Source organism: Callorhinchus milii, unplaced genomic scaffold (assembly GCF_018977255.1).
Source record: "Callorhinchus milii isolate IMCB2004 unplaced genomic scaffold, IMCB_Cmil_1.0 Scaffold2, whole genome shotgun sequence".
In the NCBI taxonomy this organism is placed as follows: domain Eukaryota; kingdom Metazoa; phylum Chordata; class Chondrichthyes; order Chimaeriformes; family Callorhinchidae; genus Callorhinchus; species Callorhinchus milii.
The window spans coordinates 110,934,349-111,067,873 of record NW_024704743.1 but is presented as its reverse complement, the minus strand read 5'-3'; the positions used below and the strand labels follow the sequence as shown (position 1 = coordinate 111,067,873).

Genomic DNA, 133,525 nt, shown 5'->3' with positions numbered 1-133,525 from the left:
CCGCGCCCCGCCCCCCCCCACGCCCCGCCCCTCTCCGGGCGGCCCACACGCCGCGCACGCGCGGGCGGCGGGGACCGTGGGAAAGCTGCGGGAGCCTGTGAATGAAAGTAGCAATTGGCGCGGGCGACGGTCGGTCTGCGGCAGCACCGTGTGAACAGCAACATTGTTGCTCCCCCTCCCCTCCCCCTCCCCCCTCCCCCTCCCCTCTCTCCCCTCCTCCTCCCTCCCCTCTCCCCTCCCCCCACCCACTGCTCATGAGCAGCCAATTGTGGCTCCATCTCTCCTGCTCACAGCCCTGACTCTCAGACCATTCATTACCCCCAACACTCCCTCACTCACTCTCTCTCTCTCTCTCTGCTCAATGCAATGCAACGCAACGCAACGCATGCAGCAGGTGAGTCAAAAGCACTGTTGACACAGAGAAACCCCTCCCACCCAACCAAAAATAAAGACCCCCCCACCACCACCCCTCACCATCACCACCCCTCCCCCACCACTACCCCCTGTCCTGCTCACACACTTTTTTTTGGGGGGGGGGCACTTTTGAGTCGGTGGCCCACTCCCCCCTAAGGTTAACACAACCAGACTCGAGAGTTCGCCCGCCCACCTGCGAAACGTACGGTCAATTCACTTTACGGTATATCCTGCGAAGCGCTTTGAGGCGTCTCAATGGCATGATCAGGAGTAACAGTCCATCAAATGCGAGGATTAGCATTATTATTATTATTATGTCACCATTCAAGACTGGGGCAATGAACTGCTGAGTATACTGTAGTAAAAAAAAGTACTTGAGTTTAGAAAGCAGCGCAAGGATTAGTATTATCATATGCTCTCACACAAATTTCCCTGTGTCTGTCTCTGAAGGGGTATATCCTGCTTAACTAATTCTGGATAGCATTAGGCACAGATTGGCAAGAGGCAAGGTTTGGGGATCCCAGAGTGTGCGTTGGGATACTGATGGAGTTTAACCAGCTAAAACCACGTCGCTTGCCATTGAGAGCACTGTCTGGCAAGTTTCCCACCAATTGTCCAACTAGGACCACCCTATCCATTAGGACTTTAGATTGCAGGATTAACAGTAGCTGAAGCACGAAGACATTCAAATGACAAATTGGACACTCAATGAAGAACTGCACACTATTTCATCCGATGTTTGAGGAAAACCTGATTATTCTCAGCATGAACTTAAATCAAGATGTGGAGAGGTGCTTTGCTTTTGTTTGAATAAAAGCTAAACAGTGGGTGGTGACATGTACTGCACAAACTATGTTCCCCAAGGGAAGGTGACTTATGCACTTCAACATCAATGAGGCTTTCCTTTCCAGATTTCACTCAGTTTATTCAATTAATACGACTTTTCTAATTTAATTTCAGTGCACGATTTTGCACTTCACAAGTTTAATTTGAAAGAAAATGATCTTACATCTAGAATTAGCACCATTTGTTTTAAGTGTAACACAGTAGTGCAGAGTTAAATTATACTCAAAATTTATGTCAAATTTTGGATTCAGCAGTTGACCCCATAGAATAATTTTATTAACCTTCCTGGTCTGGTAATCCATGCGAAAGTCTTTCAGCTAACTAAATCAAATCATTTATAAAAACAACAAACAACTGATATAGGATTTCTCCTGCTGCCTACAAATGCACACCATTTAATATGTTTCTGCCTAGTTACACCGCATACTGGCACACCATTAGACCCTACCTAACTATAGAAAGACAAAGAGCCAGTCTATCTACTGTATCACACTGTAGTATTTCTTTTCACTTTTTTGGGGAAGTTGTATTGAATTTGATAAACAAAGAGTGAAGGTTTGCCTGAGGGCTCAGCAACGAGAGCCACACAGAACTCTCACAGGTAGGAATAGGGTGGAGGGATCCACACTACAATCTGCCTCAGTGTCTCCGTATCAGGAGAACAACAATCAGTCAGTCTCCTCTCCCAGAATGTATATGTACATGGCAATCAGGTGGCAATGTCGTATAGCTGCGACTCCCTCCAGAGTCATTATGTTTACACATGAACAATGGTCATTTCACTTGGGAAACGTACTGATGATGGCTGGTGCTCTATGTATTGTAAAAGCATCAGGACGGAAAGGGAAAAAAACTATGATAAACTTGACATGTGATCTACTTTACTCACTATACAAATACAAAGTAACTGTCCCTCCAGGAATGAGAGAGAAAATTCCTCATCCTACATCTATGCATCTATGGTCTGGGTCTGGGGCTGGCTTGATCTTCTCCTGGAGCTCACCTCACTGCCCTCACGAGTCATGGAGGAATTTTCCTGGCAACTTCTTTTCCCCTGAATTGACCATGGACCTAGGGCAGTTACTCCCAGGAGTGAACCAATTCACTTGCATTTCCTCCCTCCCCTGTCATCACAGTCCCAGACTATTATCGTTTTCTGTAATTGTTTTTGATTTTAAAAAAATCTACACAAACATCTGATCATATTTTTGAAAACATGATTTCATTTTCTATTATATACAAAGAACAAAGAGCAAATTTGCAAAGTTTCATTGGTAACTCATCAATACCAATAATCAACATCGCCACAATAGTGTCTGTGTGAGATCTTTTCACCTGAGTCAGCCAGTTCCCAGAAGTGGCAGTAGTAGAGACCCAGGAACATTAATTGGATCAAAAACAGAAGTTTCTGGGAACACTCAGAAAGTTCTGGCGAAGGATAGTGGACCCACAATGTTGACTCACTTTCCTTTTTCCATAGATGCTACCTGACCTGCTGAGTGTTTCCATCGACTTCTGTTTTTGTTTCAGATTTCCAACATCTGCAGTATTTTGCATTTTGTTTAGCATTAACTGGATGCTAATTTGTTAATTGTAGTTGGATAGTGAAGAGTGAAAAACCCTTAACTGTCCAGCACCTTGGGACGTCCTCCCGATGTGAAAGGCGTTATATAAATGCAATTTGTTGTTGTTGATGGTGGTGGTGGTAGTGCATACAGATTTGGTAGCACAGCCTGATGACTCAGAGAATGCCACAAATTGTGCAATGCAAGTTATTGTTTGTAACGTGATTGCAGGGATGCTGATGGCATCTCTCCCAAATTTCTTTCACCAGCATAACCAACGAGAGTTGGCAGACACCAATTATTGGCATCAACCCAAGAACGCCATGGGTCGACTTCTGTGACCTGAGGTCCAACAATTGAAAATCAACAGAGCAGCAGAAGCTCACGGCAGGCAGGACTTCTGGGGCATCAGCCAGTCAGAACAGTCTTTAATGTAAGGCCAGTGGCTAGGATTTCCTGGAATAGGGTAGAGCTTCCAATAGCCTCAAAAGAGCAATGGTTAAAAGGCTTTACACATGAGCGCATTTTCAGCCTTTGTTTGACTCCAGCAACAAAATTGAATTGAATATATTTTTAAACATTGCAATGCAAGGTTGTATGCACATTCAGCCAGAAACGAGAGCATTGTTTAAAGTGTTTTTTTTAGATTATAAAAAAAGACATGTGAGATGCAGTTGTGAAAAAAGGTTCCCTTCGAAAAAACGCTTCAAAAATCTGCTCGCATTCATGCATTCCAGAAGCAACAATGTAAGAATTAAATATCAACAGAAAAAATCATGGTTGTTTTGGGTTTGTGTGTGTGGGGTGGGGAGGGGGGAGGGGTGGGGGGCAGGCATTTTGTACATCTAGTAAGTCTACAATCTCTTGGGCTTCAGTGGTCACATTTCTCCTGATCTGAAGACGATTTGCAATGACAGCTTCTGCCTCAACAATGAATGCGTTTAATCCTCTCCAGTGAGTATCCATTACTGCCCAGGATCCTGTGATCCCCTTTGGATAAAGTGCCCACTTCATGCCGAACAATTGTCTGAGGTCGAGTCACTCCGGTTTGTCATGGAGACAAGAAGAGATCGTAAATATAATAAAGGCAGATCGCCTGGACAGCATGGGGGCATCTGGTGTGAGATGTTGTGGGGGCCGCTTCATTGTCTGATTTGGCGGGAGTTGCGTGACCCGGACGACCCCCACTCCCAAAACATATTTTCTGTCGAAATACAACGGGGTCTCCACAAACAGAAAGCCTTTCTTATTTAATGGACTGAAAATCGTTGATTCGATGGTCAACTGCTCCTGATCACCATTACAAATAGGGCTTTAGTGTTTCTCAGGCAGTGAGGCTGGGACTGAGGAGTTGTGGCTTTGCTTTTCTTCTCTACTTTTTGTTTTGTTTGTGTGTTTTTGTTTGTGTTTGCACTGGGACTGCAGATTGCCCGGTTTCCCACGCTGGCCTCCTAACCCTTGTTATTTTTCTTTCTAACTCAGCGGTTCGCATGCTGTAATGAGCCCAGGGGCTCTTATCTGTCCAGTAGGCGTGTGTCCTCACGGCGTTAGATTAGTGTTCCCTGCAGAAGTGATTCAGAATAAAATCCCAGGCAGCTAAAAGGGAATGTTTTCCTCCTCCTCCCACCACCACCACCCTTTACCTTCCTGTGGCTGAAAGCACACGTCAGCCAGAGCTTGACTTGAATTTAGAACCAGTCGATTCACCTCCCAGAGACGCAGAGAGCTGGACAAGCACAAGCCTTATGTATGGTAAACCTCACATAAGTCGTATCAGTTGAGATCATACATTTAATGTGACTTCTACAAAGTATGAGTTATATTAAACTTGCATAGCGTATAAACTCTTGAACAGGACTTGGGCAATTATATGATTTAGACAAAACAGATCAGACTTGCAAGCAAGTTTTACTGTTTACACGAGCACTCAATACCTGTACAGAGGTCCAGTAAGCTCTGAGTCATTGAGGCAAGAGAACCGATTTTCATTTCTTTAAAAATCACAAAATAAATGTAAATCTTATGCATCACAATGCTGGCTGGCTTCCTGATGGAAGCCATTATATTTATGTGATTTGTAAGGCTGGATCAACTGATATATGTTTCCGTTCATAGCCTTGGCTTCCAGGCACTTCCACTGCATGATATCAAGCATTGAATGGAACTACCTCTGAACGTAGTCAGGAAAAAGTTACTGTGAGTTAAGAGCTTTAAATTGATGTGTTGCTTTTAAATAATGAACACATTATCTGGATAGTTTTCCTGATGGTTCAGTGGGTAAATGCATTGCGTGCTGCAGAACTGAGTCATGCAGATTTAGAAAAGGCCCTGGTTTGGTAATAATAATAATGAACCTTGCATTTGAGAAAGCGCTTTATGACGTCGCCACAACATCTCAAAGCACTTTGTAGAATACACTGTAAAATGAATTGACTGTATATTTTGTGGGCAAAACAAGACAGCCAATTTTGTACAGCAGTAAAACAGTAATGGCCACATTCTTTTTTGGTCTCTGGTTAGTTACCCAACCTCAGTTAAGAAGCCACAGTTGATTTCTGCATTCCTGTTTATAGAACCTGATTTCCTTACTCTGCTGAAACATGTACCTAGAATCCATTGAATGTTACAGCACAGAAACAGGCTGCTCAGCCCATCAAGTCTGCACTGTTTTTCTTCTCTCTGCATGAGACACCTGCTCTAATCCCACTCATCAGTTCATTAAATCGTTTAATATTCTTCTTTTTCAAGCACACCTGTAAACTAAAGAATGTTGCTCCTATTGTTTGAATATAGATGAACAGTAGACTACCGTTGGCGACCTCCAGAGCGCTTAACTTGCTAACAGACTCTCATTGCGAAATGAAAGTTGACACCTTTGTAGTTTTAAGGCAAACTTAAAAATTGTGTGCTACTACAGTACAATGTGTGAGAATCTATCCTCCTCACCGTGAAGCGGAACTTTACAATACATATGTGGACATTGGGTAAGACTATTGCCCTATTGTTGCTTGACAACACTATCGTGGATTCCTGTAGCTCAGTGGTTAGAGCACTCGCCTCGCAAGCGAGAGACCTGGGTTCGATTCCCGGCAGGGCGAAACGTTGGGCAAGTTTCCTTACTCCACCCGCCTCTGTTTATCTAGCAGTAAATAGGAACCCCGATTGACGGATCACTTTTCCGGGGGTAATAATTCCTTTAATTTTTTTTCAAAATTGGTTACTCAGTCCACAACAGTTTGTGGGACACTGCTGTGCATAATTGGCTACTGCATTTCACCCACAAAACATACAGTCAATTCCCTTTACAGTATATTCTGTGAAACGCTTTGAGACGTCTCAAAGACATGATAAGGCGTTATATCAAAAGCAAGGATTCTTCTTATAATTATTATTATTATCTTAGGCTCATGGATGAGGAATGCTGAGGTGCTGGAGTGTTCACAGTGCCCGTGCACAGGTGTCCCAGCATGAGCCAGTGCTTTCAGAAGAGGAGGGGATAAATCAAAACAACACTTCTTCCACTATTGTCCACTGTTCACTAGTAAACCCTGATGGGGTCTTCCCAAGTTACATTATTCCATTCTGGTCCTGTATTCAGTAATAATAACAATAATAATCCCTCCAAAAAACAAAACAATAATAAATTGCTCATTTTACAATCCACAACTGTTTGTGGGACACTGGCTGCCGGGTTTCGCCCACAAATATACGGTCAATTCACTTTACAAGTATATTCTGTGAAGCGCTTTGAGACGTCTAGAAGACGTGAAAAGTGCTATATCAAATGCAAGGATTATTATTATTATTAATATTATGTCAAGCAGAGCTCCATAAATCAATCTCTTCATACTCCACCCTTTCTTTGAACAACGTGCTTTCAACAGTACAATAAAAAGGTTATTTTAACTGATCAATACAGATGAAGACTTTCTGTTTGGTGGCAAAACCTTTTAATTCATGTATAACACATTTATCTTCCACTGAAGTCGAAATACTCAACAAACCTCCAGTTTAATGGAAATTGCATGGTTCCAATGCTCTTACCATTTTTAAGTGAAGGGCAAATCTGGCAAGGTTGAGTGGTACCTCTATGACAGAAATTATTGTGTCCTTTTTTTATTTTTAATTATGAAATTAGTGAGGAAGTAGCTGGCATTGTTTCTGAAATGGTTCAGGAAATCCTCAAATAGCATTACCAATAAACCCACCAACATCAACAGACCCACCAATACCAACAGACCCATCAATGCCAACAAATCTGCCAATGTCAACACACCCATCAACATTAACACGCCCACCCATGTCAATTGCACAATGCTGCACACAGACTAAACACAACAATCTGAGGAATCTAAATTTCACCAGACACTCTGGCGGAATCTCACCATCGACCTCAGGACACCCGTATAGCGGAAAATCATTTAAATACAATGTTTAGCGAGTGTGGTGAATAACTTGTTACTGGGCTAAAAATAAAAACAATAGAGGTGGTTTCGGAATCCAGCCACAGAAAGCGGTAACAGGCAGTCCCTGCATGTTATGTCTAGTATCACACCATCAACCTGCTTGCAATTGGGAATTATTCATTGAAAAATTCTGAATGTTGCATTAATTTTCTAAACCAATAGTTGCAATTGGGGGAATTACGGACTGTTCCGCGATAATTTGAGTACGGCCAGTATTTTGGTCAACATTCCTCCCTCATCCAGTCAATTTACTCAACCTCCCAAACAAAAATATTTGGTCATTGATCTCATTGAGCTACGGAATCCTGTAGCTCAGTGGTTAGAGCACTCGCCTTGCAAGCGAGATACCTGGGTTCAATTCCAGGCAGGGCGAAACCATGGGCAAGTATCCTTACTCCACACACCTAATAATAATCCCTCCAAAACAAAACACAATAATAAATTGGTCATTTTCAATCCATGACTGTTTGTGGGACACTGCTGTGCGCAATTGGCTACTGCGTTTCGCCCACAAATATATAGTCAATTCACTTTACAGCATATTCTGTGAAGCGCTTTGAGACGTCGAGAAGACGTGAAAAGCGCTATATCAAATGCAAGGATTATTATTATATTATTATTATTGCTGTTTGTGGGTTATTATGTGTCACGTTTGGCAACGTGAACAGTCACTTCACTTCAAAGCAGCTCGTCATGCGTCACTTTTGAGTCATCTTGATATGATAATAATAAGCTTTGCATTTGCTAAAGTGCCTTTCACATTGGAGGACATCCCAAAGTGCTTTACCGGATATACTATAAAGTGAAGTGTTTTGCAGACAAACATGATAGCAATATGGTGCTATACAACATTACTTGTCTGAGGAGTGATTTTCAACTACAAGGTTGTACAGGATTAGTTATCAGTTTTTAAAGATGTATATTAAATATTAATTTGGGGCCAGTCAGATGAATATTCATATGTTCGTGTCATGTGGACACATTTCAGTTAAATCTTGTTGAAATTTCCAATCTAACATTCTGGCAGAGGGGAGGCAACGCCCTGTCTATTTCAGGACTGAGCAAGACATCCGAGTTTTTACAAAGACCTTATCGCCACAGGAAGAAATAATCCTTTATACATTCAGTTTATAAACATGTTATAGCAATTTCGTCAGAAACTGCTGTTCCATTTGTTTATATATATAAAGTTACCTTTAAACCAGCAGTACATTTTGTTTTGAATATTCATTTATCCACATCCCTCCAGAGAATAATCAAGAATAAAAATAAACCTTGTTTAATTGTATGATTGAATGGATAGGTTAGATTGGTGGAACACTCTCAGTCCAGCCAGTCACACCTCCTCCATCCTGTGTCTTTGGCAGCTGGAGTGACAGATGCGGTGGTGAGCCTATCGCTCGTTTCCTTGTAAACTGTGCTGCCTGAGATCTGAGGCCAGACATAACGCTGACTTGGTTCCCTTTTAGTTTCGTAAACACTTCCTGTCATGAGGCTGATCTAAGACATCATAAATCCTGTAGAACCTTGTTTTTCTGCCATGTGGCAGGAAGAAAATTCCATCAACTCCAAAAGCCCATTGGCTGCTGATGATCGTGGCTCAGCAAGCTTATCGGCAAATAGGTGAGTCACATACAACAGGAAGGACCCAAACTTGATTTGTGCTGTGCTGTGTTAGCTGATCACAGCCGGGCTGGGACCAACGGTGATTCAATTAACCTCCTCTCTGCCCAACAGTGCATTCTTAGATTGAGACCCGCACAGTACAGGCCATAGACTGAGACCCGCACAGTGTTGGTAATAATAATATAATTGCATTTGGTATAGCATCTTATGAAGTAGTTGAGACGTCTCAAAGTGCTTCACAGAATATATTGTAAAGTGGATTGATTGTGTCTTTGTGGGCGAAACACAGCAGCCAATCGTGCACAGCAGTGTCCCACAAACAGTCGTGAATTGAGTGACCAAATTTTGTTTTGAGGAATTATTACCCCCGGAAAGCAATCCAATCCACTATCAATCAGCTTCCGATTTACTGCTAGGCGAACAGGGGCGTGTGGAGTAAAGAAACTTGCCTAAGGTTTTGCCCTGACCAGGAACTGAACCCGGGTCATCTCGCTTGCGAGGCGAGCGCACTAACCACTATGCTACGAGACTTCATGTGAGTCCACAGCGTAGTGGGTAGCATGAGATATAGACCAATTAGTGATTATTAACTTGTATAAATTCTCACATTGCTACTTTAAAAAAANTTCAATGAATCTTTAATCCGAAGGTATTCATTTTAATATGTTTGCTAATACAGTCCAAATGGAATTGTATGCACGTACAACTCTAGCTGATGAATAGGATTAAAAATGAATAAAGTGTACAATAACCACAATGTACGCAGCGTTTTGCGTATGCTTATTGTTTGTTTAAAATAAAATTATATTCTGAATGCTGGGAACATGCTTCCGACAACAGGCATTTATGCTCATGTCACAAAAAGAATCCACAATTGACAAAAGTGCATATTGTTTGAATTCTCCAACTCTGTGTAACAGACAATCACTGCCTGTTGGTACTTTAACAGGGGTATAACACTGGCAGGACCTTCTAATAGTGCTATTGTTGAAGTTGTAAACCCCCAAGAGGAGAGCTTGAAGGATTCATGCAGTGATCAGAACCCTAAGATTGTGTTACAGCCTTGATCTCTGCGAGGTGTTTTCAACTTCTATACACACTGCAAGGTAATAGATATTCTACACAAGTCGCCCAGCTTTGTTCCCAGGTGTCCAGGATCACTGGTGTGCATTTTGATCCCTGTGGCGGAACTGCCTTTGAAGCTGCTGGGAGTTCATTTGCACTATGTGAGAGGGAAATGGGATTTGCAGGAATTATCCTGGCAGACGTGCCTTGTATCAGTGTCACTTGATAGCGAGTACTTCCTGAACTATAATACTTTGTTTTGGTAATTCTAAATTACGACTGGGATAATAGCTGACTGTAAAACACCCAGCAACACCCTGGAGGGGCTCAGATAAAAGTACTTTCAATATTGAACCTCGGGTGATAATATAATAAAATACATAAAATGGCATACAGCCTATTTAAATTGCCTTTTTAAAACAAATTATTTGCTTTTCAAAACAAAATATGAAAGAAATAAAATTGTACTTTTCATTTCTGTACAGTTTGAATGGTATATGGCAGCATTTTAAATAGGCTAGAGAGACACTCAGGTGGATTGTCCAGTCTTTCAGAGCTGTGTGATAATCCTCTCAGGGTTGATATGTTTGTTGTGTTCTGAGACTGTGAAGCAATTAGCCTCAGGGCTCCTAGGTTAGGGAGGAGAAAATCAACCAGGCTTCTCCTGTTCCACTAGCCACTGTGGGTGTGTGCAAGTGTGTTGGATGTTGGGTGATGACAAGAGAGGACTTGGCTGGTTGAACAGGACACCAATTTTCACTGTCGGAATTCACACTTGAATAATAGTCATTTGGAAGCCCAGTGCACATGAGAGCCATACCCTAGTCCATGTACCAAGTAGCAAAAACCCTTGATAGGAGAGAATTGTAGGAGAAAAATTGCTCGAGAGAAAAAAGTTCAGGAAAAAAAGCTATATTTTTGCATCATGAAGGGTTGCAGTGACAGTAAAGGCATTGTGGTTCGCCCACAAAATATAGTCAATTCACTTTACAGTATATTCTGTGAAGCACTTTGAGATGTCTCAAAGTCATGATAAGGCGCTATATCAAAGGCAGGGATTATTATTATTATTATGGTTGCAGATTCCATCCAGCTGCCTTGTAGAGAATTATTCAGTTACACAAGGGAAGGGAAAGTCCTCCCTACATGAAAGGTGCTATACAAATGTAATCTTGTTGTTGTTGTTGTCTCCCAGGACTCACATGTGTGATCAACGAGTTCTCAAGCCATTCTCTGAAAATCCTACGTTAGTCATTGTGATGGCAAAACAAAATAATTGCTACTGAATCTTCATTCCATAACTGTGCAAAGGCGTTTCTGAAGGAAAAGCTCCCTTGAGCCTACAACTAGGTTGATTCCTTCTGATAATCACTATCATTGCAGCTGTAGGAATGGAGATTGCATGTGCCTATATTTCTTCTTGTGGAGCAAACTGGATTAGAAAATAGCCAGCTGGAAAGAGAAGTGCAAAACATGATTGTAAGTAGACAGTGGGACAGTGATAAGGAAGCACAAGAAGATTTTATTTCTAGATAAATAAACCAGAGAAAAATATATATTGACCGAGCAAATTAAAGAGGCCAAAATGAGGCTGAGGGTCACACAAAGGTGGCGGGAAAGCCTGAGAGGAACAACCAAGGAATGCCTATGTGAGAATGAGCCTAATGCAGTCAGTAATGTTGAAGAAGCACATCTTTATCTGAGGGAGATTAGGGTCCTGAGGTCACTATCTCTTCTTTTCAAAGGGCGTAAGTAATTGTTCAACTCTAGAACGCTAAAATCACAGAGATTAAGTATGAGCAGGCATCACAATAATGACAAAGAAATGGTATTTTGTCATGAGACGGGAAAGGTAAATAACAAGAAAACATGTTGGCATTGCAATACCAGGAAATTACTTATCTGTCACTTACTAAATATATTGCAGTACTATCTATGGCTATATTATCCTTTTAGGTAACCACGTAAAAGCCCTGAGCACATAACAATGTCCCACAAAGAGTCATGAAGTGAAGGACCAATTTTATCTGGGGGACTGATGGCCAGAACACCATAAGAAACTCCCATCTCCTTTTGAATAGTGTTGTGGGGTCTTTAACACCCACCTGGACAGACAGATGTGCCAAGTCCTCAGCTTAACAGGTTTAATATCTCATCCTCGGGATTTCACCCCCAACAATGTTGTGCACCCACAGCACAGTATTGGAGTGTCAGCCTAGTCTATGTGAGTTAAAAATTCCAACGTTGTGCGATTCACTGTGTAGAAGCAACCGTAAACCAATAAACAAGAAGATTCAGGATGGGATCAGGGGTCCTTTTTGTAAATCTCCGAACCCAAGGTATTTATCCAATTTATACCACATATTTATCTGAGTGGAAACTGGAGACACAGCGAATTATAAATGTGGGTATAAAAAACATTTAGGGTCCGTTCCAACACCCACCATTTCCCTTAAACTCTGTAATATTGTCTACAAGATGTTTCTGGTCAAATATTCATAACAGATTAACATATTTCTGTGTCTATGCCTTGGCTTTCAACAAAACCTCAGTTGTACAAAGCAGAAAAGGATTAGGTTACAGTCTGTGAGAGTGTCACCAGCTTGCAGGACTGTCTGGGGAGGAACACAGGCCACTTGTCTGGAAACAGGCCAGAGAATTCAGGACTTACAGGCCCAGTCTATGTGAGGTCCTGGTCACATCCAGATGGCTGACTCATGATTCTCCTGGTTAAAACACACAAGAAATGTTCTATTCCCATTAATACAGAGGGGGTCAAAAACATGACGACTTGAAGCTTGAATTGAGGATTCCGATTGGGAATCTTCCTGATAACCAGACGTAGAGTATGTCATTGCACATCACATACCCATGGGAATTGTGCTCCAAAAGTGGATTGTGACAGAGGGATTTTGTGCAATGGCTGCATGACACATTTCTTAATTAAGGAATCCCGTTTGAAATCACTGAATTTTAGAGCCCCTTAAGTGGAAGTGAAAATCAACTTTGTCTTTTAAAGTTTGGTAAGGTTTAAACGATTGTATAAAAATGGCAGGTACTTGAAGCTTCTCTTTCTGAGTTGTAAAACATAAGGGTTAAAAATGCAATATTTCATAACAGATTTCATGCAGCAGTTCTGCAACTGCTATTAGATAATTGCATGAGAACAGAGGATATCTCGTCATATGAAGAATGTCTTTCTCAGTTATTAGGATGGTACATGTTCTCTTTCAAGGCAGGTATGTGAAAGAGGCTCCATCAGGTATGGGGTTAAGACCGGGCAGTGGGTTGAAGCTTGCTCTGAGAGTCAGTGCAGATTCAATGCACCAAATGTCTTCTTTTTGTACTGTAAATTTCTATTATTCTCTGATTCTAAGGCACACACCAACCAAATCACTTAGCACAAACTGAAATAGAAATGATAAAACTTTTAATCAAAATATTTTCAAGGCTAATTTGCAGATTGCGAGTTCTCACACATCCATTCCTTTTTCATGTCACCCTTTAAATCACGGAGAAAGAAAACCACAAAGCCAAAGGACAAGTGCTGTCTTTCCACTCTCGTGCATTCTACAGTTGCTGCTTAATGAGTGGTGCAACTAGACAAGAACACACCTGGGATGCGAGGGAGAGATGGTAAAGCAAAGCCTCGTCTTGCCTGTTCAGGTGAAGGTTAAAGATCCCATGACACTATTCGAAAAGAGATGGGAGTTTTTTCTGGTTTCCTGGCCAACATTTCCCCAGGTAAAATTGGTCCTTTCATGGTTGTTTGTGGGACATTGCTGTGTGCAAATTGGCTGTCATGTTCACCTATAAAATACACAATCTGACACTTTACAGTGTCTGCTGTGAAATGCAATGATTTATTATAGTTGATATGGTTGATCTCAGAAGTGAGGCCACCATTTAGTCCTTGGGTAGGGAAGAGAAACTCAGATGTATGGTATCCAGTGATGCTTATTGCAACCTATATGAGAAGATTAATAATAATAATCCTTGAATTTGATATAGCACTTTTCATGTCTTCTAGACGTCTCAAAGCGCTTCACAGAATATACTGTAAAGTGAATTGACTGTATATGTGTGGGCGAAACAGCCAATTGCGCACAGCAGTGTCCCACAAACAGTCGTGGATTCAGTGACTAAATTTTTTTTGAAGGATTATCATCCCCAGAAAAGCAATCCGCCAATCGACTAATAATCGAGTTCCTACGTACTTCTAGGTAAACAGAAGCGTGTGGAGTAAGGAAACTTTCAAAAGGGAACTAAATAAATATCTAAGAAGAAATGAATTTCATGGGTTTGTGGAAAGGGCATGTAAATAGGACTGAAATTATTGCTCTTAAAAGAGCCAGCACAAACACGATGGCCTGAATGGGCTTTCAGTGCTGAAAATCTCAATCTTTTGATGGATCAGGCTTTGCCTCAGGTGCCTGTGTACCTGAGCTCCGAGACGTTATCACTGTGAAGCGCACTACATAAATGCAAGTTGTTGTTGTGTAATCTGAGCAAGAGTTCAGGAGAAGAGAAGAGGTTCGCGAACAGAAAAGGAAGCTTTAGCACAGGCGCCTAACGACATTGTTTTAAAACTCTGAACACGAAGGGACAAATAAACAGCAATACAAAATAAAATTATTTTCAACCCTGTCATCTCTGGTATGAGAGAGAACAGTTGTCTTTTACGGTATGGAAAACACAGGCATTTGGAGAAAACCCAACAGCACGTTGACAAATCATCAAGATGACACTTACTGCTAATGAATGGATGTTTGGACAAACGCAGTTACCAGCAAGCCCGGTTTTGAAAGAAACCTAAGGCGAGAAATTCCTGCTGTCGCTAAGTGAAGTGACTTGGATGACGGGAGCTCACAAGTGAATTCTCCCCTAGAGCCTAGGATGGAGAGCAACACTTGGAAAGGTCGAAAAAAAAGTCCCATAAAATGTTTTTGAGTGACTGTGCTGACAAGTGAGCATTTTCAGATGATGAACAAGTAGCACCTCCCCTCTCCGTGTGTTTGTTTAGGATCTAGCTGATTTGTGATCCTGTTACACACCGCACTGCACACACCAGAATAAACATTTAACAGCTAAATGGCTAAATCCAGCCTAGTCTCTATCCCCCTGCACCATCGTTTCATAGTTATTTCTTTCACTAGGTTTGCTTTTTGATCTCTCATCAGGAATAAAGATGTTAAGTGTGCTAATTGTAAAAACCCTTTGTCAGGGAAAACAATTATAAAATATATGATATACTAAAATATTATAACAGTTCCCATTCCCACTCTCCTCCTTACATATTTCCTTGTGCTGTGTTTTTTTTGTAAACTTTCAAAACTTCTGTTTATTCTACAATAAGTCCGACTATTTCATTAGATATCGACAACTTCCCTGGTCACACATAATAATAATAATAATAATTTCAGGAGGAAATAATCAAGAGATTTCAGTGAGGCTTTGGAGCCAAAATCATAATAATAATCCTTGCATTTGACACAGCTCCTTTTCACGTCATTGAGATGTCTCAAAGAGCTTCACAGAATATACTGTAAAGTGGATTGACTGTATTTTGAGGCCAAAACAAGGCAATCAATAGTGCACAGTATTTTTTTAATAGGATTAAAAAAGAGGAAATAATCTTTTGCAATCTGCTAAAAATCTTATAAACTTCAAGAATACTTAAGAATTAAAGCAAAAACAAAAGATACTAGCGGTCCTAAGAGGAATCAGACCAGGCAGAAATTACGAGGGAGGAAAAGAAAAGGAACGTGCATACACGTTTTGCTGTCTGCCTGATCATTAATTTATGACCTGTCACTGGTTTACCACCAAATTTATCGCATGGATCTGTCCGTCTCTCATTCAGCAGACCACTTTCCCAGTGGACACTCTATGCCAGCTGTCAAGGCAGCAGTAAAGTCTTTTCCCAAGCCCCGACCTGTGGGAAAATCTTGACTGGCCAGTAATTGATTCCGCCCTGCCAGCTCCATTACTGACTGTGCAATGAAACTGCCAGAAAGCCTCAAACACAGCCCTCCAGCTCAGTTATTTACCCTGCATTGAGGAGCAGCGTACTTGCTGCTTGGGCTAGCTTACACTCGCTTTGCCGGCTGTACCTAGGAGTGATGCAGAGAGGACGACCTGAAATGCTACATTGAGAAGTTCAACGAGAAATGTTACTTGCAAAGAAATAGATGTACAACTGAAAGTCAATTGGAAGAAAGTCAGAGCTGACAGTGTAGGTCAGCACAGTGACATCATTCAATCCGATTAGCTGGGATCAGTGGCCAAGAAATCACATTTATTTTTTTACATTACATTGAACAGACGTTATGGCATCATGTGGGAAAGCTAGGCGGAGATGCCAATTAACAAAAAAAAGTAGCTTTGTTTTCAGTGGAACCTGCACTTATTTTTCTATCTTCCAAATCTGTGGTGTGTGGTCCTGCTCCCTTGTAAGCTTCAATTCTTCATCTAATTACTGTTATTAATAATCACATGACTTCTCGTTTTGCATTAATCCCAATATACATTATTAACTTGCTGCTGCCTTCTCCCACTGCATTATCAATTATTAACCAAAGTCATCTGCTGGGCTCAGGTTGAATGTTGCTGGGGACTGCCACTCACCACATGCCTAATTGGAGGTGTGCACACTTACAGTTTAACCACTCCACACAGATCGCCATCAATGTGAACATCAAGCCTTGGCACAGCTGAGGCACAATCCCTTTCAACTGAAACTCATTACACTGAGCTTTATTTACATTTAAAACATGCCTTCCAGTAGGCAGTCTGGTCGCACAGCAGATGAATGCCATAGTTGCCCATCTGGTGAGGTTCTTGGCTCAGCTGGGTGGATGGTGAAGGGAAGTGTACAAATTGGCAGGTTGGAACCCCAGACAGTTCTGGTATAACCTTGAGCAGCTGGTTACAAAGCAGCATTCGTAGGTGTCTGAGCAGTTTGAATGGCTACCCTCCAGCCTGCTCAGTTGTTCACGGAGGGGAAGGTGCAGCCAAAAAGAACCAGCCATTTTAGCTTTCTCTTCTTCCTTGGCACTGTCCATGTTTTGCAACATTGCTGGGCCAAGAAAGCCTAGGCCAGGGCAGATACCAGCTAGTGTCTGGGAAGTGTGTAAGAGCAACATGTACTGATTTATATTAGAATACCACTCCATGTAGGGGAATAGTTCAGTTAGACTTGGCTCTGTTTACCTTGGCTCTGGTCCTCTTCCTTAGCTTAGCTGAGATTAGGATCTAACTGGTAATGGCACCAGATCATTGGAGTAACACATTGGCACACAGTGCTCTGCCATTTTAAAAAGCCATTTAACCTTTACCCAATTTTTTTTCTAACCTTCCCTCTTTTTGTTTTGAAAAAGAGTCTCGCATCTTGTGCCATCCCACAGCAAAGCTCTGCCGATACAGCGCTGCCATTAAGTGTATCTCAAGGTGATTGGGCCTCCAAGTTTCTCTGCTCCTTTGTGGGAGAGTAGGTAACCTCTGCTCAGCATTGCCCGAGTCCTGATTGTAATTAGTACCTCACTGAGATTGAAAAGGTTATTTTTGCAAACTGGAAGTTGTTATACTAATTGTGACCTGGTTTGAGAATACCAAATTTCCAATTCCATTGTTTATTGGACACACCATATTCGACGCAAGGTCTCTATTATAATATTCCTTACTGTATATGATCTTTTTACACTGTCGAAGCATCTCAAAGTGCTTCACAGGATTTTTACTGATGTGTATTGAGTGTACAAAGTACAGATTGTACATGTATAAAGTACTTACTCTACTCATAAGAGAAGGGAGTTTCTCCCAATGCCCTGGTTAATAATCCTCCAAAAAAAATTGGTCATTTATATCATTGCCGTTTGTGGAACATTGTTGTGCACAAATTAGTTGTCATGTTTATCTACAAATATACAGTCACTACACTTTATAGAAATCCTGAGAATTGCAAATGTAGTGCTTTCACAATGGGATAAAGCTCTATGTAAAATACAAATCTCATCATTAGGCCCACAAATGCAGTGCGCCACTGACCAGGGAAGTAGTCCAACACTAAAGTACAGTTTAAAATGCCTGAAACAACAAATCAAGACCTTTGGAGTAACTGTGTGGCTGCAATAAGATTTTCTAAAGTTAGATTTTAATGATGCAAACAAGGCATCAAAAGTTGTAATAAAGGAATGAGAAAGACAATGAGAAACACTTACTGCCCTACTTCATATTATTATCAATTGGCTGCCGCGCGTTTCACCCACAAAATATACAGTACAATTCACTTTATAGTATATTCTGTGAAGCGCTTTGAGATGTCTCGAAGGCGTGATCAGGCGCTATGTCGAATGCAAGGATTATTATTATTATAATTACCATCTCCTGCCAGTGTGACTTCATGACTTTGGAAGGAAGTTTGTTAAAACGTTAATTCATTCGACCTCCACCCAAAAGAAACCTAAATGAACAGTACAATGAATGTATTATGCATCCTAAACACATCAAACTACCACAAGAATGAACGCTGCAAAGAAAAAAAAACACAATTTCTGAATTTAGACAATTTAGAGACAAGGAAAAACACATGTTACAATTTGCATATTTTCTTTGAAAAACAATAATTGGCCACAGCCATTTTGCACTGTGCTAAATTAAGGCAAGCACACCCAGAAAAGCCTCTTTCCAATTAGGCAGCTCGCTAGACCAGCTGACATTAAGAAAGAGTAGGAGGAGAGATGTTAAGCTGCATTTTTATCAACATTTCTCATGACTGGAACAGCCTTTATATAACTAACAGCTGAGGAGTGCACTTTCCCATGCCGTCAGGGGTGAGGAGGTTAGGATTTAAGTATTGTGGCAGTTGTTTTTCACACAAGAATCAAGCCCACTGTAGTTGAACTGAAAGAGCCCAGCACCATGAAAGAGCAAACCCCGTCCTTTTATGAAATAGGACGCCCACCACTTGAGTGGGCAGCTCAGTTTAACCCACCATTGATCTGTACAACTTGCAACACTAATTGGGAACAGGGGCTTTTTTCAAAGTCGCTGAATCGGTAAATGAAACTGGTGCTCCCCTGTGATCCAGCGTGTGCAGAGATGCTGCAGGACCGAGGACCAAAGGGCAGAGGCAGAAATATTCCAAACAATCACTGCTCTTTAGCAGTTCACTCTACGTTTCTGCAGCCCATTTCCTCCTGGAGTTGGCGTAGTGTGCTTCAATTTAACACACAACTATCTAAGGCTTGCACTTTTTTGTAGAAATTATACTGAAACCTGGTTGTTTCTGCATCATTTCTACAAAGAAAGTCCAGAAAATACAGTCACTACAATTTACCGTATATCCTGTGAAGCGCTTTGAGACGTCTCAAAGACGTGATACCAAATGCAAGGATTATTATCATTAGAAACACATGCCTATAGCTATTTAGCAACATTGTGGTGCAAAATGCTTTCTACACAAATAACTTTCTATAAAAGAAGAATGTGACATTTTAATACATGGATATAATGTGATAATTTGCCTACAACATTAAAAAAGGGCAATTTGCTGAAAATCACTGCAAACAAGATTATAGATGTTCACCATAATGCAATTACAACAACATTTGATATCGGTGATATGTTAAACCCATAATTGTTTTTTGATATTATCATGGTATCTCCAGAACTGTGGCCATGAAGATAGTTGAAAGGGATAAGTAACTTTTTGGCATTGGAACTACAAAGTGGTTCTGTTTTGAACTAAAAAACCATTCGCACTCTAGGAGAAAGGGTCATAAAGTTAAATGATTAAAATCAGAGGTAGCTTGGTGCATTCAGCAGGATGGTGGTGGTTCCCATTCAGAAGCTAGATTTGAATCATAATCCAATCTGCCACTTGGACTCAGTTACCTTTGTGAACAAGTTTTATCAGTTCTTAGCTGGGCAGCAAATTGAGCTTATACTGTAGTACCGGTGCATGTCACATTCCCCATGAGGAGAGGCCAAGTGGCAAAGAAATTCATCTCACTCCCTATTGAGCACCATGATCATCTGACCCAGAGCAATCCTGATTATCGTGGCTTAAAGAAAAATGCCTATTTAGTGGAAAATCAAGATGAAATTAGTAAAGGGGTTTTAAACAAAGTCAAAATCATCGCAAAAATAAAATTAGAAAAATAGGAATATGCTGTGAACTATAATTGTAGAAAAAAAGTGTTGACTGTTTTCTTGCTAAATATACTGTTTTCATATATTTTTGCAAATAAATTCACAAAATGAGTGAAGAAAGCAAGATGCAAAATGCAAATGCCTTACAAATCTCGACTTCAAAAAAAAAGGTTGTAAATCAGCTGTTTCACTCCTTCATTGCAGCTCACCTGTCATATCAATATGCTAATGGATTGGTCATATTATGTGGTTTGTCTGCTGCAAGTTTAGGTTTGTGGAATTTTCATTCTATCACTAAATCTTGTTCCATTTGTTCTCATGTAAATCAGTAGCTGAAGCTTCAAGGCTTTGCAGTCTCACAGAAATTAAGCCTACACATCTGGTTCTGCTGGGCTTTTTTTTTGGTCAGCCGGTTGTCTGACACATGCAGAAACCCATTACCATGCTTAAGAGTATCCAAACCAAGTTGAGGTTTCCATGCACCCACCTAGACATGGAAATCTCAGAGACAGATTGTTGGAATGGAATGTGCACTCTCTCCCTGGAGGATGCATCTGCTTATCTATTTCCGGAAAGTATTAGGCGCAAGTTGGCAAGAGCCAAGGCTTGGGGACCCCAGAGTGTGCGTTGGGGTATTGCTGGAATCTAACCAGCTAAAACCGTATAGTTTTCCCACTGCTTGTCTTTTAGGCTTCTATGATACTAGACATGATATACACTACTCATATACTTGTGTACATGAAACACTATATAACACACAAATCAATTAAGATTCCTGAAGGGGTTAATCAAATTACATTTTTATAGATTATTTTAGGATTCAAACTTCATTGACGTTTACATAAATAAACATGACATTATCAAGTAATGAATGAGGTACTAATATTCTACTGTAAACAGCAGTTCAAAGACCAACACATTGGTTTTGATACTCTTAAGGACCGTGTTGTGTCAAGACACCAAGCTGACTCCCACTCCCAGCCCCCACCCCACCACACACACAAATTTGGCTTGTACATTGGTCAAACATTTTATATTGTATTTGTCCATAAAGTGAAATGCTGCTCTGTTGAGTTGAGCTGAACTCGAATGTTGCCGTGGTTCAGGTGAGTGACTGGAGTTCTAGTGGAATTGAGAAAGCCCCTGTCATTGATGCTCTGACCTACTGTACTTTAGGCCCAAACCCTATTTACGAGTTAGCGTTTGTATAGTGCCTTATCACACTGAAACATTTCAAAGTGCTTTACAATAACTGACAAATGTAGTGACTGCTTATTCAGGCAAACACAGCAGCCATTTTATGGACAGCAAGTTCCCAAAAACCATCATGTTGTGAAAGACCTAAAGTGTAGTGTAGTAAGGTTTTGAACTTTGACGAACACGCGAAAAATGCATCATATAAAAGGTTTATTTTTTAAACAAAGAGATACAGTACATACTCTCAAGAGGAAAAAATCCTATTTCTAACTTTTACTCTTTTTGCTTTGCTTTGTCCAGCAACCCAAGGAGTGCAGCATCTGCCTCCAGCAAAGTCGTGTCTGTCTTGCCCCCAAGGAAACGAGATGTGAGCTCCAGGTCAACCAGTCTCAAACGCACTTTCACTCCCCTCTGATACTTCCTAAACAGAATAAGAACAAAATTTCAATGGACTGAAAGCAGCTGGAAATGTTTACACCTGTACCAACATAAGCAAAATTGAAATTATTTTCATGCAATTGAAAAAAACATTTTTTAAAAAAAGGATCACAGTTTAACATAACATGTAGGAGCAAGAGTAGGCCATTCAGCCCTTCGAGCCTGGCCCGCCATTCAATCATGGCTGTTCTTCTAATCTAACTCCAGCTAATAACCTGACCCTGCAGTTTGCAGTTTACTATCCTCACATATAGTACAGGAATTCAATTTTGTTCTGCCAGACATTTGCTAAATGTACTCATTTTCGATATTTGGGATAAATTGACTTTTTGGAAGGATGAGATTTTATTTTTACACAGTTTATCATTGTAGCAACAAGAGAAACAAGACTAATCCTTGGTGCTTGATGGCTGAGATATGAGCAACCAGGAACTACCAGATAAGTCTTGGAAATAATAACAACACGTTTCAGAGGGGTCTTTACAGCAGTATATAACAACAAAATTACATTTATAGAGTGCCTTTCACGTCAGGAGGACATCCAAAGGTTAAGATATAAGAAGAAGTAAACCAATACTATCAAATATGCCAAGGTAGCAAGGCAAGGAGACACAGGTTCAAGGTTAGACTATAAGAGGAGTAATAATAATCTTTGCATTTGATATAGCGCTTCACAGAATAGACTGTAAAGTAAATTGACTGTATATTTGTGGGCAAAACATGGCAGCCAATTCCGCACAGCAATATTACACAAACAGTCAGGGATTGAGTGACCAACTTTTATTATTGTTTTTTTTTCTTGAGGGAATATTATCAAGTAAGGAAACTTGTCCAAGGTTTCGTCCTGCTGGGAATTTTAGCTTTGCTTTGAGCCATTTACAACGGTTTGTCTGACATTTCGTCTGACCCCGGTTACACTTCGTAAAGCCTTGTTCAACACAAACAGATTGTGCAATAACAGCTTCACAGAGAGACACTGACATGGTTGACGCAGGTCTCTGTTAACAATCATTATAGGCAGAGGTCAAAAAGAAAAACTTCCTAGTTATCTATTCTAAATTGCCCTTTACCATAAGACGTAGGAGCAGGAGTAGGCCATTCGGGCCCTCTCGCCTGCTCCGCCATTTAATAAAATCATGGCTGATCTTGTAACCTAATTCCATTTACCTGTCCTATTCCCATATCCCGTAATCCCTCTATCCTTTAGAAATCTATCAACCTCAGTCTTGAATATGTTCCAGGACTGAGCAACCACAGCCTTCTGGAGTAGAGAATTCCACAAATTCACTACCCTCTGAGTGAAGAAATGTTTCCTCAACTCAGTTCGAAAAGGCTGACCCTTAATCTTGAGACTATGATCCCTAGTTTTAGATTCTCCAACCAGGGGAACCAGTCTCACAGCATCTACCCTGTCAAGACCGTTGAAACCTATAAGATCAAGGACAACCACCACCAAGTATTACTTTACACAAGTGTCTGAACAGCTGGAACAGGTTACCAGAAAAGATGGTAGACGGCAGGTCCTGATTCATTTCAGAAACAATTGGATGGTAACATGGGAAGGAAGTCGGGTTGGTGTTCTGGAATGATGAGATCAACTAAGGCAAAGAGCATTCTTCATTTCAACCTCTCTCCTGATCTACCATTTCTAATATTAACCCCACTGATCATTCTAGTGCAAAGTATATAAATATACTTATCGCACAAAAGCAAAATAAACATTTTGATGAGGAAAATGCAATTTCACCTGAGTGTAATGCCTGTGTGTAATTCAGTAATCCAGACAAGCTCAATAAAATAGCATATTAGGTTTTCAAATTAATTAACTGTACTGACAGAAAGAAACAAGATGGGATGTAAGCAGATGGGAGCTTTGTTCATACACCAGATTAATAAATTCCAAACAATATGTTATTGACTTAAGATTGGGTCTCTGTACACGGTGACAAACATTACAGCTTTTAAAGTTGTGTACATACAATCTAGTATAATTCCCTTTCAAGGGCTCAGTAAAAGAATTAATTTGCCCCTTAGATGGGGATTCAGAGGGCAAACTGATATAAGGATCCTGCACTATATATTCTTCAAAGTCCCGTCATATAAATAAAGAGGGGAAAAAAAAGTTTAAAACATTTGTTGAGTTCATAACTTCTAAAGAACGAACTTACGCATATGTTTAGTAACAAACAGTTAGAGCGCACTGGTTGCTGGTCAGGACAATGTCATAGTGAAGCTATCGCTGTGATGGATTATTCAGATAATATTAGGTTTTCTCTCTAGACCAGTGTGCTGTGCTACCCACTAACATGCAACTATAAAATCTACCAACCACAAAAGCGACCACTGTATTATTCCTTCACTGCAGGCAGTATCTATGCTGATAATTCCCAGGCGGTGCAACCACAGAATGATACGAGTACAAGGTCAGATAATGTAAAATTCTAACAGAACAGAGGGAGGAGCACAAGAGTACACCTTCTTTAAACAGATAGATTGACGATAATGTGGTCAAAAGAAATAAGCATCTATATTCAAGCCCGCACCCACCCCCATGACTGTTAGAAATTTTTAATTCATGCAAAAGAATTGTGGAAAATTGTTAAATGCACTCTTAATTTGGAAACTGCTTTTCTTAAGAATTCCAGAAAACCAGCTTTCAAAGTAAGGCTAAACTTAAGAATTTTCCACAAATTTAAGACAAAATGGTCTTACAAGAAAAGGTATAATTTGGGGCCTTGTATGTTTTATTGTACAAGTGATCTTCAAATCCTTCTGCAATGTTGCTTCTCCCTATCTATGCAATACCTTCCAGTCCTATTTCTCTGGTTGTAATCTCTTCTGACTGGTTTACTACTGATTCCTCAACCCCCTACTATGTCTTCGTTCTTTAGGTCTCACAAAACCTTGCTTTGCGCTTTCCCTCCCCCTCTTCAAAACCCTATTTGAACAGATCTTTGGTTCACACCCTTAAATTAACCATCTCTACTTCCCTGCTTGGTGATCCCCATGGTAATTGGGAAGCGCTTTTGATTGTGTTCATCCTTTGTTGAGTGGGTTGTTCCCCCACTCAGCTCACAACCTTAACTTGGGTGCCAAGCCAGGATTGTCAAGTGCCTTGCGATGTTCTCTTGATGTGAAAGGCATGATATAAATGTAAATTTGTACCATACGTGAGAAGTGTTTATATAAGATCAAGTTGTACTTCTGTGAAGACTTTTCGAGAGCACTGCATGACTTACATGTTTCCAGATGGACTGATTGACATTCAGTTATAACGGGGACTTAATAATCCCAGCACAACGTCACCACTGTCAGAGCATTTTCTTGCCAAATTTGGAGGCACCAAATACCCTTGTATTACAATACAATACGAACTTAGTTATTATGCCTTTAATGTCGTGAGGAGGTCCCGAGTTCAGGGTTTGTACTTAAGCTGGGGGTGGGCGACGAGGGATTGGGGTGGGGGAAGTTCGCAAAAAGCATTATGTCGTGAGGTGGATCTTGAAGGAAGGAAGGGAAGAGGTGAGTCGAAGGATGGTGTTCACCTGTGTCTTGCTTGAATTTCTCTGATGAGAAACAACATTATCAACAACTATCGACGGGACTGAATCGTGGATACCTCTGGCCTCTCACTGAAAAGCGACACGGTTGCAAACTGCCACTGGAGAGATTAAACACGGACAGAATAAAGCAAACCTTTTATTTTTGAACAAAATGTATAGAGCATTTAAAGAAGGCCTGAGCGTATTCCACAGTACATGTATCTAGAAATAGAGATTTCCACTGCAGTACATTATTTAAACCCAATTGGAGAACCCAACCCAGCACTTTTCTTGGCAATGGACCTATTTTCCTTAAAATATATATTTTAGGATGAACACTCTTAAACAGACGTAGTTTTTGTTTCTTCCCATCAACAGGATTTGTAGGGAGAGACAAATGATGGGTTGCTGCAGGCAGAGTAATCTTACCTAACCCCCGTCATTACATTCAGGCACCAAATCCTTAATCTCCCAAACAACCCGGCTCCCTATGTTTAAGTGTTAAACAGTCGAGCGCCTCCCAGCCAAACATACGTGGGATTAAACTGTCTACTGTGTCTGGTGTTTCGTTCAAACTTCAAGTGCTTTGCTTTTGAACAATTCCTCTGAACTCTAAACTAAACACATTGAGGCCAAGCCCTTATCTTGACTGCTCTTCTACTGCACTTTCTCATAGCATCTACTGCACAAAACCAGCCTGCTGTCTGAGCTCTTAGATGAGCTTTCAGGCATCAAGAAACGGGCAATTAAATCTGTTTCCACAACTGAGAGTTAGGATGCACAATAAAGGCTTTTCTTTTAAGGGGTCGTAACATCCTTCCAGATATTCTTTAACCATTTCCAGAGTACTTTGTGGGACTGGAGTGGAAAGAAATTCCACAGGTTATTTATACCATATTTAAAAGAATATTTTGATTCATTTACTCTGGTAATCATTGTACAACTGTTTATTGTGCAGTTCATTCTCCCACCTCCCCATTTTCAATACTATTCCACAGGTTTAAGTACAATGATGTGACATTTCCTGTAATGTAGTTGTGATGTCTATTTTGGTGATTACTTTACGGTGGTGTGGGAGTGAATACTAATACTAATTAAAATTAAACCAAAATAAGTAGAGCCAAAAGGGCAAATCTCAAATTAGGAAATTGATTTACCATACATTAGAAAAAGTGTTTCATTCTAAGAACGATAACATTTTGGGCAATCTATCAAGCAGGGCGGCACAGGCAAAACTATTAGATCAATTCAGAAATAAAATGGATAATGGTAAGTCAGGGTGGTACAGGAATGAACTTTGGTGCAACAGATGACCCAATGGGCCTAACTGATATCCTGATGTTGGTGGGGGAGTGGTGGTCAGACTCACAGCCTGTTTGTAGTATTGATTGGTTCGACTGCAATTTTTTAAAAAGAACAGCTACTCTATTGTTGGTTGTCAGTTGAACTACCAACCAGCTGGATCAAGAAACAAATGGTCTTGTGTGCGTGAGAAACCAGGCAGGTGGTAACTCTATTATGTAGGGCTGTGTAAATTCATTGATAATCAACAGAAATGTTAATATCTGACAGAACACGGATCTAGCTGCAACGATTATGGTACAGTAATCTGTCTACAGCATCTTTAATTTGAGCACCCAAGTCCCCTACAATATTCAAGCCACTGACACAACTTGGCTAAGTCCCTTCCTTAGAGTGACCCACCCTTTCAACATGTTCTACTGTCGAAATACACTTAACTGTTTAAGACCATGACTATAAATTTCTGCTAGTACCACTATATCCTCTAGTGTATCACGTTATCTGTAAGGCATCGTAAGATGAAGAAAGCATGTAAATCCTACATAATCCTCTTTTAAACAATTTTAAAAAAGCATCATTTGATGAATGATATAATACAATTTTACATTTATAAAAGGGCTTTCACGTCAGGAGGTCATCTGAAGACGGTGGATAGTCCAGGGTTTACAACTGAGCTGGGAGAAACTATTTATGATAGTCCACAAGTGTTGGCCTTTGATTAGAGGATCTTAGTTGGAATTCCAGTCTCAGTTGGCACTTGTTGAGCTACCTTCCCATGCAGTCCAACATCAGGTTAAACAACGAGTCTGAGGATAGGATGTCCGTGATCAAATTTTGTGAAAATACTAGAAAACCTTTTCCCTCTGGTGAAGAGCCTCGGTGCTTAGCTGGGATCAAACTGTGTGTGGCAATCTCAGTGAAAAGGTAGCATCCGATCATATCTTGAAATAATCACATGCACAACATTTCCTCTTAAAAATCACATTTTAAACAAACATCACCAATTCTAGCCTCCTCTATTTCTGTATTAGCTTTTTTAGAAACAGGTATGATCTAGACTGGGCAGCTTGATTAAGCTCTCCCCCCACCAGCGACCCACAAACACACACGCAAAGTTTGTGAGATGGTAAGCTGGTGATCGCAGACAATGAATACAGTGCATGGGAGGAAACCGTTGAATAGTTCTCCTCCTCCACTCTAACAATGAATTAAATCTTGAAAGGTACATTTTATGGCTGAATCACAATGGCTAAAAAAAATGGATAAATAGCAAAAGAGCTAATTCATAAAAATGTTGTCACCTTCACAATCCATTCATTGAACAATTCGTTCCCAGAAGAAAATAGAAAATCAGACAGAAACTTGTATTTTATGGAAAATGTATTAGAATTACAGTGAGGTGTGGAATATGTGCAGTGCTCAGTACTATTTTGGGAGAATTAATGCATAGACAAGGACTGTTTTGTTCTAAGAGATGTCTATGGTAAGAAAATTGGGGTCTCGCACAATAGGATAGTTTGGGAAGTGGAATGTTTGAATTAGGTGCTTGGATCAGTTCTGCATTTGGAATCGGATGAAATTAAGTTTTGACAGAACACGTTGCTACTCGGATTATATCCAACTTTTTATACATCACCTTGTGATTTGAGTAACAGCCAAATCTTACCAAGCACATGAGAATTAAGGATTCACATTGAATTTCTGCGTCGTCTTTGGTTCCGCTAACAAAAAAATGGGTTTAAAATAGTAATATTGTGCCTCATTGCACATCAGTAACTCAGTTATCTGTAAGATGTTCACAACAGATTTATGCTATGATCACAAGTATTCTATATCATTTGTATTTGGCAAGTTAATCAGCCCTAGATTTCCCTCAGGTGAGACTGCACTATTATAGCTAGACTGCAGCTGTGAGTTTACATACTCTGCTCTGCTAGTCATATTATATCAATAAGAAATTATGTCAGTGGAATAGCAATTCCAGTTAACAATACAAACTGCATGTCAACATTCAGTGTCACACTAGGTTTGTGCAGAAGTCTATAAGTAAAGTTTAGGCTTTAACCATTGAACTATCACCTCTTCTGTAGTAGTCAAAAAGGTCGGCACACACTGTACCTGCTTGCCATTATACCACTTCAGATCAGGTCTCACACTTGGCTTTAGCTCACACATGCCATAAGCACGGTCAAAGAGGAAGGTTTTAAGGCGGGACTTGAAGAAGGGGAGGAGGCAAGGCGGAGGGATTGAGGGAGTGTTCCAGAGTTTCAGGGCATAGTGGCTGAAATCACGACCTCCAATGGTGGGGGTGGAGGGTGCGAGGGACAAGCAGGAGGCCAGTTCCAGTCGAGCGGAGGCGCCGGGTGGTGGATTGGGGAGTGAAAGAGGACGGAGAGTTAGGGAGGTGCCAGAGAGATTTGAACACGAGTGTAAAAACCAGCCTAAATTAAAAATTTTAAATTTAAAAATCTGATTGCAGTACCCCCCTACAACCTCGTTCAAAAAATCTTTATATTAGATATACATTAGTGCCTTTCACATTGAGAGGGGCCCTCATAGCACTTCACAGGATACACTGTAAAATATTGTCTCTGTATTATTTATGTGGCTGCACCCAGCAGCTAATTTGTACACAGCAATGTTCTACAAACAGCCATGAAGTGGATTTTATTTGGAGGATTGTGGGCCAGGACATCGGGAGAGAGAAACTCCCTTTCCTTTTCAAGTAATTTCAGCTGATCATGGCATGGTTAATAGTTCCATGGGATCTTTAAAATCCACCTGAAAAGATAGATGGGACATCTGATTTGAAGTGCAGTACCTCCAACAATGAGGCACACACTCAGCACTGCATTGGAGTAACAGCCTAGAAAATATGAGTTCCACGTCCTGACATGGGGCTTGAACCCACAATCTCCACCTCAAGAGCCGAGACTGCTACCAACTCAATCAGCCGAACACATTGCTCACTCCTTCATTCCTTTGGCTCCCATTCAGTCTTTGTAAAGCGTTTTAAGACCATCTTCCAATGTGAAAGGTTTGTGTCTTAGTGTGACTTACTGTTGTTAAAGCATTTCACAACAGCTGAAAGGTGAATGAGAAAAGTGTCAGGCTATGTTCTGTGTGGCATCGACTCCACTCAATAATTCCCCACAAATGCAATTGGTGAGACAGGAGCCTCACACCGTGGAGAATTCTAGTGTGATCAACCATCCTATGAGTTCTATTGTGCTCCACCACTGCACCCCATTCAAGCAGGTCAAACAGAATTTGAAGAAAACATACTCATTTTGAAATGTGATAGTGTATTCAGCAAGCAATGGAATGAACACTAAATATTAATTAAAACTAATTTCAAACAATCAGTGCATTGCTTATTTTTGTTAAGACTTTAAAATAATTGCCTAGTGCAAACAGTCCAAATGTACTTAACTATATAAAGTAGATTGCAGTGAGAGTACATAGTCAGGGGTTTGTGCAGATTTAGGATATATCTCTCTCGAGTCTCCAAGCTGTCTAATTTGGACCGCAATGGATTTTTCTTTCACTCCTTAAATTGCGGCTAGAAAGTGGCTGAGGTATAGTTCTGTGCAACAGCTGGACCCAACAGTGATTCCTGTTCACTGTCACGTCTCGCTTATTATTGCTCTATTGTCCAGGAAATCAAATTTGACAATAAGCAAACTCAACCACAGAAAGTCCATGGAAAGCTTCTTAATTAAATATGACATGCATTCAGCAGAGAGGTAACAACCAGGGTGACTGTCAGTACATTTAAACCTGAACAAAAGACAATGTTGTAATGGGTCAAATCATCAAGTCAAAATGTGGCCACAGGTTCCATAGTTGATGGTCATTCAGAGGAACCTCTTGACACATGAAAGAGGTTTCAAATGCAGCGTTTCCACAATTACACAGGATTCCTTTAGCATCTCTTTTAATTTTGCAAAAATTGTACTTTGGGGCATTCACACCTTGTGCGTGCTGCAGACTAGTAACAGCAGAGCAAGGTGAGAGCTGGAAGAAAAACATGAGATAGACTGAAAATCTACACACTGCAGAAAATCTCTGGAAGAGGGGGCTACAATAACAGCCACCTGCACTTGACGTTTACCGTAAAGTGCTTTGAGATGCTTTTGACTCGAGTAGCTACAAAAAAATGGCAAGTTTGTTCTTTTTCTTGCAGTGAGTTGAGATATCACACTATAAAGATTCAAAGATGATGTCAAGCTCACTTATTTTCATATTCGCTGGTACTGCCATCTACACTTCAGTTCATTGTTAAGATTTGTCAGGATATGAACACAGATATGGGTCAATTGTAGAGCAAACCACACTGCGCTGCAGAACCTAATGATTCAGAAAGTAGTTTACAGTTTTCCCAGGGTGTAACATTACTGCTGCACATTGTCTGGGTGATAATTTACTCAAATGTAAACTACTACTTTTACAAACTTTTCAAAACAATGCTTTACCTGTATTTGAGATACCTAATGAAATTCCATCCACCTCTAGAATAATAAGGCGACAAAGGACATTATTTTTGATTGAAGGATTTCAGCTATGAGTGAAAGCTGCAAAGAGGAATGCAATCTATGTGTTCAAAGGTGAGCGCTTTACACAAAGACTTTAGACTAGTCAGGCTCCACCATACCCAGGTCAGGCTCCACTATACCCAGGTCAGGCTCCACCATACCCAGATCAGACTCCACTAACCCAGATCAGACTCCACTATACTCAGGTCAGGTATGAGCCTGCAGTAGAGCAGTGGATTACTATACAAATACACCATACCATAGAATGATAGGATGTGGGGCCAACACTGATTGCCAGCATTGAGTTCCTTATCTTGGGTGCCACATCTGGAAAGTGACTAATTTCATATGAGTGGAGGGGATTGGGCAAATTATATAAAAAGGAAAGAAAGAAGGAAAGAAGGAAAGAAGGAAAGAAGGAAGGAAGGAAGGAAGGAAGGAAGGAAAGAAAGAAAGAAAGTTGCATTTTAGCTCTGTATCCCATCTCAAAGCATGTTACAGCAATTACTGACAGTGTAGTGACTCCAGTATATGTGTAGTAAAGCTGAACCTGAGCTGCTCTCCTGTATTTTTTGTGCCTGAGCAGTGCCTGATGTTTTGGATAAGTAACAAAGCAGACACAAAACCTCTAAAGATGTGGAGGGGAAAAAAAAGAAAATTAACTAGAAAAGTTGAAGAATTGAGCTTTGAAGTTAATTCAGTCCCACAAATACTGGGACAGCTCCTCCCAACACAAAGCAAATACAGACATTTGGCACAAAACAAGGAAAACAAAAGTGCAAAGAAACCTCACAATCTTATTAATAGACTTTGAGAGCACATACAGTACAAGAGCAGACACCAGGCTAGTACACCAGATGCCTCCTTTTAAATTCTAAATTACAAATATCAATGTGCAACATGTCACACACAATATTACATTCTCATCCGTACTTCACAACTGACTCAGCTGAAATCCTTCTTTTCGCCTTCGTCATTTTCTGGCTGGACTATTCCAATGCCCTCCTCGCTGGTCTCCCCATCTCCACAATACACAAAATTCAATTAATTCAAAACTCGAACCTCCGTACACCCATCACACCAGTCCTTGCCAGGCTCCACTGGCTCTCAATTACCGAACAGATTGATTTCAAAATCCTCTCACTTATTTTCAAATCACTTCATGCCCTCGCATCTCCCTACCTATCTGACCTACATAACCCCCACTCCACCACCCGCTGTCTCTGCTCGGCTGGCTACGATCTCCTATTTGTCCCTCGTGCCCTTCGTTCCATCATTGGTGACCGTGCCTTCAGCCACTCTGACCCGAAAATCTGGAATTCTCTCAATCCCTCCGCCTTGCCCCCTCTCTCGCTTACTTCAATTCCCATCTAAAGACCTTCCTTTTTGATCCTGCTTATAGTCACATTGCCCCTCCCTCTCCCCCTGGCTCATTGTCAGACTCCGCCACTGTGAAGCACTCTAGGACTTGAAAGGGCAGTATATAAATGCAAGTTGTTGTTGTTGTTCTGTTTAACACAGAACAGTGACTAAGAGGAGACAACAAATTGCAGTAATATAGTACCTTTCATTTTGGGAGGATAGCCGAAGGCGCTGAAACAACTTGCCTAGTCGAATAGGATGTTGAATGGTGATGGGTAAATAAGGTTTTGAGTTCAAACCCAGAAGACTCTGCAAACGTGAGCCACTGCACGTATCTATTTCATGGACTTTTAAAAAAAAGTTAGCTTCCTAACCAGTTTACTGCCTCAGAGCGAGCTGGGAAAACTCAGCAGGTCAGGTAGCATCTATGGAGAAAGGAAAGTGAGTCAACGTTTCGGGTCCACGATCCTTTGGCAGTTCTGACCCGAAACATTGACTCACTTTCCTTTCTCCATAGATGCTACCTGACCTGCTGAGTTTTCCCGGCTCTCTCTGTTTTTGTTTCAGATTTCCAGCATCTGCAGTATTTTGTGTTTTGTTACTACCTCAGAGTTGAGTTTATACCAGATCATTTCCACTGAATATTTCTGCATATTGAATTTCATTGCAATTATTGGTACATTCTGCCCCATTCTACATAAGAGTAATAATAAGTGTGTCAGCCTGGCGTAGTGGTAGCACTGTCACCTCTGAGACAGAAGGTTGTCACCCCACATTGGGATTTGGAATAACATGGTCTAAGCCAACAGTTCAATGTCAGGTGGATGTTAAATATCCTTCTTGAGAAGAGAAGGGAGTGTCTCCCTGTGTCCTGATGAACAGTCCCCAAAATGGTCATTAACTCCATATCTATTTGTGGGACGATGGCTGTGCGAAACTGGCTATGCCATTTCGCCCAGAAATACATAGTCAATCCACTTTATAGTATATTCTGTGAAGAGCTTTAGGATGTCTCAACAAAGTGATAAGGCGGTATATAAAATGCAAGGATTATTATCATAATCCTTACATTTGATATTGCGCCTTTCACATTGGGAGGATAACTCAAAGCACTCACAGGATATCTACTGTAAGGTATAATGATTGTGTGTTTTGTAGGTGAACTGAATTTGCACAAGGCAAAGTGCCATAAACTGCTATGAAATGAATGGCCAATTTATCCTAGGATTGTTAGCCAAGATCCACATTACACTCCTCTTCATATTTTGCCATGGAATCTTTAAAATCTACCTGAACAGGCAGAGGTGACCTGTGTTTTAAAGTCTCATCTCAACTTTATCGCATCATCAAACATCCTATCCCTCTGGCCTTCCACCCGCAGAGACCCTGAAGCAGCTGTCCAGCTGCTCCATGATCGCCTCTCCTCCACCTTCAACTCCCTCGTCCCCCTGAAATCCAGGACCATCTCCAAACCCACCCGATCCCCCTGGTACAACAACTATCTCCGCCGCCTAAAATCCCAAACCCGGCTGCTCGAGCACAGATGGCGGAAAACTAGCCTGACAGTCCACCGCCAACTGTGGCTCGAGCATCTCCACAGCTACCGCCGTTCTTTGACACACGCAAAAACGTCCTTCTACTTCAACATCATCTTGGAGGCTAAACACAACCCCAAAATCCTTTTTTCCACCACCCACTACCTCCTCCGTGCCCCCCTCAGGCCTCCTCAATCTTCACATCCAACGCCAAGTGCGAGGAGGTCATGGACTTCTTTTTATCTAAAATTCACAACATCCGCCAGGCAGCCTCATCCTCCTGCCTCTTGTCACCCACCACCACCCCCTCTCCATCCCCCTCACCCTCGCCATCATCAGCTCCTACCACGACCCCCATCCCATCGTACATTCCTTCCTCCCCATCTCTCCCTCCTCCCTCTCACCCACCATCACCTCCGTGAAACCCACCACCTGCTGCCTCGACCCCCTCCCCACCAACTTGCTGGTCACCCGGCTCCCCCTCCTCTGTCCACTACTGGCTGACATCATCAACCAGTCCCTCTCCTCCGGATCAGTCCTTGCCCCCCTCAAAACTGCTGTCATCACTCACCTCCTCAAAAAACCTTCCCTAGATCCCTCAAACTCCAGCCATTACCGCCCCATTTCTAACCTGCCCTTCCTCACAAAACTTCTAGAACACGTTGTTGCCAATCAACTCCGCGCACACCGCTCCTCCCACTCCCTATTCAAACCCCTCCAGTCCGGTTTCCACCCACAGTACAGAGACTGCACTTGTGAAAGTCACAAACGACATCCTCTCTATCTGTGACCAGGGCTCCCTCTGCCTCCTTGTCCTTCTGGACCTCTTCGTGGCATTCGACATAGTCGATCACGCTATCCTCCTCCACCGCCTTTCCTCCGTCATTCACCTCAGTGGGACCGCATTCGCCTGGCTCGAGTCCTACCTCACAAACCGCCAGCAGTACATCTGCACAAACGGCTTCTCCTCCCGCTCTCACCTGGTTACCTGCGGAGTACCCCAAGGATCCATCCTTGGCCCCCTCCTCTTTCTGATCTACATGCTCTCTCTTGGGGATGTCATCCGCAGACATGGGGTACATTTCCACATGTACACGGACGACACACAACTCTATTTTTCCACCTCTTTGCGACCCCCAGTCCCCTGATGTTCTGTCAGCCTGCCTGTCAGATCTCAGGGGCTGGATGAGCTCAAACTTCCTTCAGCTGAACGTTGACAAGACGGAAGCTATACTCTTTGGCTCTTGTCAATGTCTAAAATCTCATGGCTCTCACCTCCTCCACCTACCTGACCTCCCACTAAAACTTTCCGAACCCGTACGCAATCTACGCGTCAAGTTCGAACCCCAATTATCCTTCCTCCCCCACATCCGGTCCCTCACCAGCACTGCCATCTTCCACCTCCGACAAATCGCCCGACTCCGCCAATACCTCTCTCCGATAGCCGCTGAAACCCTGGTCCATGCCTTTGTCACCTCTCGGCTGAACTATTCTAACGCCCTCCTTGCCGGTCTCCCATCCATAAAATCCAGGTCATTCAAAACTCTGCCGCCCGCATTCTCACCTGCACGAAACTCCGCTCTCCGATCACCCCAATCCTCGCCAGACTGCACTCCCTCCTCCTCGTCCCGAGTCCCCTCCTCCACTCTCAGTGGCCGTGCCTTCAGCCACTATGCCCCGAGGCTCTGAAATTCCCTTCCTCACTCCCTTCACCTCCTATTTTCAGGTCCCTGCTGAAGACCTTTCTTTTCGACCGTACCTTTGGTCACCTTCCTCCCCCTTCGCCTGGCTTGGCACTGGGATCCGTTACTGTAAAGCACTCTGAGATGCCGTCTGGCATGGAGGACGCTATATAAATCCAAGTTGTTGTTGTTGTTGACAGTTACAACTCCAGTTACAACTCATGTAGACTAACTTTGGAAGCTTTCATTAAACTGTTTGTACAGCTGATTTAGACACTCAGTACATTCAATAACATGGAGCCTTCCAGCTCATGTACCTGGTTTAGTAGAATTTATGAAGTAAAGACTGGATGCAGGCAAGTCTGGTAACTAATAACTCAATATTAATATTAATAGGGTTTTCAGTTATAACCGCTGAAAGCATCCTCACTGAAACAACCACTTCGGTATCTAAACCATAAAAATTATAAATAGCATAATTTAAAAGTGCTTCAACCTCAAGTTATCTGAATCTGAATCCAAGGCAGAGCAAAAATATTATTCCAAAATATTATTATAAAATATTCCCTTCCAGCAACAGACAAATGTTTTTATTCAAATAAATTCTTCGCATGCCCATTTTTAAATTTTATTTACCCCTCTCGTTTTCAGCTAGACACTACATCCTAGGTTGGGAGACAATTTTCTCCCAACCTCTACCAATGGTTTTCTGTGAAGTGAAATGCAACCCAGAGTGCCTTGCCAAGTCGCTTTAATAACAATCCTTGCATTTGATATAGCGCCTTATCACATCTTTGAGACATCTCACAGCGCTTCACAGAATATACTGTAAAGTGAACTGACTGTATATTTTGTGGGTGAAATGCGGCAGCCAATTGCACACAGTAGTATCCCACAAAGTCGTGAATTGAGTGACCAAATTATTATTTTTTTTGAAGGAATTAGTATCTCTGGAAAAGTGTGATCCGCCAATCGACTAACAACTAGGTTCCTACTTACTGCTAGGTAAACTAAGATGTGTGGAGTAAGGAAACTTGCCCAACGTTTTGCCCTGCCCGGGAATCGAACCCAGGTCCTCTCGATGCGAGTGCTCTAACCACTAAGCAACAACAACAAAATTACATTTGTATAGCGCCGGTGATGTCGGGAGGACATCCCAAGGCACTGGACAGACAGAATTACGGATCCCAGCTGGGGGTCGGTGTGGGGGAGGGTGGAGGATAGGGGGAGATGCAGGGAGATCGAAAGCACGGTCGAAGAGGAGGGTCTTGAGATGGGTCTTGAAGGTGGAGAGGCAGGGGGCGAGACGGAGGGACTGCAGGATGGAGTTCCAGATGGTGGGGCAGAGTGGCAGAAGGTCCGCCCGCCAATAGTGGGGCGAGCAAGGCGGGGGAACATGAAGCAGGCTGGAGTCCACTGAGCGGAGGGAGCAAACAGGGTAATAGGGGGTTAGGAGGTCGGAGATGTGGGGGGAGCAAGACCGTGGAGGGCTTTGAAGGTGAGGACCAGGATCTTGAACTGTATCCTCTGTGTGATGGGAAGCCAGTGGAGTTGGGCAAGGATGGAGGTGATAGGGTCGTGGAGCCTAGTGCGGGAGAGGACACGGACTGCAGAGTTCTGGATGATTCTCAGCCTGTGGAGGGAGGAATTGGGGAGACCGACAAGCAGTGAGTTTGCATAGAGTAGGCAACAGGTCTCCCGATTGCTTTCCCTCTTGCTTGCAGGGAATCGTCCGTCCCTCAATAACCCTGCCAAAATCAGGCACTCGGTATTTAGGGAGTAATGGGGCAAATCCGTGTCCTACAACTTCATGGCACAATGCACAGGTTCAGAAACATGCTACGCCACCATGACGTCAGAGGAAAGCATTCTTAGCAAGTCTGAGAGTTATTTATTTTCCCATACCAAAACACCTCATGTCCCACTAAGACATTAATACAGAAAGCTGTGTTCTCCTCTAGTGCACACAGCCTTAACTGAAGTTTGAGCCACACGTTGATGGACATTAAGTAGTGAAAAGGCTGATAGAATAGGAAAATAAGTAACTTTCTCAACATTTAAATGACAAGACTAGGGCTCATTACTGCATTTTGCTTCTTCATTGAACTAACTCACAAGGTCTAAATGGCTTTAAAGTTCAGCTTAATGTCACTCAAAACCGATGCAGTCTAGATGTTATGCATCCCACTTTCAGACTTTGAAGTAATCCTTTTCTTCTCCGTTTTAAACCCTACGGCAGCCTGGCAACCAAAGTGAGGAAACCAGTGATGGATAAAGCTTTGCATTTGGTTCTCATGTGTTAGCTGTAAGGGCATGGTCTAATTCAAAATGTACTTCAGCACTTTATTCTCATCCTGCTTTTAAGAACAAAAGATATATGATTTAAAAAAAAGCTATTTAATTCAGGTGGAAACTCGGGAAGCAGATAAAAAATAATCTAATTTATCATTTACTTTTCATTTTTAATGGAATTCTTAAGCACACTGTTAAGATTCGAGAAAAGGCTGCTTTATCCTGATGTCTCCATTCAGTACCTGAGCTGGGTGTGGTTCATGATGTATAAGTGGCCCAGCAGTCTTACACAAGCAGAAAAGTTAATGAAAAAAATAAAAGTACTAAGTGACCATCTCTACAAGTATTAAAATCCACTAAATACATTGGCATGGGTTTGAGTCCTATGTCTAGGTGGTCTATGCATTGGTTTCATTGTGAGCAAATCTAGAACAGGATCCAGGTTGGCTGGACAGCAAAACATACAACACATGTTATTTGATCTGGAAGGATTGTGTTTATTCTTCTCCTTTTCTCTGCTCCTCCACCTCTTCAGAGGGTACTGTTCTATCTTGTGGCTGAGTACCAGTCCACAGCACAGCATGCAAAGCGCTCACACTATGTTTCATGTGTGAGGCTTGACAGAGATTGACTGAGTGACAGAGAGCATTGGCAAATGATTCAAGCGCAGAGGGCATCCAATCACTAACATACTTTACTGCAGAGCATTGGATGGATGATCCCTTGGATTGTGATCACGAATGGGCTGATATTTTCCTTCCTTAGTCTGCGGGGCTGAGGTCAATTGTGGACATTACGGGTTAAACTCCTCGAATTGTGAACCAGCATCTGATTGTGGATTTTTTTCAGTTTTAGGAAATATCTCACTGAAATGAGGATTGAGTGTGAGGAATGGAGGAAGAGAAAAATAAACACTGGCCAGTTCATTCTGCTTCAGGTGTAGCTCTTATTCTGCAGTACTGGAGAGACACTTGAGTTTAGGCATTAACACTGAGGGTCGCTCTTCAAAATCCAGGAGTTTTTGGTCTTGATCTGTGCAAAATTTATACCATCATACAAATTGCAAGAATACCATCTGTAATACAGAGGCAGCATTAGAAACCTGATCAGCAAGACTGGTGCAGTATTTAGTACTGAACATGGGTCAAACCTCCTGGCTGAAGCAAGACCTATGAGGCTTAATCAACTTTAATAGAATAAAAACAACAACAACAAGATTCCATTTATAGAGAGCCTTTCACGTCGGGAGGACGTCCCAAGGCGCTGTACAGTTGGGTCAGGACCCGAGCAGGGGGGAAATGGTCAGGGTGAGGGGAGCGAAGGGAGGGAGCGAGAAGGGGTTAGAGAGTCGAGAGAGGAGCTGAAGGCACGGTCAAAGAGAAAGGTCTTGAGATCGGCCTTGAAGGAGGAAAGGGAGGAGGCGGCGAAGGCACTGGGGGATAGAGTTCCAGAGCCTAGGGACTGAGAGGCTGAAGGCCCGACCACCGATGGTAGGGTGGTTGGGGCGGGGGATGTGGAGCAGACTGGAGCCAGAGGAACGGAGGGTACGAGCAGGTAAGTAGGGGGATAGTAGGTCAGAGAGGTAGGAGGGAGCAAGGCCGTGAATGGCCTTGTAGGTGAGGATGAGGACAAAGCAATGGGAAACATATTGAACAACAACAAAATTACATTTATAGAGCACCTTTCACGTCGGGAGAATGTCCCAAAGTGCTGAACAGTCAGGTGTCAGGGCCCGAGCATGGGGGAGGGGCGGTGTAGGGGTAAGGGAAGACAGAGAGGTGGGAGGGCGACCAAAAGCAATCGAAGAGAAGGGTCTTGAGACTGGCCTTGAAGGAGGCAAGGGAGGAAGCAAGGCGAAGGGACCGTGAAGTGAGAACTGCCTTGCTTTTGAATCCTAAGAGGGTCACACATCTGCATGCATGATTATCAATGGGTCCACTTATCCGCACCAGGCTCTCTGCAGAATTGAACATGGGTCTGCAACACCAGTAAAATATGGTTGTGCAAGAGGTTTCTAGGAACACAATTTAACACCATTGTGAACTGCAGCATAAAGGTAAGTGGTCATTTAACAATATAAACAATTTAGAGACATACAGAGAATCTGAAACAGAGAAATAGAGCAAAAGTCAAAGATAGAGAGAGAAATAATAAGATAAAGAGAAGTCAAAGAGAGATGTAAAGTTAGAGTACGAAAGTTAAAGACTCAGAGAAAAAAAAAGGAGACAAGAAAGACACAAAGAAAGACTCAGAGAGAGAAAGAGTGAGAAAGAAAAACAGAAAAAAGGTTGAGAATCAGAGAAAGGGAACGGTAGAGCAAGATGACAGTAAAATTCCTGACAGAAGATTTTTGTATTTTGTGTGATGACCAATTATCTGCACTGTTTCCTTATTCACATTGGACCTGTCCCAATTAGTGTGGATCACAAACTTCCTACTGTGTTTAGAAAGTATTTGCATTGTTATTGCATCTAATGTTGAAATGTCTCAAAGCTCTTTACAAGCACTGTCAGTGACTGTATCTGTGGGTAATTTACTGTACCAATTGTCAAGCAATGACACAATTCAGTTTCAAACAAAATTGCTGATCAATCTATAATCTCTGCAAAGCTTTAAAAGGAGCTGGGTGTTTGTTTTCTTTGCAAATAATCCAAGGTCTTTAACCCCTCTTTCCTCACTGGGAGATCGTTTCATCAGAGTCATTCAATTCAATGGAAGCTGTTATTTTGTTTGATAAGAGCAATGGGTTAATCACCAACAGCAGGTAAAATTAGTGGCCAACTGTATTTACATCAATCCTGCATCAACGAGTGAAAAAAAAGATCTGGTTACTTTGCAACATATTTCTCTTTCTTATTTTCTTACATGACGTGACCTACATACACAATACAACTTACATTTTAGGCAGATCGGCTCTTTTTAGTCTCTCCTCTAATCTCCTGGTGGGAAAGTGCCTTTGGCAATGAACCATAGTCTCAGGATTTTTTGGGCAGAGTGGAACCACTGCATGCAGATAACATCTTGTGCATGACTGTGAAATCAGACAAGTGTTACCACATTTCAGTCCCCCCTCCTACTGACCAAAGTGAGTCTGAATGGTGAGACAAGCTGTAAACTTTAACATTTCAAAGCATAGTGTATTTGGATGGCACTTCAGCCTGTATGTAGTCTTGTACATTAGAATGCTCACTATGACAGAATTTATTTCACTAGTTATAATCCTTTCCACCTGCTTTCAACACCAACCTATATAATGTTCAAAGCAATCGTAGGAACCGGCAACTTTTGAAGTCATCCAGGCTGTAGGTGTAGGTGTAGCTGTAGGTGTTCACAACATTTACTGTTAAACACTCAAAATACCAGGCCATATTCTGTGTGTAAAAGCTTTCAGCATTAAATCAATACAATAGACATTGGATTGATTTAATTTAATGTCTAGGACTTTTGCACACAGAATTGCCCACATAACATGCTTCTCTTCTCTGTGGTGAGTATCAGGGAGAGGTACAGAACTGAAGACAAATGTTTCCCTACAGCAAAAAAAGTGGTGCATGTGAGATTTAGCTTGTTGATGGACAACACAAGCACTCTCCACATCCCCCCCACCCAGTCGTTTAATGAGCATCTGAGTAAAACTGCTGTAAAAATCAAAGCAGATTCCATAAAGCCAGCCTGGGCTGAATCTTGGGTCACATTGTGCTGTACACAAACCTAGTGCTGCACCAGGTGGAGCCTGTACCATAAGACCATCTCATCATGAGTTGGACACTCATCAAAAAATATTATGAATACAATAGTGTAACAGCCATCATAATACACTCAATACATCAACACGGATTGGTTGTTAATCTGAATTACGGCATAACTTTTCCCATCTTTCCTCACTTTTCAATACAACAATCTACTTTTATATCTCACCTTTCACATTGGGAGGACATATCAAAGTGCTTCATAAGGCTAACTGGAAGCCGAAGATGGAGAGGGGGGGAATTGGGGGCTGTGGATGGACTGGGGGGGCAGGAAGGATGCTGAAAGCATATCAAAAAGATAAGTGTTAAGGTGGGCTTTGAAAGTAGGGATGGAGGAGTCGAGGCAGTGGGACTCTGGGATGGAGTTGCAGAGAGAAGGCAGAATGGCTGAATGTTCGCCCACTGATGGTTGGGGTGGATCACACAGTGGACCTGAAGTGGCAGAGAAAGCTCGAACAAGGAAGGCATTGCTGGTTGATCATATTGATAGCGAGCATAAGGAGATTCTACATTCTCCCAGCTGAAAGAAGGAAGGGATCAACAGATTCCATGGGAACAAAAGGGAAAATGGTTTTGGTTAATAATAACCAAAAAAAGAATTGCTACAGGCAGGGTAAATAAGAATAATTTAAAAAAAACTGGTACAGAAACAAATATGGATAATAAAATAAAAAGAAATGTAATTTAGTAAAAGTAATGAAACATTGTAAAGAGAAGTATTGTATCCATGCCTTACATAGACAGTTTTCTGACTAATACGAGGGTAGGTCACAGAGCCATTAAAGTTTATTCAGAGTTACGTTCTGCCAGTGTTCTTCCCCAGCAGATGAGTTTTGTTGCCAGTAACTCCATGTAATATAAAGATTGGTTTTGCAGATAGGACTGAATTTTTCCAAAGGGATTTGGGATCTCTGCATTCGTTACCATATCCACACTTGGCTATTTTGTCAATCACTCTCACAGCAATGGGTTACACACAATAGGATTCTACAACATCACATAAAAATTCAAGACTGTAAAACAATGCAACTTCAATACTCTAATTTTCCCCTGGTCACCAAACGTTACACTGTTGAGAAGGTACAGTTTGATTCTTAGCATTTCATTTTAAACTATTAAAACTCTATGGCAAATATTTATCAATGTAACTTAAAACTATAAATTCTAGCACAAATATAAAAATGAGGAAAACCAATATATTATTTTTTGGCCGTAATTACTGGAAAAATTCTCAACCTATGATATTTTATCCTTTCCCTGTTCAATTTGAGGCTAACTTATTTTCTCAGATTCTTCCTCCTTCCCTTTGATGAATTGCCTTGTCTCAATAGTTCCTGGCTGTGCGATGTTGCTAACATTGGTACACGAGTGTAATGAGCACAGAAAGCACATCTGCCATCGATGTGATGTGTTGCTCTGTGGCACTCTGGACCACAAGCAAATGCTGATGCAAAATTACAGCGAAATAAATCTTAATATGATTATGGAGTGGAGTCCTGTAGCTCAGTGGTTAGAGCACTCGCTTTGTAAGCGAGAGACCCGAGTTCAATTCCAGACAGGGCGAAACCTTGGGCAAGTTTCCTTACTCCACACACCTAATAATAATCCCTCCAAAAAAAAACAATAATAAATTGGTCATTTTCAATCCATGACTGTTTGTGGGACATTGCTGTGCGCAATTGACTGCCGCGTTCGCCCACAAATATACAGTCAATTCACTTTACAGTGTGTTCTGTGAAGCGCTTTGGGACGTCCTCCCGACGTGAAAAGCGCTATATCAAATGCAAGGATTATTATTATTATTATTATTAAAGAACATTAGATAATAAAAAGAAACCATTTTGTGACATTGTGTGCGAGTCATGGAGAAATTCTTAGGAATCCATAAAGCTGAGGTCAGTGGACCCTGAATGTTCTCTGACCAAAACGCACAGCTGCCAATATGAGAGCAGCAGTGCTTCTTTCTGCCACAACTCTAGGCCTGAGAACCTGTCAGAAAGGTGCTGTCAAAGCAGATGATACGTTTCAGCTGTTGGCACCAGCAGGGCTGCTGCGATTTTTCTTTCCTACCACCTAATCGACCCATCCATCCTACATCCGCGTCCCCCCAACACCCCCTCCACCGATCTGATAGACACCACTGACCCGTAACACTATCCATCTGCTAATGAGCTGTGTGCACAGTTAAAACAGGTCCCATCAGTGGTCATTTTAAATTAAAGTGTCATTTGCTGTCTCTTCAGAGGTACATGAGGTATAGTATTGAACACGTGAGCAGCATAATTGAGGGAGTTTCCAGGACTGGACACTTCCCACAATAAGCTTCCAACATACAAGTCACACTGCACACAGTATCAGTCAGTGTGATGATAAAATAAATCTCAGTAGTTTTGCTATGGTAATAAATTTCCCAAATGCATCTTGAGCATTCACCATTGGTTTAAAGAATAGGCTGGCAATGGGGTCCTCTTATCCACGTCCTTCACTGAGACACACACTTCACTATAACCGGGAATCGCCACCCAGTGGCTCAAAGAAAATCTTGAAACGCTCATCACACACCCTGATGACAGGCAGTCAATCCTGGAACTTTTTATCTGCAACCACAGAGTTCGCAAGATAGAAAAGGCAAACTCATAAAAGAAAACAGCAGGCGAAGCTCAAAGATAGTCAATGCAATATTAACAGATACTGATCCCTTTGCATAGGCAGCAAAATCAACTGAAAAAGATGTTTTGGCCTTGCTCTAGAACCAGAGGACGTAGCCTGCGATTGAAGGGTGGGTAAATTCAAAACAAATCTGCAGGAACACTAATTCAGTAAGTAAGCAGTAAATGTATGGAACAGGCTCCCTAGGGAGATGGTCGAAAGCAGAAAGCAAATTAGATTTCTTTTAGGAAATAATATCTTGGGATACAGTATATAGTTAGGGGTATGGCATGTGCATGGGACTGCCAGGATAGTGGAAGTGAACTTGGTGGATCTTGGTCTTCTTTGGTCTAGCAAATTCTTATTTTCTACTTTCTTATGTTCTATGTTAAGCAATGAATTACAGCCATTTGCCACCAGCTAAGGATTGCAAAGAGGTAGCAGCTGCTAGAAAATAGAAAACTAAAACTTAAGCTCAGCAATGTTCAGAAACATAAGAGCAGTAAATTCATTCTCTTTTACCTTTTACAACACTATATTACAATATACATTGTGTGTCAGCCTGGCTCAGTTGGTAGCTCACTCGTCATTGACTCAGACAGTCCAGGCTGACACTTCAGTGCAGTGCTAGGGTTGTGTTGCATTGTCAGAGGTGGCATGTTTTGGATGAGACAATAAATCAGGTGGACTATCCTACCTAAGTGGCTCCAAGGTGATGTGCTTGGCAACAGAATGTCAGAATTGAATCAATCCTCTGTGGTGGTCTCGGTAGTCCAGTTCCTGAGCCAGGCTGGTCTGCAATACTCCATGGCATTGCTAGTCATAAAATGAGCCCGCCTGGCTCATATTCAGGACATGGAGGGGCAGACCAGTCACTGGGAACAGGGATTCTTCCGACTAAGCTCCTGTTAACCCTGCAAGCCAAAAAGGTATAGTGAACTTATTGGACAAGCAGTGGGAAGCTTGCCAGATAGTGCTTTCAATGGCAAGCTATGTGGTTCAGCTGGTTAGATTCCAGCAGGACCCCAAAGCACAATCTGTGGTCCCCAAGCCTTCATTTTTGCCAACCTATGTTAAATAATCTCTGCAATTAGGCAAGCAGGATGCCCTTGAGGGAGAGAGTGTGTATTTGATTCCAATAACATCCCTGGAATTTTCATGTATAAGTGGGATTCGTGGAACTCATTTCTCGTTTGGATACTCTTAAGAATAGTGATGGATTTCTACATGTTTCAGACACCTGGCTGACTAAAAAAATGGAGCTTGGTGCTTTTCTCTTACTTCCAAGGCTAGAAAAAGTATTTCACATTTAGTAGTGAATTAAAAAGTAATCTTGGGAAAGGACATTGCTCCTGCTCTCTTAGTATATGATGAAAGTCCTTTCACTGTTAACTATCTCCAGAAGACTTGAGGTGCAAAACATACTCTCGTTGTCAACTGAAAGTTGGCACCTTTGTAGTATTAAGGCAAACTCAAAAATTGTATGCTGCTACAGCGCATGAGAATCTACCTTCCTTACTATAAAGCGCAATTCAACAACGTATCCTGCAGCACAGTGTACAGAATCAGCACGTAAATCAGCACACGTCACAGCTTTCTTTAGTTGTGCTGTGACTGTCCTGTATATTCTAAGTCGAGTCGTATATTACAGTTTCTTTGAAGTTTGAAGCTCATGGGATGTGGTCGCTGTAACAGATGCACTTCAATGTAAACTAAAAATTAGAAAAGGCTGGGGGAACCAAAATTGTCATACTCTTGGTCACATCAGATGATTGCCATAAAACTAGTCTTCTTCCTACACACTTAAATTATACTGTTCAGACTAAGATTAGACAATCTCTATGGTCATCGTGACCAGCCCTTGCTGTAAACTTACTGCAAAGAAGCACTGCTTTTATAGGGAATGCAGTGTGCAGCAAATTGGATGCTTCTGAACATAACTCCTGATTTCAGCCACACTGCTATGGCAAGGTGATTAGCACTTGGACTTTTATTAGCTAAGTAGTAGAGACATTGGTGTAGTCTATAGGCACTCAAAATAATTTGCATCATTTCACCACTCAGAATATACATTAGAAAAGTTGTTTACTCGATCTTTAGTTGGACATCAAAGATACCAAGATGCAATTTGAAAAGTGAACTGGTGTCCTGGACAACAATCCTCTAGAAAAGTGAACTGCTGTCCTGGACAACAATCCTCTAGAAAAATTGGCCATTTTGATTTGTTTTGAAACAACCGCCGTGTTGTTTTATGCACATCAAAAAAAAGGCACTACGCTTGACAGTAATTACTGTAAAGAGTCTTTTTAGTCTTCCTAATGTGAGAAGACACTAAAAATGCAAGTTTTGTTTTGTTAAATTCAAACACAACTCTGAAAAAAATGAGAAAAATGTATAAATAAGAAAGAACGTATTGACATAACTTTCCAAAAAATCACGGAAATCAAGATGTTTGATCTGAGTATTTTTCTCCTGATAATATCTTAAACTGCAGAAATAGAACCAGGTAAATGTTGCACTTGCTCACACAGCAACCATTCGATTTGGATTTCCTGCTGCAACTCTATTGTACAGTACTAATGCAGTATAAAGGCCATTGCAGCAGGCAATCAGTTTTAAATGTAAGCACTTTAGATTATGTTAATGGAATGGAATGAACATAATAATATTCCATGCTTCTCCTCGTTCTTCCCTTAGTTTTATTTTGCAATATTCCAAAATGCGCAGGATCACTTTTGCCAGTTTGAGAAATTCAGCACTCGAGAGGTTAAACAACTATTCTCATTCTAACAATAGACCTCCGTATGTTCCTTCCAGGGGTTTCATTTTACAGCAATTTTATGCTCTTCTCTTTTCCTGAAGTTGCAGACTCTTGCCGGGGTATTATTCCACAGGCGCCCTGGTGTACCATTGTTCACGTGTGAGCCTTGATAGTGAACGTCGGCAGACTAATCAACCTTAGAGAGCATGACGGCTGAGCTAGATCCTGTCCAAGCCTAACGTTCGTTCACACACACACAGAGGCATCATTGGATACAGATCAAGAGCTGGACCACTGGCTGATGTTTGCACTTCCAAATCTGGGCATGCTAAGGCCAAATGCAATACCCCAATTGCTAAATTCAGCTAACTCAGCACAGACTATCAACCATACAACTTTATGTTCTGTGTTGAATTAGTGCCTCACTGGATGGAGTCTTTACCAACTAAGTCATCACTTCCTTCCAGTTTTATTATTTGAGCTGAACCGGTTGTAGATTTAAAGAAAAATATTAGTAAAATTAGGAAAGTAAATAACAAAATCAATACGAATTAATTTTTCTTAGCCTAAGTCTAACATTTGAGATTCAGGGAGTATCATGCCCTCTGAATGCACTACTGTAGTTATTAGCTTGCATCGTGTGGTATTTTCTTGGGAAGATTTAAAAATTTCCCTAAAATGCTGAATTTTTGTTACAGCCTTTTATAACCTTCTGGCATTAGATGGAGAACAATATGAACCGAAATAGATTAGGCAAATGTGCGTACAGCAATGTCCTACAAACAACCAAGAAGTGAATGTCCAATTTTTTCTCGGGAATTCTGAGCCATAAAGAAGCAAGTATTCAATACAAAGCTAGTTTAAAATAATTCAACATGCAATTATTAGAAGACTGCTCGAAAAGAGCTAACACAATACAAAAACAAAATTACATTTTTAAAGTGCCTTTCATGTCAGGAGGACGTCCTAAGGCGCTAAACAGTCAGGAATTAGGACCCAAGTGTGGGGGTGGGTGGGGGAGAAGGCAACGGAGTGTGCAACGCAAAAGGAATGTGGGATGAAGTTCCAGAGGGTGGGGGTAGAGAGGCTAAAGGCCCATTTACCGATAGTGGGGCAGGCCGGGTGGGGGACACGGAGCAGGCTGGAGCCTGCTGACCGGAGGAAGAGGACAGGTTGATAAGGGGTTAGCAGGTCGGAGGGGGCAAGGCCTTGGAGGGAGTTGAAGGTGAGGACGAAAATTTTGAACTCGATCCTCTGAGGGATGGGGAGCCAGTGGAGCCAGGCGAAGGTGGAGCTGATGGAGTCACAGAGCCTGGTGCAGGAGAGGGTACGAGCTGCAAAGTTCTGGAAGATCTGCAGTTTGGGAAGGCCGACAAGCAGGGCAATGGCATAGTCGAGCCTGGTTGTAATGAAGGCATATTATATTCATAAAGTTTACAATCTACTGGGATTTAAAGGCTCAACTGTGGTGTGACATGACTACTACTTCTCGACTAATACTTGTGGAATTCTGTGTTAATGGGCCTCAGCTGTTCAATAACAATTTACATTCATATACAGTAAATGTGAGTCTGGCTTACTGGACTCCAGTTATCTGGAATTCATATTGAACTAGAATGGGCCACAAAAGCGAAAACAAATTTAATACTTCAGCGGACCCACGAACGTGTAGATTCCCGCCAGCCTAACTCTCCCATTGCTCCGCCTCACCGAGCTTGCTGGCTTTCATTGCCCAGGGATATGGACTTTGATTCAGTTTAAATCTCACGAGCTATCGTCTGCTTGCAAGTTTCAAACAATTACAATGATGGTACCGGCATTTTGCGGCACTGAATAAAGACTGCACCCCAAAACGCCAGTAGTGGCATTGTAATTACACTTAGCCGGAAATTCCAGGTTGCCGAACTGGACCACCCCCATTGGACCGGCTAGCAGGGGATTTAGTGTAATCCCTTTCACATTGGGAGAACGTCTCAAAGCAGTTCACACAATTCACTGTCTGGGAGTGCGAGCTGTGGGGGTGGGAGGAAGAGTTGAGAAAAATGGCTGAAAGTACAGATGAAAAAATAGGTCCATTAGGACAGCACCATTAGCAGATTATGCTAATTGTGTCTGAATTATTTATGGTAATTTAAACTAAATGTTAAGTATCAAAAATACCTTCCGCACAAAGCAAACAGCAATAGTCCCATCTTTACAAAATGTTGTAATGCAATCACTGACCTATTTTTACAGAAGAATGCACTTCTCTTGTCTCCGGCTGGCAGTCAGGAGTGGGACCCTGGTCCAATTTTCCCAAGACTTTGAGGTCAGTGGATGAGCTCCAATTGGTAATCAGCTAACAGCATACAACATTTGGACCTCCGTGAATTTGGACACTGCCTTTTTTGCTCAATACACTATCGGAGGCCTAGATTTAAAACTACAAACCTTCTGGTTTGTATATCTCTGTCTTATTTGATCACTGAGCTCCCGAAGCAATTAAATGACTTTGGATTTGTTTTTCTTTCCTGTAATATGCTCTCTTCTTCTATTTTTTTAATATTCCTTTTGATATTCTGTGAGTGCGCAGTTCCACTGGTACCAGTCACGCTCCAGTAGATCACCCAAGCAATTATCACTATTGCATGTGCCTCAACTAACGAGTGTTGGCAGGCTATTTAACACAGTGTTATCACAACTGAGCTGATCCTCACCCAATACAGTTTCGACACGCAAGTACTTTCCAGTAGGGGTTGCTGAAGAGAGAGCGAGAGAACCTAATTCAATTTTCCTTTTCTGTAACCCAGGTGCTGAGGACAATTATAACGCCTCAGCTGAGAAAACTCAGCACAGTGTGGAAATAAAACCTTGGAGCTTCCTCCTCCGTGTGTTTCACCGACTCATTGGATAAATAATAATCCTTGCATTTGATATAGCTCCTTTCACATCATTTAAGATGTCTCAAAGCACTTTTACAGGATATACTGTAAAGTGGACTGACTATATTTTGTGGGCTAAGCTTACTGGAATTGTAACTTAATGCTAAAATTATTTAATAGTGAATAGACAATTGTAAAACTGTGAGTGAAGGATTTACAGCTTTGTGCCCACAAAAAAGCTAACATTTTATTGATTAAAAAAAAACGCCTCATCAAAAAAAAACTGCCTGGGGGAAATGTCTCGTTCTCTAATTGCTTTTTGTTGCAGCACTCCTATTTAAAAGAAACACTGTACCACAAAAAAAAACAGCTGGATTAAAAATAACAAAAATGGAATGAGAAAAAGATTCGGGTGATGGGTTTGAACACATGGAAAACACAGCACAAACGTAATTCCATAACAGAGACAGACTGCCTCCGCAGGCCTGAGGTTAGTTGCACTAAACAAGACATCATTTCATTTGCAGTGCTCTTCCTGCTTGCTTTGACATTCTTTCCCAGGCCGAAACAATGCAGCCTGGTGCCCTGAACACCAAACACCCTCAGTTTCACATTTCTCCCAGGCCGAGAACCTGTTTCTTCTTTTCCTATCGCTTAGCTGCATATTAGCCTAAATCAGTCAGCCACTGCCATCTGGCAGATTCTTGTCCCGTTAGCAGCTGATCAGCACCAAGAGGCTGCAATGATGTTCCCACAAGCAGGTTCTGTGCACACACTACCAACATTAATTGACATCAACAAATGGCAATAAGAGAGTTAAATTCCTGCAACAGTAGCGGTTGTGCTGTCAGAGAGTTGGATCGGCTGTTATTGTGAGACATTGGCATTGCGCTGAAATCACTTCCCACTGAGATCATTCTCCCCCAAGAGAAAGGGGGTATTCATTTAGAAAAGGGTGGGAAGATGTAGGTGAGTGATGAACCATGTTTCACAAATAAAATATCATAGGTTTGTAAAAGTATATTTCGAAATTAATTTTTCTCTCCTAGTGTCAGTATAGAACTGATAGCACTCTCACCTATATATAGCGCCTTGCTATGTTGAAGCACCGTGCCATGGGAAAGCACTTTGAGACATGTCAACGTGACAAGCTATAAAAATTAAAGTTCTTTATTTTACTCCAGTGAAGATGGTGACTTATGCAAAGGTACTGATCAAGAGATTCCAGCATCCTTCAGGAACCCCATTCATGTGACTATTCTTTGTGTGTGACACAGGACAAGTAGTGTCAGCCGCTATTCAATTATTAAATAATAATCCTCACATTTGATATGCCTTATCAGTCGAGATGTCTCAGAGCGCTTCACAGGATATAGTGTAAAGTGACTGGTGTATTTTGGGGCCAAATTATAGTGATGTCACAGGAGGGACAAATACTGTCCTTACAAAACATTCATACACTATCCACCAACAAAGGAGTGAGGGGAGTCAATAGACTGCAATTAGGTGCAGGAATCCTGGCTGGTTTCTACCCTCAGACATGATGAAGTAGAGCCATCTCTAGCAGTCAACTGCTGCCCTAATTGAAACAAGTTTACTGAGCACAAACCAGAGCTTGAACCGACTTCTAGTTTACTTGGTCCACTGCTAAGTTATACATGGATTTTCTTCTTCATTTCACCCACCAGGGCAGTGGAATCAAGGCAGGTAAGGCCTTTTCTCTCCTGCCTTGTGTTCTGTATAGAAGTCATTGGCTGTATATGAACAGGGCCACTCAAATTCAGGAAGAAAGGTTGCTGGGATGTGATATTGGAGAGCACAAGATCTTCCTTTGTGTGGAACAGACCCAATGGTCCTTTTACTATGTATTCCTCACTTCTTTGAAGACGTTCAGTGGGAGGAAATTAAAGGCAGATGAAACTAGTTCCAGAAACTAAAACTGCTTCTGATTATTTTTTATCATGATGTTTTACTCTTGTAAAGAGCATTGGATAATTTTGATGGATTAAGCAGACACAATATCTGCAATTGGGCCATAGGGCAATTACATTGAAATCCTTTTATGGAATTTGACCTCTCGTCCTAACAAACTCTTTTGTCACTGTGGAAAGGAACTGATTCAAGAGGAATGTTCCACAAGTCCTAGAAGTCGGGGATTCATTAATTAACAGCAGTCTTTTAAACAGAAAAGTACAAATACAATCCTTCAAGGAGAAACATTTTTTATTCATGAAAATAACATTTGACAAATACTATAAAATCTCAGTCATTGAGCACTTTAAAATAAAGGTGGTGTATGGCAGGGTGGACACTGACACCAATGGTATTTGGGAAACAAACCATATTTTATCCCTTGCCACCTTCAAGACCCATCTCAAGACCCTCTTCTTGGACCGTGCTTTCAATCTCCCTGCTTTCCCCCCTGCCCTCCACCCTCCCCAACCCCCAGTTCAGGTCCATAACTCTGTCTGTCCAGTACCCTGGAACGTCCTCCTGACATAAAAAGCGCTTTACAAGTGTAATTTTGTTGTCTTAACACTGTCTCCAATTTGCCTCCGCCAACAGTTTCTCTTCCAGAACCTGCACAGTCTCGTGCGATATTCCTTAGGGCTATGTCCTCAGTTCCCTCCTCTTCAACCACTACATGCTCCCCCTTGGTGACATCATCCGCAGACATGGGGTCAACTTCCACATGTACGCGGATGACACCCAACACTTATCTCTCTGGCTCCGCCCTCGATTCCAGGACAACTGACGTCCTGACAGACTCTGTCTGACATCAAGTCCTGAATGTCAGCAAGACTGAGGCCCTCCTGATTGGCTCACGCCACCTCAGGCACTGGAAGCATCAGCATTTACGGATGCACACTGCACCTCACCAAGCCAGCCAGAACCTGGGCGTTCTGTCCGTCCCTCAACTATTCTTTCTCCCCCATATCTGTGCCATGACCCGCTCTGCCTTCCCCCACCTCCGCAACATTGCCTATCTACGCCACTGCCTCACCTCTCAGGCCACTGAAACCCTCATACATGGATTTGTCACCTCAAGGCTCGACTACAGAAACTCCTTCCTACATTTCTGACCTGCTGACCCTCTATCAACTAGTCTGCTCCCTCCGCTCAGCACGCTCCGGCCTGCTCCATGTCTCCCGTCTGACCTGCCCTATCATCGGTGGCCGGGCTTTCTGCATCTCTGCCTCCACCCTTTGGAACTCCATCCCACAATCCCTTTGCCCAGCTCCCTCCCTTGCCTATTCAAGGCACGACTCAAGACAGTGCCTTCAGCCTCTCCTCCTACCTCTCTGCCCTCCCTCACCCCAACCCTGCCCCTCCGTGCTCAGGTCCTGATCCCTGACTGTTCAGCTGCTTGAGACATCCTCCCGACGTGAAAAGCGCTTTACAAATGTAATTTTGTTGTTGATGTTAACATCATCAAGATGAAACCAAATAAAACTGCAACGTTGAACAGAGAGAAACAAAAGCGGTGAAGAGGGTTGGGAGAACTTTTAAACAATTCTCCCTTTCATTCGGATTAGGAGTATAATATTCCTGAGCAGTAAATCACACTATAGTTTATCAATTTAACTCACAGAAGGCCCCAAAATATATGATTTACCAATTTGCTGCCGGTGTTCTTTATATCAAGCCAATCAATTCCATGACGGAAATGCTTCTGCTTACAGATCTAAATTCCTCCCTGCAAACCTTTTGTGTAGGAAGCAAACAAATCGACCAAAGCCAAACCGACCACACCACCTTCACAGAGGAATTCATTGACTTGGTTATGTTGCGCAAGGTCAACCTTTTACTTCTCCGAAATATTTACGTTTAACATTTAAATATACAGTGCAAGAAATATTTTAACTCCGTACTTGACCCTGTATCTCCATTACCATTTGACAAATCTAGGCATCGGAGAATGCTTTGATGTTGTTCTAAGTAGTGGATTATCTGTCCAAGACACTGAACTCAAAGAGTGTCTTTGAGTGTTCAACTTCAATTTTAGGACATGAATTAAGATGAAAGGAGCAAAATGGATCCGAAATATACATCTTGCGTACAAGCAACTTAGCTGCCAAAAACACGTCTCCCAACTAGTCTGTACAACTTAGCATATTACTGAAATAACCGGTGTTTTTGTTGGATGAAATTTAAAATATAAAAGTTACATCGACTTTGATCCGTGTAAATATAACTAATAGATATGTAATTTATTGGAACCTCAAAAAATATTTTTGAATCGACCCATCGTTCTCTTCACCGACCTCCCCCCCAAAGAGGGAAATCTTTGACTGTTAACATAGAATGAGAAAAATTTGAATTGTGTTCTGCTGGATGATTCCCTCTATTTTTCTGCAGTCAAACTTAAAAAGAATTTTACCTGGTCCATGTCATATTTGTACCTGAGTAGCTAAAAACTATCTCTAAATTCCCTAAAGAGACATACAGCAACAGGTTTCTTTAGGCAGGAGGTGAAAATTCTCAACCATTTTTGAATACAATGAATCTTTTCCCTTTAGTCAGTACTGACCAGCTGCAAACTCTGGGAAAGTTAAGAGATTTTCTTTGTGGTTACGGTTAGTCCCTCCTTTAATTGTGTGCTCTCTGTGCAGTGAATCACTACAAAGCTGCTCTCTGGCAGGTAGCTTTCGCACAACTGCAAAGCTAAAAGGAAAAAAAACTCAGTGCGCTTTGTTTCAAAGTCTGGGGCTGTTGCTTTCTTTTCCCAGAACAGGTAAGTAAACCCACAGACATCACCGAGGATACAAGGCACTGCCAAGAGGCAGAAAGCCACAAGAATTCCTGCAGCTGAAGCTAAACTCACTCTGAACAGGCTGGCATTCAGCCAAGGTCAAATCCAGTTAGCAAGAACATCAGATGGACGACTTAGATAGAGCCTTCAAAAGCAATACACAAAATATTCTTGCCATAAAAATATGACTTACTTTGCCCCGAATGACCTATCAGTAAAATTAATCTTTTTTCTATTGTGTCTTAGTATCATTAGTACCCCAAATGAAATAGCTCACACTCACAAATAACCAAAAGACACGTTTATAAAAAGGGTGGTAATTACCAGATGTCAAAAGACATGATTGTGTACAGCAGCTGTGACTACATAATTACCTGTTTGCATTATTGTAAACCACCGCTTAGATTTAATAGTTCGGATGTCAATACTGTGAAATGTGTTTGGTCCACGATTACCCTTTCCAAATATTCTTCACTCACAGGTCCAACCCTGGGAACATTACAAGCTCAGACATAGGTCAATAAGAAACATTGGCGAACACAATAGACATTGCCTCAAACAGCGCTGTTGACAGACACCAGCACAAAGGCAGTGAATAGAGTCCCCCTCAGTTCTCACACACAGCGAAGAATGAGTCAGTGTACTGCTGCTTTGGTGCTCTGTTTGTACAGTGTATGCAGCTTTTGTCTGCAGCCACTGTTCTCTACTGAATGGGGACTAAACAGTCTAGGAAGTGCAATTGTAAGAAAGCCTTTACACCCACCTCCGGCTAGCACAACGTTCAGTGCGTGTGATAGGCCAGCAAAAGAGTCTAAAGTCATCTCCTGAAGTATAAAGCCAATTTTACTTCCTTGAATTAGCTGTTAGCTTTAATGTGAATCCTTCAGCTCAATTGTAAGTTGTAACCCTTTTGTGTCTGTTCATTTCAACAACCAGCCAGGATTTAACGCACATCTACTGTATCCATTGGTAACACTTTATTCAAATTTTCCCAATTAACAACTGAACTGCAGAATTTAAAAAAAAACTATTAATGTCATGTTATTTTACTTAAATAACACATATCATAAGATAAATACTATTTAATTTGGCAAAGCACATTTTCAAAAATAGTAAAAAAAAATGATTGTACCAAACAATAATTTACTCACATATAAGAAGAGACTGACAGACTGGACATTTCACATTTATTCCACTGAACCACAGCAAAGTGTTTTTTTAATTTTAAATAATTTGACTTGATTTGCACTCATATGCCCCAATCACACAGTGAGTTGATACACTGCTTTGTCATGCCTATTGGTTTTGGACTGAAAGTTTGAATAAAGAAGGATTTAGTCTTGAGTTGTAAGCTATTGTTAATATAAGTGTACATATTATACACACGCGCGGGTTGTCAAATAATGATCGACAACTTAACAATTGTTAAATTTTAGTGAATAGAAATAGTTTTACACATGGACTTCCTTTACATCACATGGGATTTGCTATTTTGCCTTCCACACATAAGAATACAAGTGTTGTTTTTCAGTAAAACAATTTCTTCCCACAAATGGAAGCCAGAACACTGAAGCAGGATCATAATTTTCTAAAAAAACAAAAAAATGTATTTATATAGCATCTTTCAGTTAATAATAATATCGGGAAGACATCTCAAAGTGTTTCACGCAGCTGATTGGGAGCCTGAACTGGGGAGTTGGGGTAGGGAAGCTGAGGGTGTAGATGGGAAGGTGACCGAAAGTACAGTCAAAAAGTTGGGGAAGGAGGGAGCGAGGCGGAGGGACTCCCCTTTATGGAGATACAAAGTGTATAGGCAGAATGTCTGAAAGCTCACCTGCAAATGGCGAGGCAGGTAGGGTGGAGGACATAAAATAGGCCAAGTGGAGGGAGCGTCAGACATTATGTAACATAATATAAACATTCTGTACAAACAATGCAGTGCAGGAGATGGCTAACAAATGCTGTGTAGGAAACAGCTAAGGAAAACTGTGCGGGAAATGGTTAACATCATTATGAGAGCAAAACAAACTCCTCGCTCCCTCCCTTCCCTCCCCTCACCCTGACCATTTCCCCCCTGCTCGGGTCCTGACCCAACTGTGCAGCGCCTTGGGACGTCCTCCTGACGTGAAAGGCGCTTTATAAATGGAATCTTGTTGTTGTTGTTTTACTTTATTACCTGGGAACTAACATGTTCACTCATTGTAAAACAATCTAAAATACTCAGTGTTTGCTCATTCAGCTTGCTACGTTGTTTAAATGCACGTTGAATAACATTAACAGTTTAATGTTGGTTTAAAATATTATCCTTACAATATTTCAATGATATTGGATCATTACATTTTTGAAGGACGGTTTTTCAGGCAAATGTTTGCCAGTGAGGGAGCGGCTAGTCTGTGTGATACTTCCCGCAGGTGTGAAATTCAAAGCACTGTTTTCATAATGCTTTCTGGCTGTGAATATAACCACTGCTGGAGATTGGGGACTGATGGTGAACAGTAGCCAAGACTTCACTGGCTGCTCAGTGCTGAGGTGTGAGAGAGAATAAACCAGGATCTGAAACTACAACTTGAAATACATGACTTAGAATAATTTTTTTTAAAAAAAGATTGTGGTATTCTATGATCAACTTCTATCATTTTTTTTAAAAAGCAGATCAAATCTGTTTACCTTGGTTGCTGTCTGTTGATGAGGAGAGAGGAATCTGGCTGCAGACTTTATCTTTGTTACTGCAGTCAACTCTTTTATGATAAATTTCCTCCCTCTCCTGAAGCTATTATTTCATGTCCAAATGGCCAATCTTTACACAAGATTGTAGGAAATGGGGTATATAATGCAATTCAAACAATTAACTGCTTGTATTTATATAACAACAAATTACACTTGTATAGTGCCCTTCATGTCGGAAAGACGTCCCAGGGCGCAGGACAATCAAGGGTTTTGGACCCGAGCTGGGAGTTGGGGTCAGAAGGGGAGGAGGGCAGGGGGGTGGGGATGGGAGGGTGGTCGAAGGCATGGTCGAAGAGGAAGGCCTTCAAATGGAACTTGAAGGAGGCAAGAGAGGAGGTGAGGCGGAGGGATTGCGGATAGAGTTCCAGAGTGTGGGGGCAGAGATGCTGAATCCCCAACCGCCAATGGTGGTCACCGTCTCCCACCCCTCCTTCCTCTCACTCAAAATCCTCCTCCTCTATCGGCCCACTAAAACCTCTCCCACCTTCATCTCTGATATTTCGACACTTCTTACATCTCTCTGCCTCTGCTTTGATCGCCTCATCATCCTGGGCGACTTCAACCTGCACTTCACCCCCTCCTGCTCCATCTCCTCGGACTTCTCTTCCCTGCTCTACTTGCTCAACCTCTCCCTCCACATCAACTCCCCCACTCACAGTCACGGCCACCCATTCGACTTGGTGATCACCCGGGGCCTCAGTGTCTCGGATGTCACCATCACCGACAAGGCCGTCTCCGATCACCACTTCATCTCCTTCACCACCTCCATCCCCCTCCCCCTCCCCACCTCCACCAGACCCACCACCATCTTCTACCGCCCCTGGAAGAAGTTATCCCCACAATCCCTAACTGCTGCCTTGGAGTCCTCTGAACTCCTCTCCCTCTGGCCTTCAACCCTCACTGACCCATCTACTCCTCTCACCCTCCTTCACAACATCCTCTCCTCCACACTCAACACTCTTGCCCCCATCACCTCCCGTACTGTCTCCTACTCTCGCTCCTCCCCCTGGTTCACCACCCACCTCCGCTCACTGAAGAGCCAGGGGGCCTTCTGCCACTCTGCCCCACCATCTGAAACTCCATCCCACAGTCCCTCCATCTCACCCCCTGCTTTGCCACCTTCAAGGCCCATCTCAAGACCCTCCTCTTCGACCGTGCTTTCGATCTCCCTGCTTCCCCCCCTGTCCTCCACCCTCCCCGACCCCCAGCTTGGTCCGTAACTCTGTCTGTCCAGAGCCTTGGGACATCCTCCCAACATAAAGGCACTTTACAAATGTAATTTTTGTTGTTGAATCATGTGTAAGCTTGTGTAAAGTTGCATAGCTTTCATTGACAAATCCTGTCAGCCACTGCCTTACACTGGGTTTAATAGGGCCTATGTTGCAAAATAAGGGGCAATCCTGTTGCGAACCACAATCTCAGATTTAAAAAAATATTAAAACACAAAACACCATGATATAATTTCATTGCCAAGCCAATTCTATCCTCATCAAATTCTATCCACGTACTACAGTGGGGCGACAGGGGAGTGAGCATTGGGGATTGTCAATGGAAAGCGATCTTGAATTCCCCTTCCATGTCTCAGCTTCTTAGGCCAAATGTACTGGCCTTACTGTTGTTCAACTGAGCTCTGATCTAAATGGCTGATTCAATAACAGACCCTGTATTTACCGAAGAAGACGGTTAGTCCCTGCAGTTAAAGTTTCACAACCCATGTGCCAGGACTCTTAAAAAAAACTCCCTTCTTCTGTGGAATCCCTGTTACGATGTTTTTGAAAAAAATCTCGGGAAAATCTAAAAAATATTTTTATTCTGATCACTAAATGTTCATTAACTTATCACTTCAGATGAGTTTCACAAAGTAACAAGTTGAATCCCTTAAAACAGGTTTCTGCCAAGAGAACAGAATTAATACTGCATTCAGATGAAGACATGAAGGACAAACATTCAAACAAAAATAGTATTCATCAGTCTTTTGGATGAAATGTCAAGTTATATAACCCATGAGCAATAAAAAAAATCCCACTTTTGTAGATACTGTGTTACAATTTTTTTGAAAAAATCCAGGGGAAAATCTATAAATATTTTTTCTGGTCACCAAATGTTTATAAACTTTCTATTTCGGTTGAGGTTTCACTTTCAGTTGAGACATTTAAACTATCTGTCTGTTCAGGTGGATTTTAAAGACCCCGTGATGCTATTAAAAAAAGACATTGGTCAATGCACTGTGGGACATTGCTGTGTGAAAATTGGCTGCTGTATTTGCCCACAAATACACTTGAATTTACAATATGAAAAGGTGCTATTATTATAATAATCCTTGCATTTGCTATAGCGCTTTATCATATCATTGAGACACCTCAAAGTGCTTTACAGAATATATTTAAAGTGGATTGACTGTGTATTTGTGGGTGAAACGTGTAGTCAATTGCACACAGTGATGTCCTACAAACAGCCGTGGATTAAATAACCAAATTTTTTGGAGGGAGGAATTATTACCCCTGGAAAGCGATCCGCCAATCAACTAACAACCGGGTTCCAACTTACTGCAAGGAAAACTCAGACGAATGGAATAAGGAAACTCGCCCCGCCCAGGAATCGGGAAAAACAAGAAACAGTAACCACATATATTCTCACTACAAGTCATGATATAGTACTAGCCACTTTATCCACAACAAAGTTGGTAATACCAACCATAGATTTGACTGAAAAAGATCAATATCCTCCCTCGATGGAAGATGGAATTAAAATTTAACGTTGGATCTTCTATTTCATTTCTTCTACTGAGCTGAACACCATCAGCTGAAATATTAATTTGCAGACAGTCAGAAACTGTTTATTCATTTTGCTTTGCAATAATATTGCCAAAATTCTTGAGATAAAGTTTCCTGGTTCTTACCAAAAATAACAATACAAGAAATGCCTAAGCTTGCTAGCTATAAGATAGATTCTTTTTACTTGCATCAATTTTCATGATTTCATTGCAGTGTTGCCTCAGTAAAATAGACTGGTTACTTGTCCTGGACTAATCAACTTGAAAGGCAATCAACACAGTCTGAACAGTCAATGAAATTGAATAGTCGCTTGCAAACCAGACTGAAGCCAATTATGGTGTCCCAACTGCTCAGCGACAGCTGGAGGGTGATAAAGACGTGGGAAGTAAGGGTATTAAGGGATATGAAGGACAGGAAGATAAATATAATTAAAAGATCTGCCCCGATTTCATAAAATGTAGGAACAGAATTGATGGGCTGAATGACCTCTCCTGTCCCTAAACATCTCTGCACTCTTGTGCTTTATCCACTCTTTATCCATTACAGTATGAGGGAGCTGCAGTATTTTTTCCACTGTGAACTTCAGATTTCACAAGGCATAAATGTATTGGACTAAACTAAAAGTACTGTAACTATCTACGTGAACAACTTGCATCTGTATAGTTCCTTTCACATGAAAGAACATCTCAAAGTGCAGTGAACAGGGAGCTGAGATGCTTAAAGCCGTAGATAAAAGACAGTCAAAGATATGTAACAGGAGATTTTTGAAGGCAGGGAGGGAGTTAGCAGGCCAAAGTGGTTACAGAACAGAATTCCAGATGACAGGGGCCTGGTGGATAAAATCTCAGCCACTGATGGTGGAGCAAAGGGAGTGAGAACTAATAATAATAATCCTTGCATTTGATATTGTACATTATTTTGGAGAATTCTCCAATAGTCAAAGGTGAATACCAATGTTTACTCAACACAAACTTGCTTCCCAACTTTTCAAAATTCTTTCTTCAGAATTCGAATAAAACTTTTAACAAGACGCAACAAATCAGTTTTTTTAAAAAAAGTAATGCGCTAAAGTAGTAGATTTTCTTCCTTAATACAGAGTAGCCTCTCAAAAAAGGCCATCTTCTTCCTGAGGCTGTAAAGAGTAATGCCTTTTCTTTACAGCACACCAAAGCTATAAATAATAAACTTGCCATCAATTGTTTGTTTGAACAGCTTGATAAGGTCTGGAGTATTCGGCTGTATTGTTAGTAGCCGTTAAAAGAAAAGTTGCTGCATTTTAAGATTTGACTGCAGACACAGTGGCACCACAGTTATTGTTTCAACCAGAAGTTCAGGAGAAATGTACTTCACTATTTTTGTGAAAAAAGGCGATTTGTGCTAACTCCCTGAATTTAGCTTTCTTAATGCAAACAATAAGCTTTCCTTCACTGAGAAGCAGATTCTGACATTAGCTTACGGGACGATATTTATGTGCATTTCAAAAGACATTTATGACTAAGGTAACTTTAATGCCAGATGCCACTTTTAATGCTACACATTGCCAGTCTTACAGACCTCACAGGATTTCAGTTCTCGTTGCTGACATTTGTCATTACAGTACTGCTTTGTGGCTTTTATTTGCACAACACTGAAAGAGAAAGTGGTATTTTCATCATTTATAGAACAGGCTGAGTTCAACCCATGAAGTTATGGCTTGAAACTTTAGCATGAAGCACTGGACCATAACTAAAATTATCAATTTCACTTGAACTTTCACTTGAACTAAAGCAAGTTATTATTCTAATGAAACAACTTCATCTTGTGAATGGAGTCATGCACTGTGACTAGAAAAGCTTTCCTCAGGAAATCTCGGCATAAATGGCATCTAAACACCAGGAAATGTGCCTTGGGATATAAAGGGCATCTCCTGGAGGGAACCCCACACAAGTCACTGATCCACGAGAAGCTCAACTCCAAAGCTATCTCGAGTCAGAGCCAAGGTCAACAGCCTCGGGTGTGACAAACATGGAGTTCCCTGGAAATACACTCTTCATCCATAAATGCCTTTTATGGTTTTGAATTGCTTTTTACATTACTGATTTCCCAATGAGCTCTTGTGTTTGTTTGTATATATGTGTGTATGTATGTACGTACGTACGTACGCACGCACACACGCATGTATGAATTAGTTAAAGCAAACGTCTTACTTTTTATCAAAATCAAAGTTAGAGCTACTTACTCTCCATCCACTGCTGGTCTTTTGCACACACAGGGAAACTTGCCTCCAAAGTCAATGTAAAGGTCATCACCGATTCTGTGGAAGATTTTACCAATGACTAATTTGTCTTTGGCAGGGCCCATTTGTACTAAAGGGGAGTGCCTCAATAATGAAGCAAATGATTCAACTTTCTGTGAAGACACCTAAAAGAAAAGAAATTAACATTATAAAACAATAATTACTTTACAATGAAGGCATATTATCAATAACAACAACAACTTGCACTTATATAGCTCTTTCCAACGCAAGATAGCGTCTCAGAGTGCTTAAAATATTCCAATTCAATATGGGCTTTCAGGTTACATTTTGCATTGCTTATGTGTCAAGGTTGTGTTTAAAGGCAAACTTCAATAATTTTTTACTGATAACACAAAATCTCTACAAAACCTGCCAGAGACATGTATAAAACCTTTCATCATTAAAAAAAAGCACCCAGAGGATCAAAAAAGCAACTGGAGATTTTCACATATGATTACTGAACATGTCCCAGGTCTAAACCTTAAATATTTATTTAGGAAATAATATTGTGGGATACAGTATATAGTTTGTGACTGCCAGCATGGTGGAAGGCAAACTGGATGGACCTTGGTCTTCTTTTGTCTAGCAATTATGTTCTTATATCCTCACTGTAGTTCTAACATGTGGAAAGTCTTTTCATCAAGCTAAAGCAATTCAGTATTGGGAGAGATGGGGGAGGAGACGAATGAGAAATGATCTCAATACAAATACAGTACTTTGTGCTTATTAGTAGTCTTAATAAAGGAAAGAAAATTCCAGCAATCTAAAAATGTTGAGACAGTTAAGAAGCTTTTTTGTTAACTTTCTGGGCTTGAAGCCTGCATGCATTCCTTCGCGATTGTTTCTACTCCTATATTTGTAGATGAGATTCAGTAAAGTTCCCTTGTGTGATCAAATTAGACTGCAGAAGCTGATTCTTGACAAGATCTTAACGAAGTGTTGGTACAGGCAGGCATTCCTGGGTTAACACACTTCTACAGTGCAATTCTTTTGAAACCTACACAAGTTTTCCAGATTCTTGTACCAAAAAGCAGTATTCGGAAAGATGGGGAAAGAGAGGAATGAGAAATAACAATAATAATCCTTGCATTTGATATAGCGCTTTTCACGTCGGGAGGACGCGCTTCACAGAGCGCTTCACAGAACACACTGTAAAGTGAATTGACTGTAAATTTGTGGGCGAACGCGGCAGCCAATTGCACACAGCAATGTCTCACAAACAGTCGTAGATTGAAAATGACCAATTTATTATTGTTTTTGGAGGGATTATTATTAGGCTCTGTGTGGAGTAAGGAAACTTGCCCAAGGTTTCGCCCTCTGCCTGGAATTGAACTCAGGTCTCTCACTTGCAAAGCGAGTGCTCTAACCACCGAGCTACAGGACTCCACAATACAAATACAGTACATTGTGCTTATTAGCAGTCTTAATAAAGGAAAGAAAATTCTAACAACTTAAAAATGTTGATACAGTTAAGAAGCTTTTTTTGTTACTTTTTTGGGCTTGAGGCCTACATGCAAAAGTGGATCCAAGTAGACCCAGACCTTTACCAATCTAACCTTCTTCTTCACTGCTGCAAACTGATGGAACCATTACAGCCACGATTCTTTCTCTCTCTCTCCAAGCAGTAAAAGTTATCATTTAAAGCTAAATGGTGCTCACTTTATACAAAATTGTTGTTTTTGGACATTTTAAATGTTAGTTTAGACTCGGAACAAATGGAACATGTAAACCACCATGTTCACAGCCCATGACGCTGACTTCAATAAAAGAATCACTATGGTGAGATAGAAGAATTTGAAAAATAAACTTGAGTCAGCTGCATCTCATTCTGAAGTGAATATTCTCTTTCCAGCATTGGTGTCAGATGGCAAACATTTCCATTAGATCTCATCTCCAACAAAGTCCCATTATCTGAGACTGGAGTCAGGGATTCAGTCCTTCAACATCTGCTTATTTTCCAGAATCCATGATCTGGCTGTAAATTGGTCTGCCGATGGCTGGGAAATGATATTACTCTAAATCACTAAATCACACATTCTCTTCAGCAAAACCATTTGTTAGATCCTTAATCAAGATCAGAAGCACAATGTATGATGAATGTCTAGTGGAATACAGCGCAGCCCTGATATGCACAACACATTAATTGATATTGATGATAACCTAATGACCTAGAAATTGGCTAGTTTAGCTTTCCACGCTATAAAANGGCCACCTTTCAGGTCATCCCTGAAGTTACATTTAAATAAAAGATAAAAATACTTGCACGTTATGTAGCGGTTTATCACGGCAAAACATCTCAAACCACTTAAATAATAATAATCCTTACATTTAGTGTTGCGCCTTTCACATAGGAGGACATCCCAAAGCGCTTCACAAGATACACTGTAAAGTGGAGTGACTTTCTTTTGTGGGCAAACATGGCAGCCAATGTGCGCACAGTCAAACAGCCATGAAATGAGTGGCCAATTTTATTTGGGGGATAGTTGGCCAAGACACTGGGAGAAACTCTCTTTTCTTTTTAAATAGTGCCATGGGATCTTTAACATCCAGGCACACAGGGCCTTTGTTTAACATATTATCCTCTAACATACAGCACACCCCGAGCCCTATAACGATGTGTCAGCTAAGAGTTACAAGTCCCGACGAGGGGGTTTGAATCCATAACCTTCTGACTCAGAGGCAAGAGTGCTACCAACTGAGTCAGGCTGACACATGGTTAGTTGCAGTAAAACTCCATATATCCACACCCCAACCTTCCTCCCCACCCCAACCTTCCTCTCCACCCCAACCTTCCTCTCCCCCCACCCAACCTTCCTCTCCCCAACATAATTCTGGGTTTCTATTCTACATGGTGGGTATCAATACTTAATTGGCTGTATGACCACTTTCTGTTCTTGTCTCGTCATCAGCACATGCCTTCAGCAAAATATCAGGTCATTAGACCAACAGGCAGGACTATTATTAGGAAATCAAGAAATGCCAAACTATTTGACCTACAAGGACTGATGATTAAAGGTTACAAATCAGCATTAATGGGCCCAGTGACTTCTGTGTTTATACCAGATTTCCAGCATCTGCAGTACTTTGCCTTTTGAGCATTAATGGGAAATTGAGTCAGAAACATTTCACACAACACTTTTGAGATAACTTACCCTATTTATCAAATCTGACAGCCTTAAATACCAAAACATTCCAGAACTCCTAAGATAAACAGTTGCTGGCATCACTTTTATTATAGAACAGTGCAGATATGTCCTGAACATGGTTCACACCATTGCCTTCAATCCAGATGCCAAGTGTCATATGTTATGTTTATTCCATATATGAGAATTTCAGATCGATGCAGTTGCACATCTTTTCACATGCTAAAAAGTACTGAATTCATGTTCTTAACATCGTGTTCGTCATAAGCGCTCCAAGACTCTACCCATGTGAAGGATGCTACATAAATGCAAGTTGTTGTTGTTTTTGTTGAATTACCTAGAATTCACAGCGCTTATTAAATTTTTTATACCTGACCACTAATTTCTAGAAAGATTATATTTGTGAGCAGTTCTCTCACGAAGCATGACAGTGTTTCATGTTTCCACTCCATGCCAAGCATACAGAACCAATGACGTTCCTTGCATTTATTGTGTAAAAACAAATCACCAGAAAAAAATTATATATTATACTTATTTTCAATTTTGTCTATGATTCACTCAAAGTACATTTAACAACAACTTGCAGTTGTATAGTCAGTCAGTAACTACACTTTACAGTAAATCCTCTGAAGAGTTTTGAGATAAGGGGCTATATCAAATGTGAGGATTATTATTATAGCAACACCTGTACAGGGGTCTGTTGTTTGACTCAATGATATTTCTCAGCAGTGCTCTGGCAGATGTCACAAAAAGTAACACTATTCACTTTGCTGTTGACATCCCTCTTTCCAGAGTGATTAACTGCTTATTTAAAAACAAGTGCTGACTGAATTTCTGCAGGTGAAAACAGATGGACTTGGGACAGATTTGTGAAAGCTGCAAAGAACCTGGAGAAAACAAGTTAGTGGATTAAACAAGTGTTGAAGTGTGGAGAAAGGTGATAGAAAAGGAGGAATTCTACAGAAATCCTGAGCCTATCTGTCACCAAATAACCCCTTCAAGCGTATTTTTCTTCTAAATCAACATTCTACTTTTTTTGGATTGAGCCAATAATTCAGAACCCATCTGCTAGTGATTCAGATGTACCCGAAGGAACTCTCTTCCATCCCCTCAAAGTAGATGTTCCTCTTTGTTTCCTTGGCTTCAATTTCCTTCCTCATCCAAATTCACCCCAAAGGTTTTAATTAATTGCCTACTCATCTGGTTGTTTACAGGACATTCCTAGCACAAATTAACAGCTGTATTTTCTCCATCACAATGTTCACTATGTTTTTAATCTTAATCTGTAGAGCATTTTGAGATGTATATTTTTTATGTGAAATATGTGAAAACTAACTCAGTCTGGTCCAACCGTTTTGGTTGCTGAGGACTGGATGCCCTATTTGAGAAATGTCCACAGGCTGCATAAGCAATATGTTTGTGTTTCCCTTCCAGAAACATAACATTTATATTTACACAGCGCCCTTTTCATGTCAGAAGGACATCTCAAAGCCTCGACACTGCCAGCTGGGAGTGAACGAGCAAGGGAGGTGGGGATGGGGAAAGGAAAAGATGGGGGAGGCTAGGGCACCCCTTAAACTTCTTGTAAAATCTTCACCACTTTTAGGTGGAACTCTTGCCTAGTCAGTGCAGTCACCTTGCGCAGAGAATAACCATCTAATGATGAACTGGACAATGATCAATTTGCAACTTCTCATCAACAGAGTTCTTCATACATTATTTCTTTTAAAATAAACAAATAATAATCCTTGCATTTGATATAGTGCCTAATCACGTCTTCTAGACGTCTCAAATCGCTTCACAGAATATAAAGTGAATTGACTGTATATTTGTGGGCAAAATGCGGCAGCCAAATTGCGCACAGCAATGTCCCACAAACAGTCGTGGATTGAAGTGACCAATTTATTATTTTTCTTGAGGGATTATTATTAGGTTTGTTGAGTAAGGAAACTTGCCCAATGTTTCGCCCTGCCCGAATCAAACCCAGGTCTCTCGCTTGAGAGGCAAGTGCTCTAACCACTGAGCTACAGGACTCCACATCCTGTACAAAAGAGAATTAAGTATTATAGACCAAGTAACTACTCTCCGTTTAATAACATAATTCAGCCAGAGCAGGCAGGTCTTGACAAAAACATACTAACAAAGTGAAAAAACAAAGTTAGGTGCTCTGAGACGCCGTCCGGCATGAAGGGCGCTATATAAATCCAAGTTGTTGTTGTTGTTGAAAAAACAAAGTTAATATTTCTCCCAATTTGGTAATTGACACAATCATCCTCATGCTGCAGTTAAGAGTTAATTTAACAGAAGATATTTTTATTGGTTGGTTAGCATTGCTATCAGTCATCCCTACATTTAACATAACTTCTAATCTAACTACAGTAGTCCATCTCGATTCAGCCCTCTCCCACTCAGAATGTCAGGGTTGGTATTTCAACAAACTCTGGAATGTTTTCGAAGGATGAAATTTCTTTTTAAAACTAATGAAATTTTTTAAGGTTGCAAAGCATATCATCCACATGAAGACCACAGTATAAATACAAGTTGTTGTATTATTATTACTAAGGATAAGGGAACTTGACTTCAAACCAAACTGTTGTACAAATGAAATTATTTGGGAGTTAGATGACTTTACAAGGAAATAAACAACTCTCAGTTGGATACGTAAGCGACAATGCCACAGACAGAAAGAAGCATTCATGGCCACAACTGTTTGCCAGCAAAACTCAATAATTCTGATATTGTATCAATTTTATCACACTTTCCAAAGATTTGTTTAAACAAAATGTAAATATTCACACATTTCAAGTGTAATATTTAACCTTTTGGGGGCATATACAATACAATTTACATTTATACAGTGCCTTTCATGGTGGAAAAACATCTCACACTGCTGGCTGGGCACCCGAGCAGGGGGAAGGAGCTGAATAGGGTGGGGAATGAACAGATGACTGAAAGTGCGGTCAAAAAGATATGTCTTAAACATATGCTTTGAGGTACACTTCAAACATTGGGAGAGAGGGATGGGGTGAGTTAGACGAAATCCGGAATGGCTGAATGCTCACTCAACATTGTGGGGGGAGATGACATGATCCAGGTCAGTGTTTGCTGAGAGAAGGTGAGCGCTCAGGTTGTAGGTCATAGAGGTAGGGTGGGACGAGGCCATTGAGGGATTTAAAAGTGGGAACAAAAATCTTGAATTTGATCCGCTGGTGGATGAGAGTCAGTGGAGCCAAATACAGATAGGGTGATAGACTTGCAGAACCCGGTGTAGGAGAGAACACAGGCAACACTGAGACTGATGTAGGGAAGAGATGGGGAGTCTGGAATAGGGCTTTGGCATAGTCAAGCCTGGATGTGATGAAAATCTGCATCCAGAAATCTGCAGCCCATGGCGGAAGAGTTGTTGGAGGCTTGGGGGTGGGGGGGGTGGGAAAGGGACAGTATGGCCGCTTTCTAAATGCAAGTTGGTGACGTACTGGTGCTAGATGGCACTAGCATATTTAGTGCTGTACACATCGTACAAGTATTTTGTTTATTGACGATGATAGAGATTATGGAGAAAAATCATTGCACCACCAACGTTTTTCTACTTTCTCTCTGAATAGTACACTAGCTACAGCGATTTGAATCGACTCTGACTTTCAGCCACTACGGCCAGAACTCCTTGCCTTGATCCATTCTTCTAGCCCCACCTTCAAATCACACCTGAAAACTTTCCTCTTCAACCGTGCCTTCCCTTCTTTTCCAGCTTGGCATCAAACCACTCCTGTTAAGCGCTCTGAGATGGTACCTGGGTGAAGGACGCTATATAAATACAAGTTGAGATTTTGCTTGATCAATTGATTGCTATTTTAAAACGACTGCCATTTGTCTGTGATTCCATGCAGTTAAATGACTATTCAATGAACTATTTGTTTGCTAAAGCTTAATTAATGCAGCTCTTTTATAAATCATTACGCCAGTCTTAGTAAATCTGAGCTGATATGGTCCAACGTGACGACTGGGTTTCAAGTCAGAAATCTTTACAGAATTAACGCTCCTACTTACTGAAAAGGTGCAACTACAATGTCAGGTCTTGCATGCTATGTTGGGTTGATAACCACTGAAACTTAATGGGCTTGCTCTCCCCTACCTCCGTGACCTTCTATCCCCCTACCAATCTGCCCACTCCCTCCACTCAGCGAGCTCCAGCCTGCTTCATGTCCCCCACGTCCGCCACCTCGCCCGCACCACTATTGGTGGGCGGACGGGCCTTCAGATACTCTGACCCCACCCTCTGGAACTCCATCCCGCAGTCACTCCGTCTTGCCCTTTCCCTTGCCTGCTTCAAGACCCGTCTCAAAACCCTCCTTTTCAACCATGCCTTTGATCCCCCTCCTTCCTTGCTGCCTTCCACTCTCCCCAATGCAGACCCCCATCTTGGGTCCAAAACACTGATTGTCCAGCGTTAGGACACGTCCTTGGGACGTTATATCCCAACGAGAAAGGCGCTATACAAATGTAATTTTGTTGTTGTGATGCAAAAAGAAGGGGTTCTCCATGGACACAAAGGCAATCAGCTCCCAAGATTCTAATGTTTTCAAGAAGAAAAATCCAAGATTAACAACATTTTTATCTTAGCATTTCCCATGCTTGCAGAGGAAGCATATATTCAACAAGAAAACAAGCACTGGTTGGGGGTGAATTACTGAGAATGTATTTCAGAAGTATTATCTCGGGATTGATCTGAATCTTTTAGTTCTGTAATAATAATAATGCTTGAATTTGATATAACGCTTTTCAAGTTAAGGCTGTCTCAAAGCAATTCACAGAATATACTGTAAAGTGTAGTGACTGTGTACTTAAGTGTACGCAGTAGCCAATTTGCATACATCAATGTCCCACAAACAGCCATGTAATGAATGACCAATGTTACTTGAGGAATTCGGGCTAGAAAACTCAATAGAAATTTTCTTCTCTTATATTAAAAATGTATGTAAAAGAACCTTTAAACCATACTCTCAATCCTTAGAAAACTACAGTACAATATGCTTCTAGGCTAGGAACTCGCCACATGAAAAATCATAGTTTTAATATCATAGAAATGATTTCAACCTATATATTTACATTATTGATGCAACTTACTTATGTTCTACAACAACAACTTGTACCTATATAGCGCCCTCCACGCAGGGAGGCATCTCAGAGCGCCAAACAGCCTGACTATGAGCTGGGGGGAGGTGGCCGTAAGCACGGTCGAAGAGGAACGTTTTCAGGCGGGACTTGAAAGAGGGGGCAAGGCAGAGGGATTGAGGGAGAGTGTTCAAGAGTTTTGAGGCCGAGTGGCTGAAAGCGTGACCTCCGATGGTGGGGCAGAGGGACTAGCACTCTTTTTTACATCGACCATCTGTTTCTATTTGCATTAATTTTTCCAGATTTCCAAGAAATGTCCATAGAGTGGAGTGCACAGAGATACAGCACTCGTTCCCCCTGCTCTTTAAAAGAAGCTCTGAGCTTCTGGGATGGCCAGGATTTCCCAGAGAACTCAATATGAGTACAAAACATTATGTAAACACTATTAGGCATCATGTATACACCACAAGAGTGAAGTCACCAGAACCCCTAACCATGTCACAATCTTTTAACTCCCTCCTGGTCCATAATGGGGGTTGTGATGCTTTCCATTCAACACCTATTTAACCCTGCAAACCAAAGCCCTAACAGGCAGGGTGGTCTGAGTTGGACAAGTTGCAAGAAGCTCGACAGTGGTTGCAGTGATAAGCTGCATGGTTTTAGCTGTTAAACGCCCATATCAACTTGTCTGCTCCTTCCGTTCAGCAGTTTGTGACCTGCTCCACACCCCCGCCCGCCATGCCCCACTTTTGGCGGTCGGGCCTTTAGCCTTTCTGCCCCTACCCTTTGGAACTCCATCCCACATTCCCTTCGCCTCGTTCCCTCTCTTGCCTCCTTCAAGGCGCATCTCAAAACCCTCCTCTTCAACCGCGCCTTTGGCCATCCTCCTACCCTCCACCCTCCCGATTAGGAACCTCATGTCCAAATCCCTGACTGTCCTGCGTCTTGGGACGTCCCCCCGACATGAAAGGCGTTATACAAATGTAATTTTGTATTGGATTGTAATAGCACCTCAATACACGATCTGAGATACTTAGTGATTGATAACTTACATCTACAAGGTAGACATAGCAGGGTGTATCCCTCTCGGGCAGTGGTAGTCAACCGGTGACCCAAGGGGCTGTCACGAAGCAGTTCCCCTCGCCCCTCCCCCCCTGATGATTTGCAGGAGTCTAGCTAGATAAATTCATGATCGATTAGTAGTATGTTTTCAGTTTTTTGTTGATTGAATACTTCTCGATTTATGGCATAAGTCAAGAAACAAAACAAAGTTTATTTTGTTGGCTGATCACAAAGGTTGGTCATCACTGCTCTTTGGAGAGGGTGTGTGCTTTCCAAAACAAAAGCAATGTAGATTCTCTGTTTTTTTAAACTTAAGTATGGTGATTGATTTCTGCATGTGTCAAGTTACCCGGTGAATTAAAAAGAACTACCATTAAAACTGTTCACGCAACCACCTCCATTCAGTAATGAAATCCCCGAAAAATCCCCAATTTATAAACACTCGAAAATTGATAAAAATAAACCATGAAAAATTAAATGAATAAATCTTGGACAAAAAACAACAAGCTCAACTTATAAACAAGTTCAACTTCTCCAAATGTTTTTTTAAAAATAGGATGGCCATCATATGACAAAGCCATGACTATCGTCTCACAAAGAGCAGAATTCAAACTGATGCACACACCCAATTAAGTATCTTCGGATCAGAGTTGAATTAATGTTTCTGGTACAGTTAAGGATTAGAAAATATATTTTTCAATAAAGGAAGCAAAGAAGGAAATGCATAAGTATTTTCAAGTAGCTTCTTCAATACTGGACAGAATTAAAGAACTAAAACATTTTAGCAATTTTATAATATCAATTGAAAATTACACTTTATAATGGAGTTGAATCCTCATCGATATAAATTTGAAATCTGCCTCACCTAATTCTCTCATATCTGATTATAATAATTAATTAGAATGGAAAATAACAGTAAATTCAACAACTGGAATAAATGTTATAGCACATTTATTTTTATTGCTAAAATTACACTTTCCAATTACATTTGTCCAGCTAGGCCTGTCTTACCCGTTAAGAATTATAGTTGCAGAGTTCAGTACACGACTGTATCTCCAGTTTGTTTTGGATCACTGCAGTCTTTCCTGGCTTTTCCAGACATGTCTCTTTGGAGCCACCCCAATTTCAGGGAGATCCTGTTCTGCCTTCTCCCCCACCCCCTGTATAGCTGTTGACATGGTACTTATTTTATCAACCTCGAAAGGGTGAAGGGCTGAGTTAACACAGAACCTTCCAGTCACTAGTCTGGTGCTTAATCAACTGAGGATTATACCTTCTACAATTTAATGAGTACTTTAATAAACTTTGAACAAGGAAGCACAGTTATTTATCTTAATTTCTATGTTTTACAAACTCTGCAGGTTACTAAAGCATTAAAAACCTTCACTTCCAGAACTGTTCCATAAATGGGACAATATAGGAAATTGAATTACATGCCTAACTGACAGTCAGACATGGTATGAACATATTCCTAAATATCCAAGCATTAACATTGCTCACTTTACCACAACAGTCTTAAGATTCATAGGCATGAATGTAAATCTCACTGATCTAAAAATATTATTGTACATTAGGTTATCCATCTGTATGAAATCACTCAAAATTAAAGATGTTTGGGGGATAATTCAATTGGTCAGACAAATTCCTTCACTCATCTACTTCACATACAATTACAATTTACATTCATACATTTCTCAAGGACATCCCAAAGCACTTTACACAGCTAGCTGACCACCCATGTTGGGGAGAGCGGTGGGGGCGGGGTAAAAGAGCTGAAAGTGGACGGGGGGAGGAAAACAATAACCAAAAGCTTGATCAAACAGGTAAGTCAAGGCAGAGGTAGGATGGGGCGAAGCTGTAGAGGCGTTTCAATGCATGGAGGATCCTGAATGCTGCGAAGCTTTGATTTTGCAATCAACCTTAGGAGGCTCGAGACACACAAATTGATAGCACTCTCCCCAATTCCTAGTGGGGTGGATTTACTGAAAAAGAAAAGGTGCTAACATAAAACCAGGTATTCATTTGTTACAAGATGAGTTTAGGGTGGAGAATGTCGGTTTTATTGTAATGGTTCTGAAATGGTAATGAAGTCTGAACACAGTCGCTATTGTGCTACAACACATTCATATTAGAAAATATCCATTCAGATTAACTGAATATAATCCAAATACCCTAATATTAACAGCTGTAACGTAACATTACCCAAAGTCTCAATCTATAAATGTAACGTGAAATTTGGGAGGGTCTCCATGAGTTCAATTTCTGTTTGGCAATACATGTTGCTATGTCATCTGAGGAATCTGTGTGGGCCTAGAACTTCAAGGCTATGGGGTGGGGTATTGTTCAATGTCCAGTAATTCTGCTGGACATGTGCTTGTCTGAAAACCACATGAAAATTGACTAAGTAGCTTCTCAATCCCGTTCTTGGACAGCATCAATACTTATACATTTAGATATAAAAAGGAAATTGGATAACCATTTGAAGAGGAAAAGAAGGGAAACCGCAGGAAATTGAGGTTAAACTACCGGATTAGCTCCAGTGAATGGAACAGCTAGCACTATCTTAGGCCCGATGCTGTAATCAATGTGTGCCATTGGCTTCAAAATATAAAATCAAAAAGGGTGGGGGGCTGTGTGAGAGAAAATCAAATAACTGCTTCATCTTACATTCAAAATGGGGCTGTTTAGTGTAAATGTTCAGCAAAACACGGGAATACTTTAATGAGAGAACACAGCCAGCCTGCTCCATGTAATGCTAAACATTTAATTCAAAATACTGTATTTAAATTCACAATGGAAATTGAACAAGATTATGTAGTGTAGCGCTTGAGGCACCCCCTGTTGTTTAGACAATAATAGCTCTTCATTGCAAATCTCAGCCCAATTTACAACTTTCCCTCCCATCCTTGGTCAAGTACACCACCATGCGGATTATGTTTAAACAGCAAGACAACAAAATCAGGATTGTCAGGACCAGCTCTGTCTCCTCAGCTCTGCCATGATCATGAGGGGAACCAGCTGCATCTCCGTTATCTTAACCTACGCCGGTGCTTTGGATCAACCTGGAAATAATCTGGAAAATGCATTAAACTAGACTTTGGAGTCTAATTTGTGATATTCACAAAATTAATTTGATTTAAAAAGTTGCAAGTCCTGGTTTGTAAATATTAACTATTTTGTTCATGAGCTTAACAGTTTTAATCATTTTCAGAATTTCTAATTAGCTATTTTTGAATCTTGTAATTCACAAACAGGATGTCAACAAAAACTATATATATATAGTGCTCCTCACTCAGGGTAACGTCCAGCACTTAAAAGTGGCAGAGCCTGATGCCGAGCCGTGGAAGGGGAAGAGACGACTGTAAGCAGGTCAAAGAGGAAATACCAGGTGTGATCTGAAAATAGGGAGGAAGAGGCAAGGCGGTGGGATTGAGGGAGAGAGTTTCAAAGTTTCCGGAGCATAGTGGCTGAATGCAGAGCCATCAATGGTGGAGTGAAGCGGACAAGGGATGAGCAGAAGACCAAAGACAGCTGAGCGGAGGTGGCAGAGTAGGGAGTAAGAAGGTTGGTGAGGTAGGGGGGGGCCAGGGCATGAAGAGATTTGTAGACGAGTGTGAGGATCTTGAAGTCGTTCTGTTCTACGATAGGGAGCCAGTGGAGGTTGCCAAGTACCAGTGTGATGTATTCAAACAATTACAATGCCGGTACCAGCATTTTTCGACACTGAAAAAAGCCAGCATTGATTAAAAAAAACAGGAAATTTCAGCTCACTGTATTAGTTAGTTGGGGTTTTAGTGAATCTCACTGTATAATCTTTGGTTACACTACATTTTCCTGGGATCAGTTGCGTTAAGATTGGCTCCAGGTCTATGCAGGTTCCAAATGCAATGAGGTCCTAGACTTCTTTGTGTCAAACTTTGAAAATATATCAGCTTGGCTGCATCCTCCTCCCCTACGCTCCCCTCGGCAACCCCAGATCATCTAACCACCTGCTTCTTCCACCGTGGCCCCTACCACTCCTCCCTCCCTATAATCCTTTTCCCCGATTACTCCCACCTCCCTCTCAACTACCAACTCCCATATGAAATGCGGCAGCCAATTGTGCTCAGCAGTGTCCCACAAACAGTCGTGGATTGAATATGACCAATTTATTATTGTTTTGTTTTTTGGAGGGATTATTATTGATGCCTGAAGACCTTCCTCTTGGACTGGTCACCTCCCCCCGGCTCGGCATCATGCTCCACCACTGCCAAGCACGCTGGGTTGTTACTCTATGTGAGGGGCGCTATATAAATGCAAGTTGAGTTCTGTAGCTCAGTGGTTAGAGCACTCACTTTACAAGCGAGACACCTGGGTTCAATTCCAGACAGGGCGAAACCTTGGGTAAGTTTCCTTACTCCACACAGAGCCTAATAATAATCCCTCCAAAACAAAAAACAATAATAAATTGGTCATTTTCAATCCACGACTGTTTGTGGGACATTGCTGTGCGCAATTGGCTGCCGCGTTCGCCCACAAATATACAGTCAATTCACTTTACAGTCTGTTCTGTGAAGCGCTTAAAGACGTCGAGAAAAGCGCTATATCAAATGCAAGAATTATTATTATTATTAAGTTGCTGTTGGTTAAACTAAATGGAGCCACCCTGGAACTAGCTTCTCCTCCTAACCTACATCACTACTGACCAAATAACTAAGGAGATTTTCACAATCCAGGTGATTATTACAGGGAAGTTCAGTTTAGAAACACTGTACACAGTATTGTTTCAATAAAAAACCTACCTTTTTTCCCTTTAATACATACATGACAAAAACATTGTCTCCTTTTTGCAAAGATTTTACAATTGTAAGCGATGGAGCTATCAATGGACAGGTTGGGGAGGGGACGGGCATGTGAATGCTCTGGCTGTGGGGGGGGGGTGCGAATGCTCTGGCTGGGGGGGGTGGGGGGGTGTGTGTGAATGCTCTGGCTGGGGGGGGGGTGAATGCTCTGGCTGGGGGTGGGTGGGGGGGGAATGCTCTGGCTGGGGGGGGGGTGAATGGCTGGGGGGGGTGAATGCTCTGGCTGTGGGGGGGGGAATGCTCTGGCTGTGGGGGGGGGGTGAATGCTCTGGCTGTGGGGGGGGGGTGAATGCTCTGGCTGTGGGGGGTGAATGCTCTGGCTGTGGGGGGGGGAATGCTCTGGCTGTGGGGGGGGGGAATGGCGGGGGGGGGGTGAATGCTCTGGCTGTGGGGGGGGGGTGAATGCTCTGGCTGTGTGGGGGGGGTTGAATGCTCTGGCTGTGTGGGGGGGGGTGAATGCTCTGGCTGTGTGGGGGGGGTGAATGCTCTGGCTGTGGGGGGGTGAATGCTCTGGCTGGGGGGGGGGGGGTGAATGGCTGGGGGGGGGGGTGAATGCTCTGGCTGTGGGGGGGGGGGGTGAATGCTCTGGCTGTGGGGGGGGGGGTGAATGCTCTGGCTGTGTGGGGGGGGGGTGAATGCTCTGGCTGTGTGGGGGGGGGGGGTGAATGCTCTGGCTGTGGGGGGGTGAATGCTCTGGCTGTGGGGGGGGGGGTGAAATGCTCTGGCTGTGGGGGGGGTGAATGCTCTGGCTGTGGGGGGGGGGGTGAATGCTCTGGCTTGTGGGGGGGGGGGGGGTGAATGCTCTGGCTGTGGGGGGGGGTGAATGCTCTGGCTGTGGGGGGGGGGTGAATGCTCTGGCTGTGGGGGGGGGAGTGAATGCTCTGGCTGTGGGGGGGGGTGGGGGGGTGAATGCTCTGGCTGTGTGGGGGGGTGAATGCTCTGGCTGTGTGGGGGGGGGGGGGGGTGAATGCTCTGGCTGTGTGGGGGGGGTGGGGGGGGGGGGTGAATGCTCTGGCTGTGTGGGGGGGGGGGGAATGCTCTGGCTGTGGGGGGGGTGAATGCTCTGGCTGTGGGGGGGGGTGAATGCTCTGGCTGTGGGGGGGGGGGTGAATGCTCTGGCTGTGGGGGGGGGTGAATGCTCTGGCTGTGGGGGGGGGGGGGGGGGGGGAATGCTCTGGCTGTGGGGGGGGGGGGGGGTGACCGAGTTCCTCTCACCTCGCTGCCGGCCGCCGGCCCCTCTCCCTGTCTCTGCAGGTCCGAGTGCAGTTCGAAGGCCACAGCGAAGCCGCTGCGCTGGTCCCGGTCCTGGTCCCGGTCCTGGCTCTCCCCGCCCCGGTCACCGCTCTGCACACCGGCCGCCCGCAGCGCGAGTCCCTGACTCCGGCCCAGGCCCAGGCCCGGCCTCCTCCACAGCGCCGCCCGGCCCCAGTGCCTCCACGCCGCCGCCATGACGCCCAGACGCCGGCCCGGGAGCTGCCAACCCCCGGGAGAGCGCCCCCCACAGGCCGGAGTCACCATAGCAACCACTGGCCGGAGTCACCATAGCAACAGCGCCGCCACCACCAGCCGCTTTCACCGCGGCCGCAGCGCCCCCCGCAGGCGGCAGTCAGCATAGCAATATCCTGCTCAGCCACAGCCAGAGGCTGGTCACTGGGTTCTCAGAACAAGTTGGGGAGCCATGTCCAGTCTGCCTACCCCTGTGGCCCTTCAGGTATCAGCTCTCCACTGGATCCTTACCCTCCGTTCCACCGTTGGTGGCCACGTTATTAGCCACTGCTCCCCGAAACTCTGGAACTCTATGCCTCTGCCGTGCTCCCCCCCACCCTCCTTAGGTCACACCTGAAGACCTTCCTCTTCGTCCGTGTCTAGTCACCATCCCCCGGCTCTGCGTTCGTCCTCTGCCACTGTCAAGCGCTCTGGGACCCAATCCTGAGCCAGCGGCGATGCAAATTGATGTTGTTGATTCGCTCGCGCAACCTCTAGTTGAAAAAAAATATCCGAAGAAATAGTCATTGCCATCCAACAAATGTCACTTGTTCAATGTGTGCCTCTCCCTCACTTGTGATCCTCTCTCCTGGACACAATTCAGAAATATTGACCGAGACTCTCCTAATTGGCTCCCGTCAGCACCTCCTCACCTCAGGCATCACCATCCAGGATTGCACACTCTACCTTGCTAAGCCAGTCCACAACCTTGGGGTCTTTTTGACCCTCAACTATCTTTTCTACCCCACATCTGCACCATGATCTGCTCTGCCTTGCCCCACCTCCGGAACGTCACCCGGCTCCGCCACTGTCTCACACCACAAGCCACCAAAACTCTCATACAAGCATTCATTATATCGAGGCTTGACAATGCAAACTCATTGCTTGTCGGCCTCCCCAACTCCTCCCTCCACAGGCTGCAGATCATCCAGAACTCTGCAGCCCGTGTCCTCTCCCACACTGGGCTTCACGATCCTATCACCCCCATCCTTGCCCAACTCCACTGGTTTCCCATCACACAGTTCAAGATTCCGGTCCTCACCTTCAAAGCCCTCCATGGCCTTGCTCCCCCTTGTCTCTGCAACCTCTTAATCACGTACCATCCTGCCCACTCCATCACTCAGCAGGCTCTGGCCTGCTTCACATCCTCCACCTCGTCCGGCAGATGGGTTACGCACCTCAAGGCATGACTACGGTCAAAAAGGTCTTGAGTAACGCCTTGAAGGAGGCAAGGGAGGGAGCAAGGTAAATTGTTTGTGGCATGGAGTTCCAAAGAGTGAGGGCAGAGATGCTGAAAGCCCGGCCGCCGATGGCAGGGTGGGTTGGACGGGAGACATGGAGTAGGCCAGAGCCCACTGAGCAAAGGGAGCAGACAGGTTGATGGGAGGTCAGCAGGTCAGAGATGTAGGAGGGGGCAAGGCTGTGAAGGGCCTTGAAAGTGAGGACAAGGATTTTCAATTCTATGCTCTGAGGATGGGGTTTCAACCCCATATCCGTACCATGACCCCCTCTGCCTTCCCCCACCGCCGCAACATTGCTTGACTCCGCCACTGCTTCACCCCTCAGGCCGCTGAAGCTCTCATACACGCATCCGTCACCTCAAGGCTTGACTATGGAAACTCCCTTTGTTGGCTCCCCAACTCTTCCCTCCATAAACTGCAGATCATCCAGAACTCTGCACCTCATGTCCTCTCCCGTTTCAGGCTCCGTAAGCCAACAATCTTGCGGGTGGGGAGGGGGGTCATGGTACGGATATGGGGTTGAAAAGACAGTTGAGTCGAACAAGACTCCCAGGTTCCTCACTGACTTGATGAGGTGGAGTGTGTAACCATGGATGCTGATGCTGCCAGTGCCTGAGGTGCAGAGGCACTGGCGCAAGGAGAGATTGGGTGAGGCGTGGGAGGGTGGATGGAGGAGCCGGTTGGTGGTGGAAAATAGGAGCTGGGGCTTGTTCTTCACCTCCAAGATGATCATGGAGTAGAAGGATAATTTGGCAGTGGCGAGGGTGGAGTGGTACGTTTTGATGCGCTCCAGCCAGATCTACTGGTGGACTGTTAGGTCAGACTTGAGCCAGGTGCGTTCGGCGGCCCACACCTGACCCTTGAGGGAGTGAGGTTCATGAGGAGGCAGTTCGGGAGGTGAGACGGGCAAGAGCATCAAAAGTGGAGGAGAGGGAGTTGTGGAGGAAAGTGAGGATATATCAGTGCGGGAGGGGTAATAATAATAATCCTTGCATTTGATATAGCACTTTTCACTTCGGGAGGACGTCCCAAAGTGCTTCACAGAACACACAGTATATTTGTGGGCAAACGCGGCAGCCAATTGCGCACAGCAATGTCCCACAAACAGTCGTAGATTGAAAATGACCAATTTATTATTGTTTTTGTTTTGGAGGGATTATTATTAGGCTCTGTGTGGAGTAAGGAAACTTGCCCAAGGTTTCGCCCTCTGCCTGGAATTGAACTCAGGTCTCTCGCTTACAAAGCGAGTGCTCTAACCACTGAGCTACAGGACTCCTACAGGGTAGGCGTTCAGATGACTCCAGGACAGCAGAGAGATTTTAGTACTGTATTGTATTTATTACATTTCACTAGAAAATACAAATAAGTTTACACATCTTTTCATGATAGATTTGACACCACTGCCACCAGCAGAAGCAATTGGGATGTTTATTAATATAATTAAGATTTTTGGAAGTCAGGGTGTTAAGTGACAAGAGCTATTTGGGAAGTGAGATACTGTATAGGGAAAAAGATAGAGAAATAGTGGTTAGATGAAAATAGAACTGGTTCAATGGCCTTGTCCTGTTTCTAGTGTAGAAAAGTTTTGGGTCATGTGGAATAAAGAGCTAATTATAAATAGATCTGTCAATTTATAATCAACCATTAAATTTAAGTTCATCTTCTCTTCCTCCCTGATCCCTAAGCATAGAGGGTATAACTTGTTTCAGTAAAAGATTTGTTTCTGCAATTATCTGAACAAAACCTTGAGAATCATTTTCAAATATCAATTTTATTATCAGCAATGTTTATTAAAAGTTACTTCAACAGAACAAACCAAGTAACACAAGTTCTGTGATTGTACAGTGTTTCATCTGGTTTACTCAAGTAAACAAAGCACATTTTTACCAGGTTAACATTGAACTTATGAACCTCAGAAATATATTCCAACTATCCATTAATGACATTTTTAGTCAATTCCATCTGTTCACTTGGTCTTTAGTCAGACCCAAAACTCTGAACCCCAACTGCTACAAACTATGAACATGTAACAAAGAGAAGCAAAAAGTGTGTATTTAGCCACTTCCCATTGATGGAAACTGAAGACTAATCCCAAACAAAATCTTAAGAGCCCTTATACAAGGAAACACTCAACCCCATCTCTTAAAAGTACATGAAGGGATTTTTTACAGCAACAGAACCAATCAAAAAAATCTAAAGACAACATCAGATGGTGTTTTACTACAATACTATACTCTACCAGTCATATTTAAAGTGAAAAAGGTCTTAACAGCAGATTTCCACAAACTTACTACTTGAGTGCTTTCAACACAGAGTAATTCTTAAAATAAACTTAAATAAAACAGTAGTCACTGACTTTTAAGCTGACCCATGACTTGGCCCATTGGTTACCAGATGCACACTGTGCAATATTAGAATCGACACTGTAAAGCCAATAATGACAGAATCAATCACATTAAAGAAGGATGTGAAAATTAATTCATCCCAACCGCATATTAAGGGTGTTAATCAAGTTTGGAGTTTTCTTTGGCATAATAAATAGGCTGTGGCTGTCAAATAGTTATTAAAAACCTTGTGCTCTTTTTGGAAGGCTGTTCTCACCAAAAATATTCCATGTAAAATAAAAAAATTGCAGAGGGGAGCAAGGAGTTAAATGGGAACTCGGTGAACCAAATAACCCAACCACAACTTGCGAGCCAATAAATGCAAGATATACAGTATTACAGGAATGTGACATACTATTTGCACAACTGACGGGGAGGGTGAAGAGCCATTATTTGCAACGATTACAATGTGCTTGATTTTAGTTGTAACATACCCAACAATAACCAAATATAAGAAACAGCATTTTAATCAGCCTCTTGATCTGAAGCCTTCTCTTCTGTGATGGTCTCTGTGGCACTTGCACATGCTGCAGAGTTTAGAACTTCACCAAAATCACCTCCTCCGTCCTTGTTAGTAGAGGTCTTAAACTGCAAAGAAAATTGAAAAGGGAAGAAAATGGAAGGGGGAAGAGAAAGTGAGCAGAATTGTGATGAGTGCAATAAAATGTATTGCTGCAGTACAATGTGAAAGAGTTAAATAGAATCATGTAAATCCCATTACTGTAATGTTATAACAAACCCATCAAAATTAGGACGCAAATTGCATTAGATTCCACAAGACTTATATTAAATCATTATACTGTCAATGGGCATTTTGTTCAATAACCTAAAAAAAACTCAGCTGAAGTTCAACAAACCTCATGGCACTTTTTCATGTTGAAAATGCTTACCCCTGGAAACAGTGAAGGGAAAGGCAACACAAACTGAACAATTCTACGCTTTAGAGGTTACCTAGGAGATGTGTTAAGAAAACCAGGCCTATTGTCGTCAACAACAACTTGCATTTATATAGCACCCTTCATGCCGGGCAGTGTCTCGGAGCGCTTAACAGTGGTGGAGCCCAATGCCGAGCCAGTGGGAAGGTGACCGTAGGCACAGTCGAAGAGGAAGGTCTTCAAGCGCAACCTGAAAATGGTGAGAGTGGGGGCAAGGTGAAGCGATAAGGAAGACAGTTCCTCAGTTTCGGGGCATATTGGCTGAAAACACGGCCACCGATTGTGGGGCGGAGGGTCCGTGCGACAAGAAAATAGAAACACTAGATGACTGGGGTGGGGGGGAGAGGAGATATATTTCACATTTCAAAATAACGAGGTGAAGTAATAACTGTGTTAAGTGAATTGATAATTCCCTTCCCATAACATGAATATGAAGCTGTAATAGAGAAAAGTTAGACTTGTGAAATGAGCAGACAAATTAGAGATTAAAACTTAGCATTTCTAAAAGAGATTTTGTTTCCAGTTTACAGTAGAAGTTTTCCTCACCCACCACCAAGTATAGACAGATATATACAGTGTAATTTAAAATAAACAGACTCTTACCTTTAGGTTTTCAACTCTCTCTTCAAATGATTTGAAAGCAGGAGAATTTCTAAACAGAAAAAAAACAAGTTAAATGTCTACAGAATACATAAAACTGGGGGCACATTTTTCCACTCCACCCAGTTAACAAAAAATAAATAAGTCACTAACGTGCAATTTCATGAAGCACTAAAAGGGTTAAGATAAAAATGGTTTTGTTGCTGAATCTGTTACCAACAGTGCTGGTAATCAAATCCACTATAGGTGAGGCAAACGAGACAGGATCATATTCAACACAAGAATACATCAGCATTTTGTCATGCATTGCTTAAAACAAAAACAAACCAAATACAACACTCATTGCACTGTACAATTTAGATAGTTATGAAACAGAAAACTATGAATAAACATGCCACTGAAAATGCACTTAAGTAAATTACTTCCATTCAAACAGAAAATTGATCCATTTGATTATTGGTTATGTTATTTAACAGATTTTCTTGCAATTTAGGGCAGTTGCTTTCTTGGGATCCATACTGTATTCTATCTTAACATGGTTGCCTGAATAATTTCTCAGCACCTTTACAATTCTCAGTACCAAAATTCCAATAGTAGTTGAAGCAGAGTGATGGTCACAGTCAAGTGTCCCAATGTTCAGGGGTGGGGGGGAACCAAGGAATTTAAAATACAGGTCAAGACTGCTAGCAGGAGGTAGAAAAAAAGATCTTCGATTTAACAATTCAGTTGATATCAGCAACAGATTTCATGGAGCAATGCAGGCATGAGCATGCATCCCACTACACTATTCCAATGAAGCACCTCATCATATTGAAAATTAGTCAAGGTAAATATGGGAACTATTTGCACCAGCAAGATCCCACAACCAGCCATAAGGTTAATTGCCTCTGAAGAGACAGAGGGGAGAAAATCCCTTCTCTTTTCCAAGGGTGCCATGGATCCTTAAATTCCATCTGAATAAGCAAGAGGTTATACATTTGTAAAGAAAGCATTTGGTAATTTCCCTGAAATTGTTGTAGCTACCTTAAACAAATTTTAAATTCATGAATACCAGATGACTGAGTGGTCATTCTAATTTACTCATTATTCAATTCACAAAACGATACTATAGGGAGTTTGGCAGCAACAAACAAGAACATTCGCAATGAAGAAAGCAATAATAACCAGTTTAATGTATTGTAATACATTACCTCATAACAGGCATACTAATTGAATGACGTATCGAATGAATGCTAATCCGCCAGCATTAAGGAAATAGCAGAAGTTAGTTTAAAAAATACAATCTTTATTTATTAGAGACAGACAAGCAGGAAGAAGTAGCATGTACTTGGCAATGCAATTAAATGGCTAAACATGTCAAACTTCCTTTTTAAAAAGAGTTTTTAAAGTGACATTTCTATTTACAGTTAGATTAATTGAATGTTACTTCAAAGTTTCAAAGCTGATCTTACCTAAAAGAATGTGAAAAAGCATGTAATCTGCAGCAAGCCATTGTGAGCATAAAGAAAAGCAAACATTTTATTTTAAAGCAAATAATCTAAAGCTTCAGCGTTTGCAGAAAAGTGATGTATATGCCCAAACCGCTCAGATATTCAGAAATAGTCAACTATTTTATCACAAGAGTTACTACATATTACTAGCAGATACATTACTAGCAGTTTTATTTAATAATAAGACAATTGACATATGCAATTTTTTTTTAAAAAATCAGAACTGTTTTTGTTAACAAAACAAATTAGTTTAATGAAACATAATACAGAGGAAAAAACTGTAAAAAAAATATTTTGACCCAAGTTTAAAATCCTGGTATGCAATTCTCTGCCTAACTATTTATTGCACAAAAAAACGGATTCAACTTGTCTAAATGTTAGGGTGATTCCCTTTGGGTTAAGAAAACAAGAATGGGACTTCTGCCATCTGTAAACTAAACATTCAATTTTATATTTTCCACTTTTATATTTCCAAAGCAATTTAGTAATGACCTGGGAAAATAGAAAAGTGCAGCCGCAATTTCCTCACGGAATCCACTATAAAAGAACGCCCTCCGCTAAAAAAACACACTAAAAAAATTATGTTTCTGGCACCCGGGTCTCTTGCACTGCTGCCAGCTGTTTACCCAATGCTACTGTGGGCGGAGCAGCTCCGGACATGCATGCGCTTGTTTGTGAGTGTCTCCATACGAGTGTGTCTCTCCTCTAGATGCGTTTGTAAGTCTCTACGCGAGTGTGTCTCTGCTCTGTGTGTACGTTTGTGCACGTGTGTGCACTTGCGTCTCTGAAGGTGTGCGTCTCTCTCTGTGTCTGCGCGTGTGTGTCTCGCTGTGGGTCTCTGGGTCTGTGTGTGGTGCTGGGCCCTGAGTGGCAGGAGGTGGTGAGCTTGTGTAGCCCTGCAATCAGGACACTGGTCCCAAGTGTCTGTTTTTTGGCAGATCTCCAGGCCCTTCAGACCTCCCAAATGGGCCACCCAGTTTTTGCTAAAGAATAATTGTTTTTTGGCCATAATCTAATTTGTGTTATTTCCTCATATTTAGTTCTGATCAATAACAAACAAATATGGATTGGCAGTAAAATGTACGTCAATCAATCAACTCCCTGCAATTTTCCTACAAAATTTGTCAAATGCCCTGTAATGTTTGGCAAATATTTTCACAATTTTCTATTGGCCCAGGAACATATGCTCAATTGTATTCTCTTGGTAGAATCACACTTATTTTCTTGTGACCCATGTAAAGAAGCAGAATCTGGTGGATTTAGATGCCAATTCTGACATTTACATGCATCAGCTGGGGAGGAAAAAAAAGTCTAAGAAAGTAAGGCAAACTGCCATTTCCCTTAGCCGCTTTACAATTTGAACATTTTCCCTGCAGGCTCTATATTCACATTACTGAACATAAATACTCACTTTAGATGCATAATTACAGTATATACTGAGTTAATGTCTTAAATCATGACATGCATGCCTGAAGAACCAAATTTCAAGAAAAACTTTTTATTAGAAAACAAATTCACAGTTGGGGTTTGGACCAGAACATTAATTTACCAGAAAATATTCAAAATGCGTAAACACACTAATGTTGCTTCTGTTGCATACAGAAGGACAAAACACTAGCGCAGACAATGCTGAAATAACAGACTTCCAGGTCAGCAGGTTGCTGCCAATACCTGCTCATGTGCACACGGTGACCTAATGGCCCAGATGTCAGTCATTTCGGTTTCCTCCACACCAACGTATTTTGTCTTTCTGCATGTATGTGGAAGAGCTGCACCCCTTATAAGGCTGGTTGGGCGTTTATGCCTCCCCTGCCACTCCCCACAACAGGCTCGATTTTTAACCTTGTCTTTTGCAGTTATTTGAATTAATTGGGAGTCAATACTGCAAAACATTAGCAATTGAGGCCAACTTGATCATCCCTATAAAATTTTAACTCTAAGAATAATCAAATTAAGTCAGTTACCACTGTACAATAATAATCCTTTTATTTGATATAGCGCCTTATCACGTCTTCGAGACATCTCAAAGCGCTTCACAGAATATATTGTAAAGTGAATTGACTGTATATTTTGTGGGCGAAACATGGCAGCCAATTGCACACTGCAGTGTGCCACAGACAGTTGTGGATTGAAGCAATCAATTTATTATTTTTTTTGAAGGAATTATTACCTACAGAAAAGTGAACCACCAATCGACCAACAAGCAGGTTCCTACTTACTTCTAGGTAAACAGAGGCATGTGGAGTAAGGAAACTTGCTCAATGTTTCGCCCTGCCCGGGAATTGAACCCAGGTCTCTCACTTGCGGGACGGGTGCACTAACCACTGAGCTACAGGACTCCACTTGTATAGGACAAGTCACTTTGCCAAAGCTTTGTCTTGTAAGCTATTTTCCTCCCCAATTCCTGTGGCATCCAGTATCCCAGTTGTTACAGTCAGCACTTGGAACAACCCTGAAGCCTACTGACCCTACAAGTTATGCAGCAGCTTCATAATACGATTCCTAAGGCTGGGAAGCTCTGGATCAGCTTATTCTAAAGTGCCATCTTACCATCTAGCAAACAAACTGCAATGAAGCACACATAGACCAACCCCATTAATCCACATAACTAAAAAGTCCTGTAGCTCGGTGGTTAGAGCACTCGCTTTGCAAGTGAGAGACCTGAGTTCAATTCCAGGCAGAGGGCGAAACCTTGGGCAAGTTTCCTTACTCCACACGCCTAATAATAATCCCTCCAAAACAAAAAACAATAATAAATTGGTCATTTTCAATCTACGACTGTTTGTGGGACATTGCTGTGCGCAATTGGCTGCCGCGTTCGCCCACAAATATACAGTCAATTCACTTTACAGTGTGTTCTGTGAAGCGCTTTGGGACGTCCTCCCGACGTGAAAAGCGCTATATCAAATGCAAGGATTATTATTATAAAACCGACCACTGAAATGACAGACTTCTATGAGGTTACAAACATCAATTAAATCTATATTTTGTATCAGCCAACAATCACTTCAAAACAAATGATAGGTAGGTGGTGGAAAACAAATAGAAAGATAACATTATATTAAAAGAAAGGTAAGGGGTACTTTTCTATTCAGAGATTTCTAAACAACAAACATTACAAAAAATGCTGACCAAAGGCTTTGATTGTTATACTTGTCTTAATGTCTACATTGAAATAATCTATCATACACTACCAAACACAAATAACTTCTGAGTTTAGTCATCTTATTCAATACATGAAGCCAGGAAACAGGAAGAAAATTTATATACAATTATTCAGGATCACACTCCAATCATGGATTATACTCATGTGATCAAGCATTTCATGTTGGAGTTTAAAATTTTCATTAAGAGTGATTTGAATCACATCTTTCACACGTTATGTAACCATCACTGCAAACACAATTGCTACTGTAATCTGCCCAGAGGCTGATTTCTTTACAGATGAAATTTAATTTTACCTCAAACTTGAGTGAAATAATTACCCTAAGCTACAAGACTCTTAACAGAATTGACGCATAAATGGAGCACTTATCGTAGGCCCACATTCTGCTCACATTAAGTCTATGGCCTGTTATGCACATTGACATCGGAGCACAAGTATAATGTTATAAGCAGCTGAACATAATGTATGCCAAAACAAAAAGTTTCCATGCTTCCAGCCTATCAAGCAAAGCAACTATTCAAGCTAATAAGGCAGAGGCTCAGACTGATTCACAAAATCCCAATGAAGAATAAAGCAATAACTAGGGAAGAAACCATTAAACCAAAAAAATTAAACTCACCAGGGTAGGATCAAAACAAAATGGTACAAAACAAAAGAAATGGAACTTGTGAAATAGCACATGGAAGGGAAACAATAAAAAAGGCTTAGATAAAGAATAAGGATAAACAGGGAGTGAACTCTATTACAGCAACAGAAATATGTGGGACCAAGTGACAGAAAATGGACAAGATAATGAAGAATTATGCAATTTTTAAACATCTTGCAATTGAGACACAGGTAACTATCTAAGATGGCACAAAACATTGATTTTTTGCTTCTATGGCAGGTAAATACAAAGAAAGTATTACAGTTAAAATCAGAAACATGATGATGGGGGAAGAGGGAGAAAAAGGTGGAACAAAATCTTTAATCCTTTGCATATTACATAATGTCTTTCACATTATAGAAAATCTCAGTTTTACAGAGAATACTGTGAGGTGTAATGACTTTTGCAGGCAAACATGGCAGTCAATTTGCAAGCAGCAAGTCCCACAAAGAGCCATAAATTGAATGACCAATTTTATCTAGGATTGTGGTCAGGACTCTTGAAAAATTCCCTTCCTTTTTTTTGTTTGAATAGTGCCAACATCCACCTGAACAGGCAGATGGGACCTCGGGTTAATGCATCAAAGGAAAGCATCTCAAACAATGCATTTCAATAGTGTCTAGTTATACACATATGCAGTACAATGTAAGCAATGTGTACATTCCTGGGGTGGGGGTGGGGAGTTAAGGAAGAGAAGAAGAAAACAGGTATTCACATTGAAAATCAAAATTTCCACAATTAACTTGATCTGTACTATTTGCTGCTGGATTCTCATAGTCAGAACCAAAATTTGCACAAATAGAAGGTTTGTGCTATCTGTTGATACTGGCTGCAAAGTCAAGCGGACAAACAAAAGATCCAGATTTTACAAATTATTAAAGAACACATTTTCTTTGAGAATTTAGAATAAGTATTAGCAATTGCAATTTTAATTTTACACTAATCAGTGTTCAAACTACAGTAATAGTCCTATAATCCATTGATCCAACATTATGGATCAGATAGTATGAACTGTAAATACAGAATAAAAATCAAATGCTTTCAAAAGTAAGTTTTTTGTTGAGTCTCATTTCTGTACAATGTCAGAAGCTGAAAGAATGATGATTCAGTTTTGATAGCCTAAAATTTCAGTCCTATTCAACATTCAAATACAATACCATATTGTTTTAAAATTTAAGATTCGTCAATTGTGAAAATTGATTCAGGATCAATGTTGTTTCTGCCCCTCTTTTTTTTTAAAATTTAAAACCAAATCTTTTCACCATTCAGCACAACCTTAAACATTGAGACAAAATAGTCTTATAGGTTACAACTCCTGACTTTAAAAGTTGTAAATGCAAATGTTCTAGTCTTCTGCAGCGAAAAATATATTTTTGTAAAGACATACCTGACATCTTCCAGTTTCCTGGAAATGGCAAAACCAAAATTAGAAAAAGCAGATGATGCTTTCTGTCCAGCCTGAGTCAGAGTTTCTGAGGTCTTCTTGAACCTGTAAATTTCAAATTAAATTTTATAAACTTGTCTGGATCAGACTAGAGTGCAGCCTTCATTAGGTAAGAGTCAGATCCACTCATATGTTCAAAGAGGCTAATACACAATTAAAATTACGAACATATTTGCATGCACGTGAGAAACTGCCAAAGCCACAAAGAAGTGTTTTGAGATGGTTTAAAATTATATGCAATGTCAGAACAACAATTTTTTGAATTAAATTGTGCAAGTTAAATTATACAATTTATTGTAAATAAATACTATTTTCAGAGTCCTAAAAGTTTTCCCCACGCACAAACACAGGATGTTCGCATGGTCTTGAAATCTTTATTTTTAAGAAATTCTTACCACCCAGCCTAGCAATTTTAGAAAAGCAAGCTTGATTTAGACAAGTTTCCCAGCAAGATAGGATGACGTATCGTGTGCACTTCCTTTCATTCTCCTGTAAATGCATATGCTGTGCTACAGGGCAAGCCAATTATTACACAGCTTTTAAGATCCCAAAACAATTTGAAACTGCATACAGGTTTGTGGGGGGAAAAGCATACATACATCTGGTCAGCTGTAACTGCTCTTTGTAATGCGGTCTTTGGAGGTTGTAGTGCGTAGGAATTTGGTGATCTACGCTGGAAACATACCATGCTTCCAGCAACAGTAGATCCGCAGGACACCTCTATTCAGCAAACTCGCTTTAGCATGAATCTAGTCTGAATAACTGGGCCATACTTTACCACAAGAAACCCTTATTTTTTCTGCAACACATAACCTTAGAATAAACAGGGAACTGCTCTCAAAGACCATCAAACACCAACATCTGAAATATCAAAATAGTGCGAGCCCAATTATGAAAGAGTTGATGGGGAGAAACGAGAAAACAAATGAAAGTTAAAACAGCCTTTCATAATCCGACCATACTGTATTGAGGTACACACAAATGTTAACCCTAAACACACTGAAAAATGTTGGGATGTCGCATATTAAGCATTTGCCGGTTTGCTAATGTAAGAATCTGCTGTATATTTATAGGATGTGCTCTTTAACAGCCAAAAAAATTTACCCATCCCTTTCTAACTACAAGTCTGCTTTCTTACGATCTGTGTAATACTTATAGTTACTCATACTTACGCTGTGGAAGATTGTACATCTAACCAACTTCGTGACAAATTCTGTCTAAATTCATTTAATGGAGTCATTCCCAGCTTCTTCTTTAGCTCAGCAACATGTTTCTCCTTTGCAGCAAGCACTTGAGAAAGGGTCTGTATCTCCTCCTCCACCTAAGAGGTCAAAAAATTAGGTTTCAGTTAGCAAGAGTTCAAATTTTCTACCATTATCAATACTTTCTCCTTTGTACAAATCTACACTAATATGGAGGTTAACACTGAAGACTGATTTGACGGAGTAGGAGCAGTCATTTTCCCATTCTCAAGCTAACAATGCCATACACTTTGTCAAAAGAACAAGCACTGTACAATTGCTATCAGGCACAAAGCTTGTATTGCAGACTTATGTAGCAATTCAAAGAGCAAATTATTTCACTATAAAGGATTATGAACAGTTACATTTATCTTTTACTGAAATTTATTTTCTGGTAATTCTTACTTGATACCATAAAATTTTACAACCCATGGTACAATATGTGGTTTTGCAAGGTATTTGCTGTGTCAATTACAGGTTCAAAGTATACTACCTATTATCGATATCCTTATTTAATAAGGAATAATCCTTGCATTTTATGCAGCATCTTTCTGTGACGTTGAGATGTCTTAAAGTGCTTCAGAATCTATCATCTTCTATATTAATAAAACGACAATACGACAATGTCTGTCTGCACTTCAAGAAGGACCTCAATGCCCGATTATGCAGACATGATTTATACTTCATCAGAAAGGTCTTGAATCTGGGAGTGTCATAGGCATATTTGTTTTCGGGCATCTCCTATCATCTGAGTTATTTTCAGTTTTGCATTTTTCACTGCAGTTACACCTGGTGGCTGCCAAGTCAAAGTAGTGCTGTGGCATCATGCATCACAGAACACCTGCGTATGCACATACACACTGCAGTTCCACCTGGTGGCCATGCTGGCTGACCGTGGCGGCTAATATATTATAAAGTGAATGGACTGTGTATCTTGTGGGCGAAACGTGGCAGCCAATTGTGCACAGCAGTGTTCCACAAATAGTTGTGGAATGAGTGACCAAATTATTATTTTGTTTTGGAGGGTTTATTGCCCCTGGAAAGTGATCCACCAATCGACTAACAACTGGGTTCCTACTTACTGCTAGGTAAACAGAGACGTGTGGAGTAAGCAAATTTCTTTAACAATAATAATCCTTGCATTTGATATAACGCTTTTAATGTCTTTGACGTCTCAAAGTGCTTCACAGAACAGACTGTAAAGTGAATTGACCATATATTTGTGGGCGAAACGCGGCAGCCAATTGCGCACAACAGGGTCCCACAAACAGTCGTGGATTGAAAATTACCAATTTATTATTGTTTTGTTTTGAAGGGATTATCATTAGCCGTGTGGAGTAAGGAAACTTGCCCAAGGTTTCGCTCTGCCTGGAATTGAACCCAGGTATCTCGCTTGCAAGGCGAGTGCTCTAACCACTGAACTACAGGACTTTAAGTGTGAATACAAGGAATAAATGCCTATTTTTTTCCTAGTTCCCATTCCACATATCACCAATTGTTAACTTGCTCCCAGGCTTCCAACAAGCAACCTGGGGATTCTGCTCTATAGTCATTCTCTCAGTGGGGAGGAGATAAGCAGCCACATAGCAACTCCCCCAAACAAACTAGAATGCAGTGTGGGTAGAGAGCAACAGAAAGAAATCTAATCCTGGGTTATACCACTACTTTTACAAAATACATTAGTGCTCCAATTCTTTGCCTTACCAGTTCATTTCACCTAAGCACATAATAGTAAAGGTTCCCAACATGACAGTATTTCAAGGGTCAATGGCACCATCTTACATGAACTACAAAGAAAGATCAGCACGTGCAAAGTTGAGAAACATGGATTGCTATATACTTGAGTCACGTCACTTATCCTCAGCTTGTATACCAAAATCCCACAATGACTGATGTCAATTTTTATTGCTGATCATTACCTTGGCAAGCTCATTTGTCAGCTCTTCTCGTTCTTCATCCGTTATTCCACTTTGTAAGGTAGCAGTAGCAGCTGCATCCTCTCCCACCTCAGGTATTGGCTCACCTCCAAGTAGGCCTTTCATAATGGAGAGACACATCAGAACAGCCATGTTCAAGATGAATACACAAAGGGGAGGGATGAGAAGAAATGAGAAACACTAAATAAACTTTCAAGATACACAAATAAATTTAATTTAATTGTGTATACCATGGACATGCTGTGAAGATTCCACATTTACTCCATATGCAACTCTAATGGTATAAATCTCCACAAAAATTCATAGTTTACCAACGTTCCCAACAAGCACTGTCAGCAAGACAGAGGCTCTCCTGATTTAGCTCCCGTCAGAGCCTCCTAACCCCAGGCGCTGACAGCATCACCATCCATGGTTACACACTCCACCTCACTGAGCCAGTCCGGTACCTGGGGGTCTTGTTTGACCCTCAACTATCCTTTCTAACCCATTTCCGTGCCATGACCCGCTCTGCCTTCCCCCACCTCCGCAACATCACCCGGCTCTGTCCCTGTCTCACACCACAGGCCAGCAAAACCCTCACACGCTTTCATTACATCAAGGCTCGACTATGCAGATGCATTGGTTGTCAGCCTCCCCAACTCCTCCCTCCACAGGCTGCTGATTATCCAGAACTCTGCTTTCCTCTGACGTCATGGTGGCGTAGCATGTTTCTGAACCTGTGCATTGTGCCATGAAGTTGTAGGACACGGATTTGCCCCATTACTCCCTAAATACAGAGTGCCTGATTTTGGCAGGGTTATTGAGGGACGATTCCCTGCAGGCAAGAGGGAAAGCAATCGGGAGACCTGTTGCCTACTCTATGCAAACTCACTGCTTGTCGGCCTCCCCAATTCCTCCCTCCACAGGCTGAGAATCATCCAGAACTCTGCAGTCCGTGTCCTCTCCCGCACTAGGCTCCACGACCCTATCACCTCCATCCTTGCCCAACTCCACTGGCTTCCCATCACACAGAGGATACAGTTCAAGATCCTGGTCCTCACCTTCAAAGCGCTCCACGGTCTTGCTCCCACCTACCTCTGCGACCTCCTAACCCCCTACTATCCTGCTTGCTCCCTCTGCTCAGCTCCGGCCTGCTTCACGTCCCCCGCCTCGCTCGCCCCTCTACTGGCGGGCGGGCCTTCCGCTATCTGCTCCCACCCTCTGGAACTCCATCCCGCAGTCCCTCTGCCTCGCCCCTGCCCTTGCCACCTTCAAGACCCATCTGAAGACTCTCCTCTTCGACTGTGCTTTCAATCTCCCTGCTTCCCCCATGCCTTCCACCCTCTCCGACCCCCCCGTTCGGGTACGTAACTCAGTCTGTCCAGCGCCTTGGAACGTCCTCCCAACATGAAAGGTGCTTTACAAATATAATTTTGCTGTTGTCATTCCCAAGGCATTGCCCTTTCCCTTACCACCTAATCCAAATGTGTCAGATGCGCTTTACATCAAGAGCAACTCTTGTAAGCTTGCTTTGTGTGCAGATACCAAGTCTGAGGGAATTAAAACTGCAGACATGTATCAAAACGTTTAAATCTGAAGAGACGGTCTTAATTTGAATAACGCCTTGAAAATACTGGTACGATAGTAAACGACATTTTGGGTGGTATAAAGACTCCGCTCCCCGAACTTGTACAAGACTTCCTCCAAGTATTTTCAAGGCATTATTAAATGAATAATAATTATTTGGGGAGGACAAACTTGCAGGGCTATGGAGAGAGCGGGGGACTGGGACTGATTTCGATAGCTCTTTTCAAAGAGCCGGCACAGACACGATGGGCCAAATGGCCTCCCTCTGTGCTGTACGATTTTATGATTTAGCCAATCTTAAGCTGCAGGAAACAAGCTAAACAAAATTCAACTCCTCTGAAGTTAAGACTGTGCAGCTCATCCGGGTATCTGAAAGAAGCTGATTTAGGCTTGCGCAGGCAATTCTGGCTAAGAAAGATCCACATGATGAAGGCAAAGGAGAAAAAGCAGGAACACCTTGGTGTAACTCCCTCTTTATAAAAAACTTCAAAAAAGTCCAAAAAATTAACTTGCATGTCCTTCAGTATTTGTCAAAATTGGCATATCCAGATCAGTTTACTATCAATGAGTACAAGGAAGTATATAATACTTATATACAATACTAATTTCTTCAATGAGAAATCACAAAAGAAATCATTTAACACACCACAAAGCACACTACAAAATTACATTTACTGTATTTTGAATTTAACAATAGTTGCAGCAAAAATAAGTAGTACGTTAGCTTAGTTTGTCTACAATGCCTAAATCAAACAGTTTAAACTTTAAAGTGTATAAATAAATGTTACATTTAGAATACATCACTCCAAATGTTAAGGTTTGGTGACCTAAAATTAATTTTAAAGGCAAGACCAAAGTACTAAATAATTATAGTTTAATAACTAAGCTGCTCATACTTGTGCATCACGTGAAGTAATTTGATCAAAGTACAACATGAGCCCCATTTGAAACTAGTCTTACAACTTGAACAAGTTTGAATAGCAGCCGACTTTTCTATACAACAAAAAAAAAATTGCAACCGGAGTCAAAATAATTACCTTTCTTCACACTAGGAGATCCTGGTGAAAATACATTAGTGCTGGGAGACAAGTACAAATAATCTTGATTCACACCCAAACTAAAGTCAAAGGGCGATTTGTATTCTTCCTGTGTGTCCACGTCACCTGTATCCATTCTAACCAGCTTTAAACAGCATTTGTCTTAAAAGGCTAATTAAGTCAACTTGTGCTGAAATTACAGATAAAACAAAACTTAAGACTGGTTGTTTACAATACAGATGAATCTCCCATTCTCCCAAAAAACTTAAATATAAATGTCAAAATCTCAAAGATTGCACATACTGGTCTTTTGTTAATTCAGCCTGAGCAAACAGAGTTTAATGAGTTACCTTTTATTGTATTCCTACGCATGCCCCAAGCTAACTTCCACACAACCAAACCACTCAGTTGAACAATCATAGTCCTCTGGAAAGCTTTTTTCAGCCAACTCATGAGTACCACTCATTTTCAGTTCCTGGTTGACTTAATGCACATCCTCCAGAGTCGTTTATAAATGCATTACTTGTTGTGATATTAGGGCATGCATACCAGGAACAGTTGGATAACTAATCCGAAAACAACAGGTTTTGGCCTCCCACTTCCTAACTGAATTCCTGACACTATCTAGGCTCAACAAAAGGTTGAACATTTTTAAAAAAAACACCAGGGTACTTGGTTTGATTGCACCAAAATATCTGCTAGATTTGTTGGAGTTAAACCAAATATGTTTTGCAGTAGATATAAATGGAGCCCATAACTTACGAATCTGAAATTTCAGCAAGAAACAGCTTTGGCCCAACATGGCATTAGTTTAATTGTTTCTATATAAAACATTTTACAATAATGTCAACTGATGGGGACTTCAATCACTGTACAAAATATCCTATGGACCTTACAATAAAAGAGACTGAAAACTTCCTTAACAGGAAAACTTGGTTTTGAATTCCAATTTAGAAAGAAGTTTTTATATGTTCTCACTTTATAGGCACCTTAAATGTCAAAAGATTTTCAAAACGCTTTGCAGAAAATGCTGCCAAACCCAACAATACAAACACTTATATAGTGCATTTCATGTTGGGAGGACGTCTGAAAATGCTTGACAGCTGGCTGGACATCTGAACAGTGGGGATGAAAAGCAGTCAGAGGCAAGTCTTAGGGTAGCTTTAAAAGCGGGGAAGGAGGAATGGCACAAGTCAGAGGGCATTGCACTGGAGTACAAGTCCAAAAGTGGGGTTTGATCCGAGAGGTGACAATGCTACTTACTGAACCAATCTGATGCCAAGCTGCTATCTGATACCATAAATTCTGTGACTGACCTTCAGAAGAAAAGGAAGTTTCAGCCTTTAATATACAAACGGGCAGAAATTTCTACTCTGGATCAAATACTTTGAAGTATTTTGCATACTGTCGCACCCAAATGTTGAAACCAGAGCAATGGGTTTTCCTGTATCTGTCAGGCACCTGGCTGACCAAAAAAAAGGGAGTGAAAAAAAACTGGAGGAAGTAGTAAGAACTACATTTTTTCTTTAAACAAATGGAAATGGATTTGGCGCAGATCGATTTTAATACACAAAGAAAGGCTTTATGACTTCAAATATGCATGCAATTTTCCTCGTACCATGAAATGACTCAAAGGTAAAGCGCTCACTTTAATTCACAGCATAAACCTACTGACAATGCCCTCTCATGCCTCCACAGTGTAGTTTTATGATAAAATAATTTGATACGGCATCTTAAGTTGTCAAAACAAAGTATTTCACAGGATTTTATTGTAAAGCAAAGCAACTATTTGTAGGCAAGGTTGCCCTCTCAAGGTGCCCCAGTTCAAGGCCCGCTGTCTAAGAAACATGCTCTTGGACACCAACCAAAATATTGTGGAGAAGTTGAAAATGAATAAATAAGCAAATTGTTAGCATGAACACTTCAATTGTTTATTCTATTGGTCTTTCAATAAAACTTTAAACTCTATGAAAATTATAACAAAGTCTGTCATTTTGGATTGGCAAACTAATATTTAATTCGTACCTGCTTTCAGTTTTTTAATGTCACCTGCAGTTTGTCCTATGGAAATAAACAGGAAATGGGAAATAAATCTAGGTCGCTTCAATACTAAAAAAACTCATGTTTAGTAACTGTAGTCAACTCTAGATTAATATTGACTTAGTTAAAGACGTTTTAAAGATAAGTTGAAATTAAACCTTCAGCACAAGTTCAAAAACTGAAGCTGATAGTTATGGGTATTCATGGACACAAATTGAGCTGTTCCCAATTGCATGCATCTGCATTCACATCATTGAGAAGTGTTCTATATTCTTAAACAGGTTTCACATACACAGTTACTCAAATATTAAAATAAACTGAAAGATACAAGTACAGCTGAAAGTCTCAACACATGGTCTATAACTAAGTAGGAATGCTGAGACTTTAGTCCGAGAATGGCATTTTAAAAACAAATACATTGTACTTTTATACTCAAGATTTTAAAAAAGCAAAGTAAATTAACCGATTCATCAACAAGTGTTTTTTCACGTTGATTATCACATGAATATTTCCAATTCAGATGATCACCTGATCGTTTCTTTTTGTAATTCTACAAAGTTCCCTAGAAAATAATTAAATGCATCTGTTCAAGGACTGCACTTCTTACCAACTGACTAAATTAAACTTAAATTTGATAATCACTGTGACAGTGTAGTGTTTGTCATTTAACAATCTAAATCAGATGACTACCTAGTGAGTTCTCTTCATAATACAAAGGCAAATAAAATGGAAGTTAATATGCAAATATGAAAACAAAAATCTTAAAATCAAATATTTACAAAGTGTCTACAAAAAAGGAACCACTACCCATTAAACATCTACCAACATATGCTACTGTCTTTTGGATGTTAAGATACAATTACCAGTGTCGTAGAAAATGTTAAGATCAAAGCAATTGCACAGATCCTAATTTTAAAATTATTCATGAAAGGGCAAGACATCTAAACATCAACATTAGTCATCGGTTGCAGCCAATAACAATAATCCTTGCATTTGATATAGCACCTTATCACGTCTTCTAGACATCTCAAAGTGCTTCACAGAAATATATGGTAAAGTGAATGGACTATATTTGTGGGTAACCCAGCAGCCAATTGTGCATAGCAGTGTCCCACAAACAGTGATGGATTGAGTGACCAAATTATTATTTCATTTTTTTCTTGAGAGATTATTATCAGGCGTGTGGAGTAACGAAACTTGCCCAAGGTTTCACACTGTCGGGAATTGAACCCAGGTCTCTTGCTTGTGAGGCGAGTGCTCTAACCACTGAGCTACAGGACTCCACGCCAGTCAAGTAAGATTACGCAGCAGAATTTCAGAATTTCAATCTGAGGAAAGATTAATTGGAAAAAAACGTGAAAAATGTTGACCAGTGACAAAAACTGAATGTCTCAAGGGTAAGGTGAACCAGAATCACATTTTACCTAGCCATAAAGACACTGCTTGTAATTTACAGAACTCAAAAATGGTCTCAATTAAAAACAACTACAGAAATTGGGAAACATGAAGCAGGCAAAACTCTGCTTCAAAACAGATCAGTATTTCAAGTGAAGAAATTGCACAATAACTTTTATATTGTAAATTAGAAGACAACTAAATGTATTCTCAGTTCACCATTCATGGTACTGTTGCATGTCAATCATTTCCATTACGAATCACTTCCTGTAACAGAATTGCAGTTAATAATCTCACCATATGGACATTTCTTAGGCCTCTGTTCTAACTTGATAACTCAAATGCCAAAGGAGTAAAATAAAAAATAAAATTTTGAATTTATAGTTAAATATGCCATAAATTAACAAAATAAAACACCTTCTCCTGAAACTTAAGGACTGAAGTCTTATGCAAATGGTTGAAGGAATTCTCCTAGGATGGTGTTTCAGAGAGCAAAGGTAGCATGGCTGAAAGGTCACTCACTAACGATAGAGTGAATCTAGCGAGGGACATGAAGCAGGCGAGTGTTCACTGACAATGCATATCAGTCAAAGTATACTGCATAAGCCGATAGTGGCAGCAATTTACTTGTGTAAAACAAGTAAATCTATTTGTCAAGGATATTACATCTGATGTTAGTAATAATAAACCTTGCATTTGATATAGGGCCTTATATCTTCGAGATGTCTCAAAGCGCTTCACAGAATATACTGTAAAGTAGTGACTATTTTGTGGGCGAAACGCAGCAGCCAATTGCGCACAGCAATTGACCCATTAAAAAGATCATCAAAAAAAAGCTTTTCAGTATTCTCTTAGTTACAGTTAGTCTATTATAAAAGTATTTTACTTGCATAGATGAACAGTCCAAGGTACAAAAAAAATCAAAGTTGCAAGACCACTATTAGGATTCTACCCAAAACACTGCGCAGACCATAACTAAACAACTACTAAATTTAGGCTTGCAACTAACTACAGTATAATCACCTACACTAGTTAATATGTACAGTGCACACCATATAATTGCATCAAGCCAGGATTAGATAAAAGTCATGCAATTACCCCCAATTCATTAGTGGTTAGATCTAATAGGAAGAAATTAAGAAGAAACTTCACACAGACAATGGTAAGAACATACTGACAGCAGCGATGTCTGAAACAAATAGCATCAATGTATTTGAGAGAACTGCATGCGTTTATGAGGGAGAATGGAAAAGCCGAGAGGGATAGGAATGAGGCTTGTATGGAGCATAAACACTGGCACGGACTAATTGGGTTGAATGGCCAGTTTCCGTGCCATATTATACTATGTAGCATTTACAAATCACTGGTCTTTCTCAACACAGAACAGGAGTAGGTCTATTTAAACTGGACATTGAAAATCCCATGGCATCATTCAAAAGGGAAGGGAGTTTCCCCTGGCGTGCTGGCCAACAATAAATTTGGTCTTTCACTTCATGATTGGTAATAATATAAATAATCCTTGCATTTGATAGCGGTTTTTCACATCTTCTAGACGTCTCAAAGAGCTTCACAGAATATACTGTAAAGTGAATCGACTGTATATTTATGGGTGAAAGGTGACAGCCAATTGTGCACAGTAGTGTCCCACAAACAGTTATGGAGTGAAGTGACCAATTTATTATTGTTTTTTTCTCTTCAGATTATCATCAAGGGGTGGAGTAAGAAAACTTGCCCAAGGTTTCGCCCTGCTGGGAATCAAACCCTGGTCTCTCCTTTGCGAGGCGATTGCTCTAACCACTGAGCTATAGGACTCCACAAAAGACATTGTTGTGTGCAAATGAGCTGCCATGTTTGCCAACAAAATACAATTACTACACTTCAAAGTAAACCCCGTGAAGCACTCAAGATATTTCAGATGTGAAAGGAATTATCAAATGCAGGGTCTATTATAGGGAATTTGGTCCATCCTCAAGTCCGCTGCATCTTTTGAATTTTGTTTTCCTGCCTTTCCTCCATATCCCTTTACTTCCTTGCTCTCTTGAACACCTCAAATCAACCACCTTTTGCTCTGAGACAGTCTATTACACATTTACACATTCACACTCCCCACCCTCCCAAACTCTGCTGTGTCAGCTTAGATCATTTTAAAGTTGTACCCCTTGCCCTGGGGTTCCCCATCTAGTCAAGAGAAGTTCCCAATTCACTGGTCACTATTTTGTTTTAATAAAAAAGGCAAAGAATTTCTCCCCTCCACAAAAATTTAGAAATGTATTTTGGTTTGAAACAGTCAATAGCAGGCTTAAGATACAAGGAACATCTTTATTGCAAGTTTCATTTAATGTGAAATTTCCTCTTGCATCACAGGAGCAATATATGAAACTAGATATGAACAGAAATAGTATTATTTTATTCCACTTTTTTTTAAACAAAAGTCTTCACTTGTGGATGAGGAAGCTTAAACTGGTTGATACAATCACACAGAACGGCTGATGATCTTGATGACTTCTACCAGTTATACCATTGCTCACCTTTGTTATACCATCACTCCTATCCTTAAAAAACCCTCCCTGGACCCTTCTCTACTCCCTAACTACCGCCCCATCTCCAACCTCCCTTTCCTCTCCAAGGTCCTGGAACGAGTTGTTACTTCTCAGCTTCGCTCCTTCCTCTCCCGCCACTCCCTTCTCGAACCCCTCCAATCGGGTTTCCGTGCCGCCCACAGCACAGAAACAGCCCTGGTCAAAGTGACAAATGACATTCTGTCCATCTGCGACCAGGACTCCCTCTGCCTCCTCGTACTCCTTGACCTTTCTGCTGCTTTTGACACTGTTGACCGACCATTCTATCCTCATCCACCGCCTCTTCTCCCACCTTAACCTCCACGGCTGTCCTTGACTGGTTCAGATTGCACCTCTCACACCGTCTGCATTTCATCGCCACAAACAGCTTCTCTTCTAGCCACAGGACCTTCTCATGCAGCGTTCCTCAGGGCTCTGTCCTTGGTCCCCTCCTCCTCAATATCTATACGCTCCCTCTTGGTGACATCATCCAGACATGGGGTCAACTTCCACATGTATGCAGATGACGCCCAACTCTACCTCTCTGCCTCCACCCTTGACTCCAGGACTACTGCTGTCCTGACTGAATGTCTGTTAGACGTCGTCCTGGATGAGAGATAACTTTGTTCAGTTGAACGTCAACAAGACCGAGGCTCTCCTGATTGGCTTCCATGAGCGCCTCTTCACTTTAGGCGCTGACAGCATCACCATCCATGGTTGCACACTCCACCTTCTAAGCCAGTCCAGAAACTTGGGGTCTTGTTTGACCGTCAACTATCCTTTCCACCTCATATCTGCACCATGACCCGGTCTGCCTTCCCCCACCTCCGCAACGTCATCCGGCTCCGCCACTGTCTCACACCATAGGCCACCAAAACCCTCATACATCTTTTCATTACATTGAGACTCAACTATGCAAACTCCTTGCTTGTCGGCCTCCCCAACTCCTCCCTCCACAGGTTGTGAATCATCCAGGACTCTTCAGCGGGCTTCAGCCTGCTTCACGTCCCCTGCCTCGCTTACCCCACTATTGGTGGAAGGGCCTTCCGCCACTCTGCCCCACCATCTGGAACTCCATCCCGCAGTCCCTCTGCCTCGCCCACTCCCTTGACACCTTCAAGACCCATCTCAAGACCCTCCTCTTCGACCATGCTTTCGATCTCCCCGCTTCCCCCCTCCACCCTCCCCGACCCCCAGCTTGAGTCCGTAACTCGGTCTGTCCAGCGCCTTGGGACATCCTCCCGATGTGAAAGGCACTTTACAAATGTAAATTATTGTTGTGCATTTATGGCTATGACATCCCTTATTTTTGCCATTGCTATGCAGCATTTCACAATGTATTAATGCTACTGGAATCGTAAAGCTCTCACCCATCACAAGAGTAATCTAGGCAACGGTATTGTTGCATTACAGCAAAAAGCGTAGGTACAGGCATTTCCAGCTTCACTTGTGTAATTTGCTGCTGAATATTTAAAGTGTGCTGGAAGCGTAAATGGCATGTTAAATGTTTACCTCCCAACACTTTGGCCTATGCTTGGAAAATGTAGTCGTTTCCAAATGTTGGAAAGTTTTTTTTTTTAAAAAAGAGGTTCTTGAAGACATGGGAAGAAAAAAATGAGACAAAAGCTTCTTGAAGACTTCAAGAGCAGAGGCTGAAAGCTTGGCCATCAATGATGGAGCAGATGGTGTGAGGAACAAACAGACTAAAATCAGAGGGTACCAGCAGGAGGGACAATTTTTTTGGTCAGCCAGGTGTCTGACACTGGCAAAAATCTGTCACCTGCTTAAGACAGTGCCACACAAGTATGCCACCTTCACATGAAAATTTCCGTACATCTGGAATGGAATGCACACCCTCTCCCTGGAGGGACACCCCCCAAATCCTGAGTATTTGGTATAGGATGGTGAGAGCTAGGCCTTGGGGACCCCAGAGTATATATTGGAACAACGCTGGAGTTCAAACAGCTCAAAAACTGCAGAGCTTGTTATTGAAAACACGATCTGGAAAGCTTCCTGATTGCTTGTTCAATTGAGACCTCTCTACTTAGTTGGGCTTTGAATTGCAGGGTTAACTGGAGCTGAATGGGAAAGATCCACACTTTCAGTGCCGTGTTTGTAATTCCATGGATGGGTGGGAAGCTTAAGGCAAGATCTCAGATACAAGGAGTCAGCAAAATAAGGCAAGGATGGCAGGGACAGATTTGCATAGCCTGATGCAGGATTGGGGGGGGGGGGGGGGGAGGAGAAAGAGTCTCAGTAGAACCAACCTACATCTTATTTTTGAATTCTTTGTTTCATTTATCCAACATCTGGCATAAACAAAGATACATAATGAAGAGCCACCAGACAATTTATATTCCCACACATGCTTCTGCCTAACTCACTTATGATTTGATACTCACTCACTATCGGATCTCTTGCAAAATATAATCATGCTTCACATACTCAGGGTTTGACTGATTTTAAAAGCTTGTGAAAATAATCCACATGCAATATATTTTCAGGAGAACCTTTGCAATATTCTATTTTTGCAAAACTCCACTTTACTAGCTACAATACAGTTTGGGTATAGAAAGGCTCAATGCTTTCATACCAGGCATTACAGCTATTCTGTTGCTGAAACGTTTAAGACAGTGTTGACCAACCTGTGGCCCGCGGGGCCATCAAGAAGCAGCTTCCCGAACACTTGCACAAGTCTAGGTAAGTCCGTGATCGATCGGTAGTATGTTTTTTCTTGATTTAAATCTATGGCATAAATCAAGAAATATTCAATTAAGAAAATGTATTTTGTTGTAGGTTGGCCACCACTGGTTTAACAGAATAAACTTATCTAATTTGGAGAGAGGAGTGAAAAGACTACTGTAGAAAAAGTAGACATGAGGGAAGGACTAAGCAGTGTCAACCTGGCTCAACTGTAAGCAGTCTTGTCTCAGAGTCAGAAGGCCGTGAGTTCAACCCCATATCAGGACATTGAACTCACAGTGTAGGCTATAATAATAATAATCCTTGCATTTGATATAGCGCTTTTCACATCTTCTAGACTAAAGCGCTTCACAGAATATACTGTAAAGCAAATTGACTGTATATTTGTGGGCAAAACGCAGCAGCCAATTCCTGACAGTGTTGGGGGACGTTCTGCATTGCCTGAAATTGAGGATCAATTTGATTTGCTGGGGGGAGTTGAGGATGGAGATTGAATTCGGGAGAAGCAGTGGGGAGCGATGAAAGAGTAGTGAGTGAGAATAGTAAGGAAAAAGACACAAGAGGAGCCACAATGGCTAGGAAAGGAGAGGAAAGAGAAGTTCAGAGGCATGGGAATTGGAAGCTTGGACTTAGGGCAGCAGCCAAACATGGACAAAGCAGGTTTAGTGGGGGACGGCCAGGTCTGCAGGAGTAGGTTGGAGACAACAAGGTGTTCCACAGAGAAACAACCTCAAGGATCTGGGTTTGAATTAACATCCTTTTGATGGAAACAGAGATGTGTGTGCTCTATCCAAATGAGATGCCTTTTAGCAGATTCCTAGTGGACACATGGTCAAACAGTAGAAGATTGACACAAAAAGCTGGTAATTTTTTTTACTCAAGAAAAAAAATCCTCTGGGCAATATATGTTTGGTTAAAAAAAAAAATTATCCCAAAACAGCAAGTCAATAATATAACAAAAGTGAAAATCCTAACCTTTTAAAGATTTAAAATGAACTTTGTCCAGAAAGTTTGATAAAGTGAGCAGTCTTGTCCTGTGACCCAGAAGTCTAATTCAATGTAAATCTGCATTTGACTGGCTAATGCACAATCCAAAAGGACATTATAAATTCACATGATCAGTTTTAAGCTCGTAGAATGCAAAATCTTATTTACAGCCTTTGACATTTCTGCAATGACCGCACAAAAAAAAAAAATATGACTTCCACACAATCTTTAATATACTGGTCTGGTCAGAGCATTTGGCACATACCAAGCACCATAAGCACTACGATCAGTTTAGCACAATTACTTTTTTTTAGTAAACCTAGCTAATAGCACTCTGCAGCTTTAGCTTGTTATCCATTTGCTAGAATGACTGTACAATATACCATATGTTCAGGTAGTCAGACTAAAAAAACAAAATGCATAATACATAGCAAATATAAAGAAGCATGGACATATTTGATCCTAAAAGGCTTACAAATTATTCTACAGTTAAGTGCAACTGCAATAACAAGTCAATGTGAAGACAAGAGTTACTTTACACGATGCTACTGCATACCAGTTTACAATCCATTTGAAATAAATTTATTAAAAAATGAAACCAAACATAGGCCATTTAAGTTATACATCTAAAATCTTTTACAGATCCCTGAAGATATTTGCAATAAATATAGCTGTATATGGGGGCAAGTCAAATGTTTTTCTATTGATTAGCATTGTTATGATCCTAGTCAATCCTTCCCCAAATCTCTAAAGTATTTGTATACTAACCCGCTCTAAACTCCGTACCCTCATCTCGCCAGTCCTTACCAGGCTTTAGTAGTTCCCTATCACTGAACAGATCAACTTCAAGATCCTCACACTCCCTCCATACCCTTGGACCTCCCAATCTCTCTCTAACCTACTTAATACCTGCTCTACTAGTCGCCACTTCCACTCAGCTGGCTCCGGCCTCTGCTTGTCCCTCGTCCCTTCCAGCATCAGCAGCCATACTTTTAGCCACATTTTTAGCCACTCTGCCTCAAAACGCTTCCTCAACAAATTTATGAAAAAGGGTAAGGCATTGCCCCCTCCTTCCCCTTTTGCAGATCACTTGCTCTTCGATTGTGCTAACGGTCACCTCCTCGCCTGGCTCGGCATCAGGCTCCGCCACATTAAGCGCTCCAAGACAGTAACCTGTGTGAGGGTTGCTATATAAATACAAGTTATTGCAGGCCAACAATTTTTTTTAAAAAATCAGCATTTTTGTGACACAAATATATTAGTTAAAGTCCATCTCAATTTTACAATAATAACCAACATGAAAAACACATCTGTTAAATGTGTTATCCTCTTTGACCATGACTTCAGTCATCCTCCCACCCCTTTGCCCTCCACTACTCTTGATATCATCCTCCAGCTCGGGTGCAAACCTAACTGTCCAGCACTTTGAAACATCCTCCCAATGTGAAATGCGTTATACAATTGCAATTTATTAGAAAAACGGATTTTGCTTTGGATCACAGATGCAGACTTACTCTTGTGACAAGATATAATTAATTTTAGAAAAAACAGTGAAGCAATACTATTCCTAAATGTTATGAAATCCACATTAATATAAAGCAGAACAATAAGTCTTTTCAGGTAATGCATTGGAATGGGACAGGGAAAAGGTCAAAAAAAGTTTCTCCCAAAGTAGCAAATCAACAAACAAATTAATAAGGTTATTCACCATTTCCAACGCAGATTTTTGACCTTGGCATCCCCCATAGTACACCTGGTACACTATTCATATTGTTCAAGGTCTCATCACAACCAACTACATTCAAGGCTACTTCCCAATTTCACACAGGAGTATGTCAGCACGGGTCTGTATCAGCATCAACTTTTCCTAAGTGTTCTCATTAATTGCAACTAACTGTAGGTTGGTTTTAAAACAAGCCCACTACTGACTGTTCAACAAGTCTCATTAAAAAGGCTTTAACATGTGGCCAGTAAAGTAGCTGCACTAACCCCCCCCCCCCCCACAGTTTAAAAAAAAGAGTATTGTGCAAATTAGCAATTTTAAATTTAAAAAATAAGCCTATTTACCTCGGAAACTCCTGTGAGCATACTGGAACTCTGAGCTCAGTCTAAGGCAATACTAAAGTACAGTGCGAAGGGAGCACTTTACTATTCTAACAGATGTGCCATTCTTCAAAAGAGATGATTAAACTGAGGACAAGTCTACACATTAAGGTAAATATTACAATCCCATGGCACGATTTGAAAAGAGAAAGGAGTTGCTCTTGATGTTCTGCCCAAAGCTCCAAATAAAATTCGTCATTCACTTCATGGCTGTTTGTGGCTCGGCATCATGCTCCACCGCTGTCAAGTGCTCTGGGATATTACCCTGCGTGAGGGGCACTATATAAATGCAAGTTATTGTTATGCACAAAATATTATCGTGCACAAATTGACTGCTATATCTGCCTACACTTTATAGCAATTACCTGTAAGGTGCTTTATAATGTTCAACGTTATAGGAGCTATGAAATAATAATGCTTGCATTCGATATATCGTTTTATCACATCATCAAAACATCTCAAAACTCTTGAAACCTTCGAAGGAGTTTCACAAGAAATTCCCGACAACTATAGCAACTATTTGTAGGCAAACCCAGCAGTTAATATTTCAGTCAGGTGCCACAACAGCCATGATTTGAAACCCTTTGGATAAAAATAAAACATTTCCATTTATGATCACTATCAAGTGTGAATGTCAGACAAGAACAGAACCTCTCTTGGCTGTGAAGCCTCAAAGAAAAAAAAACTAATTCACCTTCTAAACTCCAGCATCCATGAAACCAAACCGAGGCAATTATATGTTGCTCATATTACTCCAATGCATTTAAACAGCTTTCATAATAAGACACCACTATTAAATAATGTGTGTAATGAGTAAGAATTCAGATTAAGAGTGTACACTTCCATGCAAGGGGCTAGCAATGCACAGGTTCAATGGACCATTTTACTGTGATGCCATTCTAGATTCTATTCAGAGAAATTAAAAGTAAAGACAAGGCGAATGTACTTTCTGGATGCAACAATTTGCCAAGCTGGAACGAGCAAAACAAATTCTAGATTAGTAGACATGTTGCTCATCATTTAAAAAAAATGTTTCTGAAAAAATGTTAAACCGTAAAATAGTTGTCAAATTTGAGTTTGATGTAAACAAGGCCACACCACAACTATTGCAGAGTTCTGATCACTACATCATAAGGGCTAATAGCAACCCCAGAAGCAGGTCAGAGAAGTGCAGTAAGGTTAACCTCCATTGTTAGAGGGGCATCCTATATGATAGCCAACTTTAAGGAATAAGCTACAAGAAATAACTAGATAAGCTGCATCGTCAACAGCCGAAATTACTTAAGGGGCAATCTTGTAGTTGAGAGAAGGCAGCAACATTTTTAAAATCAGAAGCAAATGTGGTGCTGTAGTTGATGGGAAAAAAACTAAACATTGTATTAACATGAAAAATGGTAATGGGTTGATGGGCTTTAAAAGTAAAATAATCACCATGCTTGGAAGGCTTGCATCCCAGAATGTTGAAAGGACAAGTAGGAGATAACTACAATCTTCTTTATAAAAAATTATAGATAGAATTGTATGAAATGAGTACAACAACAAAATTACATTTGTATAGCGCCTTTCACATCAGTAGAGGATGGCAAATGTTGTTTATCTGCTCAAAAAAATGGAGTGAAGGATAACCAAGGCATTACAGGTCACGTTTAGTTTCATCTCTATTCCATGTAAAATAGACCATAATACTGGCATTTTGAATATTTAGAGTAAGCTACAACAAGTTGCATTTATCTAGGCTGAGATTGATCAGGAAAGTCAGCATGGATTTGGGTCAATAATAATCTTTGTATTTGATATAGCGCTTTTCATGTCTTCTAAACGTCTGAAAGCACTTCACGGAATATACTGTAAAGTGAATTAACTGTATATTTTGTGGGCGAAACGCAGCAGCGAAATTGTGCACAGCAGTGTCCCACAAACAGTTGTGGATTGAGTGACCAAATTATTATTGTTCTTTTTCCTTGAGGGATTATTATCAAGCGTGCAGAGTAAGGAAACTTACCTAAGGTTTCGCCCTGCTGGGTAGATAATGCTCCATTTTTTTTGAAGAATACATAGAATATAGATAATAAGTTGATGTAGATTTCCAGAAGGCAATCACAAACCTCAATATGTGCCCGCCTGCTCTGTTCATTTGGCATATCTAAAATTACTGCTCTGTATTCACTTTCTCTACTATCCATTAGATTACTTCCACGAGATACCCTGACACTTCATTATAGTTCTGGGTTTACTTTCTCTATCCTATTAAGCATTTGTATGGTTTTCTATGAATAACCACAATTTATTCAGCTATTCCTTATAGCTCACACCAAGGATCAACCTTGTTCCTGACCTCTCAGACCTGTGTGACCCTCAAATAATGGCAATCAGAACTGTATGCAGTACTCCAGACTGACTGTACAGCTTAAGCAGGACTTCTGAGGAACTTAATTTAAAATCATTGCTAATATGTGAAATTAAGTTAAATTACTCTTACTTAAAGCTACTAATAGAACAAACAATAGAACACACAATAGAACAGACAGGGTCTTGATTGTCTATTTGTATTATACAATAAGAACAACAAGTTGTATTTATATAAACACCTTTCATGTCAGGAGGACATACAAGCAAATAATTCATGGCGGCCATTTCTCTATTCCAATTTATATTCATTAGAATACTGCATTTGGCTTTTCAATAAACAAATTTATGCCCAACCAATACTATAATTGTCAAACATCCAAATGAATTGTACAGTACCTAAAAATTATTATTCTCAAAAATTCTTTACAGTATTTTATTTAAGATTGTTAAATAAGAATAAACTCAAGTATGATGATTCTGCTTAAAGACTCAGGCAGTATATTACTACATCTGATAATTCGTATGATTAAGACAAGGGAATGCAAGTGTTACTTTTACGCCTTTAAGCTTCTTACGAGACACCAATCCAAAAATCAGGTTCCTCCAACAAACTAATCTATTGTTATGCTTCATTTAATTACGTCACAACAAGAAGATTACATTTGTATAGCGCCTTTCACGTCGGGAGGACGTCCCAAGGCGCTGGACAGTGTACAGCATTTCAGACCTGAGTTGGGGTCAGGAGGGAGAAGGGAGGGGAGGGAAAGGAGGGTGACCAATGGCATAGTCGAAGAGGAGGGTTTTGAGGCGGGATTTGAAGGAGGCTCTGGAGGGGGCGAGGCAGAGTGATTGGGGGATGGACTTCCAGAGGTTGGGGGCAGAGTGGCTGAAGGCTCTCCTGCCAATGGTGGGGTGGGTGGGTCGGGGGAAGTGGAGCAGGCCAGAGCCGGCTGAGCGGAGGGAGCGGGCGGGTTGGTAGGGGGAAGAAAGGCTCAACTACCATTCAATACAGCGGTTTGAAATTATTATTTTTTTTACAGCTTCTTTTCAATTTAAGCTTAAATCCCTACCAGGTCAATTTGCAAGTGCTAGTCTAATTTTTGTAATCAGTTAAGCAACAATTCATATGCACTGTACAAAAAGACTGAGTGGGAGGCATTGGGGGAGAGGAGGAAGAGGTGATTTGAGAGTACAAAGAGGTATGAGCCAGGTCCTGAAACAACAACAACAAAATTACATTTACATAGCACCTGTCACGTCAGGAGGACGTCCCAAGGAGCTGGACAATCGGTGTTTTGGACCCGAACTGGGGGTTGGGATCAGGGAGGGTGGAGGGTAGAAGGGGGAAAAAGGAGGGTGACCAAAGGCTGAAGAGGAGGGTCTTGAGATGGGTCTTGAAGGAGGCAAGTGAGGGGGCGAGACAGAGCTATTGTGGGATGGAGTTCCAGAGGGTGGGGGCAGAGTGGTTGAAGGCGGTTGAGGCGGGGGATGTGAAGCAGGTCAGAGCCCACTGAGCGGAGTGAAGGGGCAGGCGGGTAAGGGGTTAGGAGGTCGCGGGGGAGCAAGGCCATTGGGGCTTGAAAGTGAGGACTGCGATTTTGAACTCTACTGGCTTCCCATCAACTTTGTGTGATGGGAAGCCAGTAGTCGGGCGAGGATGGGGGTGATAGGGTCACGGAGACAGAGAGACTGCTACAAGGCCGAGGAACATTTAAAGATGAGGATCATAAAATTGATCTGCTGATGGACAGCACACTAATAGGGAAAGCCAAAGATGGGGGTGTTAGGCTCACTGATCTGCAAATCTCTGTACGTCTCGAGAGCTTGAAAGATAGATCTTGAGAGGCCATCAAAGTTGAATCTGGAAGTCAGGAAGGCATGGACAACATGTACGCAATGTTAGAGATAAAGAAAAGACTTGTATAAAAGGTTCAAAGAAGTTCAAGGAGGAACAAAATACCAAGTTTCTACATTGGCTCCATGTGTTGGACAGAGCAGTATACTCGGTACGGTGAAAACCTGAAGCAAAGAGCTGCTGGAACCTAGCAGGAATATATATTAGTAAAGGCCACACAAAAAAAGTTTTTGAATGCCCTTCAATTCTCTCAGATGCATGGGAAACTTCAGAGCAATTTCTCCAAAATTCACAACTTATCTAAAGATTATTAATTCTATATTTATTTTTAACCCAATTATTAACTACCATGTTGGAACACAGGTTCCCTTGCAATATGGGTCTTCTGTGCACCTGCACTTCCTGGCACTTCGGTACACTTCTGGCTTCAACTTTTGCATTCAACTCTATGAAGGGCTGCATCATTATTTTTGTGACAATTAGAAGAGGGTTATTTAAGGGTGGAACCAAATTTCACAAGACAAAAAGTAATATGCATATGTATTTCTAATAGTGTTTTGGTTGGGGGAGGGGAGAAAGGATGTTCATGAATTGCATAGTGAAGCTAAACACTAAATACAGTCATCTGCAAATAAAGAATGGAGAAATAAAGGAATGTTCTTCATTGAAAATGCATCTTGGGTGTCTACATGTCATATTGATCAGGTAAAAATTAGTTCTTCATTGCTAAAAATGTATTTATATTTACACAGTTTCTAAAAGCACAGCTGCAAGGTATGTCAAATGCTGATTGGGGAAAGGAACAAGCAGCTATTCTTTCGAAAGTATTGTAGGAACAGAAAGCAATCATACAGTGCAGAAAAAGCAATACAAGTCAGTCATGTGCTTTTCTACAAGATTAAGAAACAAGCTATTCCTGCTACCCAATCAGAATGATTCAGGAGTTAAACTGCTTTAAAGGAAAATGCAAGGATCACTACTGTACAAAGTTTCTGCAACTGTTATATGGCTGCAAACAATTTACATCGATTATAGCACCTTATTATGTTGGAGTCTCAAAGCACTTCAAAAGACTTTACTATAACATGTAGTGACTGTATTTATAGGCAAACAGGAAAGCCAGTTAGCACACAGCAATCATCATGAAGTGGATTACCAATTTTATCCGGGGGGGAAAGAGAGGGACTGTTAAGTAGGCCACCAAAACAATCGGCCTTCTCTTTTCAAGTAGTGCCAAGGGATCTTTAAAGTCCACTTGAACAGGCAGACAGGACTCCCGCATTGCATGAAGCGCTCTGGGACGTTACCCTGCATGAAGAATGCTATATAAATGCAAGTTGTTGTTGTTGTGGTGCCCGACTAGACTATGAGCTCAAGTTCCAACATGGGAATAATAAATTCAGTCACACGTTTTTATGCAATTCCAAAAATATTTAACAACCACTTGCATTTATATAGCATCCCTCACACAGGGAAGCATCCCAGATCGCTCGACAGTGGCAGAGCACGACGTCAAGCTGCGGAGAGCAGAGGTGACCATAGACACGGGCAAAGAGGAAGGTCTTCTGGCATGATCTGATGATGGGGAAGGAAGGGACAAGGCAGAGGGAGGAAGAGTATTCCAGAGCTTCAGGGTATAGTGGCTGAAAGCGCGACCACCGATGGTGGAATGGAGGGCATGAGGGACATGCAGGATGCTGCAGCCAGTTGAGCGGAGGCAGCAGGTAGTGGATTGGGAGAAAGCAGGTTGGAGAGGTGCAGATTATGAATGGATTCGAAAACTAGTGTGAGGATCTTGAAAATCGATCCATTCAGTGATATGGAGACAGTGAAGCCCGGCTAGAAATGGTGTGATTGGGATACGCAGCTTTGTGCGGGTGAGTATGTGGGCAGCGGAGTTTGGGATTTTATGGATGGTGGAGCTGGGGAGACCGATGAGGAGAGCAATTAAATAGTTGGTTTATTCCAATAATTTACGAATGAACTATAAGTAAATGTATTTATAAATTACTTAGAATAAACCATTTATTAAAAAAACAAATAAAAAGTACATGTAGGTTACAGCTACAGGTGATTTAAGTTTGGCAGAGGATTGAGTTAAGTTTATAATCCAAAACTTGATCCTCAATTTAATAGTGTTTGGGAACTTAACCATACAATATTTCAAATGAATAAAAAGGACAGCCATAAGAACACTTAATTATATGCATACTTACTAGCAGGTCACTAAAATATCAATTATTGCCTCCCACTTCCTCACGAAACATCAAAATATTGAAAGGTTAAATATTTGATAACTGATCTGCTCTGAGTGCATGCAGTCACACTGATAGAAATCAAATGATTAGATGTTACATTTTGCATTATTTTCCACTCTACAAATGAGCAAATAACTCTTGAACCAATCCCAATTCATCAACTATAGGCTAAAACAAAATGCGTTTTCTTCATGCACAGGAATCGAGTTACTTCAAATTAAAATAGATTTCATGATCCTCACCTGGATATTTAATTCACTTTACGGTTTGATTCCTTCCCATCTATTCAATTTCCGCCAGCACTATTCAGCTTGTACTGCCTCTCCCTGTTCTGGCCAATGCTCGTTCTTCACTCCCTTCATTCCACCATTGGTAGCTAAACCTTCAGCTATTACACCTTTGCCCACTGGAACACTCTATCTCACTTTCTCTCTCCCTGTCTTTACAATCCTCCTATATGCATATAAAAAATATTAAATCTTCACCTGCATTTTTGATCAAATTTTTAAATTTTCCCCTCAGTATTCCCCATTATAATTTTTTAAGTACTTCCAGATAGTTATTCTACATGAAAAATCCTATATATTTAAATGCTCTTCCATTTAGATGGAAAGAAAAATAATAAATGCTTCTATAACTTTTCAGAAGTAATTTACCTTCACTTAAATAAACCTGAAGATAGTCATAAGATAGTCACAAAACAGCTCTATGATGGTTCAGTGCATAGATTATGTCATATGGCATTTGAATCATACAGATCAGGTTTTGACCCCTTGTCTGTTGTCTCTCTCTGTCTCAATGGCAGTGAAATTTGTTGATGTTGTTGAAAGGATTAATTAAGACTCACAATTCTTAGGATTTGAAGTACTGTATAAACAAAATCAGTTAGGGGGTCCAACTGGTTATTGTAATCCAGTGACTCCTCCTGCAAAGCATGATTACATAGACAAGGGTTAAATTAGCTTTAGATGCGATTCCTCTTGTATTAGATTCGGCTGCTGATGGTCACGCGAAGAATGACCTCTCTTTGTACCAGACCAGGTACAAAAGGATTGCCTATGTTTACACAACCATCATTCAGAGAAGATAATATGGAAAAATCTTACATTAATAAAAAAAGGTTAACATTATGCAGTTAATCGCATCCTGAATAATGCAAACAAATCAAAGATTGTAGTGGAATGAGCAATGGAAATTGGCTTCTTCATTTCCACTCAAGTACCTCTAAACAGGAGCATTTAACAAGCTGTCCCACTGTAATAAATAGTTCGAAGTTCAAGGCACTGAAGCGATCAGTTCCCAAGGGGTCACTTTACTTCCCTTCTATTACTAGGCTATACAAAGGATCACAGCCCAACCAACTGCTCAGGAATACAGTTAAATGTCTGTCGCGTACGCTGTGTTTTTTGGAAATAACTTTGTGCAGTCAAGTGATATTTGCAACTTAAACAAAAACACCCAATGTCCATAAATGAAATGTTATCTTCCAGACGTAGGCGAGGCGCAGTGTAGTACAGTACCTGCAAACACTGTACCACCTCACACAGCGAGGGAGGGAGGGAGTGGAGGAGTGGGGGTGGGGGGGGGGGCAGGAAAGCCACGTTGTATAGCTTTCGCTTTTTAAAAAAAAATATGAAACATAACACATGTATGTGTGCGGCAACCAGCGAGCGCACTGTGGATGAAACAGCTGCAAATTGCCGGTCTGAAAGAACGAGCTGGAGACGCGGGTCTGTTGTGCTGTGAGCACATGCTTCCACGACGCGCATTTTAAGGTGTGAACAAGAGGAGTTAGCGACTGCCGACTGCAGAGCCGAGCTTTTTGAACGACCCCCCCCCCACCCAAAAAAAAACACACACACGATGCTTCACCTTTATTGTGTGTTTTAACAACAAACACACACACGCACAGGTGAAAGGTGCCCGTTTTTTTTCCCCCCCCCACAAAAAAAATCAGTAAAAGATGCGGAGGAGAGCGGGAGAGGGAGGGAGGGAGGGCGAGGTTTGCAAAGCTGCAGCACCTGACCGGCGGGAGCAGCGCGTGCCCCGGGACTCTCGGCTCGCGCTCGGCTCTGTCGTTACCTTGGCTGGAGCTGTCCATCCCGGTGCCGTCTCTCCTCTCACACTGACTGGGGTGAGGGGTGGTGGGGGGGGAGGAGGGGAGGAGTGGGGTGAGGGTGAGGGGGGAAGAAGAGATTAAAAAAAAAGGTGGAGGTGAAAGGACAAAGAAGAGATGGAGGGACCGCCTCGCGTCAAGTCGGTGAATCAGCTCACGGCCAACCCGCCCTCCTCTTGTCCTTTTATTATTGACACGTGCCCGGCGCTGCTCCTCCTCCTCCTCCCTCCCTCCCTCCCTCCTACTCCCCGCCCCGCCCAACCGCTGTCGCGGCTCCCCCTGACGTCGTCACGCACGCGCACGCACACACGCACGAGAGCCAGGCGGGCGGGGCGGCGGCGGCGGGGGGGGGGCAACCACGTGGCGGCTTGTTCTCTCTCTCTCGCTCTCTCTCTCTCTCTGTGTGTGTCCGTCTCCCCCAGGCCGCGCCCAACCGGCCGACGCAACGCGCGCTCCCTGACGTCACCACGCACGAGTTCCTTTGTCGGTTGGGCCTCACCGCAGAGCTCGAGCTGTGCGTGGACCTCACCCCCCCCTCCCCCTTCCCCCCCCCTCCCCGCTCCAACCGCCACCCCCACACTCTCGGCCTCTCCGCCTCATCCTCGGCCTCCCTCCCCCTCCACTCGGCCTTCTCCTCCTTCAGCCTCCACCCCTCTTACCCTCCTCAAGCCCCCCTCCACCCTCGCCCCCCCCCCCCCTCCCCCTCCACCCTCGGCGCCGTGAGACATGTCGACGATAGGGTATTATGTCAGATGTACGGGTTGTTAATAGGATCGTTATTCCTATTTTTGGTTTAGATTTTCCAACACCGAAAAGCCCATTTAAATATAGTCACAACTTTTTGGGTGTGACCTACATTAAAAACGGGTCACCTTTTTTGCTACAGCTGGTGATGCCCAGAAATGTGATTACATCATCATTTTTTTTGAAAAAAAAAGAAAAAAAAACATTTGAAAAGCCGATGGGTGGAACGACAGCGAATAATCTTAACAATGCTGTTGAGATCGGTGGATTTTTTTTTTTAAAAATGTCTATGGATTGGAAATACTGCACCGACTTTCGGATTTGTGGATTAAGTTCTGAAGAATGTAATAGTACAGTCGTCTCCTGTGCCCCAACGGTAGTCCCACGAGGCTTCGTTGGCATTCACGTATATTAATTGACGCAGATCATGTTTTCAGATTTGTAACCTGAGCTGAAGCGGACGTTATCGTATCCAAATTATGTGCGCGTCAGAAGCTTACAAGTTTATTGAAAAAAAATCCAAAGGCCCGCGGCACAGCACCGTAGGTCACGCTGCGGCCAACAGGGCACCTCGTGTTATTTTCACAAGTTCATAAAATTGGTGGGGGCAAAGCAGGTCCATCGGTCTTCTGATCTCATTCTTCCAGGATAGCCACCAACCTCCCATCAGTGGTATCAAGCTGTTGTTTTAAATGAGTCCAGTGTCCTTGCCTCAACCAGCCTTTCTGACAACCTGTTCCAGTTATTAATTACTTTCCGGGTAAAGAAAAACCTCCTGGTGTCAGTCCTGAATTTTCTTGCCTCATGTAAATTATTGCATTCCCGCATGCTCTTATCTCAGAAATGGAAAGGACTGCAGTTTATATTTTACGCTTCAGTTTGTACTGTAATGTGTTTCTTGCTGCTGCGTTCAGAAACCATTTATTGATGTTGCTGAGTTTCTTTTTATCTCTGTTGCCAATTTTTTTGTATTCAGAAACTTGGCTCGTTTGGTAGCATTCTTGCTTGTTGTTCAGAAGATTGGGACTTCAGCTCAAAGTTATTTCAGTGCAATATTGAGGGAGTGTTGTACTGTTGGACGTTTTTATCTTTTGGATGAGACATTGAACTAGCTCAGGGTGAAGGAAAATTCCAAGGTTATGCAATAGTGGGTTCAAGTTGAGAGAGCAGTCAGGGAGGTTGATGGAATCAGAGGCATGTCGATATTGGTAAGAACTAAACAATTCCTCATTGAGTAAGATATGAAATGTAGGATAAAGAGCAGAGTTTCGATTAATTTAGCTTGGGAAAATTGGAAGAAACGTTGCTGTCTTTTTCAAAGGAGATATGTGGAACGAATGAGATTCCACATACCTCCTTTGAAAAACATAGCAAAATTTCTTCCAATTCCGTGGACTCCTGTGCAAAAAAAGATGGTGAGAAATTAAGTTCAATTAATCCTTTCTTACTTCTTGTTAATTATTTCACCCACAAAACACAGTCACTACACTTTACAATATATCCTGTGAAGCACGTTGAGATATCTCGAAGACATGATAAGGCACTATTATAATTAAGCAGAGGTTCATAGAAGGATTGACAAATAGTGAATTCTGCATGGGCAGGGGCTTGGATGTACATCATGCCAATCCACTTTCTGAATGTCTGGAATGAGATCTGTGTCTGAGGGCGAGCTGCTGTGTGACACCTGCAGGTTTCAATATTTGCAAACTCTTACAAATCCCCCTCTGTTACAAGACCCCAATAACTGTCTTTCTCAATCTCTTGGTTTCCAGCTTTCCCCTCTGCCACTCCACATGAGTTGAAAAGAGATTTAGGCTGGGTAAACATTAGAAGTGAAAAGTATGATTGGTAGAAGTGGAATAGATGGTAAACCAGTTTAAATATGAAGCTGTTACTATATTTTTGAGGGTAGCTAATATCAAACTGGATCACATTCCTAACTTGAAGATAGTGATTGCCACTTTTAATGAGTAATGGATAGAAGAAAAGCTGTCATGGATCCGCCAATCAGGTGACAGATCCTGCACAGCAAGATGTCTTGTATGTTTTATTTACTTTTATACATTTTGGAATTTGTTTGGCTCAGTCTTGGCATTCGATCCCCAAAACAAAGTCACTACACTTTACAATATATTCTGTGAAGCGCTTTGTGATATCTGCCTGACATTAAAGGCCCTATACTGAATTAAAGATTATTATTTATTATTCATATTATAATCTGCCTTGTCGTTCTTGTCAACAGTTCAGAAGAATCACTATTTCAGGCTTTTCAGTCAGATTGGAACTTCAGTATAGTACCTGTCACACAAGTGGTAATTGCTTACCACTGGGTCCCAAAAATATTACGAAAAACATTCTCCTTCCCACCTCTGTAAAAGTGCCCTCCCACTTGTAGGGTACCCGATCAGCCTCTTCATTTTTACTGCCAGCTGCACTGCTCTGGCTGCGGACCCATGCGCAAAAAAAACGTGGTGAGAAGTTAAGCTCAATTAATACAATATCTGCGGGACATTGCTGTGCACAAAAATAGCTGCCGTGTTTGCCTACAAATTGCGAAGTCACTACACTTTACAATAATGTCCTTTGAAGCACTATGAGATGTCCTTCTGACGTGAAAGGGAGTATATGAAATGCAAAAGATTATTATAGATCATACCACTGAAAGAAATAAAAATTTGTTAACATTTAATAAGTATACAACAACGACAACAAATTACATTTGTATAGCGCCTTTCACACAGGTGAAGATAATGATTATCCTGGTGATTAATTGCTTCTCATCTGCTTGTAATGTTATCTCAACTGTGAAGAAGAACCCAAACCAAATAGCAGAAGGTGGCAATAGCAAACAATATATAAACCATCAGAATCTATGATAAACAGTAACAAATACCAGGGAGTAATTGCAAGGCTTTAACTTAATTTTGGAGTTCAGCTGGTGGCTATAAACAGTTCTGAGCAATTCATCTGAATCCTTTGATTAGATTACAGCATGCAACGATTCCCATGTATCCATTATGCCATGTGCAACACAATGGCGGGATTCAGATAACTTTATCAAGAACTCGAGATTCACAGTTGTGATTTAGGTCATCATGTGATCCCCTTGACTGTACACGTTTGTGCTGCATTCCAGGCTGCCATTATGCATTATTGAAATATGCACTGCATAAAATATCATTGCACACTCCCAGAAGTGATTCCATGATATTAATGCATTAAATCACATTGGCAACCTTTCTGTGCTCACTGAGTGCCAGACCGCGCCTACCCATGGTTAAAAACCTGAAGTTGTAAGACATAAAACTAAGGAATGTAAACCATATCAGTATGTTACGGCCAATTCCTGTTAAGTCAATAACCTATTTTCCACAATATTATATTTACTTGTTACATATTAATTTCACAAGAACACAAGAAGATCAGTTGGAATGAAGAAGGCCATTTGACCCATTTGGTCTTTTCTTTCCAGTACACCAACTCTACCATCTTCCCATTACAACAACAATGAATTACATTTCTATAGCGCCTTTCATGTCAGGAGAATATCCCAAGGTGCTGGACAATTAGGGATCCGCACGTGAGCTGGTGGTTGAGATCAGGAAGGGTGGAGGGCGGGGTGGGTAGGGGTAGAAGGGTGCCCGAAGGCACGGTCGAAGAGGAGGGTCTTGAGACCAATGGAGGGGCAAGTCGGAGGGACTGAGATGAAGTTTCAGAGGGTGGGGTCATTACACATAGCAGAATTCACAGCAAGACTTTTGTCATCAGTTTTGCTATTGTTTTGAAGGAATGAAGTGTTTTGTAGTGTTATGATTTTTACTTGCTCAAACCCTGCTATGCATAATTGGCCACTGCGTTTCAGCAACAAAATATATAGTCAATTCACTTTACATTATATTTTGTGAAGTGCTTTAAGACATCTCAACAACTTGATAAATCTTTAATCTTCTAAAAAAAGATTAGTTAGAAATTAATGCTTTAGCTCGTGTGATTGTAATGTATGTAGATAATGTCCGTAGAAATCAAAATAACTTTTTTCATGTCAAAAGTGTTTATTCTGTTAGGTGTTTCCTAAGTGGAGTCAATTTCTATATAAAAAGCAGAAGATTGCAGAGAGTGAGACTGTAATCTAAGTTCAAGAAACATCTATAAACTACATAGAATTACGTGGACTGTAGCAGCACGGAAACACTTAGCCAAATAGTCTGTGCTGGTGTTTATATTCCACATGAGCCACCACCCACCCTAATCCTCCCTTCTAAATCCCTATTATTCCCTTCTCCCTCATGTATGCATTGACCTTTGCTGTTGTTGCTGTATACTATAATATAATGTGGTTTAATTACAATATTATACAAAATATAAGGCAGAAAATTAAATTGATGAAATAGCAGGATGTGAAAATCAGATTGTTCAGATTGGTCTGCATTTCTGCAAACAGGCTGTAACTACTTGGATCAGGATGTGAAAAAACAAACAACTTGTGTGAGTGAAGAATCATGTGAGTGAAGTAACATGTGTTACCTGAAATATGGAGATCAGAATTATTCTTCTGGCCATATGTCAAGTTTAGGACTATTCAGTAATATTTTTTCAATTACCCATATTTTGATAGTATCCGATTTTGTAAGTGCTCAGAGACGCCGTCCGAAGTTAAGGGCACTATATAAATACAAGTTGTTGTTGTACAATTTGCCCATATCTCGACCACTAAATTTGATCTAAACTTGCTGCACATAAACTGCAGGCACAGGATTAGTCTGAACAATGAATGCTGAACATAATAACAGAGATTTAAAGTATGTTGCATCACGTTTTCCAACAAACTATTTTTAGCCATAATTTTGATTTAATAATGCATAATCTATGCATTTGATTATAACACTTTTAGGGTTTACTTTAGAGTCTAATGACTGTATTTGTAAGTGAACGCAGCAGGCAATTTGCACACAGTAATGTACCACAAACAACCATGAAGTGAATGACCAATTTTATCTGAGGGATTGTTTGGCAGTACACTGGGAGAAACTCCTTTCTCTTTTCGAATAGCATAATAGGATCTTTAACATTTGCCTGAACAGGCAATCACGACCTCGTTTTTAATATCTCATCTAATGATGACATATTTTCCATTTTTTTTCTAAATGAAGATGAAGAAAGGTTCTTGATTTATTGTTACCCTGCACAGATCTAATCCGCCAATAAATCGTAAAATTGGATCAATTTCAATGAGAGCATGATATAAATATGCAATTGACAGATATTTCTACTTTGGCTCAGTCCACACTCAGCAATTTAATCTGAACAGAACAAAAATACCCCTCAGAAAATTATATTTTACATAAAGGTAGATAGCCATCCAAACTATATTGCTTGTTCCAGGTATAATTTGTGGGCTGGATGCATTTGTGTGCTGACACCATCAGCATCCAAGGCTGCACTCTCCACCTCTCAAAGCCAGTCAGGAACCTCGGCGTTTTGTTCCACCCTGAGCTGTCCTTTCTCCCTCACATCCGCACCACAACTGGCACCGCCTTCCATCACCTCCGGAACATCGCCTTTGTCACCTCAAGGCTGGACTATGGGAACTCTCTCCTCGCCGGCCTTCCCGCCACCTCCCTCCACAAGCTGCAGGTCATTCAGAACTCTGCAGCTCGTGTACTGTCCCGCACCAGGCTTCGGGACCACATCACTCCCACCCTCGCTCGCCTCCACTGGCTCCCCATCCCCCAGAGGATCGATTTCAAGATCCTCATCCTCACCTACAAGGCCATTCACGGCCTTGCTCCCTCCTACCTCTCCAACCTACTATCCCCCTACCTACCTGCCCGTACCCTCCGTTCCTCTGGCTCTGGTCTGCTCCACGTCCCCCGCCCCAACCGCCCTACCATCGGTGGTCGGGCCTTCAGCCTCTCAGCCCCCAGGCTCTGGAACTCCATCCCCCAGTGCCTTCGCCTTGCTTCCTCCCTTTTCTCCTTCAAGGCCGGTCTCAAAATCTTTCTCTTTGACCGTGCCTTCAGCTCCCCTCTCGACTCTCTTCCCCCTCCTCGCTCCCTCCCTTCCCTCCCCTCACCCTGACCATTTCCCCCTCCTTGCTCCCTCCCTTCCCTCCCCTCACCCTGACCATTTCCCCCCTCCTCGCTCCCTCCCTTCCCTCCCCTCACCCTGACCATTTCCCCCCTGCTCGGGTCATGACCCAACTGTGCAGCGCCTTGGGACGTCCTCCTGACGTGAAAGGCACTTTATAAATGGAATCTTGTTGTTGTTGTTGTTGCTGAGATTTAGTACAGAAACGTTTATAATGAGGGATTCATTATAGTGGCATACGTTTTTTACTTAAATGTGACGCTTGGATCAGGAAATCTATACAAATTGAGTGTATATGACATGGTTTGGTACATTGTTATTTTATGCTTGGTTCTGACATGCTATTATCTCAAATTGACTATAGTTTGCTGGAGTCTTCCAGTCTGTAGTCAGCTAACATATTTGCCAATTCTGAGTGCTATATTTCTTGTATTTGAATACTGTATTTAGGTCCAACAAGGGTATTAAATGCGGCCCTGTTATGTTTTATTTGGGTTTGAAGGTCAGTGCAGCTCACAAATTTGGTTGGGCACTTTACACAACAACAACATTACTTTTGTATAGCACATAGGTCCAAGACAGCAACTTCACACAAACATTACCCCCCAAAGTTTTATTTTGAATGTGTGTATGACGGTCTCAGCGGTCTATGGTGTGAGACAGTGCCGGAGCCGGGCAATGTTGCAGCATTGAGCTCTTTCCTCTCCCACCCCTCCAATCGGTTTTCTGTGCTGCCCGCAGCACGGAAACAGCCCTGGTCAAAGTCATTAATGTCTTTTTGAACATCTGCAACCAGAGCCCTCTCTACCAGTTTGTCCTCCTCGACCTCTCTGCTGCATTCAACACTGTCGACCATTCTATCCTCCTACACCGCCTCTCCTCTCAGCTCAACCTCCACGGACCTGCCCTTGCCTGGTTCGAATCCTCCCGATCCCATCGTCTCCCCTTTGTCGCTACTAGAAGCTTCTCCTCCAGCCCCCGCACCATCACGTGTGGTTTTCCTCGGGGCTCTGTCCTTGGCCCTCTCCTTTTCAATATGTATATGTTCCCTCTTGGTGACATCATCCGCGAACATGGGGTCAACTTCCACATGTATATGGATGAACACCCAATTCTATCTCTCTGCCTCCACCCTTGATTCCAGGACCAGTGCTGTCCTCACAGACTGCTTGTTGGACATCAAGTCCTGAATGAGAACTGACTTCCTGCAGTTGAATATCAACAAGACTGAGGCTCTATGACTTGGCTCCCGTCAGCAACCCCATTACATTGGGCCCTGACAACATCTCCCTCCATGGATGATCTACATTTCACGGAGCCAATACGGAATCTCGACGCCCTGTTCGACCCTCAACTGTCCTTCATACCCCACATCTGTGCCATGACCCACTCTGCCTTTCCCCACCACTAATTTTATCTGGGGGATTGTAGGCCAAGGATACCAGGAAAAACAACCTTTTTCTTTTTGAAAGCTGCCACGGGATCTTTAACATCCACCTGAACAGGCAGACGGTTTAATATCCTGTCCAAAAAAAGTCCTTTACTAATATTGCATTAAAAATCAACAATAGTGGGGATTCAACTCTTGACAAAGCTCAAAAGGAAACATTATCCCTAAAGGGGGAGGAGGGGTGTTACTCACAAATCTGTCATTAAGGACAGGTTTGAAGGTCATATTAACCTCTTTCTGTACCATTTTTTAATTATCGCTACCAATAATTAAAGAACAAGTTACTTTTAGAACGACTTCACTTTTGTCCCATGTATATTTTTAGACATTGCATATTGAAAAGAATATGGAGCATATTTTTGAAGAAGCTGGGGATCGAGTTTATTACAAAAAGAATTGATTTTGTTACGTTTGCCTAACAAAATACACATAATACTTTGAATAAAATCCTGTGAAGTGCTTTGTGGCGTCCCATTTCACACTAGTGACACAGAACATGCAGTTCAAGATCCTTCAAAGCCCCCCACGGTCTTGCTCCCCGCTATATCTGCTACCTCCTAACCCCCTACCATCCTGCTCGCTCCCTCCGCTCAGCGGGCTCTGGCCTGCTTCATGGCCCCACCTCGCTTTCCCCACTATTGGCGGGCGGGCCTTCCATCTGAAACTCCATCCCTACGTCCCTCTGCCTTGCCCCCTCATGACCTTCAAGACCCATCCCAAGACCCTCCTCTTCGATCATGCGTTCGATCTCCCTGCTTCTCTCTCGCTCTCCACCTTCCCCGACCCCCAGCTCGGGTCCGTAACTCTGTCTGTCCAGCACCTTGGGATGTCCTCCCGACGTGAAAAGCGCTTTACAAATGCAATTTTGTTGTTGTTGTAGTGAAAGGTACTATACAAAATTGCAAGGATTATTTGGTAAATCTAGAGTAAGAAGTGACCAAATGAGATTGAGGGATTGACACAATCAAATAATGTTTGCTAAACATCAACATTCTACATTATATAGACTGTAACAGTATATGATTTTATTGATATCCAGATCATCATCCCATTCATTGATTATGTTACTTTTAGGTTCTGCTTGTCTTGTGATTCAGGTGGATGTAAGGGACTCACTATACCATTGCTGTTTCAAAGAAACATGGAATCTTTCTCCCAGTTATTATCTTGGTTTACAATCCCCTCTTAATCCAAATTTACTTCCAAATCCCAAATTAATTGCCTGGCACAGAATAGCTGCTGTGATTACAACAACAACCAGAAAAAAAATACATTAGTTTACTAATAAAATAGCACCAATTTCATTTTAATTCATTATATTTTGTAAAGTGTTTTTATGAAATGCAAGATATTATTATAATCATATGTCAAACTGCAAAAGAAAAGATCTTGCGCTTTATAAATGTTATCAGTGGTTGAATTACAAAGTACCTCTGTGCTTCTAGGAACCAGGTTTCTCCATTAAAATAATAAATTGCAAGGGCCAAGGGGAAGAAATCTCATCTACATTGTATTATTTTGAGCATTTATTGGAGCACCTTACAAAACATAAAGACAATTCTTGGTGGCACTGGAGCCTAAATCTATTTCAGCTACCAGATAACATGAGCTGCCAAAGATTTTGCATCTGAAACCATTTCCATAATTTTAACAGAATATTAAGCTTCGGCTGCGAAAGTGCAAAGGAAATGCAGATACAGATACTATATATATAGAGAGAGAGAGAGCCAAAGGCAAAATTGCAATCAGATGGAAGATGGTTGTTAATATTTAACATTGCCCAAGAATTGCATCATCCCAACACGTGTTCATAAACTTCTGCAGCACTGGCAATCTCCTTTATTGCTCAGTTGATGTACTCCTCTCCATAAAACTAATTGATTTTCAATGCAAATGTCTGTCGTCCTACTCTTAACATTTTGTCTTGCTGTGCTGTAGTTTTGTTTTTATATTGTGAGCTTTTTCTGCAAGACAAGTAATCCTAAGATTCTGTGGTATTGTGATCAGTTGGGTCAGTGTCAGTGAAATATGTGATTCTTTTATGCTTCAGGTTCCTCTACAATGGATCGACTTCAAAGTCACGTAAAATCCCTTCACATCTCAGGACCTTCCTATTTCTCTGGTCTTCTTGTATTCCATTCCACTGCTCACTGGCACATGCGCTCAGCTACCTCAGGCATGCTGCTCATCCCGCTCCCTCTGCACTACCATCAGTGAACAAGCATCTGGAACTCCTTGCCTCTATCCCTCTACCTCACCCCCTCTATCTGTTTGAAATTCCAGTTTAAAACCTACCTCTGTGCCATGACCCGCTCTGCCTTCCCACACCTCCACAACATTGCCCAGCTCCGCCATTGTCTCACACCGCAAGCTGCCAAAACCCTCATACACACATTCATAACATCCAGGCTTGACTATGCAAACTCATTGCTTGTCAGCCTCCCCAACTCCTTCTTCCATAGGCTGCAGATCATCCAGAATTCTGCAGCCTGTGTCCTCTCCCACACCAGGCTTTGTGACCCTATCATTAGCATCCTCGCCCGATTCCACTGGCTTCCCATCACACAGAGGATACAGTTCAAGATCCTGGTCTTCACTTTCAAAGCCCTTTATGGCCCTACTCCCCCCTACCTCCTCCTAACACACTACCATCCTGCCCACTCCCTCTGCTCAGCGGGCTCCAGCCTGCTTCAAGTCCCCCACCTCACCCGCCCCACCATTGGCAGGCGGGTCTTCTGCCACTCTGCTCCTACCCTCTGGAACTCCATCCCACAGTACCTCCGTCTTGTCCCTTCCTTGCCTCCTACAAGACCATCTCAAAACCCTTCTCTTTGACCGTGCTTTCGATCACCCTGCTTCCCCCCCGCCCTCAACCCTCCCCGATCCCGACCCCTAACTAAGGCCTAAAACACTGATTGTCCAGCGCCTTGGGATGTCCTCCCGACATGAAAAGCACTTTACAAATGCAATTTTGTTGCTGTTGTTGCTGTTCTACCTCTTTGATTGCGTCTATGGGTCACCTCCCCCTTCTCCCTTGTTCGGCATCCGACCCCACCACCGTAAAGCGAGATATTATTCTATATGAAGAGCGTTATATAAAAGCAAGTTGTTGTGTATGGGACATGGCTGTGTGCAAATTAGCTGCCTTAGTTTTTTTTATACTTTTAAAATATCTTTCTTGTCTTTGATCTTTTTGTCACTTGCTCTCCCTGGCTTATTTCTCATTCTTTCTCCTGGTATACTCTGTGGCTGTTTTTCTCAACCGTGCAGTTTGAGTTTGATCACAATTTGAAAGTAGGGAATTTGCATTATTTAAACCTCCAGCTACTTGTCCCCCCTGATTCATCTCGCTCAGCCTCGCACATCAGTTTTCACCTATATAACACAAGTTCAGCCCAGGCTTTTCATTGAAATTCTATTTCTGAGAAGAAATGTCTCAGTCTTATCATAACATTCCAACCACCGACACTATGGGACTGAGTTCCAAGGAAAAGACAGACAATAAACTTTACTGTCTTTGAGAAACTTTTCTTTATTGACAAGACAAAAAAAACGCTAACTTTTACCGACTGTGACAGATGACTGAGGGGTACAAATTGGTAGAAGGAGTCAACGATATGTGTTGTGGGTTAGAGGAAAATAGCCAAAATAAGAGCGGCTTAACATGTGTGACTAGTGGAAAAGGCAGCAAAGGCTAAAAACAGCAAGGAATGTAGGGGTTTGCTTTATAATTTACCTTCCAATCCACTACACCATACCCCTTTTAGCATTGTGTTTTCTCCAATGCATAAGGTGGCAACCCTATGTATATAGGCATTAACTTATAGGAGTCAAAAGCCTAGACTCTGTAATTAAACTACATGAAACAATGGTTGGAAACAACAACAAGAACGACAACTTGCATTTGTATAGCACTCTCCACACTGGGCGGCATCTCAGAGTGCTTAACAATGGCGGAGCCCGATGCTGAGCCGGGGGAGGGTGACCATAGGCACGGTCGAAGAGGAAGGTCTTCAGGCGTAACCTGAAAACGGGGAAAGAGGGGGCAAGGTGAAGGGATTGGGGGGGTGGGGGGGAGTTCCATAGCCTCGGGGCGTAGTGGCTGAAGGCACGGCTGCCGATGATGGAGCAGAATATTCGAGGGACAAGGACACTTCACAAGATTGTCCCAGGTAATGCAAATGGAAAAAAATGTTCCAAATAATTTAGACCAGTCGGGCCCAAATATCTATAGCAGCTTCAGATCAGAGAATTCTACCACACATCATTGTACTGAAGAAACGAGAGTCAGCCTTATATAATTGTAGATACCAGTAACTGCCTGGAACAAAGAACACAAAACTCAGAGCGGGCTTTCGTAAAGGCCAGGAGTTCATAACAGGGAAGTTAACACAGTGACTTCCACCAGGCACAATGTTGTCAGACTGATAGCATTTTAACTCAAGTTGTTCAAACAACTGTACTGGTAGGTAACATGCCATAGAGAGAAATCACAGTGCTTCCTTAGTGGATAAATTTCCCACTAGGTGGCGCTTGGAAATAGAACAGCTTTTAAGGTGAATTGTAGGAAAATGTTTGTGAAGGCGCAGGATGCATTAGAATTTGTGCAGAGGTTTTGCTGCATTTCGTGCTGGGTTGGGAGCTGAAGTAGAATGAGAGGTCTGTGTTGTCAAAAAAACACAATAAATTGTAGGGAATGTTTTGTGGATTGTTTTTCCAGCAGTTTAACACTGAAGTTACCTGATGGAAGTTGCCTGGCTGTTTGTGCACTGTCACCCTGATTTAGAGCTGCCAGCAGCACATTGCCTTCTCTTTCATGTGTGCATCAGTACCTAGCTGGGAGGGTCAAATTCCCTTACTTCAAATAGGATAACACAATTTTTACTTCATGGTGAGGACTTTGATCATGTTTAAATGGTATTAGGTTTGGGGTTAGCGCACCGTCAACTTCATGGTTGGAGGTAATTTAGGTAAAGTTCTTTTCCTCTGTAATTAACTATAATCTTATTAACGTTTTCCTGTCTTTTCAAATTTGGTTTCTACATATTTATAAAGTAGCTCAAGGGAATATTCACTACTTAATGCCATTTGACTTCAGTTAATTTCCTATGCTCTGAGAAAATGCACTGCAGATGGTGTTTGTATTAATATATTGTGGCTTTGCTGCCTTGAGGCTTCTCTGAAGAATAAGGCTGTTGCACATGCCTTTGGACATTGTGATGTTTAGTTCTTTGCTTCTATGGATTATAGTTCTGTATAGTTGCGAGACTTTGTGTTTTGCGCCAGATGAGTTAGAAATTCTATATTTTTCAAAAATATCATCTCGTACAGTCATGTAAGTGTAGCTCCCAAGTGGGTACCAAACCAAGTAAGCAATTCCAGCCACCAGTTGCCAGTCACTTATGAGAAACATAGAAACCCACAGCGAGCAAGGAGGCCATTTGGCCCATCAAGCCCACTGTCCCACTTTGTTCCCATACCCCTTCAAGCCCTCTCTTTCCTATGCCTGTCTATTTCCCTGTTGAAAGTTGTAATGGATTCTGCCTCCGTGATTCTACTTGGCAAGGCGTTCCACACCCAAACTACTCTCTGGTAAAAAAATTCCTCCCACATTCTCTGTTCTCTCTTCTTGTGGCTATCTTGTAACTATGTCCTTTAGTTATTGACTCCCCAATCAGTGGAAATAACTTCTCTCTAGTTACCCTAACAAAACCCCTCATGATTTTGTACACCTCAATCTTGTAAACCTCCTCTGCACCCCGTCCAAGGCCAGAACATTTTTTCTGAAGTGAGGTGCCCAGAACTGGACACTATACTCCAGTTGCAGCTCAACCAATGATTTATACAAACTTAGCACAACTTCTTTACTTTTAAACTCTATGCCCCTGTGTATAAAACCCAGCAATCCATCAGCAGTGTTCAGAAGTACCGCAGACCTGCCTGGCTGAGGAACTGAACTACCAAGACCACCACTGAGGATTGATTCGATTCAAATGCAACAATTCCATTATCATACATCCAAATATATTAAAGATCTATACAGGTAGCTCCCAAAAACGTGTACTGACTATTTCATAGACAAGCATCACAGTCATTTCTACCAACACAATGCCATAATGAACCATGAGGTGAATGAACAATCATTAAATAATAAAACCTTTCTTTAAATCTTTTTCAGGTATCTATCTATATCATTTTATGGCCCCTCTTGAAAATGGTTTGTAGCAGAGAATTCAACATTCCAATCACCCTTCGTGTAAAAAATACAGTATTATCTAACCTTTCCTTCGAGTTCTTTTTGTAATTATCTTGAATCTGTATGCCCTGGAGGATTAGAATACTGTCATGGGTTCGTCAAGAATTAGCCTCATATGTTGAAGCAATTTAAGAACACTATCACATGAGCCAATTCAATTATTTTTAATCTTATGTCTTAAGGTATGTGATTAATAATAAGATACAAACATGCAATGAAATGTCTTGGAAGGAGTGGTTCTATCACTGGATTAAGAGTTGAAGTTTGGGGTCCAAGAATGTGACTTTTCAATGGTGCTTTACAGTACAATGACTAAAATAAATCAGCATCCCACAGAGGAGCACCACAGAGGAGGAGTAATCCAAAACTGTGGCTCCAAGATTTGTCAGCGTGAGAAGGGATTTCAAAACATGTTGTAATAGTCGAACACAATAATAATAATCCTCACATCCTTATCCGTCTACTTCAGGAACCAGCCCTTCAAGACCGCCACAGAAGTTTGACTCAATTCTGATAAAGAGGGTTTCTCTGTGTTCTAACTAACAATCCCCCAGATAAAATTAGTCAATCAGTTTCAACTCGCAATATTCAGTTATGTGACACTGTCCAAAAGATGTCTGAAGAATTGACACAAAACTCCACAGTTGCTGTCAGGATTGTAAATGAACGGCAATCAAGTGGCACAAAACTACAGTGGAAAACAAAGGAAAAGATAACAGCCCCACATAAATACAAGTAGTTTAAAGAAATAGCTTATAATTACATGAAGAGGACTATTATTTTGTAAGGTGCCACGTCACCTTAATAGCCGACAGGTCCAATTGAAAAAATTGTCCTGGATCCTTATCTTTCCATTGATTAAATGCATCGAGGCAATTAATACATGTGAGGTGACACTATTGTATCCAACGCAAGAATTCCGTTACACTCCAGCAGACTAGTGATGGGGGTTTCATGTTTCTAAATGGAAAGTTCTGGTAATCAAGGGAACTATGAGTAAACTGAGACGACTCAATAAAACCTGGTCTCGGGCCTGAGTCAGAAGGTTGTGAGTTCAAACTCCACACCAGGACTTTAAGCTCACAGGCTAACCTGGCACTCTAGTCCAGTCCTGGGGAAGTGCTGCATTTTCGGAGGTGCTGTCATTCCGTTGTGATGTAAACCGAGGTCCCATCTGCCTTTTCAAGTGGGTGTTAAAGACCCAATGAAAAGTCCAGGGAAATTCTCCTGGTATCCTGGCCAGCAATCTCCCAAATAAAATTGATCATTTACTTCATGGCTGTTTGTGGGATATTGCTGTGTTAAAATTGGCTGCTACAGATACACAGTACACTTTACAGTAAATCCTGTGAAGCGATTTAAGACATCCTCCCAATGTTAAATGCATTGTATCAAATACAAAGATTATTATTATTTATTATTATAACTATATCCTCTAGTTACTACTCCCCCACCCCTCCTACTAGTGGAAATAACTTCTCCCTATTCAACCTGTATAAACTGTGCATACTTTATATATCTCTATCAGGTCCCCTCTCAACCTTTTCTGCTTCAATGATATTGGGATAAAACTCAGTCGAAAGCATTTTAGGTCCCTGGAACTTTTAAACTGACAGACCTGCCACATCATTTCAGCAGAGTCATTGGATATCCATTCAAAAAGAATCTGAGGCATTTGAAATTTGACTGGCTTTAACACAATAGCTCAAGGTTTTAATAAGCATCGAATAGAAGATATGTTTCATGTTTGCCCAAGTTCTATAAATAAATATGCATATTGTTTAGGCTTGTGTCAGTATTAGGAGAAAAGGTGATAATGATGAGGTTAGTTCTGTGGTGAAAAAACATATTTTCTTGAGGTTGAATTTGTGGGATGACAATGATGGCAAGTGGCCAACAACTGAATATATGAATCAGTTTCTTTTCATTAAATAATTCCTTCTATGTGTTCATAATAATATGCAGTGCAGTGTTCAAACAACGGCATGTGGTTAGTTACTATGAGGTGTTGGCTGTTATAATATTGTCTTCATGAATACAGTGTAATGACATGTTGTGATATTCCTGCTATGGTTAATCCAAGCCCAACATATCCCACTATGAAGCAAACACATTGTTTTTCCAATTGAGAACCTTGGGTGAAGAACCAAGGCATATAGTGTGAAGAATACAGACAAATATTAGATGAATATAAATGACTATAGATAGCTATAGACGACTATAGATAACCATATCAATGGAAACAGGAGAAAAAATAACTTGTAACTTGTATTTGATATAGTGCCTTATCACATCTTGGGGATGTCTCAAAGTGCTTCACAGAATATACTGTAAAGTGAAATGCCTGTATATTTTGTGGACGAAAAGATAAATACAGAAGTGGTGACTAGGTGAACACCAAGTAAGTTGCAAGTGTTAAGTGTGGATCTTATGTTCTAGTGGTTTACAAACCTTTAGGCTGAAATTCCAGTCGGCGATTTAAATATCGCCTTTGATGATGTGAGCAACTAATGGGATTTCACCATTCTAATTGGACATTAATAAATAAATAAATAATATTCCTTAGATTTAGTATAGCACCTTTCACATGGAAAGAACATCCCAAAGAGATTTACTTTACACTGTAAAATGGTACAAATGTGAGTTTTTTTGTGGACAAACGCTGCAGCCAATGCGCACAGCAATGTCCTACAAACAGCCATAAAGTAAATGAACAATTTTAC

At 41.6% G+C, this 133,525-nt stretch overlaps 1 protein-coding gene across 6 annotated transcripts; it reads right to left on the bottom strand.

The window, feature by feature from the left end:
• Window positions 1–21,524: 21,524 nt before the first annotated feature.
• On the bottom strand, window positions 21,525–116,292 carry tpd52 (tumor protein D52). 6 transcript variants are annotated; one of them, XM_042346904.1, is made up of 9 exons: window positions 116,229–116,292; window positions 97,924–97,959; window positions 93,278–93,393; window positions 91,290–91,438; window positions 90,061–90,162; window positions 84,823–84,849; window positions 84,562–84,603; window positions 83,375–83,423; window positions 81,213–82,424 (listed from the first exon to the last, which is right to left on the bottom strand). In XM_042346904.1, the coding sequence occupies exons 1-9, from the start codon at window positions 116,245–116,247 to the stop codon at window positions 82,302–82,304; spliced, it is 663 nt and encodes a 220-aa protein (XP_042202838.1). In that variant the 5' UTR covers window positions 116,248–116,292; the 3' UTR covers window positions 81,213–82,301. The 6 variants fall into 6 exon arrangements, with proteins under 6 accessions (XP_042202840.1, XP_042202838.1, XP_042202836.1 ...); XM_042346902.1 differs by lacking the exons at window positions 97,924–97,959; window positions 116,229–116,292 and adding an exon at window positions 95,899–96,227; XM_042346905.1 differs by lacking the exons at window positions 84,562–84,603; window positions 84,823–84,849.
• Between the last annotated feature and the right edge of the window lie 17,233 nt (window positions 116,293–133,525).

Coding starts and splice junctions, on each gene's coding strand:
- tpd52 (XM_042346902.1), bottom strand. CDS start 96,034: ATGGATACAGGTGACGTGGACACACAGGAAGAATACAAATCGCCCTTT. Junction 91,439..93,277: donor TGACAAATGAGCTTGCCAAG/GTAATGATCAGC, acceptor TTGACCTCTTAG/GTGGAGGAGGAGATACAGAC. Junction 83,424..84,561: donor ATTAGTATGCCTGTTATGAG/GTAATGTATTAC, acceptor TTTTCTGTTTAG/AAATTCTCCTGCTTTCAAAT.